The sequence below is a fragment of the Salarias fasciatus genome, chromosome 6, assembly GCF_902148845.1.
Source record: "Salarias fasciatus chromosome 6, fSalaFa1.1, whole genome shotgun sequence".
Classification (NCBI taxonomy): domain Eukaryota; kingdom Metazoa; phylum Chordata; class Actinopteri; order Blenniiformes; family Blenniidae; genus Salarias; species Salarias fasciatus.
The window spans coordinates 23,968,102-24,112,280 of NC_043750.1; the positions used below are offsets into that span (position 1 = coordinate 23,968,102).

Sequence of the window (144,179 nt, forward strand, 5' to 3'; positions counted from 1 at the left end):
CTATCTCTACAGACATACAGTTTTATGAGATATATCGAAGGTCAAGTTGGTTGCCAGATTACCTGCTATAATCAGCTTGGCTTTTAATGCATGGTACACAGTTTTGGATAAATGTTAATCTAAGTATGATAGTGGGAGATAAATATATCATATGAGAGTTGGTCACTATGTTTTATATTTATTTTGATTGGGTTTTTTTCAGTCTGCTGGTAAAGTATCAAACAATTGACAACACATAAGAATATATGCTATTTGTGACATGAAAGTAGCAACCAATAATCCACAATCCATAAGCAAATATCAATATTTTTAATTTATTCATTTATTTATTTGTTCGCTTCATAAGAGGCAACCAGAAACCTTTATTTCTTGTTGTCCTCAAGGTTTCATATCTTCATTGTTTCTTTCTGTTTGTGACATTTGCGAAATTGCTCCAAAAAAATCAAACTGCCTAAAAATTATAACCCCTGTACAGTAGTTAAGTAGCCAATATTAGAGTCAAAAGAGAGGGTTTTTGGGCGAGCAGGGTTGATAGTGGAAAAAACAGATTTCTTTTTCCAAAATTTGCAGTTTTGTACATATTCTAAAGGGAAACAAAATGGTTGTATACTTTTCTTACAATCCCAATATTTACATTTCATAATTCATTTATTACATTTCCTTATTTGAAGATACGCTTTAATATTTATCTTTAGAATTAGCAGGCACAGATAAGAAGAGGAAGACGCATCAGTAAATCTAACTCTTCAGCAAGCTTATTGTGGTTTCACCCAAAATGATTTACAGACATCAGCGTCCCCATTCAGTCCCACATGGAAGATGCCAGAAGTGTTTCAGTGAAAAGGAACTGTCAGTGAACAATATTCTGAGAGGAACGTGATCCTCATTTATACGAGTCTTTAAACAAGTTCTATGATGGTGTTTGAATGAATATGAAGCTAATCTGATTTGCAGCGATTTTGGAATGAAAACATTTCTGGCTGTTTGCACCAATCAGTTTAAAACTTTTCAAATTGTCTTTTTGATCCCGGAAAACAATATTCCAAAAACCAAACATTGCAGCAGACACACACACACAAACAGGATACCGTGCCAAAACTTTTCCCTCTCTGCAGCTCGCATGCTTTTGGCCCCTTTATTCTGCTCAAGATAAAGCAACACAAATTATCACATAAATGAATAATCTGCACTCATTTCAGACTTCAGATTTACCCCAGCCAACTAAACTGGCTAATGTATTCAAACAAATTCCAGGCACAAGATATCTCGTGGCTCCAGGGCTTTGGCACAGGCCTGAGTATGGATCCACTTCTGACAGGATGCCCTTGTGTTTGAATGGCTGTGTGCGCCTGCATGTGCATGTGTGAGTGTGTGTGAGAGTGTGTGTGTGTGTGTGTGTGTGTGTGTGTGTGTGTGTGTGTGTGTGTGTGTGTGTGTGTGTGTGTGTGTGGGCATGCATGTGGCTGCGATGGGCCAAAGTGAAACCCAGAGCAGATAGGAACTTGGCATGATTTCTCTGCCCTGCTGTGCTGGACTTAGCAGTCTTTGAAGCTATAGTTCTTTTGTTTTCCCTGCTGTCAGACATGCTTGTGAATACAGTAATGTTCGGTTGTAGATATAAGGCTGACGGCCTGAGACAACAACTCACTGGTGGTGCTGTGCATTCATCCAAAAATATGCGAAACCTCATTATTACTTGACACAAACACAAACTTGGATTTATTATTTATTTACCGACTCATTCATTATTTAGTTTTGATGGAAAAGTATTTCTGTTAAAGGCTGCCCTTAATGTATTCTTTTTCCAGACATTCTGAAAGTACAAGTTTCTTAATTGTTCCCTTTGGAAGTTGAACATTATGCATCCATTACCAATCAATATGATCAAAATTTAGAGGGTCACATTTATGTAAATTGGTTGCATATTAATTCACCTACGTAGATTAACTTCACACACACTCACAAACAGAAGACCACAAAAGGTTAAGATTGGATTTTTATCTGTAGCTTTACAGAGTCGTCAGTTTTACAATGCAGGCGTAATAAAGAGTGAGTTGGAGGACTATTGGCAGAACAGTCGCATTAGCTAATTCCATTTAAAGTACTGCACTCTGGAGAACGAGCTCTCTGCTGTGATGTACAGCCCAGCCTGTCTCCAGAGAAAACTGAAGCTTCCAACATGTTGAGGTGAGGCAAAGATATGGAGCATCGACAATATGAAAGATATACTCTTCCCCTGTAGAGCTTCATGTCCAAACAAGTATATTTATGAGAGAAATGACTACAGTGTAGGAAACCTACAAGTGCCACACATTTATAGGAACTGTTGGACCAGATTTGGGAAGAACTTCTGAAGAATATTTGATTTCCATTGTAGAAAGAAAGCTACTGAGCCTGTTCAGCTGGTTGAGCTGCCAAAGGTCAATTTGATTAGCCAAAACTTTAAAACACTTTTTTTTTTTTCAAAAATAGATGTTTCTTTAACTGAGATTTTTTTTATTCTGCTCAATGCCTTGACTTTAGAGTGCAATGAGACATCAAGTTTAAGCTGTGAAAAGCGGGTGGTTCCTAAACGTTAGACAGATAATGAAGACGCATTGACCTGCTGGGGGTTTCAGATGTCCTGAAGAGCTGATGAAATATTGATCAATCCTTTAGAGGTGGAACATTGATTAAAAAAATAAAAATAAACAAATGCATATCCTGAACTTTATTTCAATGATGTACTTATTTAAAAAAAAAAAAAAAAAGAATGTAAACACAACTGACTTGGTCAAAGGTTTTTGAACCAGATAATGATGGACGAAGCTGCAGCCATTAAACAGTACTGGGTGGTTTACTTTCATGTCAATCATGATCATGTATTTGGTTAATCAGTGATTGGTGGAATCTGTACTAAGACCCGCCTCCTCTGGGCGACTATTCCAGAGCTCCAAAGCTCCGTAGCAGTGGCCGCCATAATGAGAGACTGGTTCTTCAACACATAAAGGATTGATTGCATTAAAACAAAGACTAACAACAGACTGAAACAGCTTTTTCCCGAGAGTCATCACCACCCTGAAATCGGCTATACGACAACTCAGGTCACTAAAGTAAATGCAAATGTGCAATATGATAAGTCTGCCACTGTGGTTGCTGCTACTTTTTCATATATACTTATTTATACTTTTATTTTAACGTATTACCTTGCACTGAAGGAGAAGCTCTCCAATTCCGTTGTACACTTGTGTAATGACAATATAGGGTATTCTATGACGGTGGTGCAGCAATGCATTATGGGACAAGATGTTTGAGGTTTAAACATTAGTTTTTGTGGCTTATATCAAATTTTCTGATGTTGAACATATGGTGGTTCCCTTCCGTTCTTCTTCTGTATTCTTGTAATGCAGTTAATCTAAATAGGTAAAGTTAAAATTTGCATGTTGAGCCGTGAATGAGAGGCATTGCACGTATAATGTCTTCTTGCTATTTTGACTATTGAGGTTGTATTGAAATTTCTGCTCCTTAATGTTGTGTGATGACAGTATAAGCCGGACATCCTCTCTGTGCCTGAACCAAAACTATGTGGATTGCAACAGCACTTAGTCATTTGGAATTAGAATAGTTACGATATCCTGTTTTATCTGGTACTGAATCATTGCGGATTGAAGGGGCAGAGTCACTTGTTGTGTGGCACAAGATGTGTATTTCCATCCTCTATCTACAAAGCCTGAGATGCTCGTTTAGGGTGCAAAGCTAGCCAGGACCAGGCTGGATGACTGATCAGTGTCCCTGTCTGTTCCAACCCTGCACAGACGTCTCAAACTGCACAATATGGACAACTGTCTTCAACGAAATGGTCAGAAAAGATGGTATCACTTGACACAGTCACACTATTAATAGCATACCATGCTGTTATTTCATCTGTGCAACAGCACATGCAAATCATAATCAGCAGCAATTTCTCAAGCATTAATGTAAAAAAGAAAGAGATAAGAGATTCGTTTTACAACACCATTAAAGAGCTACAGCTATTTCCAAGGCTTTTAAAAGGAGACATTAAAAGAAACATTATTGCAGAAAGTAAAATGACATCGTCAATTTAATGAACACAAATGGCAGTAAAAGTAATGCCCTCTCAAAAGGACTTTTTTCTGGAGGTAAATTCTGATTTGTAATTCAACACAATATTAAAAAAAACTTCATTCTATAGCAGTGGTTTAATGCAGAAAGATGTCTAACATCCTTGATATCAAGATATTGTTGGATTTGTCAGTAGAAGCCTAAATTCTCACTCTGCACTGTACTTTTATTGCCTGCATCCTGTAACTCCAAATGTTCATCCATTATCTGCAGGCGTCATCAGCAGTTGGGAATTCAGATACATGACTCCATCTCTGGTCAGGATCTACATGTTGCTTGCTTTCGTCTCTGTCCCTGGGATCTCAGCAGTTTCTTCTGTATTACACTGGCATAAAAACCATGGTTCCGCAGCAGACAGAGCAGAAAATGCTTCCAACCTCTTCTTCCCCCTCTGTAAAAGTAACCGGGTCGAACCCCCTCCAGCTTATCACACAAGACATCCTGCCTCTGTCTCTTCATGCCTCTGCTTTGTGAAGAATTCAGCAGCTCCACAGTAAAAAGAAAAGGGTTGCGCAACAAGTCTGACTCCGCTTTAAGGGATTTATTTTGTTATAGTGCAACTTTCAGGACGCTGACTAAACTTTTAAACAAGAGTTGAGAGGTCACAGCCCCAAACTGAAAAGGACATAAATACTTGTGACTCCCAACCACCAGACGAAGTGTTAAGACATTACTGCCATGTACATTCACTTCCAAGTAGTTTCTATATCACTGTTTCATCCATCTAGACATTATCAGTACATGTGCGCCACACAACTTAAATTGAAGTCCACAGTTCTTTGCTGAGAAAGTAACCTCTGCCGCTAAAGTTTTCTGACCTCTGCCGCACAAATATTTCATTTATTTCAGCTGTCCAGCAACTTTAAAGTGCTGATGTATCATTCTCATGATTCTCACTAGACATTAAGATAACTGAGCAGAAATCATAATAAATAACTTACTCTTGCTGCCTGGGTGCTTCTTCTGGAACTTCTGATAGGTTATCAGCAGAGGCAGAGCGTGGGTCTCAGTACAGAGGGGGTGGAGCATTCTCGACAGGCCCTTATGATAGTAATTTTACCATTTAAACAATACCTCATGCTACCATCAAACAACACACTAATGCTCACTTTTATTGAGCCAAGCAAACCTATATGCTTCAGAAAGCAGAATAAAGTCACAAACCAGTTCACAAACTTGTTCTGAAGAACAAATACACATATGCACGCACACACACAGACAAATGCAGCCTGACAGGTGTCAATCTCAGAACGTCCGCTGTCCATGGTGCTGAAAGCTCAGATGGGCTACATCTGTACCATCTTTGATACAGCTTAAATATAAAATGAACACAGCCGGTCTAAAATTGCACAATCTATTCAGATAGACATAGACACGGCTATCTACATCTTTTGAAATTCACGTATATTAGACAAAAATAGACTCGGTGGTCTCTTGTACTTGAAAGCAACACAAGGCACATTCAAATAGCAGGTGTTTAAGACCACAGCATTCTGATAAAGATAATATTTTTGAAGGTTTCACTGACTCACCAGTGGCTCCGATGTTAGGTTTTGTATAGTATCGCTAGCGGCTAGCATAGTGTTTAGCATACTGTTTAACTTCCCTCCAAAGAGTTCAGATCAAGTGAAAAAAGAAAAAACTCGTTCATGCCGCACAGCCAATCAGCGCTGGCTTACAGCTCTGATGCATTCATGGACAGTCGTAATGTAAGAATTGGCAAATTGGAGCCCACAATCATATGCGTATACCTTCTCGCACACATTGCACATTTTATTATAATAATTTATTTCTGATTAAATGTGAACACATCACATGAAACGGGGCCCTATGACCTTGTGGGCCCTGGGGCGACCGCCCCTTGCCCCCACTCTGGCTCCGCTACAGGTTATCAGGGTGTTCCATTATACAGAACTCCAATTTTGTCTCATGGAATTAAACTATTTGAGTTGTGAACAACATGAAGTGAACTTTTCCCAGCAGCCTGTATATACAGGAAAATGTCTAATCACTTGCAATACCAAGTAGCTATGTACTCGTGTTTCTTGAAATGTGATTATACAAGACAAATATATTAAACAATATCAACTGTTATATGTTTTTATTTTTTTGTTTCACAGAGCTGCACACTTTGTCAACTTTCAGGGATTATTTGGGGGGCTTCCGTGTTCATGTTTTCATAAAGGCACTGAAGGGACACCAAAAAAACAAAAACAGAAGAGGCTGTGCAAAGGGACCTGGTTCTCCAAGAAATTTAACAAGGTAAAAGTAAGACAACCAAGCAACAATGGAATTAAGTAATGTCATTAAGTGCTTTTTTTTTTTTTTTTTTTTTTTTAATTATTCCTAAGAAAAAAATTGTAGCAAAACACTCCATTAATCCTTCATTAAATGGAATCTGTGTTTCGGCTCTTGTATGGTAGGAACCCTTCTTATGAAACAACATAATGAAACAAGGCCGCTGTGGATGCTCAGTTTTCCTGACAAGACACATCTTGAGTAGTTCAGCAAATTGGTCCCTTGACATTCTGGTACAACAAAACAGCTTTCTGTCATTTCAGTTTTGTGTTTTTTGTTTTTTTACTGTTTTGTGGCTCTTATATTCAGATTGTGACTTTACTTTGTGGGGATTGTAATGCTGAAGAACATCAGGTCTGCAAAAACAGTCTCTTGATCAATATTGCCGCTTTCCCACCACTCACCTCTTTTTTGGTGTTTCTGGGTGAGTTTATCGGGTGTTTGGGACTGTGAAGAGGATCCTCCCAGCACCCCTGCTGAGGTCTTGCCTCAGAGAGAACATCACTATGAAGCATCCTTCAGGCCCTATAATGAGAAATCAGCTTAGTGTCACTGACCATTCATACATCCCAGAAGCCCTCTGAGACTTCAGCAGACATTGACTAAACGCTGCGCTCGCAAGTCATACTATCGATTGAAGAGTGAGGTGCCAAAATTTTACGAATTAACATGCTACTTCTGTAATAATTACCACACGGACAAAAAGAGCACAGCACCAAGATGTGTGTGACATTAAAAGCAGACTAGCAACCAGTTAACGTTTGCTCCTCATTTCCAAACCGTGAGCTGGGAGCCGATGTCACGGTGGCCAGTGCTCGACTAACAGCAATTTGAAAAAGATCAAGAAGGGCAGTGGACAGTATGTGAGGTGGTCCTGTCGAGGAAGTGTCCATATGTAAACTGCATTTAAATTATGAGAGGCAATATCTGCTGGAAATAAAAAAAAAAAATGTCTTCAATGTAAGATGGAAATGGATGCTATACATGCATACACATTCACTGTTTTTCATTACAAATCCCCGAGCACGGGCTACTGTAAAATTAATGCACATGAATCTAAAGTAAACTGCACATTTCACAGAACAAATTGATCCTGATTGAAAGAATCAAAAGCACTGAACGGATTGTGAAATTAAGTTTAAATCCCACACATAAAACAAGTCTTTTGAGGTGGTCACTCTTTTTAATGACTGTTTATTCATTTCTATTCCTTTTCAGAATGTCAAGACATGAAATTGTCAACCTCCCAGTGATGACAGTGAAGCCGACGTGTCAGGGTGTTGTTCTGTTATGCTGCAAGAGTTTCCCGTCCTGCTACCTTTCAGCAGAGTGCAGTGCCGGCCACACACTGCACTCACTACAAACTGCTGCGCAGAGGTTATTCAGCACTGAAGTGACATTGTTCTACGTTTTGGATTTTCTCCTCATCCTCTTCTTTCTTGATGCGAATGACATTGTGTTTTTAGAACATATGAACAGAGCAGTTGTGGGACCATTCACATTGTGGTGCATTTCCCTGCTTTGATAAACTTCATCATCTCAGCTGCATCACAGAGCTGGAGCAATGCATTAATGAAAACGCATATCTGCGTGTCGTTCATTGCTTGGTGTGCTTTAATCACATGTGTCACCGTGCATAGGCTCGACGGCATGTTGAAAATTCTACCTCATACGGTCTCCCATCATGTCACTGCGTGCTGAGACTTTAGATTGTGTGTCCTGTCTAAATGTTAGTTAGTTTTCCATGCATCCTGCATGTGCGATCGTGTGCAAAAGGGATCTCATATCAATTTACAGCGGGAAACCAACTGACATTGCAAACTCATCTTAATCCATTAATCACCTGCACTGGCAGACTTTCTATATCCATGTGCAAATTCGGGGCATTTTAATTACATTATACAAATGCGATTTTTCAGTTTCTCTGGGGTCTTTCCAAACTTAATTTAAGCACAGCACACTACGGCCATAAAAATGAATACGCTAACTGCATTTGTGAATGGTGCTGATGCATTTAAGTGGAGCACATTGGTCCCCACTACCAGTTAAGTAATATCTCTAATGTATTTACAAACTCTAATGTATGATCAGGCTTAATGGTGAAACATCTGCTGCACTTGTGCCGTATCTGGTCGCACCCGCCTCCCCCTGCTGTCCATCACTTTCACACGTTTCTCGCCCATACGCAGCAGACGTTGCATATAATGTGTGACACTCTTCTCCATTGTGTCACGTCAATTACGCCATATCACTCTGACAGCGTTCAGCTTAATGAAATGAACAACTCCTGTGCACGGTCCCCAGTTATCTCAGGTTTCTTTCTCGTAAATTACACAGCCTTGACTCATCGGCAGCAGTCTTGCTGTGATGCCAGATGCAGAGCGGCTGCCTCCCATTCACTTTCGAGGAGAGGGATGGAGAATCGGTCAAGCAGAGCATGATGGGATTGCTAGTGATACAGCTGGATTGGACTGGAGAAAAAGTTTCATTCAATGAACTGTGGCCTCCATGAAAATTGCTGGAAAGTGACCAAAGACACACCCAAGACCAGATGTGGATTCTAAAGGAAAGTGGAGGTGAACCCTTCATAGTGATAACCTAAACATTTTTGTAATGAATTCCAACATTTCAATTATGCTATTGTAGATTTATTTGTAAATCCATAAATAAATTCAAAATAGAAAAACTTTAATTGATTAGTTTTTGTTTTGTTGGATTTCATCATTTTTTTGGATGAACACTCTTTTCAAAGCAACAAGCAAATAAATAAATAAATAAATAAAATAAATAAATGTCTTTACTCATTTATTATTTTTTCATTATAAATTCATTTCAACATTAAAAACCACGTTGGAAAAAAGCATCCCAGGGGCCGACATTCAGCTCATAATCTGAAGCTGTCACACAATCAGACTTTAAATTGAATAAATAATGGGTGAAGCTATTCGAATTAAGGCTGCATGTAAAATATCAGGTGTGAAAGCATATCCAACGTATTCACTGTCAACGAGAATCAATGATTCAAACAAGCTGCGGGCCTTTGAGTGTGTGTGTGTGTGTATGTGTATGTGTGTGTGTATCTGTCATGTGCATGTGAGGCATCAAAGCGCTGACAGGTGGTGTTATATCAATAAATGGAAATGGTTTTTGTCTGTGTGCATGTTGTAGGTCACTCAATCATCTCCTACATGCCAGCTTAAAGGCCCATCCTCCTCATGCCGCTGGTTGAAACCAGCTGTGTCACGTGCCGGTGCTGTGGTGTTGGATCTGCTTGCATTCAACAGTTGTTGGTGGCTGTTTTCTCTCTCTCTCTCTCTCTCTCTCTCTCTCTCTCTCTCTCTCCTCTCTCTCTCTCTCTCTCTCTCTCTCTCTCTCTCTCAAAGGGATTCTCATCCTCTTTAACCCCTTCACTGTGGAGTCTTGCTCTATATGAAGCCAGGCTTCAGGCTGTGGATGGTAATCTGTATGAAGGGCAAGAAACAAACTTTGGGCAATAACCTACATTTTTTCTGCCCTATTGCCATGAACAAAAATACCGTCAGTTCCCATGGATACAAATGGACACTTCACACAAGTAGAAGACTGACTTCCTGGCCTTTCCAGTCACATCATGTTTACTATTTTAACTGTGAATGAATCAATCTGTTTCTTTATGTTGTGTTTCTGCCTCATTCAAAGGTACATTTGGTGAAAGACTCATTATGGATTATCAAATGGTGCATTCTCTCATATGGTGTTGGAAATAGCTCTTCTCAAGCAATGACGTTAGTTTTTGTGTCAACCTTTGGCAGATTAAATGAATCGACAAATATAGAAAGTGTTGAAACTACTGAAAATTAAGCAAATGTCATTTTCTGTTTGAGGCGCCACAGTCTCACCTGAATGTACGAGACTTAATTTGACTTGATGTTTGATTAAATCAGTTAGACACCCAAAAATAACTGATTAAATTACTTCCAAAGTGTTGACATTTACATTGAAGATGCACCTGACATCTGACTATTCTCTGTTGATTCACCAAATAAATAAGCACCAAAAAAATGGCTTGGTTTAACAAGCACAGCTCCCTCAGCTCGTTCCCCCCCCTGATCCCTGACTCTGTCTCACCGGATAATTGATGGCTGCTGGTGACCTGTGGCTGCATCCTCATGTGTTCACCTCGAAGAGAGAGCTACTGAGGTTACAAAATATAAGCACAACAAAAATACTCTGCATTCATCTGATGCTCAGGCTCAGCCTCTTGATGCGTTTGTGCTCCACCTCAGTGAGTGGAATGGTCACCCTCCACACGCTACTTTCTGTTAATGTTGATAAAAGGTCAAAGTTCATTTTGTTTAGTTTTTTCTCTCTCTGTTACTTCTACGCTGAAAACTTACAAATTAAAAAGTTTCATGCAGGGTTATATATGTATATACATTCCCAATACGACATATCACAGCCGAGCCAAGAGCCCAGGGCCCAAGAGCCCCCCACCCACCCACCCAGAGAGAGGGCCATGACCATACCTAGAAGAGCTGGCCCACCCGGGCGGCCACCCACCCCAGGCTAGTACCCCCCCCCCCCCCCCCCCCCCCCCAGCACTCCAGTCACGTACCACGAGATCCAGGGCATCACCCCCCCTCCCGAAGTCCACCCCCCTCCACCCCCAACCCAGCCCCCCGGCCCACCCCCTAAGGTCCCACCCAGCGCACCCCCCTCCTCCCTCCCATTCCTCCCCCTACCTCCTTCTCCCACCCAGCACCCCCAGCACTCACACACTCTCACACACACACATACAGCCAGTCAACCTTAACACACTCGCATTCTGACACACTCATACACTCTTACCCACATGCACGCACACGACACACACACAGGCACCACACATACTCACACGTGCACACACACACACACACACACACACACACACACACACACACACACACACACACATACACACAGACGCACACAACCACCACACACACACAGCCAGTCAAACCTAATCCAAGAACACTCACATTCCCGCGTCATACATCCGTCTTGTCCTGTGGGAGACCCCCCCGACCCCCCCCCCCCCCCCCACCCACCCCCCACCCACCCACCCACCACCACCACCACCAACACCACCACCGCCACCACCACCAGAAGGAACCCGGAGACAGAACACAGAAGACCCCATTGCCTTCTCCTTCCCCGCTCACAAGTGTTGATGTATATGTTTTTTTGCGATTAAAATTGAGGGGCAGTAGCCACACCGTGCTGCGAGCGAGGCCAAACGAGCAGTCCCATCTACCTGAACAGCCCCACCCCTGACACGGCGTGCCAAGACGTGTGTGTTTGTATGTATTTGGTCGTGTTAGATGACTAACTGCAATTAAGACTGAGAGGCGAGCCACTGAGGGGTGTAGTGATTGAGGCCACTTAGATGGCCCCCTCCACCACACCCAGCCTGATAAGCCCAACTCCCACAGCCAACATGTGTGAGTGAGAGCGGGGGGAGCGAGGGTTCCGGGGATGATGAAGCACCCCCGTCATCCAGGAGCCCCCTGATGAAGGACAGGGCCAGGAGCGCCATCCCCCCCAGGACCAGGGCAGACAGCAACCATGGCCAGAGGGCCACCGAATTTATTAAAATAATTTTAATAATTATGGCCACTGGCTAAAGAAGATATGATTTAATGTCCGTAATTTTTAAGTTTATTTGCAGTAAATCTAAAAGCTCCCCTGTTTGTTTCAAAGAATTTGACTGTCTTCAAACTTTTTACAGCTGTATCTTGGCTTCCTTGTCACTAGTGTGTGTGTGTGTGTGTGTGTGTGTGTGTGTGTGTGCGTGCATGCGCGTGCGTGCGTGTGTGTGTTCTTCATTCAAGCTTAGGTCCATGACTGGAGAGAGTGAGATGCACAATATCTCGAGATCTCAGCTCTTCCTCAGACTGCACCGTCCCAGATGTTGATCCCAGATGTTATTTCTGGATTTCACTCTCGCAGTTTTGAGGTTATGACCCGAATCTTTCATGAAAACACACACATCCTCTGTTTGGTCAGCTTGTTCATCTCTCTTCATGATATCATAATATCATATATTTCATCACTGAAGTAAAACTGAGGAAGAACAGGCAGTGTGTTCATTGAAGATGGTTTACTGCCACAGAGTAAGATTTACCATAGAATGATGAGTGATTGACTCCGGTGGTTGTGGTCTTCATAATAAAGAAGCCGGCAGGGTTCACCTCTGTGTGTTTTCAGATTGTGAGTAGCTGTCACTTTGGTGTGTGTGCACAACCGTCTAACAGCTGCATTCAAAGTTTGTAATTGTTCAACTTTTTCAGCTTGACCGGGCATCTTGCTGTGTGACCATAGCAACTACGGCAAGGGAGACAATCGAGAGACATATTTTAATAGTATCTGAGCTCCATGGTTTTATATCCTGAGCAGCAGGGAAGAGAGAGAACAAAAATGAAGAAATTCGTGTGCGAGCAACACATGCTTCAAAGCCTGACCACCCGGGTTAAAAAATATATAGTTACGTCACCGCTTAGTTTACAAAAAAACCTTTACAAATGGTTATGCTAATTTCTTGCTTTTATTCTGTAGAGCTGCTGGGAGGCGGATGGCAGCTAATTGAGCGCTGACTCTCTGCTGATCATTGTATTATTAGAATGTATTATGGACAAGTTATAGTTCAGAAAACATGTCATAAGTGTGTCATCCACTGCAAAATATCCAATGTGCTCCTGTTGGACAACAGTTCGAAGTTCATGTCTCTAAATAAAGTCAGACTGAAGGTTGGCCGACGTGTTAACTGAGAGAAACACAACTTTTCGTGTCAACAGGGGGAAATTGCTACTTTTCTGAAGCACTGCTACTGTGCATGTGCACCACGGCCACAGTAAATAGTTATTCTGCACGTGCACATGTATGGACAATAACAACAATGGCGGCCTCCACAGTGGTGTGACTCCCTGTCTACATTCTCCTTGGACTTTGTAGTTTTAGAGTTGAGAGTAATCCAGAAAGCAGTCCGAATTGCTCGTTTTGAACATCCACGTACTTTCCATTGTTCATGTTTGTAGCGCATCGTTCTCTGCACACCTGAGTGTGATTTCATTACAAACACAACCAATATCACCAACTTGTGGCTTGGCCTGCCAGCTGCACCGTTTCAGTGTTTCTGCCATTTCTATGTGTTTGTTTAGTTCATGTGAAGTCTTGTCAAGTACATATCTAGCCACCCATCTTAATTTATGATTATTTTTTTTTTAGTTACAATTTTTCAATTGTAATTGTTTTTTGTTTGTTTGTTTGTTTTTTTGTTTTTTTTGTTTTTTTACCTGGTCTTTTTTGGCTCGTCTGTACGTCACCCTGATAATTCAGTTCCTACTAGTCTTATTAAGCCGATAAAGAAGACAAATTGATTTCATTGGTGCATTTCTATCATATTAGATGACAAGGAAAGACTACCACCCACCCAATCCATTAAGAAGTTTTATTAAATGTGGATTTTTCTGAGGTCTCCTTTTGCCTTTTAGTTTTCAGCCCACCTCCACTGTACCGCTACATGTGCAGTTGTTCAGTAAAACAGGAAGACAGGAATTGTCTCATTATTTTCTCTCCCTGAACACCTGTTAGTGGCAGGAACAGTGTGTGCAAAATGAAAACTTTCATATTCATGCGTTGTGCATGCTTGAAGGATTGCGGTATATGCAGATACTATCATTTGTGTGCCAGAAACACAGTGGAATTGGTAATACGCTCATTAGAAAACGGATGTCAGAAATCTCATTAGTTTTGACCATTTTATAATTAGACAGGGGGTTTATTATTAATCAGGCCATTAAGCATGGAAAGGCTCAGCCTTGTCCTGTGCCCCTCTCCTCTCTGCAGCCCACTGCTTTTCTTCACATGTGCTTGATTGACATTGCCAGGGGTGTGACTGTATGAAAATGAGACCTCAATGGCTCGACCTTGGAAGAAGCAGAATACTAAAAGGAGGCAATGAATGCGTCGAAATCTAACTTCCTATATGGCGACAAGGGCCGAGCTTTACTCCCAGACACAACAAGGATTTAACTTAGTCTGTCTGACTGAAGAAGCTGTCATCTCAGACACTATAATTCAACAGTGAAGCAAGGTTGAAATGCACCAGCAGCTTCTCACCACTCTGGGTCTTTAACTCCATTTCAGCTCTTTTCCCAGGCACCCACACTGTTATCCAGTCACACTGCATTACGAATTAATCCTTCTCAGCTGTCTGACCTAGAATCTTCCTCCCGCAGTGCCAGTGTGCGCACAGCTCTCTGACCTCCATCATTTGTTTTATCAGTGGCCGTTATTAGCCAAACCTGACCTTTAGAGCATATGGCTACACAAACCCAGAGTCATTGTTCTAAACATCCGTCAACTGAAATGGAGCTTCACTTCTCAGTCCAGGCACAGCTCTAAATGAATCCTTATTTTGTGTCCTTCAGTGTCGTTTACTCAGGTTTTACGTCAGATGCAAAAACCATCACTTTTCTTTACTACCGCTGACATAAACATTTAAGCTTGAGCTGCTCAATCAGTACCTGATTTTTAGAAAAAAAATCTTCAGTCTGTTCCCTTCGCAGCCAGAAGTTTCTGCTGTTTTCGTAAGTCCTTGTCTCTGCTAATTCAATTCCAGCAATCTTAGCAACTGTCGAGATTCTCACTCCTCGCTCCTGGTCCAAATCAGTGTGGACAACACTTTCATCTAACTTCTGCACAGGGCTTACTTACACTCGGTCATGTCTATTGACTTTTTCAGCACTTCTGGCCTTCCTTGCTTGCAGATTTGCGCTCAGTCATGCAACGAGGCCAGTCGAGGTGTTTTCAATCAGGAAGTTCTGGGACCTGAATACCAGGATATTGTGTTGTTTGCAACTTCCGAACTTGAACCTCGAAAGAAAAAGTCATGCGATATAAACAAAGTTGTATTGAATCTAATGTTGAAAACAACATTAGAAGAAGCTTCACATCAAGTCTTAGTATGATCATGTGTCAAACAAAAACACGCACATTGTTGGAGAGCATTTCTGCCCTGGGTCATTCCAGGTCAAAGACAGACCCCTGAACTCAATGAATTTGACACTCGTGGTGCAGATCGTGAGTTCCCATCAACTGCACTAGAGTGCATTTCAGAAATACAGTGAATCCAGTTAAATTTCCCAGATCAGATTGATTCCAGCAGGAATTAGGACACCTGAGTGGAAAAGCTGTGGAGTGAAGAAGTATGAACATCATTTCCTGACAACAAGTTCCTTTTAGTAATGTAACAGCAACATCTAATGATTCATGTGTATATTTCCAGGGGGGCATTTAAATGCATCTTTTAAAGAATGTCCATCCTTACAACTTGGTGTAATATGTGTAATAAGCACAGTTTATTTATTTTGCTTTTTTGGTTTGTTTGTTTGTTTTACTATCGACCAAAAAGTTCAATAAAACAACTGAAACATCCATCATACACATCTTTCTATATGCAGTGATCAGAGTCGAGCATGTGGCTGCAGGACAACAAGGAAATCCGGGAGGGACCAACAGCATGTTGGAGCAGTGAGTGTGACACTGTGACCATGTGTCACTGAAGGAAATACATTTATGCACCTATTCCTCCACCTTCTGTATTTGCTTTACAAAGAAAAGGAAGACAAGGGCTGTAGCTAGTTGCAACTGACAGTGAGCAGAAGGCAGGGTATATCCTGTACAATGGTCGCCACTACACCTCAGGGCCAACACACACACACACACACACACACACACACACACACACACACACACATAGATCTCTGACATGGATGTCTCAAACAAGTAACCATTCTCTTTTTATGCGAGGCAAATGTGCTGACACTACAGCACTGTGCAGCCCAGCATTATACAGTAGTAAGCTAATAAATATATGAAGCCATGACTATGGATTTGCTGACGGTATCACTGTACCTCCAAATGTAAAGATGAAAAAGTAATGATTCGGGAGGAGCAGAATGTATAAAGTATTAGGGACCAAGACTCACGAAAAAAAAAACAAGTACACTATGAAATAAGGTACTTTAGTAGAAGATTAAGTGTTCTTAAAGCACTGTACTTAAGTGGAAGTACTAAACTATTCAGCATTTTATATACTTAAGTATTGCAAGTACCGGTAGTTTGTTTGGAAAGATTTTACTCAAATACTGAGAGTAAAAGTGGAAGAAGCCCATTTTGTTGAGTAATTATTAAAGACAACAGTCCACTTTGAATCTTGTTTGAATATTGTTTATTAATTGAAATTTTTATTTTTTTTCCTCAAACCTGGCGACAAAGCCATTACAGCCGTGACAGTGAAAACAGGTAAAATCAATTATGTCTTTTGCTGTAGGGTTCGAAAGGCAAAGTCATCTTACAATGCAGTGTGGACCGCGGTTGCCACATTGATGTCAGCAGTCTTTGTTTACATCAAGAAATGCAACACACATTTAAAAAAAATGTACTGTATTAACAACAAAAAATGGAATGGACAGTACCGAGGCAAGCTGGACCCTGTTCCTGAGACTCGGTACCACGTAAACATTCGTGAGATCGACGGAGTGGAGTCGTTTGACCACGCCCTGCCGTCAGCTAGCCACTTGGCTAATGCTAGCAGTCAGCGCAAAACACATGCATATTTGGAACGCTGTGAACACACCAGCCTGTGTGGAGGAGTGATGGCGTCGAAGGTGATGTTTGAGTGTCTGACTGCTGCTGTCCAGGCGTTAACTGTAATGCTCCAACTGGTGGTCAGGAGACTTTAAGCTCTGCTCCAGGGCTGAAACTGTCCTCACATCTGGGGTTAACTCCAATGTTGCCAAGTAAGCGGCTTTCTTGCTAAATCTGGTGACTTCCAAATCCTCAAGGAGACTTTTTTTGTCAAAATTGACAAGCGACAAATCTAGCTACTTTTTCTGGTGTTACTGGAGAACAAGTGAAAAGCAAGTCTCGTTCTACAGTTACTGTCAGTGTTTGACTGGGACTTGTTTTAAGGGTTAGAAACTAAACCAACTCTATAACCCCGAGAAGAAAAAATATATATTTATTTTAAAAAAGCTGTTACCAATCATGCAAATTAAATAATGATGTCATTTTCAGACAGTACAGAAAGACAAGTACTGACGCAGCACATGCAAAATCTATCAGAGTACAAGTATCAAACCCATCCAAAATATGTAGTGTAGTAAAATAATACCGGTAGGTGAAAAGAATAATTCTTCAATAAAGTACGGATTACATCTTTAGGGAGAAGCTGTGGGATCGCTGACCTGGACGCATCATTGAGAAACTGCAGCTTCACATTACCTCTTCACAAGCTGCAAAACTTCCCCTCTTGGTAACTTCAGCTCTTTAAGAAAGTGCAGTAAATTAGTATAGTTAGCTCAGTGTTCCTGGAACCAGCCTGCTGGGAAAAAAAAAAAAAAAAAACTGCAAGGTTAAAGAGTCCAAGTGATTGAATAAACTGGTGAGAAGTGAACTCTGCTGCTGGAACAAAGTTGTGGACGGTCTGAAGGTGCCTTTGTGCTGATTCCTATGAGTTTTTACACTGTGCACAGTCACCTTACGTTCTTATTTGTATGCTATTTGTCGAAGTTTTCTGGCTTTTTCGTGTGTACTTCACCATGTCTTACTGTGTTTTGATCCATCACCCAATTTTCTGTCTCTTGTTTGGAATAAATAAACATGTTTTTGGAAGTCAATGTTTATCTGTCTATAAATTACATTGTAAGCCACAGCCGGAAGAGGTAGAATGGAAAAATCAATGAGTCATACAGGAGGATAACACCGCATAGTAATTTCCTTTATTCATCTTTAAAGAGAAGCACAACCTTTTTTCCCCTCTAGATTCCAGCTCCTTTGCAATGCTTTGCACAGAAACCAAAACAACTGTGAATCTACGAGCAGTACATATTATTTTATATTTGTATGTCTTCAGGGATAATCAGGAACTAGTTTGCATTTCTTTCTGTGTTGCCATTGCCCGGCAATTTGCATTTCAATGTTATTCTTTTTCCCCCAAATCAAACTGTTTATGGGATGACAATAATGTAAAACTTTGATGACGAGATTCGACAAGTTACAAGTTTCAACAATTGGATTATGTACATAAATATTTTTAAACTTATCTGCACCTCAAATTGGAATTTCATGGCTACATTTTATGTTTCTTTATTAAAACTATTTTTTTCTTGAGCAATAGTGTCTGTACAATATAGTTGTATTTTTTAGTTTACATGTGAGGTTTCCAGCACACAGATGACAACAGATTGCCTGCGTTCAAGTAGCATGATGGCGCCATACTGAAGGGTGAACAGCGAATGTGGTTGATGGAGTGGTTTTGCTGTATGATTGTGGCGGGGTGTCATTCGCTCGTGAGATTGTTCTGCCATACATATAAATGTAAATGAGCCAACCATTCTGGGCTCCCTTGCTTTTTTTAATCACAAAATTGGTCCATCCATCCAGGCAGGGAAGACGATCCCATTCATGTTTGAACAATTCCAAATTAAAACACCAACAAAAGGCGAAATACCGCAAATGACTGTCCTAATAGTGCTTCAGATGTCATTGATAAACAAACATCGGGCAGGTCGAAGAAGGAAACGACAAAATCTGTTGTTGTCATTAAAGCACAAATAAGGATTATGGTATGCTATTTCCCGGGACTTTGTTTTATATTTTGTGCAGTTATGCATGTTGGTTCGGTATTTCTGTTATTGTTTCATCCTCCTGCTATGTTGTGACGACCACACCCCTCTGTGTTATACGATGAGCCTACACTGAAGTAAATAAATCTGAGGTTTGAATTCCAAGCGTGGCTCATTGATGCAACATTGTTGACAACTCTACTGCAAAATGTATCTTGAACTCTTGAACTCCAAATTTGTGGTGCCCCCTGGACGCCATGGCGCTCTTATATCTGCCTATTGGTGTCACTTTTAGTTACATTTATATCCCAATGAAATTCAACATTTCATTTGAGAACTGTGAATCAAATGGCAGCAATATTTTTCTTGCCCTTGTGCCCCTTCACTTCTAGATACAGATGATTTTACGACCAAAAAGTCATCTTTTGTCGTTGACTTCAATTTTACTTTATAATGTTTACCAAGAGCCCGGTGGAATTTGTTGCTAGGGGAGATCATTATACCGCAGCTCATTTTCAGTGATTTATTTATACACTTAAGAGCTTATTGGAAGCCTGAAATTAAGTACACCTAAATTAGATGAAGAGCCATCAATGGTTAAGCCTCCTCATCACTTGATTGAAGAAACATAATCTTGAGTAGCGTTTCGTGGACTATCCTCCTCCTACACACATGTGCACACAAAGCACAATGGACCACAGCACACACACCACACACACACACACCATACACACACACACAGTGTATCTAGAGCTGTCTGATGAGGATTAGTGATTGAAAGGCCGAGGCGTGTGAACCACTTCCTCTCCGAGTGTTTTCAACGTTAAAATCGGTGTCTTCTGAGGGAAAGTACATCATTACAGTTCAAAGAATGATTGCTCCTGAAACAAAGAAGGTGTGCGGCTCGGGATTTGCTGCCAGCTGCTCCTGCGGGCACCAGGTGCAACCGATCTGGCAACACAAAGCGTCTCAGACAGCCACGTAAGTTTGTCCTAATCCCTCATCAAGTTATGCTCCACCTGAGTGGGCTGTTGAAGTCAATATAAAGTGGCCTCTTTAAGGTTTGTTTCTTCTTTGCACTTTAAATTGGGATTCTCTGTCCACACATACCCAAAAGTTTTCTCACTATATGTAATGAGAAAACTTAGAGATTTCAAATGAGTTGCTCAGTGCTTGTTAACCTCCCTCAAAGTAAGCATAGAAGAAGAGGGGGGGAGAGAAGGGGTAACACTCATGTATTGGTGTTCATGTACAGGCGCAGTTTCAGAGGAGGGACATCTCTGAATCTGTTTCGTTTGGTCTCACACGTGCAGGACTAGTCTTAGAAGCAAATATGTGCACAAGAAAGACACTGTTATTGATCCTCTGCAGGCAAAGGAGGATTGTTTGTCCAACAAATAAGCTTCCAAACTGCCTCATTTGGTTTTCACAAAGTTTGAAAATTTAAGATTGTGTTACAATGAACAGGGTGTGATTTGCTTAAATCAGAAATTAGGAAAAAAAATAAATAAATTGAAAAAGAAAGAATCAACATCTAAAAAACAATCTAAACATTTAAATATACACGTAAAGGAGTTCTATAAAAGACTGGTTCTGCTATAGGCTGTGACAGTGTGTCACTCAGTCAGTATCTATAATAAAAAGCCTTCTGCTAATTTTCCTCCGGCAGTCTCCACTGCTCATATAGGTGCCTGTGATGCTCCTACTGCTCCCCGCTCACTGCCAAATGCAGCGGTCCAACATGGCAAGCACAGGCTGCGATTCATCTTCCAACACAGTGTCAGCAAGTACATATTAAATTCTTCACACACCTGTCTGGACTCAGAACATATTGTTGATATGACAAGTCTGGGCATTTCCTAATTCCTCAGACTGATATGTGAAATGGAGGCATGTTTTCAGATCTCTTTGACTGTAGCGGAGCCAGAGTGGGGACAAGGGGGCGGTCGCCCCAGGGCCCACAAGGTCATAGGAACCCTGGTTATATGTGATGTTTCACATTTAATCGGAAATAGATTATTATATGTGCAGGTGTGCCAAAAAGTATACACATAGTGAGTGGGCTCCAATGTGCCAATTCTTACATTACGACTGTCCATGAATGCTCAGAGCTGTAAGCCAGCGCTGAGTGGCTGTGCGGCATGAACGAGTTTTTTCTTTTTTCACTTGATCTGAACTCTTTGGAGGGAAGTTAACAGTATGCTAAACACTATGCTAGCAGCTAGCGGTACTATACAAAACCTAACATCGGAGCCACTGGTGAGTCAGTGAAACCTTCAAAAATATTATCTTTATCAGAATGCTGTGGTCTTAAACACCTGCTATTTGAATGTGCCTTGTGTTGCTTTCAAGTACAAGAGACCGCCGAGTCTATTTTTTTCTAATATACGTGAATTTCAAAAGATGTAGATAGCTGTGTCTATATCTATCTGAATAGATTGTGCAATTTTAGACCAGCTGTGTTCATTTTATATTTAAGCTGTATCAAAGATGGTACAGATGTAGCCCATCTGAGCTTTCAGCACCATGGACAGCGGACGTTCTGAGATTGACACCTGTCAGGCTGCATTTGTATGTGTGTGTGTGTGCGTGTGTGTGTGCGTGCATATGTGTATTTGTTCTTCAGAACAAGTTTGTGAACTGGTTTGTGACTTTATTCTGTTTTCTGAGGCATATAGGTTTGCTTGGCTCAATAAAAGTGAGCATTAGTGTGTTGTTTGATGGTAGCATGAGGTATTGTCTGAATGGTAAAATTACTATCATAAGGGCCTGTCGAGAATGCTCCGCCCCCTCTGTACTGAGATCCACGCTCCGCCTCTGCTCTTTGACTTTTAGTTTTTGTGTGTGTGAGTGTGTGTGTGGGTTCTATGGCTGACTTCATCGAAGGCAAGTCTTAATCAGAGCAATTGAGTGTAGCTCCAGACGTCAGCTTGAAAGAAAAGCTTTGCAAAACTACTGAGCAGCAAAGTAATGTTCCTAATCAATAAGCACGACCATGGCAGTTGTCTGGTTCGGTTCCTTCTTTTCTCTTTTCGCCCTTACATCGATTTTTGGATAGCTGTCTTTCAATTACTGGCTCTTGTTTACCTTTGAAAAGTTCTTAAAAAAAAGGAGCAGAAAAACCCAAACAAAGAACAGCTCCGGGATAATGCTCATAAGCTCCCTTCAATCCCAGCTTGTCACTTAGGAACAAGGCGAGGACGGAGGTGTGAGGGAAAATGAGGAGGTGGGGGAGTGGAAGTGGGAAGTGGGACACGAGAGGGAGCAGATCAAGACAGAAATGCCACAAGACACAGAAAAAAAATGTTTTTTTCTTTAAAAGAAAAGTATTTTGTCTGTTTGGAGGCAATCTGCCAGCGTCACGCCGGCGGCGGGAAACAGGGAAAGCCTCTCTCAAGTGTGACCTATTGATCACGCCTGGCGGCGGGTCCCCGGGTGGAGCTTAGACGGCCAGTTTAGGGAGAGCGGGGGAATGAGAGCAGAAAGATAGAGGATGTACCGATGGCAGACAGTGAGTCACTGGGGGAAACGTGACAACAGCTATGACTTGCAATTACGGTGTTCGCCAGGCAGAGAGTCCAGAGCGCTGAAGGGTGTTCAGAGCAGAAGACGAGGGTGGATGTGCATCCTCTGGTCCTCACGCAGACGGCAAGGCACACGGGGAGATATTCCCTGCGTGTAACTCTGGACGGAGAGATGCCGGGGAGAGATTTTCCCATGTGGCATTGCACATCTGCTGTTAGCCTCATTAGTGTTAATGACATGTATTTGAACAGCAGTATCAGTGCTGCGATGCAATACATTCATACACAACAGAGACCCTGATAACCTTTTTTTTTTTTCATTTTTATTGTAATAGCTAAGGTTGCATCATTTCATCATATCATATGTCTCCAGGTGTTATTGTTCACTCAGATATTGACAGCACAGCTCATTGTATGCACACAGTTCAACAAACCCCTTCAATGTGAAGGTTTCCACAGTTTTTCAAGGTCACCACAAAGATAGGTGAATAAAGCCCACAACCATGCATAAAATGCAACTTTTCAAAAGCGCTGCAACTGAAAAAGCCCACCCTGGCTGGAGCAAAACCTTCTGCATATACAGAAGTGCATAGACAAGAACAGCAATGGTGCATGACTCCCAGTCCGTATGCCATTGTTAATGTTTGTAAAAATTTTGTTCTCTGCCGGCTTGTGTGGTTTCAAAGACAAACAGTAGCCACTAGTGGCCCAACATGATTTAGAAAAGGAGAAGATGTGGACTGTAACTTGTTTCATTTCTTCAGCTCAGCATCGCTGGTATGTGGCATCAAACAGAGGCATAGTCACTATGATACCTGAATTAAAAAAAAAAAAACAAAAAGAAAGAAATTAGGGCAATGACTGATGAGGATGTTTCAACCAAATGCCCTGTAGAAGTGACAGGTAGAGATTCAATACAATTAAAAGGACTCTTTCCCTAAAAGACCCAAAGTTCACACAGACTTAAATGGGCAGATTAGTGCAATTTTAAGTGACAAGTAAATGATCAGTCACCATGAATAATAACAGTCTGAGAGGGTTGAACGATTAAATCAGCAAAGTTTCGTAATAAAAAAAAAATTAAAAAAAAAAAAAACAGAATGGGGTAATAGTCCTAATAGGATGAAGACAAATTGGATTTTAGTTAAAGCTCGTGTCCGGAGTTTCCGTTCGTTTCCAATGTATGTATCATTTTTCAACAGAGCTTAAATGTGTCAGTCTGGTTCGATACTATGATATAATATTAGCATAAAGCAATATAAACATTTATTTATGAGCTCCGCCTTCGTCTCATAGACCCCCATGTTATCCGAAAAAGCGCCGGTCAGCGTCAGCCAATAGATTTCGAGCTTCCGCCTTGTCGTGCCGTCAATCACATGTGCACGCAGCCAGAGAGCACGGCCCGCTCGCCCAGGCAGAGGTGAGTTAGCTCCGCAGCAGCCGCCGCGCTTACCTCGGATATATCCATGGTCTGCTGAACTCCACCATAAACAGCTAAACATGGAGGATGCTGTAGGACTCGGAGGCTCTCATTTTCACCCGACAGATAATGCGCGTGCACAATTAAAGGGGCGTGGCTTGGTCGCTCATGAAAGCAGAGGGAGGGCGGAGCCTCCAGACGGATTAAAAAAAAAAAAAACCTCTCTCTTTCAAAACTCCGGACACGAGCTTTAAGATATAATCATAGTTTTTGTACAACAATGTGAAATACTGCATGTATTTCTATTTGGTGTATTTGTTATAGAGTGGAAGTTATTACCCAAAAAGATGTTATTTAACTTGGTTTTTTCTGTTACATCTGATTAATTTGCGACGTGCTTTCATGTCGATACCTTTGAGCTCCATCAAAAGCTGAAAAAAACTGAAATTGATGGACCAACCTTAAAGTCTCTGTTACTTTGGACATTACCTGACATCCTGCGGCCAGGAGGATAATGGCGGGTAATGACAGTCCATTTTGAAATGACATCCATCATTTTTCAATATTAGTGTATAATCGGTTGTATTTCGATCATCATGTTTCCAGGCAGACGATGGAAACTGCATGATTCTGGATTACATGACCACAAATATGAAAAAAGAACATTATTTGACCCTCAAGGTCTCTGTGGATGGATAGAGTAAAAAAAAAAAAATCAGGTTTAGGCAGGGTGAATGGATGAAATGAGTGATGTGAGGGAGGGCAATGAGGAGGTTGAAGTGAAGGACAGTAGGGGTGATCAAAGAATGAATGGATTAGAATGAGTAATGGATTAGAGGAGGTGAATGGATCAACTTGGGAATGAAGGTGAGCTAAGTGAAATATCAGAGGGACGGGAGTTGAGGACAGATGCATAATAGAAGGGACGGTGGGAAAACGGAGGGAGCATGAATGAATGACATAAAGGCTGAGGAGGTGGGTGATGAGGGAATGGAAAATGCAGAAACTGTAAGAGGAGTTGGTGATGTAGATAGAGTCTCTGAAATGACTGAATGAATGAATGATTAATGAAATTTGATTGGTTTGAAAGGCATAAATCTGAGTCTCTGCTCCTGAACTTCATTTCACAAGGTAATTTCACCTGTGTCATTCATTCATTCATTCATTCATTCATTCACCCTGGCATTGCCACAGTCCCTTTCAGATCTGCCCTGCTTCCCTGGACACTGGTGTTCCGTGACCTTGTGCTCGCCTGAATCCACTTCCTGAATTAGCTCCCGCAGCACATGTCCCACTGCTTCACTGCTCTCAATTTGCTGGATTGTCTTTGTTCTCTCTTCCATTGTGTTCACTTCTGTCTGTTTGAGCATGTTTTTCCACTTCTGAACTCCCGTCTGTCTGCTTGGCTCTTTGTAACCTTGAAAGAAAACTATTTTACATTGAAATAAATTACTTTTACTGAATTTTCCACTAATTCTTGACCTGTTTTTGTGCCGAGCTACAAATTCAGAGTGACGGATGTTTATGAAAAGATTTGGTTTTCTCAAGCAGTGAGGGATTGCAGCCATGTTCATATCGGGTTTTGAATGAATGTCTAAACAGCTGCATAATTCACAACCTGTCTGTCTAGTCATCCTGCCTCGCTATCATTTTCTCTGACAAACATTATTGTTGCTTCTCCAACTCAGCAATCACATATTACAACCTTTTTTTTAAAAAATTCTAATTAATTCATGCATCTTCAAACAGTCCACACACACACACACACACACACACACACACACACACACACACACACACACACACACACACATAGACACACACACTTCTTTCCTGTCCACAAACTGTTACACAGTATTCATAACCCAATCCCACTGATAATGAGTGTGTCTCACTTTGTGTTAACTGCCTCATAATTGGGAAGGTGAAGTGAGCGGACAGCGGCTGACTTTGAGGCTCGGCATATTCCCTTCTCAATAACCTGTGTGAAGCCTCATATCAGACACAAAGTCATGGGCTAATCCGTGGCTTATCGAGAGACTCAATGAATATGCTCGTACTGGTCCCACTCCCTTCACACCCTTGTTCGAGTGTGTGTGTTTTCAATCCCAGAAGTGAATGTGACATTTATACGGTGACTGCAATTACCAAGTCATCCGACCACTGGGGAAGTTATGGTGAAAGAACCAATAACATGACATGCTCCCTGCGTTTCATCTTAACTTTAAAATGGTTCAATAATTGGATCATTATTGTTTGGGTCTGCAGGCTCAGCATGCAGGTACATAGGTGTTACATTGAGAGGGATTTATAGAATGTGACAAAAGACCTTCCTAGAACTGGTTAGCCTGCATTTATGCTTTGCATGGCCACAGTGCAGCGATTAATATCAGCCCACAGTTAGAATGAATGGCTAAACAGCTAAACAGCCTGGGGATGGATGGATGGATGGATGGATGGATGGATGGAACAACTTCAAATGCACAAAAAACGTTTCTTCTCTGTAGCTTTTATTGGTTGCATTTTGGATTTTATAACTTTTTAGAGACCAATGTTAAACAAATAATTCGTAGATATTTCCAGACACTTGTGAGAAAGGGTTGAAATCATCCATCATCCATGTCCAAACGGAGAAATGCACAAAATGCTGCAAAGATCACAGAGGTTTCATATAAACGCTGAACCTGTGGAACGATTGCACTGAAAGAGGAATGAATATTCTCGACTGGCTGGTGAGCGCCTCTAAAATGAACCCTGGCCACCCGTGATCTCATTTAGCATCTTGGCTATCTGGGTGCATGTTGTGTGGCGACACAGAGAGCACTGAAATCACACTGAATGAAGGAGAAGCTACACAACAGAGAGCTCAAATCCAGAGCCAAGTCCACAGCCTGTGAGGAGGATGCAGCAGAAAGATACCAGGACCCCATCTGTCGAGCAAGCAGGATCAAAAACCACCTCTGGGTTTCTTCCTTCACTTCAATAATGCATATTCAGTGATTATATGCTTCATTTCAACTTGTCTTATAGAGAATAATTGAATAATTGGAAGTGCTGCTATATAGATATTTTTAAAAAAAAACTGTCGAAAACCAGAAGCATCAGCTCTCTGGGACTTTAACTTGAATAAAACAAGTGTGGACAGATTGACAGATATGCTAAATAAGCAGTAGACATGCATGTCAGACTTCATTATAAAAACAGCTGAGGGTTTATTGATGTCAGTGGCAAACCTAAGATATGAATGCGGTACGCTGTATCGGTCCCTCGTGAAACAAGGCTTGTTGGTATCGTTCCAATGTGAAAATGGATCTGGAGGAAAGCGTGTGCTCTACTACCTGTATGTTCACAACACTTTTTTTTAGCTGCCTCTAAAACAAAGTCCAAAGTGTGCTTCAAAATTTAAATGAAAGCGGTGCAGATGTGCCACCTGTCCCGTGAGTTCATTACAGAACACATCATGAATACTGATCACTTTTTTTTACCAGTGCCTGTGGAAGTGTGATCACAATGAAACTCAAACACGATCACTATTTGTTAGCATGGGAACGAAGGTGCAGCGCTCCTCCAGTCCGCACTTTACGGCATTCATATACTATGGCATTGATTTTTGTCGCTGATAAGGAGCCAACCAATTTATCTCAGCGGTTCACAGATGTATCACATATTTATGTTGCTGATAAGAGCTGGCAGAAGCTGTGAAGCTGTAAATAGTTGATGCTACTGTAAATACGTGTTTCATAAAAAGAAAAAAAAACATGGTGCGCGTGAAGAAGGTTCGTGGAATGGAGAAACTACCTCAATGGCTGAGATGTTTGGTGAACTTTACCTCTGGATGCAATCAAACTTCCAAATATTTCATTTTGTGGAAATGTGAGTTCCTCGTTTGTGTAATCAATACTCTACAAGCTCAAGTGGATTTTATTTGCTTCACCAGATTACAGTATTTTATATGGACAAGTTTAACTGGATAGCTAAGTATTTGAAAAAAAAAATCAATAAATTTGAATGGTTGGCAGTTTAAGTTGTTGTTTTGCACAATGGTGAGAGCTGAGAATTAGATTTGGTTCATATTACAGGTGCAGGGAAAAAATATTTCCTTGCTTTTTCCAAATCATTCAGCTGTCCATCTAGCTTCTACTAGATACACTCAGGGAACGGAACAAACTGTACCACACCCAGTGTGGTACCACCAGTCAGCCGAACAGGCATGTCTTTGAAAAGTGGAAGAAAAACTACATTTTTTTGTTTGTACAAATCAGCAAATAGGCAGATTACCCTGTATTAAACTTTTCAGTTGTTCTACTTCAAAGAATTGAAAGAAATCTCCAATCCTTCCCCCAAGATACGAGCAGCAAGAAGCACACAGAATCAATATGCACTCCCCATCCACTCCAGAGACAAGAACAATGAAGAAAAATGACAATCGCACACTTCAAGTCCCACCATCCCCGGTGAATGCAATGACTGCAAGTTCTCATTTTAGTGTGGATGTCTTCATAACAAACTATCAAATCCACCCAACTTCTCATACGTGGCAGTCTTAATTTGACCAAGACCCTTTTAAAGCCCAAAATACATAATTTATTTTAACAAAAAAAAGCCTCCCATAAGCAATACGCTCTTTTTTAGCCTGTTTATTGTTTATTTGCGGCCAGTCCGTTCCTAATTTATTCAGACACACAGATCAAAGCATCCATCTGTCTTTTTCACCTTTTCTGGATAATGTTGCTTCCCTGTGACTCTCCTCGGCGCCCAAAACCGCGACTGAATAATTTCGTAATCAGACTGATTTATATCCTGCACCTCTTTCAGTGACGCTCAGAGAGAACATCTGTGTTTGGTTGTTGCCTGGTTCTGAACTCTGCCTGCTAAACCCGATATGAGTGTTGTGACGTCTTCTCAGTACGGGACGACTGGCTGACCTTGAAGCTCAAACGCTCCGAATGAGTGACTGACTGACTGCCAGGCTGACTGACTGTGGCGATGTTTATCACTTATGGATTTCCGCGAGGCCCTAAAGTCATACTGAAATGTGAGGATCATGACCAGCAAAGAGTGTCTGCTTCATCCCGATTTTAGGCAGGAGTTTCCATGTGGCAAATCAGATAAAGGCCTTGGCAGCCAGCCCTGAAGTGATCACATCACAACGGCTGCTATCTCACCTGTCCTGAAAGAAAGTGAGCAGGCAGCACCGGCAGGCCAACACCACACGTGGAAATTGTCTACTTTATCTAACTGGTAAATCAGCTTTGCAGTAGGCTACAGGTGTATTTTGTATTGTGCTTTCAATTAAATATGCACATTCTTTAATTATTATTGGCTAAATTTCTTCACTACCTTGATATTTATTTTGCTTAGCTTTGCAATGCAGCCAAAACCCTACTCAGACAGGACAATAGTTCAGCCCGATCTATTTTCAAACTGTAAATTGTGGCTATTTAACCTCACTGTTTGCTCTGTTTTCTGTTTCTCGCAACGAAATGGTGAAAAAATTACTGAAAATAGTGGAAAAAGAATCGAGTGTTTTGAAGTTTATTTGTTTTTCCATTCAGCGGTTATCAGTAGGCTATAAGTGTGCAGGGTTGGAAACAATTATTTGAGTTGTTAGCTACAAATGTCAGGAAATACAAAAAAGCAGGGGGACCTGCTTTGTATAACTAAAACATACGTATCTCTTTTTGTTCAATTGCATATGCCTGCAACAGAACATTCATCCTTTAAATCTAGCTTTATCTAAGTTTGGATTGTGAAGCTGGTGCCTGTTGAACCCAAACAAGAAGTTGGAGTTTTCAATGCATCCATACCTCTTCATATAACTGAGGATCACTGTGTGGATTTATATAACTGAGCCACCACTGTCCAGCCCACATGGGGTCTGCAGAACAGGGTTCTCAACACAAACCAACAGAAACAGAAACTAAACTACTGGAGCCAGGAGAAACACAAAAATTAACACATGAGCTCACACACAATCACGTCCCACATCTCTGCTTCTGCTGCTGCTTTGATGTTATTATTCTAATCCTGTTCCGTCAGAGTGACGCCCTAACATGTGTTTTTTAGCTTCACCTGCCTGTCAAGTCCTGTTCCTCCTGGTGGAGTTTGTTTTGTCAGGTTTTTTTGTTTCATTCATTATTTCCCCATTCAAGTGTACGTCAAGCCTTTTACAACATTTCACTAATACTCTCTGCTGTCTGGTCATGTTTCTGTGACTCGCCTTGATTACTGCTTAAGTGTTATCAGCTGTGTCTCCTTATCTCCTGTCTCTGTGTGTATAAATGCGGCGGTTTCAGTCCGGTTTGTTACCACTTCGTCTTTCCTCTCTATGGTGTGTGGTCAAGCCTTTTTGAAGGCCTCATATGTTTGGAGTGCTTAAACTGTGGCAGGTCGTCTCACGTTGAACCTTTGATGTTGTCCTCAGTATAACTTGCAGGTTTTCTGCTGGTGGCTAATCCCGCCACCACACTGTGAACTTTAGTGAAAGACTTAAGGAAACTCAACAGTGTTTTATATTTTTAATGTTTTTTACCCACATTACCATAAAATCTGAAATGAAACGTTGACAAACACACAAATTTGAGTGTGAAAATTAAGTTGAAATTATGATGTATTTTGTGCATTACATGAGAGAACACTGGGATTGTGTATGTTTTTGAGAATATGTAACAACTGTAAAGGTACGTGTAAAGGAAGGTCATTTTTCTCAATGAGTTTTGGAAAAAGAAAGACATTAATTATGTTATTTTAAATTAGTTGTAAGATTTCCATAGTTAATCGTGATTAACCACACTTTGAATTGCATGTTTAAAATTCTGTTGTGTTGCTTTTCAGCACATAGCGAAAAACATTCATCAGTCCAAACCAATCAGTTCAAACAGCCAATTAGTTCATTAGTTGCATTTAAATTTTATTGTTAAAATTTCAGCGCTGCAACTTCTTGGAGCAACTGAATTCTTATCAGAGCACCTGGATTGGGAATCGAACGCATAGAAATAATTTCCTTTTTGACCTTCTTGGACTTTCTTTCAAAACAAAGTGCCACGAAGACCAATTTCATACGATGTCAAAATTAAAAACACAGTTTACAAACTGAATAGAAGCCCTAACTCTAATTATGCCATTGATCACAATTAATAAGTAGATAGATAGATTATTCTATAGTAAGGTGCTCATTTGAGAACAAATTGTCTTTTCCTTCAGATGTATCTTCATAACAGAGTTAATCTAATGATATCTTCATTATGCGGTCACAGAACCAACAAATGACAACAAGCAATGACACACGCTTGATAGTCACACTGTGATCTTGTCATCGTGGTTGTTAATCTGTAATGTAATAGCTCCGCTGACTTTGATCAAGCTGCGACGCACTCTGAAGTTCTGCCTTTTATGGTTAGATGAAGACGCGGGCCCGGGAGAAGGCGTGCGAGCCCCGCGGATGATGGTGGGGTTAGATTGGGGTAATTGAATTTTCATATTTATTTAGCTGTGATAGTGTTTCATGTGCAGATGAACAGACAAGAAACTTTCATTATCTTTTGCACGAATAAAGATATGTATGGCTCACTTGAAAAGGCAGATCGTCTCCTCCTACACGGAGTCACGGAGCGTCAGTCGAGGGTGCTCTGATCCTGCAGGGGCGAGGCGAGGATGGGTGGAGCAAGACAAACAGCAGCACAGTACATTTGCTTTCCTGTCATATCACTTGAGTCATTACATGACCAAACATGAAAGCCAGAACAAACACAGGGTGGCAGTCAGTAGCTTGGTCAGACCGTTTTGACCCATCATTCTGCATTCCTCCTTCAGAAGATAATAGATATGGTATATTTGTATTCATGCAATGAGCTTTTTCAAGGTCCATTGCAGACATTAGTTGAGTCAGCTGAACAGACACTTGAAAGAGCTGGGGGACAAGAAGTCTACCAGAGTGGTTATTGTAACTCAAGTTTTAATTAAAGAAAAACAAATTACTTGGAAGGAAAAACAAAGCAACTGGTTTGAAGGACCCTGAAGGCAAGTTTTTAATATCCATCTTTGGAGAAAAAGCTTAACTTTTGGATGTGAGCATGCCCACGAAAAGAGGAATCCTTTTTTTTTCTTTTTCATAGTTGAACGATCACTTTAAACCTTCAGCATATATGGAGCTGCTCAGAATTCCGTAGTGCTTCGACCTTGGTAAAGCAGTAGTCCTCTTGTGCAAACCAGGCCCAAATAATCATTTCACCACTTTGCTTTTCTTGACCATCTGCCTTCAAAATGGTAATCCCACACATCTGTCCTGGAAAGCAATTTTGGATGTAGAGAAGACTCAACTGTATGCAGCTACTGCTAGTTGTTCCATTTGAAAAGTAAAGTAAACCGTACTCCTGATACCGTGAAGATTGTTTCAACCTATTTAAACCCTATTTAACCCCATTCGAAGGTATGCACAGCATACCTGCACCGAGCTCGCTGTGTTCATGGCACGCACACACACACGTGCACACACACACACACACACACACACACACACACACACACACACACACGTTTCAATTCACTGTGAATGAGTGTTTTGCTCTCAGCATACCTGTGGATGCCGATGCTGACACACGTGTAGTACTCGCCAGGTTGTATTGCAAAAAAATCCAAATCTGTCTCATTTTACTTGATTTAAGATAAATTCACTTAAATATTATATTTCGTCAAGATAAAAGGCTTGATTTAAGAGGAAATTCTCTGAAATCACAAACATTTTCACTTGTTCTATTGGCAGATTTTTTTTCTTGAATTAAGATACTTTTACTTTGAAATAAGTAAAAAAAAAATCTGCCAATAGAACAAGTGAAAATGTTCTTGATTTCAGAGAATTTTCTCTTAAATCAAGCCTTTTAATCTTGACGAAATATAATATTTAAGTGAATTTATCTTAAATCAAGTGAAATGAGACATTTTCACTCAAAACAAGTTTAAAAAACTTGCTCACATTTGGAGTTTTTGCAGTGCGAGTCTTCCCAGGCATGAGCACGAGCACCAGTACTCTGTCCAGGATAGAACCTGATACTTGCACTTGGTGCACTGCAAAAACTGAAAAAATTCATCTTATCAAGTTCAAAAGTCTTGTTTTCAGTCAAAATATCCCATCTCACTTGATTTAATATATATTTAAGATACAGAGACTTATTTCTTGATTTAATATTCTTATATCAAAATCTCTTTTTAAGTAAAATTCACTTGCTGCATGGACAGATAATTTCACTAGTTTTAAGAGTAATTTTCTTTAATTTAGTGTTGATATTTTGTTTTTAGGTTATCCTTTTTTGCAGCGTGTCACTGCATCCCTATTCAATCTCAAGCTATACTATTATAGGTGTTTTGTCCATGTAGTTCTCCAGAATGAGCTCTAAAAATGTGAAACAAGTTATGAATTTAGCATATCTGGGTCACCCTTCCTGCAGCTGATAAATGAACCTGCAAAATGTGACAGCAATCCATCTTCACCCTCACTCGCCCTCATAGCTGGATGTTGTCAAAGCTAACCTAAATTAAACTTTTCAAAATGAAATGGATTTGTCCCAGAAAGTTTCAATCACGCTTGGTTGAAAGGCTTTTCTTGAAGATGAAACTCTTTATCCTAACGATCTGGTGTTGAAGTCATCCCGCTATGGTAAGATCTGGCCTGATGTTAAACCTTTAACTCTAACATTGTGGATGAACGTCATTTGAGCCAAGGAAATCTCGTGCCCCATCATAGACTGTTATATAGAAAAAGGTTCATACTTGAAGGACAATGAGTTCATTAAATTTTATTCGTAGTACATAACATAGTACATGTTGATTTATCGGGTCATCAGATCTTGACTGAAATGATGGCTTACAGTTAATATGATTCAATATGACACAGAATGAACTTGGTTAAAGGTGAACATGTAAGTTACATCTGTAAGTCCTGAGTATGATAAGTGTGCTGTTTCACATGATGCTAAACCACACGTCCTTTTGAATCAAGCAGTTTACTGGTCTCATCGAAAGTTGCCAAGCGGTCATCGAGTTGTGTGACAAAATCACCAGATGACACCGAACCAAATACCGCCATCAATACCACCGTGTGCCACTGCAGCTTTCTGTCTTTTGATTTAAAAACAAAAATCATCCATTTCCTGGTCCGATTTCATTGCACCGAGTCCAAGAGATGTCTGTGAAATGGCCATGCGTTGTCAGTATTGTCTCCGGGCACTGCTCATGTCAGATCTTGGGATTAGCTCCAGTGAAGAGATTTGGCACTGATTTATAATCTCACATTTATGTCTGACCCCATTTTAACCTGCCCTGAAAGTTCAGAAAGATTAAAATGACCTCTTGTCAGAGATAGTTATCTTTTACACGCTGCAAATATAATCTTTCTCAGTGCACTTGAAGACCGAGGATGAGGAAATAGCACCAGCTGCACCTCCCAGTAAGCTCGCTGTAATGAACTTCATACACATGGAGGGTGCTTGAGGTCTGAGTCAGCCAGCCTAACCTACCAGAAATTACATAATGCAAAGAAACCCTCCTACAGAAGGCACTGAATAAGATTGCTAACCTAGAGGAGGACACCTGAGTGCGTTCAAAAAAAGAAGCCACGGTAAACCAGCTTTATGACTCAACTGCCTCGGATTGTTCAGGACATGGCAGCATGTGATGCCTCCACCACTCCTAACCTTGAGACTCCTCAGACAGAAATGATGGTCTGAGGCCAAAGGAAGATCCCCGTTCAGGAGTTGCTGGTCCTGTTCACTCCACCCAGATCTGGACTGGGCTGCCCGCCATGTGCCAGTTCTCCACTGTCTGCTGATCCGCCTGTGGCTGGCTGCTTTCAGGTGAAAGGCTGCGCTACATCTTGCTCCAGCTGCCATCACCAACTCAGCGGTGTGGGGCCACAGCTCTGGGTCCGGCACTTGCGACAGGGACTCTGTTACCAACTTTTTATATGCATTATTCACAAACCAATCTAAGAGCAAAATCGCTTCTACTGAAGCAATTTACCAGACCAATGATCTAATTCAAACAGTCTTGAAGCTAAAGAAAACACTGGACAGTTTTGTCATGGTTGATGCAAACAGGCTTGGGAGCATTCTCTACCAGATAGACCCAACCACCTGCCTTTAGATCCAATCCTGACAAATCAATTCAGTGCAGTTTTATTTGCAAAGCGCCAAATACAGCGCAGTCATTCTGAGGCAATTCAACAGAGACACATTTTTTAAAACCATTTTAAAACACTGACTTTAATATGAACACTGACAGTTTTAATAACCACAGACCATTATCCAGATTGCAATTGAAGCTAATTTTTAAAGAAACTTTCATTCAGTTAAATGAGTTTTTTTAACAATAACAAACAGGCTTGCATAACAATATAGTTTTAGGGTGATCCACAGTACAGAAACACTCTTGAGCCAGACTGTGAATGTTCAGTTTGGACTCACTCAAGGTCACCACATTCATTCAGATACACCTGGTTGACCTCTCTGGCACTGCCCTCGACTCCTAAGATAGAATATTTATGCTGTGTTCATGGCAGACATTCTCAATGTTCATGTTTTGCCATCTGTCTGACGACCCTGAGCCAGTTGATGCCCTTTTTAACTGTATCTTAGATATCAAATTTTAGATGGCAAACTTTTTTTTAACACCTGAACCAGAAGAAAACTAAAGTTCGAGTCATCCTGAGTCTGGTCCTGAGTCTTTTTTTTTTATTCTTTATCATCCCAGGAATGTAGCCACAGTCCACATATTCCTCCCATTGGCTCATTTGTAGATGATGCTGTTTGCTTTAACTTGTAGTCATATGGATCAGTGCAATGTCCTGCTTTCCGATCTTATTATATTGACCCTGAAATTAAACCAGAAATCAGCCTCACGTGTGCGGAAGATTAAAAATTACACAAGCATCAAGTATTTGATCCCTGTGTGTTTCAGGATGGACTTCCTGGCCTTTATAATCATTTTTAAATGTCTTGAACCTCTTTACTTCCTTGAAAATTTTACAACCAAAACTTAAATTGTACTTATTTCCTATTAACAGTCGATCTTCATATGTTGGAAGATGAAACACAAAACAGACAAAACCCTGCTAATTCATAAAAGTTTGAAACACATTGAGGAAAAGCAGTCTGCCTCAAAAGCACGATCCAATGCTGTAATATATCATCGAATACAAACTTTTTGTGCTTTTGAGGAATGAGGCAGAGAGAGGAAAGACATTCAGTTTTCAGTCACTCGAGCATTTATCCGTTCCTAATCCATCTTTGGGTTTCTCATCAGCCGTTTCAGCAAATTGTTTTGACCCCAATCGGACACTTTTGTTTACCCGTGGCTGTTTATAATTGAAACTTAATGCAGAGCATGTCCAGAAACTCTTTTGATTAATGAGAAATGAAAATGCTGAGATTATCCTGGAGTCAAGGTACAAAAGGGACTAACAACTGATATATTGAGCTGCGCTTGGCTTTTAAGTCTTACCCCACTGTAGTAAAATTGGAGCCATGACCTACATTTCAAACAATTTAGCTGTGAGATTAAGTATTGGTGTACTTCAAAGGGAGAGAAGAATGCGTGGCCGTGGCGCCTTGAGCGATGCGTACCGGTGCACCTCAAAGTTGGTGGCAAAAGCGGCTGACACGTTTCTATGGGAACAGCGAGACAGAAGGCATCGGGATTTATTTTAACCAAAATAAATCCCTTTTTTGCTGTGGCAGTGATATGCTCAGCTGATAGTTCTGGTATATTATCTGTTTTTGTGTGATCACTGCCTTCGCTCATCCTCATTTCCCTCCTCTGGACTGCTGCTCTCACACTTTCACTCTGCCGGCTGTATCTTATTTTCTTTTTTTCCTCAATCTAATCTCGGCCACTTTCTGTCTATTTGCTTTCACCGTCTCACTACCTCCTTCGATACTTTAACGCACAATGTTGGTTTGAGTTTGCTCTGGAATGGGGTCATTCATTGGATGTGGAAATAGACGGCGTCGAGGCTTAATGGAGAGGAGAGAGGAAAACTGGAAACGAGTGGGTGGACCGCGAGTGCTTGGCGTGGCGTTTGTGTGTGTCTGCGCACGCAAACATGTGTAGGAGAGCAACTAAAAGCAACCGATAGAGATAGCCGTGTGTCAAGAAGCTCCAGCACGGTGCTCAGTCAGATCCAGGGATACTGTCACATCCCATCCTCCTCAACATCGGTCTCTGCGCTCTGTGGGGCAGCGAGGTCTACGAGACAGCTCAGAGATGTAGATATAAATACTACACCGTCCCGGCTACACCTTCTTCTTGTGTCCTGAGGCAACTGCTGTAATCTACAGTACTCTATTGATCTGAATAGGCCATTAAACAAGATTTGACTGTTGTTTTAAGCAAACCACAGCAATGACCCGAGGGTTAAAGTTGTGTTATGAAGCTTATGTGTGCAAGTCGTTTGACTGTTTGTGGAAACACACACTGAAACTCTGTCAAGCACAGGTTTACCTTGAATATTTTATATAAAAATGTGCATAAAAATGCTCATTCGAGGCTGAGTCATTTGGAAAATCCAACTTCATTCTATTTTTTCTGCAATATTTAATTAAGAAAATGCCCTATTAGTGCAGTATTGTATTGGATTAGTTTTGCTTTTCCCTGTTTGAGCACAAAGCCTTTATTACCTTATTTCATGGCTTGTTTGTGTCAAATCCCTGCCACTCATAATATTTTTCCACTCCTTCCCCTCCTCCATTGCACTCCAAACTCCTTCCTATTAGATTACAGTAGGTTTTATACTTTTAGTAGCCATGAATGAAAAAAAAAAAGAAAAAAAAAGGTTCAAGTAATTTCCTGAGGAAAGAAGGAAAAAATAATGCCAGTATCATTAGGTTCACTGGTTCACATTCACATAATGCATTTTTGCTGCTCTTTACAGGAAGCTATATAGCTCTGATTGAAAATGAACTCCAGTTTTTGCTCTCACAGTCGTGCCAAATGAGGACAATCTGTCACCATCAGGAGAGGATCCAGTTCTTCTCATCATTTTAATGGATAACAGCGCAAATTGGTCAACACATGGATAGTGTTTGAATTTCTGTTTTGTTTGCTTGTTTCCTTTTTCCTTATAATTCCAGGCAGGAGTTTTAGGTATTACCATGCAGCGACGTGCATTTTGGTTTAAAAGGTAACTTGTGACTGAGTACAGGTGTGAATGCGTCTCTGCGATGGACTGGCAGCCTGTCCATCTCCCACTGTCAGCTGGAGTCGGGGTCCCCCCCTGAGGATCAGAGCTGGATACGGCGCTACACAAAAGGTGACTTTCACTTGCCTTTATGTGCGGCCGCTGGCCCGGTAATGAACTGGCAACCTGTCCACACTGGGATCTGCTCCAGCTGCCCGCAACCCCGACTCAGGGAGCGAGGATAAACGAACGGAGTTTTAAGCTGGAAAAGATTCCTCATAAGGATGATGGGGAGCGAAGCGGGAGGGAGACGGTGGCACGGACACAACTCGCAACCCACCAGCTGGCAAACACATGTAATCTGAGCCTGCTGGAGAGTGGGTTTGTCTGGGTTATTACTTTTTAGGTGATTGCGTGGTGTGAGACTCAGGTCCAGGGAAAAAAAATAAATCCTTATTTGGGGATGGAGTTCTTCTTTGTGGTCGTGTTCTAAATTTGAGGAAATCCTGAGGACTAGAGGGATTTTGGAGGGGTGGGTTCTGGTCTGCCACTTCAAGGGGGACATGAGGACGTTGGCAGCGCATAAAGCCCTGTGCCGTTTGCAAATGAGAGCTTCTGGGCATCTTTTTGTTTACACTGTCTTCATCTCACAGCTAGATTGAAGTTGTCACATGTAAATCAGCGTCGGGGTAGTTTTTAAGCATGATTTTTGAAATGCGACTTCTTCCAGAGAGGGATGAAAAGGATCCGCAGCTTTGCTCGACTGTTGATCTCCGGCGGAGCGCTGACCTATAATGGAGCGGGCGCTAATTGACCCTTTTCCCTGAGACCTTTCACATTCATCACTATGTGTCATTCAAGTGTCAGGATACACAAAAATCTGAAACTTGCAGGTTATAAACTGTACACATGACGGAGACAGCTGTCAGTCACGTCGGCTTGGAGCTGCCGGGCATCGAGACAGCAAAAAAAAAAAAAAAAAGAAGTAGAAGAAGAAGATGAAGATACAATCTGCTGTTTGTGCTGTTCCAGCCTCACGTGCTGTCACACACTGCACAGCACACTGCCAACTCCTGCTTATCTGTGCTGTGCACAGGCGCTGAAAAGCATGCACTGCTGCCTCTGTCTGGACACCAGTCTGAACTGCACTCTGTTTGTAGGCAGAGAACTTTAAACGGAACTCATTTTATAATTTCACTGCTGGGTTCTTCCTCTTACTTCCTCTGTCAAGTTATAATATTTCATAATACATTCAGAAAAAAAAATTCAATTTTCAAAGTGACGTGGAGAAATCTACAACTATATTTCTCTTTAAAGTGGTTTCATTTAATTTCATCACAGAGCCCCACGGGGCGTGAGCGCGTCTCCGATGAAGCTTGCTGACGTTAAAGTCTGGATCCTTTCATGTTCTTTTTATTGTCATTTCATAGTGTTTTCTTCTTTCTCTCTTTCTTTCTTCGTGCATGTGTCTGGAGGGTTTTCTAAAAGCGTCTTACCGTATATATTTGTCGAAAAATCAGATTGCGGTGTCACATATAAGACCACAATGATAGAAAGTTAAATAAAGGTGAGTAATGTTCGTTTGGATCCACTATATCACAAAGTGCATTCATTAACTTAAGATTTGTACTGGTTGTTGGAGCTTCCATTTTGGCTCATCTTCTTGGAAGCAACAAGGTTCTTTTTTTTTTTTTTTTTTTTACAGTCTGTTGTCTATACCATCTGTTTGTTTCTCTGATGGATGATACAGTAGTCTGTCCTTTCTTATCATCCTTGTTCAGTTTAGTCATAGGCTACTCGTGTTTCGTTTTCAAGTGAAAACTGAAAAAGGATTAGTTGCGTTTTGGGCGTCTGTTTACATGGACAATGGCATTTGCAGCCGCTGAAAAAGCACCTTTTAAAAAACGGCTAATGTGGGAAAATACAAGTTTTCTGAAAAGCTGCTACTGCACATGCACACCGCAGCAAGTATTTATTGATACAAAAGTCAGTGTATTTTCCATTGTTAATGTTTAGAGCACATTGTTGTCTGCAATGTGATTTAATCAAGCAGTTATGTTTTTATGAAATCATAAAATCACTCTTATAGTCTTCCAAATGCTTGAAGAAAATGAGGTATGTAAAATAACTTTAATATAATTTAATAATTGGATACATGTAAAATAAAGATTTTACCCTCTGTTTGTTTTTAAGGAGACCTTTGTAATCTATAAGAGCTATTACGTGACATATGTCCCCAAGTATGCTTTCATACTATTTCATTATTTAAAAAAATGTCTGTGGGCCAGTCAGTAAACTCTTATCATTTTTAGTTGTTAGACCAAAGTGCTACCGCAAGGCAACATTGCACAAAAATTATGCATAGATAGGGAAAATATGTGTTAGTTGCGTCCCTGTCCTGTTAATTATCTCATGACCACTCAGCTTTATCTGCTGACCCCCTGGAGGGGGGGTCACGACCCTCAGGCTGTCAGCCAGCAACACTCTGGAATCTGAATCAGCACACAGACTTTGAGCCGGCTGCTCTCCCACTTTTTTTCCGGCGTGTCTTTGCAATCCCGCCAACTGTCAAATCTGCGCCTCGTGTCGAACCCTTTCGGTGGATTTGTTTTTGCGAGAATTGATTGATTCAGCGTGAACGTGCTGAATTTCAAACAGGAAGAGGCACGTCGGTTCCGGACATGTTTATGCTCAGAGAGCTAACAGCTCCTCCTGCAAAGAAATACCCGAAATGTTGGTTTGTTGATAATGATTATGGAACAGCAGGACGATCCCATCCAGACGTGGAGGAGATGAGCGGCCCTCGGCGGACTAATGGGCTGTAGCGGTCCCGTGCACTTCCCGCTCTGTCTGGTTCAGAAACAGAAACGTCGGACTGCGAAATGGCCTCTGCATGCATTCTCCATCTCTATTCTTTATTAATCCGTGGCTCATTATGAAGAGAACACTGCGGCAAGCCGATGCTTTATCTTTATAATACAACCACGGCGTGATGTCCTGAAAGGTAATCTCACGCAATGCACCTACTCCAGCCGCGCACTAAAGGTCTTTTATCTGAGCCATTTATTAGAGATCCTCAGATAAATGAACTCTTCCTGCCTCATTTGGAGCTCAGGGGCCTCCACTGTCTCAAGACATTGATTAGAAATGTGTTCAATAATTCAAATAATAGCATTGGAAAAGAGCGTGCTATTCATCATCAGTCAAGTCGTTTTGATGTTAGGCAATGACCCTTGCAGGCGCAGCCGCTAAATCACTGGGTGACATAATGAATGGGGTCATTTGTAACTGTGTCGTGCTGTGATTACGTTCTCTCTCCACAGAACCTTTTGACCCTGATGAGACGCTTGAGACGAGTTTTGCTCACGATCATCATGAACCACGATGTACACGCACACCCATGACCACTCAAAGTGGAGCATGTAACTTGTTAAAGATGGGTAAGTTAGTCTCTTTAGAAAAAACTGGAAATAACAGCTGGAGGTCGAATCAGATTGAAAAATGTCATTAGGGTTTCTGATGGGGATCACGATGAAGATCAGGATCTGAGGCCGTGGAGATTAGGACAATATCAGAAACGAATACAGATTGCATCATAGTGATGGGATTTTATTGGCATTTGGATTGATTTATATCTGTATAAATACTGAACATGACGTCTCTACCCAGCTGCATTTTGGGAAATGTTCTCAGGGAATCTAGAGCTCCACAATGAGTTTTTTTTTTTTTTTAATTCTTTTATTATATAACACAGACATATACTCCAACTGAAATCTGTGACAATACTGTGAGAGTTTCTGTATCAGGACATAAAGGATAATAATACTGATGACGATAGCCAAGCCACTTAAACTTCTTCATCTTTGATTTTGGAAATTTTCTCCCTGCTTTTGGTTAACTGTGCGTTCCTTTCTGTTCAGTTGTCTACTTGCCACAGCTGAAGCCACAAAATCTCTTTTCTTTCCAAATGGAAAAAATGGCATTGATCCCCTGGAACAAAAGCAGGTAAATACATTCTGGCCATCATTCATTCTATTCTTGGCATCATGCCCTTTTTCTCAAAGTAATATGCTAAAATGTGTTGAATACAGGCCTGAGAGAGAGTGCAATGAGGTGTGAGCCAAAACTGACAAAGGTCAGTTTTATTGTAATGTTTAAGAAATAAATGTGAATACTTTAAGTATGGCTTTTTAGAGGTTTTGACTTTGCATTCAGAGAAAACGCCAAGTAAATTAAAAGCTTTTCTTTGCTGTAGTGTTGATGAATATAATGAATAATGTCAAAGAATTTGTTATAAAGCTCCGTTCTGCACCCGTTACTTGGAGGCGTCAGGGTTTCATTACCTGATAGTTCCACGCATGCAGTAAAAGGATGAAGTGTCTTATCCGTTTGAATTGTGTTTCTGTTATCTGCCACACTCTTTATTGCCCCATAAAGTCAGAAAATGACATCAAATACTTGAAACTCGATGAATGTTCTTATTATTTACCACAAAGACTGAATCAAATCCAGTGGAGTCATTTATTATATTTACACCCAGTTAATGGTCATTAATGTCTTTGTGATTGATTGATTTATTATTAAAAAAAAAAAAAAACACTCTTGAGCTGCAAATTCAATGTTTTAGTAAATATATCCCAATTAATTGCAATTATTCAGCTATCAGATCTATTTACATGATTCAAATTAAGCCACATCACATTCATTTTTCAGTGCATACGTAGCATTTCATACACGGTTTCTACATTATTTTGAGTCCCTGTCGGCTCTTTTTTCCACTTTGATCCAGATGCCCTTCTCCGGTCGGAGGATGAGGTCTCCGACTGGATTAAGCTCTTCACGTTTTTGACAAGCTTCAATGTTAAAGTTGCGCAGAATGGAAGCCAAAACCACTTTCTCCTCCATCAGTGCAAAACGCTGACCTGGAAAGCAGTCAAATAAGCGTATGAAATGTGCATGCTCATCCACACGACGCTTAACGACGACATAACGCTCTCACCTATGCAGTTGCGGAGTCCAGCTGAGAAGGGAATGTACGCATACGGGGGTCTTCCCACTGAATTCTCAGGCAGAAAGCGCTCAGGCCGGAATTCCTCGGGCTCAGGGAAGAACCGCGGGTCGCGGTGAAGGGCATAGGTCACTATGATTCCATTGGCACCTTTGGGAACCTTGAAACCATCTAAGGGCAGAAAAGCAGGAATGAATTAAGAAAGAAGAAATTCAATCATCCCCAAAGTACTCTTTGAAGACTCGGGTTTCTGTAAAGAAGGTGGAAATGGAAACTCTGCCTGTGTGTGTGTGTGTGTGTGTGTGTGTGTGTGTGTGTGTGTGTGTGTGTGTGTGTGTGTGTGTGTGTGTGTGTGTGTGTTCTTGTATTTCTATCCTTGTTGGGGCCAAATGTCCCCACAAGGATAGCAAAACGTGGAACGACGTGCCTTGTGGGGACCTTTTTCCGGTCCTAAGTAGGAGAAACAGTGTTTTCTTGACCATGTTGTTGTTACTGAAAAAAGTAAAAGTGCAAAAACATTTCTTTAGGGTTAGGCTTTGTTGTGGTGTGGGTTAGGGTTAGGGTAAGGGTCAGGGTTAGGGGCTAGACATGAATGGGAGTCAATGGACGGTCCCCACAAGGATAGAAATACAAGACTGTGCGTGTGTGTGTGTGTGTGTGTGTGTGTGTGTGTGTGTGCGCGCACGCGCACGCCGGCGTAACATACCTAAAGTGTTGAATCTCCTCCCAGAGCAATATTTTCTGGTATTTAAGCCACATTAGCATCCATTCTCTTCCTCTCGTGTTTTGAGTGCCATGCTTTTTAGCTGTGGCATTAATTATAAATGTAGCACAATATAAGCTTTGCCCTCAGGACCAGTACAGCCTTGTTTCAGGAAAAGATCATCTGATTCATCGGCGCAGTGGGAAGAATTTGACCCCAGTCGAAGCAAAGCTGACGTATTTCATAGTGTAACGCTTGCATTAGCTCTCATACCTTCAGGCGGAAGTTGCATTATGCTGAACGGATTCAACCTGGGGACTCTTACATAAGTGAACATTATAACAAATAGTAATGCGGTATTATATTTCAGGATGCACTCTGGATTCACTGAAACAACGCTGCCAGACACTCTTCCATTAACAGAGAGTCAGATACAGCAGCAGATGCAAACTTCTCAAAAGCTCCGGTGACAGTTCCACTGACTCACAGCCTCGAACAACCTCAACCAATCTGCTGATAAATCTGAGAAAGACACCCAGCGGAAGATTTTAAGAGTTATACTGATCCACTTTAAAGCCACAGTATCTGAAACTTGTATGGCGGTAGTGAGCCAGCTAACTTTGACATCAACACTGAGGTAATGTTTTCTTTCATCAGCCTAAAGTGGAAAAAATGAACCGCTTTCCTAATGTGTCCTGACCACAATTCTTACTCATATGATTACCAACCATGTAAGTTATCGCTCATTTCCACCACACAAACATGCTCAAGCAAAAAACATAAAGGACTGAAACAAAAGTCTTCAGCAGTGGTTTGACAGGAAGCTACATTTTAAATATGTAGGAGGAAGTCTGGCTTCCCCAGCGCTCTCCCACCGCCACCCTGCGGGAACCGGGATCAACAAACGGATGTTTCAACAGCGCCGTCACTGATGTGTTACTCACTGATGTGGCAGTCCTCGCAGAGGGTGCGAGCAAAGAAAGGCACAGAGGGAAACAGTCGCAGGGACTCCTTAATCACACACTCCAGGTATTTCAGCTTCTTCAGGTCGTCTGTACTGATGGACCGGTAGGATGAACCTTTGCAAAAAGAAAGGCCGCTCAAACATTCCATCTTAGATTTTGATTTTTTTAAGGAATTCATTTCCACTGTTTTTAACGAGTCCGAGTCAGAAACAGTCATTTCTAAATAATGGCAGCAAACGTATGCTAAATAACCAGGTGTGGTATGATTATCTAATTCTCATTATCATGAAATAATTTCTTCAGTACTTGAGGACAGTTTTAGACCCTTGAACCAGCACAAAAATGGCGCGACTCTTACATCATGGAGAACTGCACGGAGGCTATAATAAATCCACAAAGCAGAGATAATAAATCAATTATCTTCTCTGTATTTTGGCAAGGATTTCCACAGCGATTATCCCCCGTGTAAGCTGAACGACTGCGATCACAGCTAAACGCCTTTGGGCAGGAAAAAGAAAGGGAGGAAGACCGAGATAACGCGTTACTTTACCAAACACCTCCTGCAGCTCTTGCTGAACTTTGCGGTGCACCTCGGGGTGGGAGCCAATCAGATGTAAGGCCCAGTTCATCCCGGCGGCCGTGGTGTCGTGACCCTGCGACATAAAGACAGTACGAGACGATAACAGCGATGTTATCTTCCTGAAAGGCTCAGTGTCTCAAACTAATGCAAAAGCTGTACCGAGACTTCTACCGTATACGTTATGTAAGTTTGTGGTTGAATATAGTGTTTTACAAATGCAGGACAGCTATTTGCATGTTATACAATGCTCCCGTTACCTGCAGACATGTGTTGAAGGATGCAAAATCATAGTGTTTAAATCTGGGATACTTTGTGTTTATTATAAGCTCACAAATGATGCGAATACAGATAAAAGAAAATTTATAACTGATTGACAGCACTAGTTTAAATACATTCTTTCAATACTGATATTGATTTTGTTTTTAAACTGTAAAAGGAGACTGACAGCAGGCAGAAAATCTGTTGTAAATACACTCCGTGGGTTTTAAGGAACTTTTAAAGTGTGACGATGCACTTCTTATTTTCCAGAGAAAATGAACAAAGGCAAAGCTTGATACAGGTTTTTAAATGAGTGGTGCAGGGCATTTATTTAAGTTGAAAATAAAACAGGTTTCATGCAAATAGCCAAAAAACTGTTTTTATTTCCTCAAAACATTTGTTTGAAATTATAGCATTTTCATGGATCTTTGTAAAAACAATTTATGCATGATTTTTAGCAACAAAACACTTTGTAATGTGAATTTTGAATTTTTTGGGGTTTTTTTCTTTTTTTTGTACCACCCACCTCGAACATGAAGGTGTCCACTTCCTCCTGGATGTCCTGGTGACTCATGGGGTTTCCGTTTTCATCGGTGGTCTTCAGAAGCATGTCCAGAAACGCCTTTCGCTTATTTTGACCCTGTTCGTTTTCACTGTCTGTTTCAGTGTTGGACATGACTTGTGCCCTTTCACGTATCACCTGGAAATAACTCACAGTTAGAGAGTTTGTCCACTGCGGCATTTTCAGCATAAAAACAAATACATAAATAAATAAATACTTCAATTCATCTCAGGTCAAGTCTGGATTCTTTTAATGGCTAAATTAGCATTGCTGCCACATAAAAACTAAACTTAGATGCTGTGATTGTGATTTAAAAAAAAAAAAAAAACTTGTTTCTTGCCAACAACAGACTGTATGGATGCCTTATCAGAGGTTGATAACATGGTGTTAAGTATTAACTCTTTATTTTTTATTGATGGCATTAAAGCAGAACTATGCAACTTTTTTACCTCAATAAATGTGTTTCAGAATCCCTGTGGGGGTAAACAGAGACTTGTCACGGTGATTGGCCTGTCCCTTCACTCCCCCCGGGGTCTGTGTCCTGAAAACAGCGCTTGCAATTTCAGAGGAGCGGACCGACAACATCTCGCGAGAACAAACCTGCTTTACGGCACTCATACGGGATTACAAGTATAAAAGCTTTTGGAGTGCGGTATCTGTCATTGTGTTGCAATAGACGATCTTTTCATGATGTGTTGATTGGTTCTAATTTCCGTTTGGTAACTGAAAAATAAAGAGGAGTAGCGCCTCTTCTAGTAGAAGTGCGCGCGTATGAGTTCGCTGCACTGAGCTCAAAGCAGCATTTCTCCGAGTGTGTTTTTTTTGTTTTTGTTTTAGTTGTAGTGTGTGAGGCGGGCGTGTCTACGACAGAGGGAGCAACCGGAGGAAGTTCCCGGGCAGCGCGAGGAACTGCCGCTGCAGAAGATTTAACAAAAGCGTGTAAAACAAACATGAAACCCTTGCTAGCGTTAGCAACGCCACCCTTAGGTGCTCACTGATGGCATAACCAAAAAGACAGAAAAAAACTTTGTGTAACGAGCGGAAAAAAGGAAACGGGAGTGAGACGCTCTCTGCACACCGGGGGGGGGGGGGGGGGGGGGGAATGCGGAGGACGTTTACGACAGTGAGCTTTCACAGGAGACCAGTAGGGGGAGCGCTAAAACAAATCTTGCATAGTTCTGCTTTAAAACTTGACTGGCTTGAAAAAGTACCACCACTGGGAAATATTTCCATGATCTCAGATTAACTGGAAACACATTAGTGATGCTGCTGGGTGATGAAAGTGGTCTAGAATGGGATAATCCCTGGGAATTCTGAAAAATGCTCCCTAAAGTAAAAGATCTGAGATCCTCCCATCTGTGTTAGGAAATGCGAGATTTACACAATATACAGTATTGGGAATTGTTCATGATCTCTAAAGACTGATTGAAGAATGACAAACTATGTTTCCATGCAATGTGCAGTTTTGCTCTGTAGATTCAAAATGAATGCATTTAAATTTTAGAAGTGATCACATACAGAGAGTTCAGTACTGAAAAGTTGTCAATAACCAGCTGAAAAGGACTAACAGGCATAATTATTTCATACCTGATGACCACAGGAGGTGAATCAGAAATATGAACTTGCGGAAAATACAACTTGAAAACACTGAAGTCAACAAACAGTGTTGGTGAGAGCTGCAGACATCATCAGCATTATCTGCTTCTCTTTGTCTCTCTTCAAATCATATCGATATCACAATACTCATCAACATTATTGCACATCACTGATACTGTGCAGTCCTAAATGCCTCGCACAGACTGAAGGCATATCCTTGCACAACAGATCATGCCAAAGGTCAACAGTAGATTCTCATTGTCTTCAGACCTAATTTTGGCTTTACATCAACAGCATGACTCCACATGAGCTCATGAGCAAAGTCGTGGGCTGTGAATAAACTATAAAGAAAGATCCGACACCCTCACTCACTTTGGATGTGAAGGAGTGGAGGACCTTCAGAGTCCTGTCATGCTCCCGGCCCTCGCCGAAGGTGTAGTATACGAGCTGCGGCCAAAACCAAGGCGTCCTCTGTCTTCGGCTGACGATATCACTCATCCTGTGGGAGCAAAGTGACGACAGAACCGGTGAGTATTCTGCTCAAAGCATCATCTGAGTGTGTGTCGGACAGTAGAGGGTATTACTCACTTGTAGACACTCTTCACATATTCTGAGTCAGAATTGCTCTGTGCGTAAACTTTCTTTCCCATCGCAGTCTCTGCAACAACATCGTTTAACATCCACAGTTGATGCTTTTTATAATCTAGTGTTGCTTCATGTTGCTTTATAAACAGTTGGGAGGCTCGCATTCACTCCTGGTACGTCTGCTCACCACATATAATGTCCAGCGCACAGAGCGTGATGTGACTGAAGCAGTTGAAAGGACCCTTCCCGGCCTGCTTCTCCAGCCTCTCCACCAGGATCTCCGCCTGCTCGTTCATCACCTCCAAGAACTCCGTCAGGATGGAGAAGTGGAAGGTGGGCGTCAGCATCTTCCTCCGCTGACGCCACTTCTGCCCAGTGCTGATGGGAGAAGAAAACACCATCTAAGACTTCAGAAGATGTATGCTCACGTGCACAGTCAAACTATTTTTAAGGTCCCAAGACAGGAAATAAAGTTTTTAAAGGACAAGGCTTATCTGTGAGTTCAATTTAAAATCACTGTCCAGGTTCAGAAAGTCACTCATCTGTAGGCTAAATGTGGTTATATCTTTGTTTGTCATGTGTTTATGACCCTGGTTAGAGTAGATTATGCTAGTTATTGCTATAACACCATAAATGAGATGGGTGTGGCAGGGCACTGCTGGACGACTGGGGTGGAATGACTTATTGATAAAGTCAGAGATCTGAGATCTCAAACAAAGCTTCAGTCATTCATTTTTAACAAACGCTGCTGCAGCTGCAGATTGTATCTCGCATTACATGCACATTTATCGCTCTGTTTTTTAGGCATATTGTTAAAAAAAAAGCATAAACTGCATTTTCTACATTTCTTTCTTTGTCAGTCCCACTGTTTCTCCCACTGTTGTAAAACCAAGTGTCCTGTTTCAGCCTGCCGTTCAGTGTCCACGTTGAAGCCCCTCGAAGTCGAACAAACAGTAGATAAGGTTGTATAGTATATGAACACATGTATGACCAAGTTTCATAGTGCAGTAGGTTACCTGGTCAGCAGCCCAGTTCCAAGCCAAGGATGGAGGAATCTATACGATTCACCCTTTTCAATGTGAACTGAGCTGCCCACAAGTGCCTACGGATAATACCATGGGAAAAGAAACCATGTTACAACAGTATTTAAACACATATTGTAATACAAAAATAGACATGGTGCATTATAATCCTCTCCTATTGCCACCAAAGAAAAACACTGGTTGAGTATTAATCTGTTGTCGATGGAATCTAGGCAGAAAATACACATAAATTGGGATTTGCACACAAATTAAAGCGCCTTGAGCAAAACCTGCAATTTGTACCACATAAGCAGGGATACTGATCAGGAGGGAATATCACTGCAGTGCTGAGCTCTGCACTCAGAGCAGTGGAGCAGCACATGTAAAAGTGCAACGACATCTGAAAGGTTAAAGGCACAAACGAAACAGCGTCCCCGAATTCAGTTAAAAGATGCATCTTCCAGCGCGTCACACGTGTTCTTCCAGAATGGGATTTTAAATTCAGGGAGAGTGAACATTCACACATGTCAAAGTAAGCAGACCTCAACAGTTTCAGCATGAAACAGGACCACAAACGGCAGAGGTCCGACCCAGATCTTCAGCAGTGGTTCATTCCAGAACTGCTGAGTGAAATCGTGGATTTGACGAAAAAATTCTGAAACGGAGAAAATCAAAACATTCAGCGTGTTTGATTATGAAAGTTCGTCAGCATCCTCAGTCAGCTGCACTGTACCTCCGGCACTGTCTTACCTCCTGGGTTAGTTTTGAACTGTAGAGCGTTTCCAACGATGGGATATGTTCTGTCCACCTCAGGAATGGGCTTCATTGTAAACCATTTGTGCAGGTAATCATGCAGCATCTTGTAAGAGATGTAAGTCAGTGTAGCAATAATGACTGTGATTCCAAGTAAGGGTATTGTGTAGCTCCCCACTAAAACTGCCATGTTTCAGCAGTGTGTCTGTTAAGTTTGGTTGACGGCAGAAGAATCCGGATCAGGCTGCACAGTAAAGGGAATTTAAGGTGAGCCTGACTTTACGCCTCCTCCTCCTCTTTGCCCTACAGGCACTAACAAATACAGTAGGCAAAGGAAAGCTGCTGTTTTCTGATTTATATTGAGGAAAACTGAATATTTTTTGAAGAATGTTTTCAAATATAAGATGATACAAACATACTATGTAATATGTTATTCGTAAATTAATAAATAGGACAAAAAAGTAACTAAGTAATCTGTATTGATTCATCATTATTACATAATGGTGGTTACTTATTCACTGTGGGAAGGCTGATTGGCCGTGTACTTTGTCCTTTACTCAGTTCCTCTTATAATAAACATTTTGCTGGACTGGAGAATAAATAGAGCCTGATATGATCAACATAACCACAATAATAAGGCTTATGACCTCTGAACTTCATTTAAGATAATTTGAATAGGATAATTTAGTATTATATCACATTATGTTGTAATGCAATTATTTGTATGTTCATGTTCGGCATACACAGTAAATCATAAGAGTTCAGTACTATTGAGGTATTCAGCATACTATTATTTTTAAGCTATGGCTCATTGATAAAAGCACAACTGCCTCATAGCTTGACTATTATTGAATTTTAAGGATAAATCATCCTTTATGTCTGACATGATGTAAACACACATTTCAGTCATGATGGAAGAAGTTTTTCTTTTTACCTAAATTAAAAAAAAAACTCATTTTGACTATAATTCTTGGTATGTCTTGAGCTTTTCCTGTCTCTTTCTGAAGTCACTGTTGCTTCTTCTGCTGTTTTTTTTCCGCCACTGTCGATCCAGTTGTTTAGCTGACACTGGCTTGGTTGTCTGTTTTTGGAGGTCCTACATGATCTTGGCTTAGTCACTATCAACTATCACAGAAGAAATGCTTCATTCTGACCTTGGACCTCCAGCCCACTCTGATACTGATAATACTCTTCTGCCACTTGGTTATGGCTCTCCCTGCTTCTGCCTGCTGGCATCTTGAACCCTGTTGTTCTGAGCTGAACTGTCTCCGGGGCATCACAGCTGAGTCTATATCCAGGGTACGGCAGGCCTGAACTTTAGCTCAGAGCTAGTATCTTTTCACATCAATCAATTTATAGCTCTCCGTGTTCAAAAGAGAAACTTTTTTTAATCTATACAACTTTCTAAGTTTTTGACTAAATTATACCAAAACTACTATTAAATACATATAAACACTGTACTGAATATGCAGTAGTGTGAAAAAAGTCTTTGCCTGCTTCCTAATTTCTTATTTTTTAGCACATTTGTCACATCTAAATGTTTCAGATCATCAAATAAATAAATAAATAAATAAAAGAGAAACACAAGTAAACACAAAATTCATTTTTTCAATGAAGGTTTTTATTGTTTACACAGAAAATGATATCCAAATTTACATGGCCCTGTATAAAAAAAATTGTGTTTTCACCATTAATTCCACCTCTGAATGACTGAAGAGTGACTAAATGAAGACTTTGGAGTCAAACTCCTGAATCCTATTGAAATGCTGTAGTAGGACCTTAAAGGTTGTTTTAACTTCCAAGACCCTCAATGTGACTGACTTAGAATAATTCTATAACAAAAATGATGCCAATATGAGTGGGTCAGAATTCCTCCACAGCGATGTGGCGATTACAGGTTATGCTTGTTTGCAGTTATTGCTGCTGAAGGAGGTTCAAACAGTTAACAGGTTTAAGGAGCAATCACTGTTTCACACAGAGCCATGTAGGTCTGGATTTAATCATGAAAACCTTAATTTAAAAACTGCATTTTTTTTGTTTGCTTTCATTGTCTTTGTCTTATATTCGAATTACCTAGTTTATTGATCTGAAACATTTAGGAGTGACAAATGTACAAATTTTAAGAAATCAGAAAAGGGGCAAACACTTATTCACATACATGCATGAGGGATTTCTTTGTTAGGTTTCTGGTGTCTACAGATTCACAAAGCACACCTGAACCTGATGCATTTGACCTTTTTTTTTTTAATGTCAACTTAAACACAGAGTACCAGTCCATGTCTATAAAGCAGATGTTTTAAATTGATTTTTTACTTTAACTGTGGCCATTTCTTGCTATGGCCACTAGATGTCAGCACCAATACACATTTAATTTATCCATGGAGCTCCTCAAACAGGTTTTGTGTGTGTGCGTGTTTGTGTGTGTGTGTACTTGTACAGCTATAGTTGTGAGGACCATCATGGGTTTATAACCTTACAAGTGAGGACAATTTTGGAAAGTGAGGACATTTTTGCCGGTTCTCACTTTTCGACAGACCTTTTTTGACCTTTTTGAGGGTTAAGACTTCATTTTTGGTTTAGGGTTACAATTAGGTTTAGGTTAGGTTTAGGGTACAGGTTGGGGTTAGGCATTAATTTTTGATGGTTAGGGTTTGGGTAAGGGGCTAGGAAATGCATTATGTCAGTGAGTGTCCTTACAACTATACAAGTACAAATGTGTGTGTGTGCGCGTGTATGTGTATGAACTTTTCATTCATCCCTACAGTACAGTTGTGCAAGCCTGCAAATCCATTTCACTACATTTGAAACAAGCAGTCATTTAAAGCAATTTTCATGAGTTCTTTTTTCATTATATTTTATGGAAGACACAGAAAAACAATGTACATTTATTAAATATTTACAGAAAAGGTTAAACGATCAGCATTTGGAGAAAACTGGTGATGGTCATACGGATCTAAAGTCACCACAAAATCTTTTGTGACCTATCATAACAGTCACTCTTGCAATTTATTGGTCATGCCAAGTGCAATGAACAGCTTCTGGTGAAAGGCTGGAACCCTTTCCTTGTAGACGGGCCAGTCCAGGATGCAACATGGACGCAGCATGCCTCTGCGGAGGAAGAGTGAGCGAGACAGTTTGTAGTCGTGCACGTCCTGCAGGAAGACGAGAATGATTGAGTCCCTGCTGGCTTCAATGACCTGGTTCAGGGCATGATGGGCTTTAAACCTGGAAGAGCAAAACAAAGGTTTAGGACAAAAAGACAACTTTGAAAACTCTTTATCACAAATGACAGGTACTTGAAAGATAAGGAGATATGAGGAGGCTGAACATGACTTACTGTCTACACCACGGATCAAGAAGAAGACTTTCAGTCACGACAAACAGTATTTTTCTGCACTTCCTCATATTGTTCACGATGGATTCGAGTTGTGACATTCCGGGAATGGAATCCCGATCCTCCAAGCAAAAGCGGCACCTTTCATTCTCCAAGGGCTCTATCCTTCTTTCCACCCAGCCGGCGTCTGCCGCGGCGTGTATGACGTAGGCATCGTATTCAAATTCTCGACCCTCCTCCACTTTGGCATCGCTTAATCCTAATGTGTAACCAATCAGTATGTTCCAGTAAAACTGAATCCGCCAACCGTGGAAACGCACTAGGAGCGCTGTCACCATGAGCATTAGAACAGCTGTACTGCTTAATATGAACAGAGCCTGAAACGGGGCCATATCTTTACAAGACAGGGGGTCAAACTTGATGATGGTGCGATTAAAGTAAGTTGGTGGAGTGTTGCAGACATACTGGTGTTCGAGATCAGGCACGCTGGTTTTATTTCTGCTTTTCAACCATGTTACGAACCACAGGATGCTCTCACATGTGCAGTCAAAGGGATTTCTGTCCATGAGAAGCAGGCTCAGGTTACTCAAAGGCGCTTTAAACACTTCAGGCCTCACAGTTGTGATCGAGTTCTTCACCAAGCTAAAAACCTTCAGTGACTTCAGATTGTCAAAAACCGAGTCCTTAAGGCTGTTCAGGAGATTGTTACTGAGGCTGAGCTCCTTCAGGTTGGTCAGATCTTTCAGAGCCTCCACTGGTATCTCATCCAGTCCATTATAATCCAGGTGTAAGGTTGTCAGCCTCGGTGTGTTTTTAAGAAACAGCACTGGCCCACCAACATTGGAACTCTTCCACAGCTGAGCCAAGTTATTGTGTTGGAGATTTAATACCTTGAGGTTCGACAGGCCTTCCAGCAGATTGTCTTTGATATTAGCGATGTTGTTGTTGCTCAGATCCAGAAAAGCAAGGTTGGCTAGAGGTTTGAATGGAGAGGGACTCACATTCAAGGCCATGGCTCGAAGGCTTTTTCCCAAAGTCAAGACTTTAAGACCGGTCATACCTACAAAGCTCTGAGAAGTTAGCTGAATTGTTTGGAAGTTGCTGATCATGTGAAGCTCTTCAAGTTGACTGAGGCCTTCGAATTCTTGCCCTGTCAGGGTTTGGTTAATGAAGTTATGATCCAAGAAAAGAAACGTGAGATTTTTCAAAACAGAGAAGCTTCCAGGATACAGGTGCGATATCGCTGTACCGACGAGATTCAGCCTCATCAGGGGAGAATTTGAAAGTGACGAAAAAGTCTCCCTGTTGATTTTTTTTAACGATGCATAGCTGCTCCAACTCATGTCAAGTTCGGTAAGACTTCTCAGTCCCGAGAAGGTGTTCTCTGTGATTTGTCGAACGGACGTCCTCTGTAATAACAAAGTCTCCAGAGCACCTAATGCTTGGAAGGAAAAATCATCAATAATTGGCACAGAGGAGCTGCGAGTTTTCACCAGTGCTTTAGTCAGCTGGAGCTTTTTCAGTTCTTTCAGGCCCTGAAATGTACCTTGAGTCACATGTTTGATGTTGTTCTCTGACAAAACCAGAGTTTTAAGTCTAGGCAGCCACTTAAAGGAGCCCTCCTCAATTTTGGTCAAGTTGTTGGTGGACAGATCCAGGAAGGTTAGATTTGTTTCCTCCAGTCCTTTAAACGTTGTGTTTGTGAGCGTGATGAGCTTCATCTTCTGAAGGGACAGGACATCAATGGCTGTGTGTGACAGCTCAGAGCAGACTTTTGAAATCACTAAAGTGCCTATATTGCTTTGATCAAGTATTAAAGTGTGCAGGCCTGAAACAGGCTTGAAGCACCCAGATTCCAACTGCAACAGAAAAGCAGAAATCTCAGTTAGTCAAAAAAAGACAACTGAAACCAAGGCGTTGTGATAAATGCGTTTCCACGCTACTAACTTCCACGGAACATTTCATTTCCCATTTATAGGTCAGTCCCTTACTTTTTTTAGAGATGTTGATGACAGATTGAGGACTTGTAGAAAGGACGATTGATTCAAAAAGGAAAAGTCTTCTCTCTTCAGCTCAGTGAAGTCATTCGATGCCAAACTGAGACTCACCAAGCTGGGCAGCTGAGGCTCAGAGCCCAACTTAGCAGACTGCAGGTTGTTCATGGAAACGTCGAGAAATTTCAGGCTCTGTGAAAAATACAAGGGGGGGCACAGAAAAAGTAACTGATTTATAAATGTTTAATGTCATAGAGCATAGAATGCTTGATTTCATTTACTACCTGAAACCAAATTTAGAGACTCTTCAATAGTTTCACTGTAGCATTCTTATAAAACATCCATACCTGTAGACCACTGAAGGGTTCTCCTTTCAGCTTCAGCCTGTTGCTGGCCATATTCAGCAAAGTTAGACTGGTACACCGGCTCAGATGCTCCTTATTCAGCAAATGGATTTCGTTACGTTCCAGACGCAGCGTCCGCAGCAGAGGGAGAATCTCACACAAACCCTCATTCACCTTGGTGACACTGTTGTGGCTGAGGTTGAGGTGGAGGATGTGTGGATATGGTTTTAATGCCGCAGGGTCGATCCCCACCAGTCTGTTGTGAGACATGTCCAGGGTGGTGATGTTACCTGGAAGGTCCGAAGGGATCTTACTGAGACCCAGGTGACTGCAGTCGGCCCTGCCGTCTTGCACGCTGCAGGAGCCGTTCTTTGGGGATGCCAGGCAGTGCTGGCAACACAAGATGAGGATCCATATTGGAAGGCAAGCACAAGGGGATCGCATCTTTTCAAGAACCTCAGAAAAAGGGAAGGAAAATCAATATAAGTGTTAAACTTTAATCAGACCAGTGACCATTGTGTAACTTCCACATTTTTCCTTCTGCTTCAAACAACAAACAAACATTAACTGATAAAAGTGAAAAAACTATTTGAATAAATAGCTGAACCAGCTTTTTTTGTGATTTGCAAAGCATATTATAATTGAAATTATATTTCTCTTCATAGCAGAAGGATTGTGGGCTTTTGGCTTCTTCTTTTTGCCTGTGAAATTCAGTGCAGCTCAGCAATGCACTTGACTTACAATAATTTAAAAGTTGCATTGGTAAACTGATTGATCATATGCACTGTGCAAGTGATAAAGTGTCCATTTTCAAATATATGCATTATATTTGGGCTGTTTTTGAGGCAGAAATATTATAGTGTTTGAAAAATGTATCCAGTTAAGGTATTATTTACATTAGAAATGGTAGCATGTGTGTAATCCCTAATAGTTTTGATTTCAGGAAGTTTATTTAGAATGTCTTGAAAAAGTCAAGAAAGTACAAGACAGCAAGACCTGACATTTAGGATTATGTTTCCTGTATATTTTTCAACAAGTGGATAAACAACAGTCGTCTGTCGTCTGCATTGCAGGCAGTAGATATAACTTTGCATGCATGTGGCGCAATGTGAATCCAGTTTTTAGTCTCAATTCAAGTATCAAGTTGGGGATTCAACAAAGTTTGTGTGGTGTTTGTTCTGGACGATGTACCTCTGCTGCGGCTTTATCTGAAATGTTTAATGATTTGTCATCCCTCCCTGTACAGGCGCGTAGGTTGTTATATTCATTTCAATAAGCGCTGCTTTAAGCTACTTAGAAAGCGTTTTAGACACTGCTGCAGCTCAGATTAGAGTTATGGTAATAACTTCTACACGTGGACTGACATGTTATCACAGAATTGCAAGGACTTTTGCATATTTCGTAGCAGACAGTTTCTCAGAATTCCAAGCAGCACGTGACATCTCGCATATTTCGTCTTTAATCTAGATAAGAGCTGCAGACCACTTACCTCTCGGAGCCGATATAAGTCACCTGTTAGATCATATTCACTTCGACTTTGAGGCGTCTGTATTTCTAGACAGTGGAAAAAAAAAACAAGGAAATGGGACAGAGACTATTCCGGTTTCAGTTCCACACTCACCAATAGCTTTACCCTGAAGAATTAACTGTTTCATGCAGGGAGGAGGAGGAGATCCGACCAGACTGGTGGAACGGGTTTAGACACACTTCATTCTGCTTCCTGCAAAGCAAAGTGAGAGGATAATATGGTGTTAAAGTCCAGATGTTAGGATTCTTGGTGAAGGTTTAAAAGATTGAATTTGGTAATTAAACCTAAAAGCCATTCAAAAAAAAAAAAGCGCCCAGGACAGACGGGAATCAAGTTGCCGCCAGCTTATCTGAAGGAGTGATGCGAACAAGCGAACCTGCGGTTCAAAGTTTAAATGACTCAGATGTATAGATGATTTTTATTATGAGGACAGCAGCTTTATGGAACAAGACTTAACACTTCCTCTCTCTCTCTCAAAGGCAAAGTGAGTCATTATGATCTTCTGAGAATAAAGTATAATGCATAAACATGTTCCTTCACCCCTGTGTGTTGACAGGGTGACTTACAAAGCAATCAAGGCAGCATTTCCTGAAAATCCTTTTATTTTCGAAGAATGTATACGCCTCGAAAGAGAGAGAAAAAAAGCAAGTCCCTTCTCCCTCCCTCTGTTTATATTCTTCCAAAAAGCAAAACTGACTCAGTGTTCAATGATCTGTGGGAAGTTTTCCTCCTGCTGTCTATTTACTTTAGTACTTTTTTTTTTTCCAGAGGTGAAACCAGAACAGAGTTTAATACAAGAATCGACCACAAGAGGGAGGCAAAGCTCTTCTTTTGGACCACTCACAAGACCACAACAAAAATGTGTTGTTTTGGGGTGGATCAAAAAAAAAAAAAAAAATCTCAAGACAGCAATTCTGATGCGTCTGAAAAGAAACAGTCATGTAATACTTTATTCTGTTTTATTCTGACAATGAATGAAGGGAGAGTAATTACTTTACAGGTCATCAGTCCATCACAGGACAAATCATACATTCACATTTACGCCCAAGGGCAAATTAGGGTCACGGTAACCTCAAACACACGGAGGAAGACGGAGTACCTGGACGGCCTCCTCACAATGATGTGGGAATATCAGCTCCTATATCACCAAATAACTATGTAACAATCACAGTGTAAATAAATTTGTTTGTGTATTGCAGCACGATTCTTATTTATATTTTTTAGCCGATGCCGCTCGTGACACAACCATTGTAGTAGATGAATATCACCCTTTACTGCGGGACGCTGACCCCTTCGAACCACTGCACTTTATCAATGACTGTAAATCTTGTTAATTATTCTGCGTTTTTCTTTTCTTTTTGCTTAAATTGATCCAGGTAATGCAGGGCATTTAAGAGCATGGCGCTGTTTAAAGTGAAGCCTTAAAAGTGCATGAATCACTCCAAACGCACGCACTACAAGTAAATGGTGTTAAGTGAGGCTTTTGTTTCTCTTTTGTACGTGTCAGTTTTGGGCTGAGAGTATTAAGTGCATTAGTGGGGCGGTCCACATATCAATAGGTCAGACAATAACCGTGTCGACAAATCCATTGGAAAGGTCAGCCGGGATGTAAAAGCAGCAATGAACGACCTGCCGCCGCTGATGCTAAATGAAACACTGACAATTTGAGCCACAGTTCCTCTACAAAGCCAGCACTTTAATAATTATTTATTTAACATTTAATATTTATCATGGACTTACGTGTGAAACTTTCAGTCGAAACTTTACTTGAGAGGACACAGTGGCTTCCTTTTTAAGGTTTCATTGTGACATGAGCCCTTTGAAGCATAGTTAGCTAAACATTATTCTCCAGGATGACATTAATGCAGGCATAACTCAAAGCTACTAAGTGCTGTTGAACTGAGTGTGACTTCCTCATAATAACAGGCTTCCATCATACAGTAGGACCAACATGAAAGCAGTAGCAGAGACTGAACTTGCATGTGGTCACAATTTCTATATATGAAGTTGATAAATACAGCAATTCATTTGTTTCTTCGCTCACCACTGCTCATTTTGTACACAGTTATTGAGTGTGGCGCAGATTGATTATGCAGAGATTTATGAAGGCCTGGCGCTAAACCTGCTGGGACCTTTAAACACAGCATGCTCTCTCTCTCACTAACAGATTAACTCTGCAACTGATGAAAGTTCTGCTGCTGTGGGGGAAGAAACTTTAAAAGCTGTGTCTCCCCTCAGTGTTCCTACAGACACAGACAGTACACCTTTCTTATCCCTCGTTCAGCTTAATAGGCCGCCTGATTGGTTTACCCTACGGCTAAGCTGAGGCAGCTTACAGGGCTTTGTGCCAATGGCTGGGCTGCTGAAGACTTGTGTGAAGTGGAGACAGACAGCCCTGTCATTGGAAAAGTTGGTGAATGCAATAATTACAAAAGAAAGATAAAGATCATTCAGATGAGCTGCTATGGAGCAGATCATGCAACAGGAAGTTGTTGCAACCACCTTCTGAAATCAACATCTCAGCCACATGGAGTCTAATGGGAATCAGGTACAAGACAGATTTCCAGAGGAGAGACAACCTGGCACGGGAACCAGGGATTAGGAATAAAGAGAAGCACCCTGACTGCCCCGTGGACAGACTGAGTGAGTATCGTCACACACGCTTCAGCGCCGTCACCATGCTAGTGCCTGTCATGCATACGTGTGATTGAATGCAATCATGCAAAAGGGATAACTTGAGGGAGGGCAGAAGCAGCGGCTCCATCAATAGAAGTGTTTGTGTTGCATTCTTCGTATTACCAGCTCGGGGTAAATCCCCTCTCCCTCATTTGAAGACGGAGTCTCTGGAGTGTTGGAATGCCTCCAAACAAAAGGTGAGTTTGCCCTCTTGGCTCTGCAGAGAGTGGATGTCAGCCGATGTTATGTAATCATGTGCTTTACCACACACACACACACACACACACACACACACACACAGAGAGTTGTCAGTGCTTTAAATCCCAACCACACTGAGTGTAACTGTGCTAATTGTTCACAAAACACAGGGATTCTTGCTTGTTATGGGAATTGTCGATCTCTCTGTTTGTTTGTTTGTTTGTCTTTCATTCCCGCAACATGATGTGCTGCCTTGTGGTAGTGAACTGCACACTCACAGCAGTCCATCGTCTGATGGATTGTACTACGCTCAGAAGAGGAGCTACAGTTGAAGCTTTTGCTCGTTTGATGCTGCAGTGATTTTTTTTTTTTTTTTTTTTTTTTTTAAGCTGAAGGGTCATGAATGCATCTTGGCACAGGGTTGGTGAAGCAGAAACATAGCATGAGTGAGATGAGGAGGTTTTCAAAAAGAACACTAGGAAATAGAATAGAATAGAATACAAAAAACTGTATTAATCCCAGGGTTGAATTCTTCATAAAAGGAAGGAGTAAAGCAAGATTAGGAATAATACAAACAATGTAGCAGCAATGTCGAAGCATGTTCTGTCTGCTCACTGCAGGAGAGAAAAAAAAACACTGCAGTATGTCTCCCCCTCCCCAGTTTGCTGACCAATGATGTTTAGAGGTCAGACTCCCAGCTCTGCCACTGGAGTCAGCCACTGACACAGTGGTTATGACACCTTGGAGGACGGGAGGGGCCGATGATTAAAAGCAATATGCGTGCATGCTGGAATCAATCACGCCAGAGTCACCTTCAAGATTTCGCTTATTGAAGACATGAATACATCACACACGGATGACTTCCTCTAATCTGTCACACAGAAGAAACTGCTGCTTTAGATGAGGAAGAGGGAAAAAAAAGGGGAAAAAAAAGATAAGTCAGATTAGAGGGGTGTAGCCTCAGAATTCAGTTTTGTACAACACATCCCCGATAGATGTAAAAAAAAAAAAAAAAAAAAAGAAGAAGAAATACTTCAAAATATTCTTCTTTTTTTGCTCTCAAATGAACGGTGTGTGTTTCTCATCATCGGCTAATGTCCACTAAATGCTGACTCGGAGTCTCCTCTCACTATAAGTGGTCCCCGGGGCTGACAGGACATCAATACTGAACTGGAATCAGCAGCGTGGATCTACTACTGTGCTGTTAACTCTCTGCAGTGCAGCACAGTTAAAATGCTGGGCAAGACAGTTCAGTGTGTGAGGAGCACAGCTTCAAGCACACACGCTGCTCTTTTTTGCTTTTTGGCAGGTGGGGGGGGGGGGTTGCCACAAATCTATTATATTTATATTTACAGTGATGATAATTCAGCATTTAAGTAGAATGTCTAATGGCTCCATTATTTGACCTATCCATGCTCAGTCTGCCCACTCAGGCCTGCTCTCGTTCCAAACGACAACAAGCCTGATGGTTTATTGGTCGTAAAATCACCCATGTTTGTCAAATCTTATATCCTGTTCAGTCATCTGGAGCAGCATCAGGTGAGTGTGCAGAAAGTCTGTAAACTGCTGAGGTGGAGCTTGTGAATCAAATGACACAATTCTCAGTTATAAGATTGATATTTATGTCTCATGTGAGAATAAAAGTCATATAAAAGTCTGTATTACTCTTTATCATGTCTGCAAATGCTTGTTTAGTTTTATCAAATCACCACAGAAGTGTACGCTGTTAATCACTCTGTCAAAGACAATTTGTAGCTATAAAATAGGCTTTGGTACAAAATCATATGAGTAACAGATTCAGTGATTGCAAGGTTGTGATGCATCAAACTGCATCAAAACACAGGAAGTCAAAAGTTCAGTCAAACATGATAATTTCATGGGAGGCAACGGATGTGTGGTGTGAGAGTTTGAACCTTACTGTGTGACTTTTACAATCAATTCGAAACAACTTAACAACCATTTTTTTATTAAATTGAATATTTTTTTACTTTATTATTTTTTTCAGTGTCCAATGCAATGGTTGAGTTGCTTGATTTGTTTATGAAGGAGAGATTAATTGTCTCTCTGAGTATGGTAAAAGCAAATAACATCACAAGAAATATCACCAAATGGTAAAAAAGGGTTTGCCTTTGATTCTACAACAGGCCGCAGTCCTTTCCCAAGGAGTAATCAGGTCTTTAGCTTCAGTTCCACATTAATCAGGTGCTTAGTTTTGTTACCACAATGACAGAGGCTCAGTAATTCACCATTTTTTTTTCCACACTCGTAGAGAAAACGCGTCATGTTATTTTGGTTTTCAGTGTAAATCAACTGATCCTCAGGTGTCCATCCATCCTTCCATCTCTCCACGTATTGTCTTGTCCTGTTCAGGATTGCAGATCCCAGTCAGCAATGGGTGACGGCAGGTAAATCATGTCCAGGATGTCAGTCCTTCACAAGGCAAACAGAGAAACATAGAGACACAGTCAGAAACTGGAGTACCCTGAGAAAAACCCTTCTTAGAGAGAGAACATTCAAACCGCTTCATTTTCATGAGCTTTCATAATCAGCAGAAGAAGCTTGTACTTTAAGGTCGCCGGCGGTGTGATAATTGCCCGCAGCACTGACAGTGAGATGAGCAGAGCCAGGCCATTGGTTTAATGAAAGCCTTTTCTGTGAAGAGCTGTGACTGAAGCTTCCACCATGTGTTAAAAGCTGTGGGACAAGTGGCCTTTTCACAGGGAGATTACACTTCTCTAAAACCGGCCTGAATGCAAAGAAGGCAGGCAGAGATTTGTGCCAGCACCTTAAGCTCGGGCTGCAATCTGGCCGTGCCAACAGCCCTGCCTGTCAGTAATGGTTAACAGATGGGACTAAATGTCTTTGTGATTTAAAAAGCCATCAGTGTTAAGTGAGTGCTGGGATATAATAGTGTTTAAATGTGGACGTTCTTGCAGACCACATGAGATTTTCTTTTTCCTGTTTGTTGATGTGTTTTGAGTTTATAGACTTTGAGATTAGTATTAAACCCTCTAAAACAATATTTTTTTGTATATATGCTGTGATAATAAGAGAACACAGTGCAGCAGAGCCGGTTTTCTGACTTGACAAAATAATCACTTGTTTTGAAGGGTTCTGTTTTCCAGCATTTGTTTTAGTTCCCTGCCAACAAGTAAGAAGTTCATCTCCTTTAGCTAAATACACAAATATTTCTCCGGGTCATGTGATGTGAACTGATTTAGTGATTTCGTCTCCCTTTGATGTAAGGAAGCGGTGTTGTTACCAAACAAGGAAGAGGGGGAATCGAGGGTCACATTCCTCGCACACACACACAAAAAAGAGGAGTTAACAGCTTTCCTTTCCCTATAAGACAACAGAACCAGTGGACACAGCTAAGTGGAACTCAAAATTGAGAATATCTTGATGAGCTTATTCAATTCAGACTCCAAAAAAAGTGAAGAGTATTTCATCTGTGCCCTCTTGCGTTTGTGTCCACCTTACAAGGAGTCACTGAAAATAGACGTGCAGTTTGTTCATTCAAATATGTAAACCCACAGCAAACTGCGCTGCCGTGTGCCACAGCCATTGTGTATTAATCTCCCCCACTGGCTCCTAATGAATGTCCCTCCTCGCCTCTCCGGCAATTCAGGTTTGATAGGATTAATTGAGCCATTACTTAATTACAGGCCCCCAAAAAAGAAAAAGGATTTACAGCTTTACCCATAAATCAACAGCAGATTTCTGAAGTAGATTTTTTTTCTCTCTCTCTCCGTTTTCATAAACGCTTTCCACTAAAAGGCTCATTAGCAAGTAGATGAAGGAGAGAGCTGGCGATGGTGTTGATTCTGCAAAAACCCAGATTGTTTTCCCCAGTGCAGAAATAGAACCATGCAGTGAAAGCTCAGTATGGGAGGAGGGTGCGCTGCAATGTCTGCTGTCTGAAAGGCAAATGCCTGCTGTTAAAGTGTGTCGAAACTGGGCACAGCGCTGAAGTGTAGGTAGTTATTTCAAAGATCATATAAAGGAAATCAAGAATTTATTCACATGCAGTTTTTCTTAGCATGAACCTGCCAATCAAAATGAAGGACTACATTGAAAGAAAACAAAGCATGTCAACCTTAAAACTGACAGCTGCTTCGGTTTAACCATTTTTGTGTCAAACTGTCACTGTCCCGCAGCAATTCAACAAAACAAGTTGCATTTCCCAGCAAGCTAAAAAAAAAAAAAAGAAAGAAAACACTGGTGTTGCTACACTAAAGACCTTGCCAGAATTGAAAAATCATGTAAAACATGTGAGGTGAACTAGTGACCAATGTTATAATTGGGTTTGAGCAAATAATTGATCAGAGAACAAGAAAGGAGGACTCGTGGTAAAAAGGCTGAATGCCTGTACAGCGTGTAGCTCTGTGCTTTATTGTAAATTTTAAATTTACACTGATGTAATGCAATAAATTCACACAGGGCACATCGAGGCTGAAAAACTGGTGAAATTAAGAGGAAAATTATCATCACTGCTCCCTGTTCATCATCCATGTAATTATACTGTGGATCAATGATCCCTTAATCAATCAAACTGTATTTCAAAGAGCAGTTTTCATTTAGGTCTGCACTCAGAGTGATTGAAACTGAGACTGATGAGACATGAGGGACAAGAAGGGAAAAGAAGAAAACAGTAGATACAAGGCAAGAAGGGAAGAAAAGAAAACTTTGAGTTATTAAAATTGAAGGACAGAAAATTAAACCATTACTATCAAAATGACAAAAACGATGGGAAAGTGATGTTTAAACAAATAAAGCAAATTTAGAGTGCTTGGGATATTGGAATATAAGTTAATGATGGCATATAGATGACAAGGAAAAGACAAAAGTCATGTAAAAAAAGATAAAACTGAAATCAGTATGCAAATATGAAATAAAATATGCAAATGAAAGGAGAAAAACAGAAAAATATCATGAAGGATCAAAATGAATAAGATGAATGAATGTGAAAAAGCGTTTTGAGCTGAAGTGGTACTTTTAAGTTTGTCAGTGTAGATACGGGTAATGTTATAAACAACAAAGGGTGAAACTGTACCTTCTTCGCCTCATAAGAAGTGATGTCTGATATATGAACTCAGTTATCAGTTATATCATACGTCTTCTTGAATTTTATGCATTCAAACAATCTTCAAAGTGTCCATAAAAGATATGAAAACTACAGGAACTCAGATGATGTTCCAAATGTTCGGCTGTTACATCGTCCACGCTGCAATTCAAGCTGCCCCTGCAGATCATGCATTTCCTTCATGGTGCAGTTAAATATATTCTGCATGTATTGAAATATCATCTAAACCAGTTACTCTCGCAATATAAAATGATAGATGGTTTCTTCAAGACATCAGTACAACCATTTCCCTCTCATAGAGCCTTGATTGCGTATAAAAGAGCAGAGGATCAGTATCATGTGAGAGCTGCGATTCTCTGATCTACATAGCCTCATTTGCAAAGTCATCCAGAGACCCTCACACACTAATCTGGGATTGTGTGTTCTCACAGAGCGCCTCGCCGTGTAGCAGCATGAGCACTGCGAGCCAGCTGGCATCTAGTCGACGAGCGCCTCACACACCCCATCCCATGGCTTCCCATCATTCTCAGATTACCTCAATCCCTCCCCGCACCTCCTCATCCCACTTTCTCATCACTCTTTGTTCCTTGGACCCCGATCCGTTCGTGTTAGTTTTGTCTTCACAATATTGGCCGAGTCTACTCTCCTCGGGGGAAAATTGGCAGACATCACATCAGAAGGCAGCTATGCAACGTTTCATCAGCCACAACACCACTTATCAGTCCAGCAGGAGATGCCTGGCCGACCCGCAGTGAGGGGCAGTGAGGCGCATGAAGTGCAGAGTAATATTAGAAAAGTGTTCCTGAGAGGCCGTCTATCAGCATTTGTTTTTGGGAGACACACGTGGGAAACATGAAGAGGTAGCCGAGTTACATAAGGGGCAACCAGCTACTCTGCCTTCCTTTCATGCCCCGATAAGGGAAAAAGTCAGGAGGATGTGGTTGTAAGTTTCAAGAGTTAGATTAGGTGTCCCAGTATCAGGGCTGGGTAACATAAAATTTAATGGTTTCACAGTGGGAACCATACCGACAAGACGGCAGTCTGCAGAGAAGAACAGGAACATAAACTGTACTGCGGAGATGTATTTAGTCACTCTGCATGCTGTTTGGATCATAAAGTTACTGCAACAACTCCATGGTTCAATCTGTCAAGCAAGGTCAACGTCTGTCGTTTGTAACTTTGCTATCTAATTGACCTGACAGCAAAATGCCTTCATACTAATAATCCACTGAAGGCAAAAGGCATTGAAGGTTATCAGTTGTTAAAGATTAATGCCAAAAAAGTCACCATTAACTTGTATCATGTAGATATTATTGTGACCTCAGGATGAGAGTGTCAAGCACGTGGCTCACGGGCCGAACCCGGTGAACCCTGGAGTCCAATCTGACTCATGTGATTTTATTATTTAAAAAAAAAATTTGAATAACCTTTTGTGCAAAACAGTTTCACAGTCATGACAAATGCAGACTATACATCAAGACTAACCAGATCTTCAAATTGAAAGAATCTTACAAGCACCAGACCAGTTATGCCAATCACTGCCGATGTTTCCGACACCGTGGCACAGCTTAACACTTTCATAAATCGCAAGGGGGACAAATAAACCACCCGTAGTACTTAGCATAAGAGCATCCCTGTGTCTTGCTGGTGTAATTACAGTGTTTGTTCATTATACAACTACAGCCTTGGGAGCTGTTTCTTGAATGTCCATTAGCTGCTGACTCACTTGAAGAGAAAGAAAACAGCGAGTTGCGGCTTTGTGCTGTGTCCTCGTGAACAGGAGGTTTATGCCAGCGTAATATTTTGGCAGCATAATCAAAACGATCAGCTGAAATAGCATGAAAGGCTCAATACATGCTTCAGGGTCAGGCTACAGTGCTTTGGAGATTTGATAATCTGATCTTTAGAAACACAGCTCAGATCAGTACTTTTGATAAAACCTTTAAGAAAAGCAATGGCTCACATGCAGGATTACAACATATCTTCAAGGACTTTATGAAGCATTAATATGCTGTGTCCTGCTTTGAATATTATGAGGTGTTCATACTCAGACAGGTGGACTGATGATGTGGGCTCACATGAGCTTTATTCTCCATTTGATAATGTTCCCTTCCTTTCATTGCCATCTCCCGTTCTGTTGTCCTTCGGCTTGTCTCACCCTCCATTTTTCAGTGTGAAGCCACGTCAGCATTTCCTCAGCATGTGTCATAACACCGCGGTATGAACTCTAAATCTCAGCCCTATGAATGACTGGACAATGTTCTCTCTTTTTGATTTATAGAAGTATGAGCAGGTCAGCTCAGCAGTGTGTTCTGTTAGGTCTGAAGAATTCTGAGTTGTGTGTGAAGAATCATGGTTGGAGAAATATGGTTTAGCAAATGAAACTAAAAGAAAGAAAAAGAAAAAGAGGTCAAATACTAACAGATCTGGTACAGTCGAACAAAGTAATAATGTCAGATTAAACATCGGATTAAATGTTGGAATCCCCTCACAGATTTTCTGGGACATTTCACCTGGTTACTCTGCAGACATCAAAGCAAGTCGACAATGGAAGTGGAAGTACAATGTTGTCATTACCCGACTATGTCCTCATGTACCCATGTGCAATCCAGCATTCAGCACCGCTGTGCTACTGTGACACTGGCCAGATGAGCGGACCTCGGTATCAGCCGTTCCAAATGTGGATTTCTTTGAAAAGCAACAGTGGAAAGATGTGACAGCATGGCACTGCTCAGATAAAAGAGTTATCTTCTCACAAGATCCGTGTGCCAGCCCACAGTCATTTATTGGGGGCTATTCTAAGACAGACTGTGGGGGTGCTTCAGGAGTATACGTTTGAGCCTGGGTTGGATATTTGTTGATATGATGTGGTGGGATAAAGCTAGCGCTGACCACAGCAATTATTAATAAACTGCATTTGGTTGGAGGTCTAGCACGGTAAATTGAAATATCTTGCCTGAACCATGATGTCAGGCCTTCTGCAGCACAATCAGTCTCTGTATGCCTTGTATTTATAGTCACGCACTCCTGAACACTTGACTCCACTAAATGAACGATGCACAGTGGTGGGCACCTCTACTTAAAGCCCTTTCTTGACTCTTAAAAGAGGTTTGGGAAGATTTGTGTCTGGGAGACTTACAGGCCTGATCTTTGTTCCTCTATAATGTGCGTGTATAGGTGGCAAAGCCCTGTCCTTAATATGTCCACACCTGCATCACCCACGGATCTCAGCATGCCAGACATAATGTATCGTCATCATCTCCGCCGGCCCTGTCAGAATGGCTGATAGTATGCGAATGGCGAGCATACCACCTATAAAAAGACCCCCTCTTGACAACAGTAAGTGCTCATACAGCGCATAAGAGTTGGTGATAAAAGAGCAAAACACGTGCACGTACGTGCACAAAAATGCACACGTGTGCACGCACGCACACACACAGATGTAGTCTCACTGACACCTCACAAAGGTCAACCATCAATAACGGTCTAAATTTGTACGCCTTCAAAGTTGACAGAGGGGCTTTCTGTGCATGTGTCACAAACAAAATGACACTGAGGCTTGAAGGCGCTCCACTGTGATTGTTGCTGATGTAGCTTTCAGGATGACATGTTAATGAGCCACACAATGAAGTTCCAGCCTCGTCTAGCATCAAGCAGTGAACAGTACCACATGTGAACTGTTAAGGGTTGGAGTTTAATGTAAACGAAATCTTAACAGCAGTGCTTTAGGTGCATCACGTAAAGCAATGTGTTCTTTTAATTAAATGATTCACAAACAACAGATTTCACTGAAACACTGCTTCATTAATGTAATAGGGGAAATATTTGGCTTTGAGAGTAATTTCATGTCAAGTCAGTGGACTGTCTCTAACATGCCTGAAAACATAAAGAATTTATGAGGAAAAAAGGCAACATGCTTTCAGTCTGCAGAGAGAGAGAGAGAGAGAGAGAGAGAGAGAGAGAGAGAGAGAGAGAGAGAGAGAGAGAGAGAGAGAGAGAGAGAGAGAGAGAGAGAGAGAGCATGGTTACAGGATACCACTAGTTAAAGGGGACTAGATCAACTTTGTAAATAATTTAACAGCTTGCTGTTTGTGTGTCTGGGAGTAGAGGAAAGAGGGGTGGGGTGGGGAATTCAACAGATAACAAGACACAGTCCAGCTTCTTCGATGAATGAAAATCAAGTCCAAACAAACTGCAGATTGGTTAGATGGACAGAGATCAAACCAGTTTAAAGGTTTCCAGCATCTACCCAGCAATGACAACAGACCTTGTGGCAAACGTGTCATCTATATCCTAAAAATAGTGTTAAAAACTGAACAGTGTGTCAGTGCTGAACCTATAAATCCACATCTATCACTTAGGGATTCAGCAACAACTGAGTCCCGTCAGTCCTGTCAACAAGTGAAGGAAATACCTTTGTGGGAGTTTTTGCTGATACGCTTTGTTGGCTGCTGCATGGTTTTGATCAGATATGTGGGTTTGGACAAATTAAAAAAAAAAAAAAACTCACTTAACCTTGGTTGTTGGCCACAAAAATCAACAAATCCCAACTTTTATGTTGCTGCTTCTTCTTCAGTTATTCCCTGAGTTTTGTCTGACATGTATTGTATAATTGCTAAAAATTGCATTCCATTTGCAGCAGTGGTTGCTGTTTAAAACACTGGAACTTAATCATAATGAGTCAGACAGACATGAATAACATGCACACCAACATTTGAGCAACACAGCTGAAAGTCAGGAGTGTGTCAGAAATTAAACTGACTCACACTGCTGACAGCTCAGCTATACTTCGATAATACAATACATTTACACTATCAAGTCATATTATATTAGATTAGATGATGTTCTGGTTTATAGTGCTAATAGTCAAAGTTCCAACGTCAGGTCTGCATTGCAATGTGTTTACTTGAACAGAAAGCATTTTTTAAGTAAATACTTTTATTAAAATTGTTAATTTACATACATATAATTGGATATTAATAGAGTCTTTGCAAGTTTTCATATGCCCAATTGTAGTGAAAATAGTATAAAAGTATTGTAGTATTTGTTCACTACAAATGAGGTTATTTTAGATATTTCTAAAGAAAGTACAAGAGTTGAAACATATGCCTTATTCTATCTTTACAGTGAACTGTAAAATCTTAGTGAAAGGTGTCATCAGCTTGTTTTAATAAGCAAAAAACAACTTCATAATGTTTTGGCTATCAATAATCAAGTTATCGTTTTTTCAATGCTTTAAAGGATTTATAACCTTGTTCTCAACACATTTACTTCTGTGAGACAGTCCAGTCCAGCTATAACTTAATTGCAGTTTATTAATAACTTCAAATTTCCCTTGGAATAGTTCAATGACAGCATGATATGCCACCAGGGAAGTATACAGATATAAATTTTGGCAGAGCTCTCACTGATTCCTGGCATGACCCTGTGAATCAGTCCCTAAATTAACTTTAGGGTCCCAAGCCGGTATTGTGATCTAGTTCTAAATGCAAACACACAGGGTGCATTCTGCAGTGTTCTACTCAGAAATAGTCAGATTTATATAATATCTGACAAATATACATCAAAAAATGAAAGTGCTGATTTACAGAGAAACCAACTGACCAAATTAAGTGTTTGTATTGTTTGTTTGAGTGACATCTTTATGAGATGGTTTTATTGATTGTATTATTGCAGACAAAAACACAGTCCAAGTCTTGAATATGGACGTTTTTCAAATCTGTTGTATTTTGATTTTCTATACAAAAGAGGCAATATTGACATCGATCTATCTCCTATACCACTTAGTCCTGTGCAGGGTCATGGGGCAATGGAGCTAATCCCAGTTTACTATGGGTGAGAGCGGGACAAGTCACCAATCCATCTCATTATTTATATCTTTATTGAATTTTTTTGTTGAATTTTGTACCATTAATTGTCAAAAACAGAATATGGCAGGCATAAAAAAAAGCATTTTGAGTAATCTCTTGGAGTGATTTAGATTTCTGTGGTTACATACATACATTATGTTGTGAAACTGAATTCTCTGTCTATATAAATACAAAATCAGAAAAACTGTGACTATCATGACTTCAGGCCAGACCAAGTACAGCATCCTTGGAACAACCAACAATTACAACTGGTAATGTAATACCTGTCAATAATGCAACAACTTTGGCTTTTTTCAATATAATTAAATCCAAAATGCAATACTTGCCAATATAGAAATAAGGCATTAGATTCAGTTATGCCTTTTTGTGGAAAGTATGTTCTTCCTGTGTGAGCCTGGATTTATTGTGTGACCCGCCCTTACCTGTAGCGGAGCCAGAGTGGGGGCAAAGGGGCGGTCGCCCCCTGGGACCACAAGGTCATAGGGCCCTGTTTCATGTGAAGTGCTCACATTTAATCGGAAATAAATTATTATAATAAAATGTGCAGTGTGTGCCAGAAGGTATACGCATATGAGTGTGGGCTCCAATTTGCCAATTCTTACGTTACGACTGTCCATGAATGCAGCAGAGCTGTAAGCCAGCGCTGATTGGCTGTGCGGCATGAACGAGTTTTTTCTTTTGCACTTGATCTGAACACTTTGGAGGAAAGTTAAACAGTATTCTAAACACTATGCTAGCCGCTAGTGTTACTACCCAAAACCTAACATCGGAGCCACTGGTGAGTCAGTGAAACCTCCAAAAATATTATTTTTATCAGAATTCCGTGGTCTTAAACACCTGGATATTTGAATGTGCCTTGTGTTGCTTTCAACTACAAGAGACCGCCGAGTCTATTTTTTTTTCTAATATATGTGAATTCCAAAAGATATAGATAGCTGTGTCTATATCTATCTGAATAGATTGTGTAATTTTAGACCAGCTGTGTTCATTTTATATTTAAGCTGTATCAAAGATGGTACAGATGTAGCCCGTGACTTTTTGCTTTCAGCACCATGGACAGCGGACGCTATGAGATTGACAGCTGTCAGGCTGCATTTGTGTGTATGTGTGTGCGTGCATGCGTGTGTGCGTGCATGTGTGTATTTGTTCTTCAAAACAAGTTTGTGAACTGGTTTGTGACTTTATTCTGCTTTCTGAAGCATATAGGTTTGCTTGGCTCAATAAAAGTGAGCATTAGTGTGTTGTTTGATGGTATGAGGTATTGTTTGTTTGCATGGTAAAATTACAATCATAAGGGCCCATCGAGAATGCTCCGCCCCCTCTGTACTGAGACCCACGCTCTGCCTCTGGCCCTTACCCATAGATAGCTGGGACTGCTCCAGCCTAAGCATTATCGAAGACGGATGGACGGATGGACGGATGGATAGTATTTCATCATGTAATACAATATCATTTTGACAATAATGTCGTATGTTATTACATGATTGAAGTAGCATTAAAAAAAAGGTAATTGAAATTGTAATCCCTGCAGTCATTAATGCAGTGACACATAAACAGGATTGCATTTCTTGGGGACATTTGTTTACTTGTAGATTTGTAGGCATAGTGCATGGCATAGTCATTCATTGAGGATATAAGCAATATTTTTTCTCAAATATCTTTCTTTGCAGATTAATTTTGTTTACATCAGAGTGGTCAAAAATTATTGGCCATTTTGCAACATAAGTTGTTTGTTACATTCCTCTTTTGGGAAATTGAGGCACTTTAATATGGATTACAGAAAGATTTTTAAAGGGTATATTGGATCATTTTGACTCTAGAATTACTAATTGTTTTCCAATATTTCAATGTGACGGACAGACTTGGTAATATTCCGTTTTTATTTCAATGTTGACCTAACCTCTGCAGTGGTTTGTGTAGAATAGCGTCTCTCCGGTCACCGAGTTGTTTACACTCCTGCCTCGCGACCTCTGTCAGCAGTGATTGAACCGCGGGCGTTGCCATGGCTACGTTGAGACCCAATGAGAAGCTCGCGGCTGACTGAATGGAAATAACAGAGGCCATTTTGCGCGTGGGGCCGCGGCATCATTCAGTAATAATAAGAAACGGAAACGGAGGCAGACTCGGTCCTTTTCTAGAAAAGACGCGCGGTGGTTTCGGAGCTGTGCGGCTGTCCGCGTGTATCCCAGAGAGGCCGCCGCTCCGCCGCAGCTTCCCCGTGTCTGCTGACCGAGGCCCGACAGCCTCCGATAGAGGGAGTTGCTTGGAGCTCCGCCGACCCACACCGGCAACATCCATGCGCGTCGAGAAGCAGGTGTACGGTTTCATCACACGGACACACCACTAGCAGCCGAGCCGCCGCAGCCGCGCTCAACTCTCTGCTTCTGCTCTTCTTGCCGGAGAGAGGACCCGGAGTGTTTTCACATGGAGCTTTCTGAGCAGCAGACGATGCGTTTCGGAATTTCTCGAGTGAGACGGCGGTCTTTGTGAGGTACGTTCACCCCGTGTCAGCGGTGTTGTGTCGGGTAATGTCTGTCTGTCAGTCCGCAGCGCCCAGCAGCTGCTGCAGCAGGTCCGACCTCAGCGCGCACTTTAATGCTTTTAAACAGCTTAAACAGACCAAATCTGAGTGTTTCTGAACCCATTTAGACCAGAGTTGATGAATGCGCTCATCTAGGATAATGTTGGGTCTCCGTGTTGCCTGTAAGTGCATTCCTGTGGACTGCTGTTTCCTCTGCATTAGAGGAGGAAGCGTGGTAAATAAAAGACTTCTAATCTGTGGAAAGCTTATACTTAACATTTGCGCTTTCAACCAACAGTGTGGTATGTATAAATGACATAACAAACTGCTTGATTGAAGTAAGCATGAAGTGAATATCCATGTTTAACCTATATCCCCCATGCTGAGGTTAATCTCTATTGTTTGGCTGCACATGTCCAGTGTTGCAGTGTAGTACTATGAAGTATGTGGAATCAAAAAAAAAAAAAAACCCTGTAAAATAGATTCCCTCTTTTCTTTACAGGACTCTTGAGATACTTTATTTTATGATGCCAATACAATCCCTCCAGTAATTGTGATAGCATGTAAGCTGAAGGCTGTAAAAGTCATTGTTGAAGTACAGTCTCTCCTCATGCCGGGTGTGCTTGCATTCACCGGATGTCATTAAAATTTGTAAATCACAAATAGATGGTGAAGAGAGATTTTTCCTAATCTTGGTGCAATCTGTTGCTTTTCTTGCCTGTCCTTCCTCCAGCTGCACACCCCCCACCGGGCATATAAGAAACAGATCTAGACAACCTCTGCATTCGCTCTGGTGCTGTTGTCTTGCTGGGTGAAGGATGATGTAATGAGAGAAAGAAATTGACTGGCCGGCAGCTACAGATGGTATCTCTGTAAAAACCCATTCGAATGCTGTTGGAACAAGGGGGAGTCCAGGGTGCATAGAGTGTAACACTATCACTCCGGGAACCTCATACCACTCCCAGTGAGGCCTACCTGGCTTGTGAGTGTGCTTGTGTCTGCAGTGGGCTCTCTGGATGGTGGTTTTGACAAACTATTTCATGTATTCCTGACACCGCATGCTTGTGTCTGACAGATAGGAAGCAGCACAGCGGGATGCAATATGATGAGCAACAGTTGGCTGCTGTCTGTCTCGCAGGGGGCTGCAGCACCAATAAACAGCCCCTCATGAAGGCTTATATATACACACTTAATGAGCGATCAGAGCATTTTGACTTGATTGATGGTCAATGAGCCAGAAAGTATGTATCTGTTAACTCAGTTGCACCTGCCAGTTTGGAGTTCCTGAGAGAGACGGTGTGTCCAGGGAGAGAGCGAGAGAGGCACAGGGGATCAAGACAGGCTACTGGGGAAAAGGAAAATGTGATACATTTATTCATAGCAGCACTGAATGTAATTTACAAATTTACTGTGTTTCACTCTGTCATACTCTCACTCACACATCCCTTTAAACTGTCTTCTGTTGGCTCATTTCTTTGCTTTTTGTGGTGGCTTTTCTTTTCTCATTGTAGCTCTGCAGTGCTCCCTCCTCTATCTCCCCCTCTCTCTGCCCTTCTTCAGAGGCTGATGTCATGGCTCAAGTGGTGTGTGAAAGGCTTGTCTAATTCTTAGTCTCGCTGATAAAAGGCATTGGGTAGAGGACATGCTTGCTCCCTAAGCTTTCCTGATGACCTTTAGCCATCACCATGCTGTTTGCTGTTTGGTGAGGATAGTCTAGTTTTTTTTTTTTTTTTAACAGAAATGCTGAACTAATTTGATGTGATGTTAAAGGTGCAATAAGTAAGATATTTATTTTAGACGTCATTCGTTTAAAGACGTGATGCACGTGTGACGCCGGTCGCGTGCATGTGACACTAGGGGAAAGCACCAGAACGGTCTAAACTCACTTCAAATCTCCCAAACTGGCAACCTGTGCAACACTCACTGGAGAGGGGGAGGGGCAAAGTATGTTATATGACGTAATATAACCAAACCCTGATGGTTATCACTCTCATTAGCATGTTCAGATTTGAGTCCATGAAGTCCTAGTTGAGCTATTCATTAACATGATTACTTGTAATTGGAAACCATGGTCTAGTTACATTGAATAGAGACTTTATTTTATGTTTATGTTTTTATTGTATTTTACTGAAATGACAAGCATAAAATAATGCTGCAATTAAAGGTTAGTATATTTTGCAGTTTTGGTTACTTTTGTTCGAAGGTGCAGGTATCAATATAATGCCTATAGTCATTTGTTATTTATGCACAGTCTTAAATGACATTGCAAAATGACACTGTTCCCATAATTGTGACATCATAGAATGAGAAACTTGCCATTTGTCAGTGACTGAAACACTGACACTCTTGCTGTTGATTGTAACAGCAACAATGTTGCACTTTAAAGAGAGGGTTTAACTTTGTATCAACAACCCCCCAAAAAACAACATAAGTCTGGGGTAAAGCTTCAGTTGGGGAAGACACTAACCAGCCGTTGTCTTTGACCTCATCATCAGTGGACTAAAACTCAAACTTGTATACTGAAGATAAGACGAGATCCCCGCCTCAAAACAAATGGTGGAAGACCCTTTTTTGAGGAAGTTTGAAACAGTTGTATAGTGTTAGATGCCATGTTCAAGTTTGACAATAAATACATATTTACATACAAAATAATCCAACCTGGGTAACAGCGAACATTTAAAATGGACTAAAAGTCATTTGTTTTATATTGCATTATCTATCAGTATCAACTAATATGGAAAAAAATGATTGTAATAGGACTGTTTCCCCTTATCGCCCAGTCCTATTTCATCAATTTCAAGTTTGTGACAGTGGTGGAATGTTTGACAGTTGTAGAATGTGAAACAGTTTAAAAACTATGAAAGTTTTAGAATGTTTGGTTATATTATGGTGTATGAGTTTTAGAATGTATTTTACAAACTACTGAGATGAGTCTTGTTTAAGTTTCTGTGTCTGAGTGTAATTATGGATATACATTCATTTATTTAATTATTTTTTTTTTAATTTTCTCCCAAGTTAAACTGTTGCCCAGTTAGAGACACTCACTACATTGCCTGCTCTTCTTCTGCTTTTTATATCCCGCCACTTACTTAACCGGGAATGGCAGGGCCTTGCAGAAGCTGATAATGAATTAGGTGTTGAAACTGTTGGGGTGAGACCATGTCGACGCGGCTACTGTAGTCCAGAGTGGCACATAGGTCAAAGTATCGGTGTATTTGAGTGCGAGTTTGTGTCAGGCGCTATAAAAATAGTTTGCTCTGGTACTTTAATGAGATCATTGCTAAGCTGCTGCAGTCTCATGTCTGTTTTAATAATTTTTATTTACTTTGGACGGTGTTGCTTTTTACATGGAAAAGTTAGCAAGACATACATTCAAGCCAAAATGAACTGAAGATGTGTAATATGTCAGACATCAGGAACTATTTTGTTTTGGGGTGTCGTCGTTGATCTTGGTGCATCTTCTGTAAACCAACAGTGTCAGGTCATAAGGATCATGTCTGCCGTCGATAACATCTGTAATATAACTTAGGCCAGGGTTTTATTAGTCCCCTGATACTGCACCGATTTTGGCCCCAAGGTTGCATCATTAGCACCTGTCAGTTGTCAGCTTTTCACCATACCTCACTGATCCTTGGCTTGTGACCAGAAGTTTCTGGGGACCAGCTGCTGTACAAACGTGTCTGCTGCCACTCTCTACGGCGGGCTTCGGAAAGCCCGGGCTCTGATGCATAGGCGTTTTCCGGGGGACATAGTTGCCGCAGTGTTGCTTATCACTGGGGCCATTTGTGTCCATGCAGATAGGATTTTTACATTACCACTTCATCATTGGCACGATGACAGGGGACACAAGCAGCGTTGATCCAGAACAACTCAACTGAGTCCGCCTGTGTTTGATTTAAAGGCTGGTAACAGGTTGTCACTTGGCTGGGCTAATGAATGACTTTAGTGTGGCTTTATACCAAAATACCTGATGGTGACCTCAGTGGACTTGTTTTGAGACTTACAATGGTAGGCTTTAGCTAGAGAGCTGATTACTTGGAGCTATTTAGTTAAAACAAAGTTATACCACCCCAAAAAAAGTCTTGTTGTGTTTGCCATACTGTTTTTTGGAGTCCAGTCACTTTGTGAGTTGATAGTTTCTGATTTCTGTGCTTTTTTTTTTTTTTTTTTTTTTTTTTGCATGAATGAATATGCGTTTGAAGGGATGAGGTGGATGGTGTCCAAATAGCATATTGCACAGTAGCTGCCTGGCTGGTTTTAGGTATCCAGGCTCTAAAAATGAGATGCTAATAGCAGCAGTTACATCATCATTCTGGGAATAGCAGGGAGTCTGGGGTCTAAAGGTGCTTTTGGCTGACCTCCCTCCTGTGTATATTCAGCCTGTGTGTGTGTGTGTGTGTGTGTGTGTGTGTGTGTGTGTGTGTGTGTGTGTGTGTGTGTGTGTGTGTGTGTGTGTGTGTGTGTGTGTGTGTGTGTGTGTGTGTGTGTGTGTGTGTGTGTGTGTGTGTGTGTGTGCGCGTGTGCGCGTGTGTGTGTGCGCGTGTGCGTGTGTGGTCATTTCCAAATATACATCCTCATATGGATTACACAGCAATACGATTATTAATGACACCGGCGAGTAGACACATAATTTGTATTTATATTTACAACCCGATATGACACCGGCTGCTTATGGTTTATTGACATGGATAAAAACAGAAAATGTGTCTGCCGCGTGTATGTGTGTGTTCATTTGCACATTTGTGACTGAGCCCTTCTGACAGGCAGTTAAACCGTCAGCAACACGAAGTGAAAGAAAATCTCATGTGAGAACAGTTTGACACTCCTGTCAGTTTCAGCGTGGGGAAGGCCTCACTGGCTGCTCTATGGCATTAAAACCTAGGAGGGAAAGAGGCTCTCTGACAGTCTCATTACCACTGCTACCCAAACTTATCAAAGGTGTGTCTACCTGATGAAACTCAGTCTTTAGTGTTACAGTTCATGTCTGACTTACTGAGGTTGCACAAGTACGTCAATGGATGCTTGGATGTTAGCTGCCTTTATATATGTGTGTGTGTGTGTGTGTGTGTGTGGTATGCATGCATGCATGCAAACATGTGTGCGAGTGGTAAAATAGAGATAGTCAGGCCTGTCACTTAGCCCCCACCCATGGAGACTGGGGGGTAACTTTCCAGTCTCATAGACGACGAGCATGCCTGCGTCTGAAAATAGCCGTATCTGATCACAGCTTCACCCAAACAGGGAACTCTCGTTCCCCGTCACTCCCTCTCTTTCTTTGGCTGTCCCTCTCTAACTTTCTCCTCAATCTGTTGTCTCTGTGCTTCCCAGGCAGTAAACCGGGTGAGATCTGGGAATAAAGCCTGACCAGAGGGAGAGACTCATCCGGGCTGCCGGGAAGGGAAAGAAAGGAAGAGATCTTGGACTCGCTGCTCACCTATACCTGACGCCTCTCCGCAGGTCTCCAGTCTTTTGGTTTTATGACGGTAAGAGTTGCGTTTCATTCGTTTTATCGACTCTTTGACCTGTGTTCCTTTATTTGTCAGGCTTCGTTCACAAATGATGCAGGTTCAGTTTTCATTGATGCTCAAGTACATTTTATGCAGAAACACAGGGTGGTATTTATTCATTTTTTGATACCGACTAACCCGAGTTATTCATTCTGAGTTTTAAAATCTACCTTTTAATGTTTTGTCTAAACACACTCGAGCACGGTCGACTCGGTTGTCATGTATCTATATTTACTTGTTCGGAACACTTGACACTGTAAAGGGAATGCAAAATAAAACAGATTTGAATAGATTTTACAACCAAACACCAAAAAGGAATTACATGCATCTGTTTTGCCAAAACCCCAAATTATAGACCGAGTGTGGAATTTTTGTCTTTTGTGACAGTGGACAGGGGACATAGTGTCAAATGAGAACAGTGGTTTTTACCACTGTAGCCTCAGAAATAGTCCAGCAAATAGCTTAGATTACAGTTTCGAGTGTGGAAAATTGTTTATATGCATTTATAAATAAAAGCATTAAAGGGACACTCAGAATGGATTTAAACAAAAGAGGAGTTCAGATTGACTCTCTTGATCGTCTAAATGTTAAAATCCAAGCTCAGCCTCTGAGAGCTTCCCTTTCCTCTTTGCCCCTGCCTCTTCTCACCACTCCAGAATTTTTTGCCCCAGAATCTCGCTCTCCTTTTCTGTTCCTTTTACGTAGTTCCATCTCTTGTTACACCCTTTTTTCGCGGTCTCTTATTTCTCATTCAACAAAAGCCATGCACCAATCCCCCCATTTGGCCAGTCTCAGAGGTGTTGTGGAATGTCACCTTGACCTCTCGGGTACACAGTGAGGGGTGGTTTCCAGCCTCGGATCCCAGCAAGAGCCACTCACTTCGCCCTCCCCTGGATGTAGTTAACAATTAAAAGTGAAATATGAAAAGTAGCTTATGTTGTCCTTCGTCATAAAGTTGCTTGTTAGTGTAAAAATCAACAATGCTATCCAAGAAGCGCAACTTTTCTGAAATAATTTTCAGAATGATAACTGATTTTCAGACATAAACAAAATAACATTCATTTTAATTTAAGGTGACTCACTTATTTCTTCTCATAGTCAAACTAATGATGATCTACTGAAGTGTTTCCTTTTGGCAACAATTTTTATTGGAGCTTCTCCATAACCTTAAGTTTAATTCATGGAGAAGAATGTTGGTGTGATCGTGTTTCTTTCTGCCTTTTACCCAGAATTCCCTAAGATCCATGGCATAGTTTTTCCTGATGTTTGGGACTTCCTTAGAGGTCGAAAGGCCTTGTCTAATGGCAGTAAATATAGCACCACTGCTCATCAAGTTCTTCTTATCTTAATGCTTGACACTTAACACTGCTACCTGGGGAATCCAGACTATGTATGAGGAATGTAATCTCAGCTGCTACTGATAATTGTAGTGCTTTAGTCTGCTTACACTCCTTTTAGGAAAAAAAAAAAAAAAAAGAAAAAAGAACAAAATCAAATGCAATGAATTTATTGAACGTATTGCTTCTTTATAGACGATAACCTGACTCAGTCAGCACATGTTTTTCATGTATTCATCAGGACAGAAAAACCTCATTAATAATAACTCTTGTTTACTAGGGATTTAGCTGGAAGGGCAGAGGGAGGTTAACAGCATGGCGCTGCTTCGTCATCCTCCCTCATCCTCTGGATAGCACTGTTTGCTGTCCCAGTGCTAATTTCAGCATTGTCCTTTTCATAAAACACACCCTATCAGCTCAGGATTTTATTGTGCTTGTGTGAGATCGGACTGAATGAAACCAAAGTGAAAATTCTTGTGGCTCATCAAAGTCGCTGCCTTTCATGACTTTCGTGGAAATGTCTGACATGTAAACATAGTGAGTTTTCAGCTCGCCTATTATGTGATCCTAGATAATAACTGTAGCATTTAGCCACTTGCCAAAAACTGGCTGCTTTCAGAGGACAAAAGAGCTGAGCGGACTCTTGAATTTAATTAATTAAATTTGTTGTTTTTAATGAACTCCTGTTTGCCTCTCGAGGCTTCAGCTGTCAGCGTTTCAGTTTGAACGTCATTCTCTCAAACTACTTGAGATATCCAACTGACTGATGGTCGTCTTCCTTCACTCAACCATGTGAGAAAGCTGAGGCTGCCTCGGGAGGCCGGCCATAACACTGCGTCAAAATGTCGAGTCAGGATCAGCTCCAGCTCCGTATTGAAATTGCTTTGACATTCAGTACCATGTTGAGCTGTTCGTTTATTTACTTGACCTCTTATTTCCATGTAGTTTGTATCTTCATTTCTTCATTGTGTTTGTCTTAGTGTGAAACTTGGTGTTTTATGGTTTTGTAATCACCATCTTCTTTTATCACTCAACTCTATATGCAGTAGACTAATCTTTAAAAAGTGAAACAGTGGCATTGATGGAGATACTGTGTGCTAGTGATGTCTTGTCCTCAGATCAGGTTCTATCAGGAAACATGGCCGTATCGATAATGGCTTTCTATGAAGTCAACCTTTTTTTGTGTTCCCACCAAACATCTTATTTTTCTGACTGCAATGAAAATATTTTTCTCTCTAAAATATTTTTTTGTCTATGCTCTTTGATCATCTCGATCCTCGCTCCCTGTGAACGTCACAGCGTTGGGCTGTATACTGAGCACATCTCAAGTTGTCTGTAGAAATGGTAAGATAACAAACCCAGTGTCACATCCAATCCATCCTCCTCCTCCCATACCCCAGACTCACAGTAGCAGGGCTCGAGTTACATAATTGCATTAGTGCTCTCAGGCCAGTGGCTCTGCTCGTTAGCACGCTTGTGATGCAATCTCCCGAACACATGGCCCTCTGTTGTTTGTGGTATGGGCAGCGAGTGGGCACGCAGGGTCAGTGTGTTGACCTCCCCTGTCCATTCATACGGCTGGAGGGGAGTCCGCTAATGAGTGGCAAGGTTGAACAAACAAGGCTGATAAGAGAGACTTTGTTGGGAATGGCTGTTGTTCAAACAGTGGCAGTAATGTGGCGGCAGAACAGTTACATGGCACTGATAAAACATTCCTGGTGAAACGACCAGCATGTGACAACGAGGCTTTGTGCTTGTGTGTCTGAGAGAGAATGATTTAAATCAAAGATAACACGTTTCCATGTTTATCGTTGAGTGTTGTGATTTTTATGCTCTGGTGAAGTGAAAGTTTTAAAATAGATGTAACTGCTGAGGTGTCCTGAAGCGGCTCGCTACTTCTCAAGCACAAGGCAGGTATCATCTACCTAACGGGTTTCAGCTGGGCCACATGGTGCAGCGATTAGTGCTCTCACCTCACAGCGAGAATGTCGCGGGTTCAAATACCAACCAGGCCTTTCATTGTGGCATTTCCATCTTGTCCCTGTGCGTGCGTCAGTTTCCTCCAGGTAGTAAGTACTCCTGTTTTCTCCCGCAGTCCAAAAAGAGACACGTGAGTCTAATTGACCCTAATTTGCCCTTGGATTTAGAGGTGAATGTGTGGTTGTCTGTCTGTCTGTCTTTGCTCTCTGATGGACTGGTGACCTGTCCAGGTTCATCCTTCCCTCGCCCGTTAGAAGGGGTTGACTCCTAAACAGGATAAAGTGGTGCAGAGGATGGATGTCACCCACAGACTTTAGAATTAAAATACACAAAACCCACAATATTGGAAAGTACAGAAAATGAAAGGTGCAGAACAATATAGTGTGCAAACTAAAAAATATTTGCACCATCATAGTGTAAGTTTTTCCAAAGAAAAACCATAGATTTCCAAAGAATAAATTCAGCTTACATTGTTCACAGAGGCTCAGGATGGATTCTGACCCATATCCACTGTGGTGTAGTGGCTCTTCACTCTGGTTAAACCTGTGCTGGGCTTGAGGGACCTTTTCTCTGCATCTTGGCTCTTAAGTTGTGTGAAGAATTAAAGAATAATGGATGGATTTTGACACATGGCCCTTTGTTAAAATGATTAAAAGACCTTGACATAGATTCAAATTTAATGTCAGCCACATGAACTGAGAGTCTGGTGAACAATGATAGCAACATAACGGCTACTTAAACATTCACAGGGTTTTTCAGTGTGGCATCACCAGAGTTTGAACCAAATTACAGGGATGAACATGGTTTGATTTATTCTCTGCTTGTCTTTGAGGCATTATCTTGTAGCTTCTGCTCAGTATTCGTCTTTCTCTCTACTCTGTTTTCACCAGAGAGGTGGATCTTGGTCGCTGGTTGTCTTTCAGTTTTGAACTAACACTGTACAGCTCAGGGCCTCACCAGGTTTCCCAAAGTTATTTTGTTTCAGTGCAAAGTTATCACGCGTAATGGCTACTTACGATTCAAAACAGAGACTGTTAAAGCCTAAAACTGTTGGTTTTGCACCATTGCAGAGCTCCTGTGTTAAATCAAAATATTCATTCATCCATTTGAAATATGTACTTGTTATGCTCATGTCTAACTTGAGCACTTCTTTGTTGTAAACTATGTTAATTTTAATACACACTGGGGAATTCCTTATAGCCACATTCTTTTATTCCCAAAGTTTCTTTTTTTCAAACCACAGTCCCACACTCCCACATTTTAACCACAAAAATGCTCCACTAAAATAACTTGGCTTCAATTCAGTAATTAAGGCATGGAGCATTTCCAGTGTCTGCCTTTTTTGGAGCGGGCAGTTTGCTTTCAGACCAGCCATGTCTTGAGATTTATGTTGGATCTCCTGAGACCTTTTGTTTTGTTGGTATGATAAGGATTTGTTCTTTCTGATTAATACAGTGAAAGCAGAATCCTCCTGTAGATCAGTGTCAGATTCCTCCTGATCAAATTTCTCTTTTGTGACCCATTTTAACTGGAGCATCACAGCGGATTATACATCATATTCATGCCTCATTGAACGTGTTTTGCACTGATTTTTGTTATTTATGAAGCTTTTAACAGCAGACACGCTGGTCTGTTTTGGAGGGCAGAATCGAACGAGTCTGTGTGATGACTTCGAGGTCTTTTAGGTCTTTAAATAGATTTGCTAAGGAGCTTAATCTGTCGACATCCTCTGAGTATGTCTCAGCCAGAGTGACCACTCAGGGGTCAAGACCCCTGAGGCCAGAGGCTGTTTATCTCCAATCACTGTTCACTCTCTCCTCACACACACACACACACACACACACACACACACACACACACACACACACACACAGGTCTAAAATAGGAAAAAAAAATGCTGCTGTAGATTAAAAGAATTCTCTAAAAGTACATTCGCACAAGGTTATTTTCAGTTTGTTGCACACTGGAATGACTAAAATGAATCTGTGGCTGTCTGTCTCCTTGCATTGACCCAAATTCATGCATTCATGCATTGAAATCTATTTTACAAATACAAACTAAGTAAAGAGAAAATGTATCATACCATTATGGCAATGTAAGTCCAGTGGTTACTGTCATCCTCTGAGAAGTGGGACCTGTTTCTGCCTCTGGCTGCTCTCTGATCCACTGGGGAAGGAAATTTGCAGGAATGTGGACAGATCTGCATGTTGGTTTGTTGTTGTTTTTCCTCTGCTAAATATGGAACATCCTAATCTAAAGAGCTTTTAAATTTTCTGTCTTGTCCATCGGTAGTTTCCCTCTAAACTGGGAATGTTAAATTGAAAGAATAGAGTGGTAAAGTGTTTCGCTAATTAATAGAGATCGGTGTTACTTTCGCAGTATTTCTTATATTTGCATAATCACTATTGTGTTTGGCAGCTTTGCTTTTGAAGTGTTTCTTATTCTCAGTTAGTGTCCATGCCTGATACATTTAAATAAATATATGACAACTTGTGAAAAACTGTGCTTGATCATACAGTAGCATCTAATAAATCTAAGTCTTACATGGTCTATCTTTTTAGGAATTACACGACGTACTGTGAGGCAATAGTGATCAATTTTGAGGAGAAACTTCTTTTAGAGAATTAAACTAGAAATGATTGAATAGTTGCAATTTATGTCACTTTCCCAGAGATTCAATTTTATAAGTGATGCATATATTGATTATTTTTTTCATTTCTAATAAAGCCTAATATCTTTCGACTGCATATAAGGGTTAAAGTTTTAAATGATTTCACACTTTGAGGGTCTTAACATCGGCAAAATGTAATGTAAATATCCCGCAGACATGGATTATCATGCATGTTCATGCTCGCTTCTTCTATGGTTTGTGGTTTGGAACGTAATTGAAACTCACATCAGCAATAACATTTTCGTCTCAGATTTCTTTATATATTAAATATAGACATTGGACAAAGCTTGCAAGCGTCCTTGCTGAAGTGTTTTGCATACTTGATGCTGGAAGTCGTTCACTGGTGGAAACCAGCGGGATCTCAGAGGGTCAGTCTGTAGGCTGATGAGAGCTGATGGGCTTGATGTTGGACTTCATGACTTTCTGTGGCTTGAAACTCTGACTCGTGTATTTGCTGTCCCACAGCTATTACTCTCAGTAATTATATACATACACACACACGCACACACACCCGTCTCCAGAGTGGCCAAGCAATGCCCAAATTACAGCTGGTTGATAAACCAGAGCAGAAATGGAGGGGGCCAGAATGAAATTGTACCATATTTCAAAACTGGAACTTCAATTTAATATAATAAAATACATTTTGGGGTAATAAACATTTGTATTATTATTTTTAAATATATTCACTATTTTTATAAATACTCAAATGCTGAATATTTAGTTCTGTGAACAGTTCTATCCACTGCCTTGTAAGTTGTACAGTGAGGCTTCACACAGAGTATATACTGAATATAAATGGAGACATTCATCACATGCAGCGATATCCAGGCTAACAGCCAAAAATCTATCCCCAGCTTCAAAGATGGATCCACGCTTTGTATCTAAAACCATAAAAAGGTCGATCTGTACAAATAGACAGAGCGGTTCAGAGGTGTAGAGCCCGAGGCGTTCCCTTCCTGCGTCTCGCCACAACATTACACCACAGCCACAGCTGCTGTGTCGCCGCTGATCTGTCCCCAAGAAACATGATGCTGTTTATAATCTGACCATCATTTGGACGCCGACAGCCTGCGACGCCAGACGCATGATTTACCCCCCTGTGTGTGTGTGCATGTGTATGTGTGTGTGTTTCTTGGAGACAGATTTATGAGGACGTACTGTATGAGGGTGAGGATTAGGTCTTGAGGGGCAGAGAGTATCCCATGATGCCTGGCCTCACACAGCCCCATAAGTAGTATTTTCTTCTCACCAACATCAACTGTGCTTTTACAAAAAATAAAAAGTGTTTTGATGAAGGAAAATAGATTAGATTATTTTTGACAGATATTCAATGGCATGTCTCTTATGCCATATTGAATTAATGTAGTCGTGCACTGCTAAACCTCACAACAACCCTTTATGCCGTGGTGGCGAGCGTCGCCATCGAGTAATCGGTAATCATTCGTGCAAAAATCACTTTAGCTGCTGCAAATCCGGAGCTGCCTCGAAACATGCTAAATCCAGACATGCTAAAAGCAACAGTGCACATTAATGTTTGCTGCAAGTTTCCAGGTATGTAATTTAAGACGGTGGCTTTTAATTTGAGACTGATGTAGAATGTGTCAGCTGTCGGCCGTCCCACGGCTTAACTTTGATCACTGTGTCACCAGGATACACATTGAAAAAACTTGTGGCAATAAACTCATACACATGCACAATAAAAGACATTGTGAGCAAACAAGATGTTTAAAACACGTTTACAGGACTGACGTGTGAATATAACACAATTAAATATTCAGTTATATTGATTTGTTTTAGATTCAGCCGTGTGCAGAAATGTAACTTGTCTGACTCTGTATCCTGATAAAGTCTGTTGTCAGTCTTAATTAGGGTCGGGGTTAATATGGAAGAGCCCTCAGATATACCAGTCTCCATGATTAGATGTTTGCCATCCTCTTGTTTGTATCACTCGTGTTACGTGCAAAGTTGTCAGCGTGGCCAAATACATGGCCATGTAATGCCATTCGTCCTGTGCCACTCATCACTACGGCCAGCTCTGAACACGCTTTGCACATTCATGTCAGAATATGGCAGCATACCTTGGCCGAAATAAGCACGAGGAAATGACAGCCACAATTATCGGGACTTTACTCGTCAATGTGCAATAAGCCCAAAGCCGTCCCACTGTTGAAACAAATCCCACACATTTAACCTCGATGTAAATGTCGCTCACATTGAAGCACAGTGAAGTTTAATAGGTGCTTTATTCATAACCCGGCTTTAATGGTCAGTATTTTACTTTCAAATTGAGATAATTGCTGATCTTAGGGAACAATTTATTCTATAGCAGCTGTAGACATGAGCTTGACTTGAACAGCTCTCCTGCAATACATTCTCCAAACTTCATCTCACCATCTGTGTGTAAAACGATGTCGGCCATTTGTATGTCACAGTTACCGACATACCAGACATGCATGATCCCTGCTGCAGCCATTGTAGTTTTTTTCCTTGTAGTATCTGTCATGTGCACTAAGACCTTTGTTGACACACGTGTGCATGTATTCACACAGTGATACATCAGACTGCGCATTGCCCTCGGCTTTTTTGATGTGTGTACAGATCATATCAATCACACATCTTTCTGCAACTGTTCCAAGTAAAGGACTCCACATAGCTTGAGATGCGCAACATGTATGGACACCCTTATGTAAACATGGCATTCTGTATCATTTATCAATGCCACCTCGGTTATTTATGTTGGTCTGTGTGGCATAAAGCACTGGCTAAGGCCTTGATATCTCCCAGGCAGCTGGAGGAAGTCATGTTTCAGCATTTGGTTTCCGTGCGTCGTTTAGGCCTGGTATGGACAGCGTTTTGAAGACAGCCGGCATACTTTCACTTTACGAGGAGAGAAGTTTGCAGTTTGACAAAGTAATAAATGAAGAGTGAAAAAATAAAGCTTTGCGTGCCTCCACTACATAAAGTGTTTTTTTTTTTTTTAATTTGCCAACATCTAATTTGCAGTCTTGGGGTGATGTGTGAAAAGCTTATTGAAAAAGCAACACTCATTAAGCCATGCTTTTTTTTATTAACAGAATGCAGTATAATCAGCTATTTTTTTTTCTTTCACATCAGCAAAACATTTCACTAAAAGTTGGGACAGTGCTAAGAAGAGGTAAAACAGCAAGCGGTGTTAAGTGTAACATGATTTGATGTTTGAAGAGAAGTATTAAACTACCATTTGCACTTTTGCACTTTCAGAGGAGAGTTGCTCAACAATATTCACAGTGACACCAAGGGATTCACGACTCAATTAGAAGTGATTATATGTGCTCTTTCATAACAAGATCAAATGTTTGTTTTTATAATCTGACACCTTGTCTGTGGTCTATTGCAATATGACTTTTGAAGTATCACAAATCATTGCACCATGCTGTATAAACACATTAACGTAACCTTTGGTGACGTTGGTTTGAAATAAAGTTTAATTTTTGACTAAATTTCAGCGCAAAACTCATATTTATGTCATTAATTCCACCGCGTCCTGGCGGTCTGTCCCAGGTGTGTCTCATGTGACCTGAACCAATCAGGTCTGGAACCAGGCGTGTTTCAACTTGTTCCTAAAGGACAGCGAGGACTTTTGTTTTTAGTGCTGTCTTATCTTACACATGGCCTGCTCTCACTGCTCCTAGAGACCTAAATTAGGTTGTTCAAGAATTGCTAATCATAGCCACATTCTTGTGGTTAATGCAGCATGGCTGCCCTGCTCTGCTGCTCTGCCCTGTAGCACGAATCAAACAGATCCAACATCTCCAGCATCGTTTCTTGAGCTTTTTCTGAAAACTTTCTGAGTAAAGAAACGATCCTCAGGACATCCATCTGTTGCTGAGGATTGTAGCACAAAATGTTTGACAGGGGAATCTGCGTTTTGATGTTTTCTGACCTGTTAAATTTAGCATTGCATGTTATCAGTTATTCATTTTGTCATTCTCAAGTAAATCAAGTTTTTGAAATATTGGAAAAAAGCTATGGCTCCTTGAAAAATGTGCTGATGCTTCAGTTAAACTTAATATTGTTGTTGTTGTTTTGCAGGAAAGTGTGTCCCCCTGCAACAGATCTTTAAGAAGTGCTCTTCAAAATGAATACAGGTATGTTGTTTTTATAAATATGACTTTGTTGGGGAGTCATTTCATCCAGTCTATATTCACTGCTCCTGTTTAGCAAAGTCAAAACTATAGTGATTTCATTTTTTGTTGTTGGTTCAGCTGGGAAACTACTGTAAATATTTAGATGGCTAGAATAAAAAGTCAACACGCTTCCACATTTCGGCCCACCTAGCTATTTTTATGAGCTGCTACGTGTCAGGCATGAGCCTGTAACTCTAATCCTGACCCCGTTTCACCACTATGATGTGGGTCCGTTTTGGGCGCCGGGGTATTGTGACTCGGAGCGTCCAGCATCGTAAGGCTGTTGCTTTTAGCCACAGTAACGTATTCCTGCGGCGATGCATTTCCAGAGCTCTGTCCTAAACTTGGCAGCCGTTCGGAGCTGAGCTGTGTATTTCAGGCTGAGAACCGCTGATGAGTAATTCATCAATGAGCTTTCTCCACACACACCACACACCACACACCAACACTGTGTGTCTGCCAGCACGAGCTCAACTCCTTTTGGACATTTGCCTATATTTACAAAATATAAGACATTAAAAATAGCACTCAGCTTCATCACACGTCACAAGACAAACAGCAACACTACAAGGAATCAATACAACCATTGTGCATTAAGTGTTCAGTTGTACATACATGGGAGCATTTTGAAGTGTGAGATGCTGAGCCAGCACACCAGAAAACAGAAGGTATATGTCAGTACTAGCTGTGCTCACATGATACGCTGATTCAATTCTTTCTGATCGACCGATCAGATTGTCTTTTTGATGTAAGCACACTGACTAAAATGATCAGATTGTTGTGCAGGTTTATATGTAACAAGAGTATCATCCAAAGAACATTTGAGACAATGTCTTTATTTTTGTCCTTATTCTGAAATATTAGTTACTTGGTTTAAATTGTCACATTTTTCAGCTCCTAACATGTTTTTTTTTTTTTTTTTGGCTAATATAACATAATGTAATCCAGTTTACCAAGGACTTTACTCACTTTTTGAAAAGCCCTCCACCTCATGGGCTGCAGTAAGACTCGGGGATTATAAAGCATGTGCTTCATCATGGTTTGTTTGCATTTTTTTTCCCCCTTGCTGAAATGCATTTGTGTAAGCGTGTGTTTGTGTGTATTTGCGTCTTGCTGAACGCGCATGTGCACGTGTGCTTTTGCTGCTGCTGCCTTTGTGATCACCTGCCTGGCTGTGATTTCTCAGATAGCGGCGGATGTGCTCGCAAAAGCGTGGCAATGTCACTCATACTCTCTCCCATGAAGAGGGTCCAGAGCTCACCAAATCTAGCCGCAGGTACTACTAACACTCACAAACACACCGAACACATTGTTGAACAGTTAACATCATACCTCAACCACAAGTTACTCCAATATTATCTGTATTGGCCAAAGTCTAAGGTGAGTATTCAGAAAGTGGCTTGCTTGCTTTTATTTACAAAATCCTGGTTGCCCCTCATCAACTCATACGGCTTGAGTGGATTTGAAAGATTTTCAAATAGGCGGCGGCTCCGTCGGTGCGCTCCAGCAGTGTTTGGATTGCCGGATGCCGTTTCCCGTCCTCCTTTTGCCTTCTGTTTCACCTCTTCTTACTTTAGCTTGTCCTGCTTTTTAATCCAACAATCAGTTTGTTTTCATAACTGTGTGATGCTCTCATATTTCCCCATATCATCTCCTTCTATTTTACTCATTTACCTGTCAAATAGGATCACCTGGCTGTGCTTTTCCCGTTTATATTACTTTTTTGGCTAGTAAGAAGTGACTCACTTGACATTGCAAAGCATTGATCACTCAGAAAAAGCAAAACATCTCGCTGCATGGTTGGGGTTATACGTTGGGATTATTTATCTTGAAATTTGTTTCCAATGTCTATATGGTGCTTGCTTGTTAAGAGCTTAATTTTCAGTGATTGTAAATGGTATAGTTGTGGCATCCAGCAGGATGCCACAACTATGCTGGAAGGAGACGTCATGTTATCCTAAAGCAATCGTTTCTCTTGTCCATGCTGCTTCACCACCTTTACCTTCTTTTTCCCCACTTCTTTACTCTTCTGTCCTCGTCACAGTCATAACATTGATGCAAATTTGTAAACAGAAGTCTTTTTTTTTTTCTCTCAATGTAATGTTGAAAACATTCAGCAGTTGTAGTGCCATTTGTTTGCAAAATGAATGCAGCAACACATCCAGTCTTGTCACTGATGGTTGCTGTCTTTGTTCCTCAGGGAGTGATTCTCACTCGTCAGACTTGGGTGAGTGTCTGTTTTGGGTTTTTTGTTGAAAAAAAATCGTACGATTCAAATGACAATGTCCAGTGTCAGATCACCAAACCTAACGAAAACATAGCATACCTGATGCTAATATCATATTTATCTTTAGATTCCTGGCGGTCGCGCAGCGTAACAGACGGCCTTAAAAATGGAGATGCGAGCGGCTCGTCGCTCGCTGCCAAAGGCTTCCGCAGCGTCAGACCCAACCTGCAGGACAAGAAGTCGCCCACACAGGTAAAATGCCTCACACACTAGACTGCCCGTGTTTCTGCTTCACTTCTATTAAGGCTTGAATTCTTAAAGACTTGTATTGTGATGCTTTGCAGTTTATAGTGTTTTCCCAAAGCAGACATCTGAGATAGATTTCTGATATCAAGCTTGTAGTGATGTTGTTTTGTTTTGTTTTTTTCTTGTTGTTTTTGTTGCCGTTTGAACTTACATTGGCTGTTGCTTCCTAATTGGCTAACAAGGATGTGAACTCTGTGCCTTCGCCACCCCCCAGGAGAGAGAGTTTTCAGTTCTCACCCACTGGCACTAATCCACCGGAGTACAACTCTCTCCTAGCTCTGGCTAACGATTTGAATTCTGGAACACTAACATTCACTAAGAAGGAGAAGGCAGTTTTGAAGGAGTCCTACACTATCAGCAGCACCTCCTCTTACTCGTACTCAGAGACCAGTGCTAAAGCAGTTCAAGAGGAAGCTCACTCCACTGAATCAAACGACATTAATAGCGTTAGTGCGATGTCCTCCGCTAATCTGCAAGACAGGAAGGTGTCCACACTGAAACTAACCCCGGTCACCATCCCCGATCCCCCCGATCACCTCAACTCTTACATCGATCCCTCAGTTAAAGCCCAGACCACAGGTTGTCCCCCCGCCACTTCCCCTCCCCCACCGCGGGCTTCCATCCCCCTGGAGCCACCAACACGGACCGCTTCGCTCTCTGTCCACTTGGGCTCAAACAGTGTGAAAAATCCAGGATCAGATCCCACAGTGGAGTTCCAGGTCGGAGGTCAAGCCCCAAATCAAACTGCAGCTCCAGCTCCGTCGCAGGTGGAGACGACAAAGCCCCCTCCGGCAATTCCACCAAGACCTTCAGCGGCAGAACTGTTGGTACATACATCCATACATACTGTCACAACAGGACTGACTACAGATCGCATGTCGTGCACTGAGGTGACACCAACAGTGTTTAGAGGGTTACCAGCCACGCACATCACATCAGGAGTAAAGGTTTCTTTGCAGGGGTGCAGGAGTTTAAAGAAAATGCTGTTTGCTTGTTATGTTGCCTTTTACGACTTGATATTTCTTCAGTTTTGGCCTAGGTGTTTAGCGCATGTCACATGCTACATGTGCGATGCCCTTCAGTATGTTAGTCCTGGTGCTGCTGTCAAACCATCCAAACTGTTGTTGTGCATAACTGTCTTTTGTTTGATAACCCTTTCTGTTTTCATTTAATTTCCATCCCAGCCCAGTGACTGTGTGTATAATCTGCTGCCTTCCACAGAGTTTGAACTAACCGAGCCTTTTCAGTTCACAGCATGAATCATGTTGTCAGAAGAAGAAGCTGCAGCTTCACGACAGTGTGTGATTTCACAGCAGCCTTTCACCTTCCGTTAGGATCGCACTTCCACACGTCCCTGTTTTGGGGATGTGACTTCATACGTGATTTCACTAAGCACCTCTCCTCCTTTCCTCCTTTTCCAAACAACTCCCTTGTGTTCCAACACCAGGGGCCTCCTTCCCCTGACCACGCAGCGCGGCAGTCCCCCTATCGCTGCCACAGCTCAGACTCACTCGACTACCTGTCAGGCGTAATGCCCAAGGCCCTGTCGCCCACCCCGTACGTTCCTAGCGGAGCAGGCGGCGCGCCCGGCGGGCAGAGCCTCACGGCGGTCAGCAGTGTGAGCATCGGAGGCTTCGCGTCCCCCTCCGCCTCCCCCGTGACGGTGTCAGCTCTCAGCCAGTACTCGTCATCCACGGCGGGTCTGCTGGATGAGCTGCAGATCTGTAGCCTGGACTCGCCCGGCGCCTCGCCCACGCCGTCGCCTACTCTCAGCCATGTCTCTGCCTACACATCCACTGCTGGTCCTGACGATGCGCTAACTGCCTCTGTGGCCTCCACTGCTGCTGCAGCCACTGTCACTAACGTAATTATCCAAGCAAGTCACCTCCGTAACACACACCATTACCAAGAACAAATGGTCTCTGCGCTCCCACTCAGCCATGCTTACTCATTCAGATGGCTGAACATCCGCCAAGTGTGTGATTACTACCTGTTTTTACCTGTCACTAACCATCAGCTACACCAGTGGTTCTCAACTGTTCCCGCCATCCCCCCTTAATGACAAGCTGTGGCTGAAAAATCTATGAAAATGTACTACTTCTTGAATTTCTGAAATGCTCAACATATGTAGCTTTAACTGAACGTCCACTCAATTAATTAATAACTGTCCCTTTAAAACTATTCAGTCACTTATTGAAGCATTAATCACAAAGCTGGCATAACAACCAGACCATTTCATTAACAGCCATTTTTAACAGACTCACTGTTCTCATGCAAAATGCATGAAATTAAAAGTGCAACTGCTGAAAGGTATTTTCAGAAAAACTAAACTTGTGTATGTTTAGCTGAGAATCCTCACTCACTGAATCAAAAACAACCCACACTGCAATGAAGAAAATGAAAAATTCAGTAGAAGTGTCTATATACGGTCTCCAAATTCATTAAAAAAGTGCAATTTGGAGGAATTCAAGTTTCCAAAATAAATTCAGGAGCACTAACTTCAACGTTTGATGTTACACTGAGTTTGGCGGAATTATTGGGGAACAGGGCTTGTTTTTTCCTCCTGACAAAAGTGTCTCAATCTGGAGTTTTAATAGACACATGTTAATGTCCAGTGAGTTTCTGTCTTCAGCTGACCCAGAGCTGAGAAGCCTCTCTCACAGAGGAAGGTAGAACTGGTAGAGCTGCCCCACAACTGGGAGACGCTTTTTCAGTGTGCACTCAAAAATCCGTATCTCATTCGGTCCGTGTCGTACTGGTGTTTTGCTGCATTCAATTATCCAATTGTCTACGAATGCTTTCCTGTGGTCTGAGAAATAGTTTAAGTCAACCCGCTTTACAGTTCCTTATCGCCAACTACTGTTAGAGTGTAAATAGACATTCACTTTTTTTTTTTTTCTTGAATGTGTTTCTTTCCCACTGACCCTCTGAAAATGGGTCCGCAACCCACTTTTGGGTCACAACCCTCCAGTTGAGAAACACTGAACTACACCCTATCTGTCTGGCACCAAATTGAAATCCAGCGCACTTTGTCCCGTTATGTTAAATGTGTCCACGCTCCTTAAAACTGTCTTTGTCTCTTTGTCTGTGTTTCTCTTTGTTATGCCTTTTTTTCTTGCAACCCTCTGCAGTCGCACTTCCCTTAAGGCCAGTTCATATCAAAAATTCATGATTTGACAGCCAATTCTAGGGTCCAAGCGCATTGCAGTAGGTGAAAGTACCCTGCTCCAAACCCTTGACTAGAAGATGTGAGCATCTTAAAAGACTGCCATAAAACATCTTTTTTTTTCTTTCTTCTTTTTCTTTTTTTGGAACAAGGCAAACATGCATTGGGACTGTTATTACAATCCAACATTATATCACTCTTGGGAAATATTTTAAGTTACCCTTATATTTCCAGATTATAGCATGTAATCGCATGTGCATGTTGTGTCCTGAGCTGTACATACTGGTATTGAAACCAGATGGCATTTTGTTAGGGCTGCATCTTTATATCTGGCTTTTGCTTGAGCCTTTTTGTTGGGATGTGCCATACCAATCAGAATATCATTGCATTTTTACTATTTACTCCCAAGATTTGTGACTTGCACCTTCCATCGGTGCATTTATGTGATAAATATCTTGAGTGCGTTGCCCTGCAGTTTATCTGGAAGTAAACCTATTGATGTCCAAGATCCATGATCTACTGTTCACCGAGAAGAGCAGACTAGATGTTTGAAACATCAAACGTCCAGTAGAGAGAAGCTCTACCTTGTTTTTGCCAGATACCACAGCACACCTTGTGAAGTGCTGTGAAGCTATTGACCCGATGAATAAGGACTGCTGTAGTAGCTGAAGAAGGATCTGCATAATATTGGGCTGCTGGTTGTAATGTTTTGGCAGATTTGTGTTTGTAGAGTCACCATGAATCTTTGGTCTGAACACACAAGCCTTAAAACTTAAAATGCAATGTCTTTTGTCTTATTTTTCTTTTTTTCCCAATTCTTTGTAAGGCGTTTCTTCCTGCATCATGTTGAATGGGAGCTTTTCTTCAGACAAGCTTCCCATTATTGCCGTGTCCACTGTGGTGTTTGTCATGATTTCTGTCAACTAATTTATAAAGTGAATGTGAAGGAGTTGTCTGCGTTCATCATTGCTCTTCAATTCTTTCCTGTCTGTTTTAACGTGAAGTGGCCCTCTTCCCGACTAACTGCTCCTACATTATGCAGTCATTTTAGATTGAGCACTTCCTGTTATTTAAAAAAAAAAACAGATCCATGTTTTACTTGTTTATAAATTCTTATTAGACTCTGTTCTTCTACCACCTCAGTGTTTGTAGCAATATGATGAATAATGTAAGATTTATAAAAGCTATCATTTTGTTGATGCTATGTCTTTTCTTAACATTTACATTCTTAATTGAATTGAATTTTAGATCTACAATATTGTATTAGTGTTTTAGCGTAATTTGTGACAGTCCTATCTTCTGGCTTGCGGGTCGTCCCTAGGGCCAGGTCCTCTCTCATGCAATGAATGGAAGTGTTGGACATCCGCAGAGGCCCCTGTCTCCACCCTCCTATCCTCCACCCCCGACCTCACTCCACACCGGGCTGCAGAAACAGAGCAGAAGTTCAGGTGAGTCCTTTGTCCTTTTGTAGCAGGCTGGGCTACCTGGACCTCTGCCAGCAATACCATTACTCAATAAGACATTCGGTTGTAAATAAATGTTAATGGATAATCTCAAACGGTAATGCAAATTGAGTTGTGAATTGGCTGATACAGTCATTGCGTTTTTGATTTTTCCTTTCTCCCCTTGTTCTCTCTCGTATCCAGAGGGCAGCGAGTCGCTCACCCGAGAGTCTGTGGTGTCGGGACAAACCAGCGTCAGCAGCACTGTGCCCATTGCTCGCTTTTCAGAAGAAGAAAAGAAAGTCTCCGTCATTAAAGCTCCCCATTACGAAGGCATCGGCCCCGTGGACGAGTCGGGCATCCCCATCGCCATCCGCACGGTAAGTACCGAGGCACTGCAGTGTAGCACAGGAGCGTCTTTTGACCCATTTCTTCTGCCTTGATATGTGATCAGCTTCAGGAGAGGAATTCCTTTCAGCTGTCAGCGGTCTCTGACCCCATATTAAAGGCCTTTCTTTGTCTATAACACACTATCTCAGTGGCTCTTTCACTTTGTCTCTGTGTACCAGTTACGTCTTTCAAGTCTTTAGTGCTGCAAAGTCCTTGCTGATGACTCGCCAGAGTGCGAGAGCCTCTGGGTTATCGGTGTTAACACTTCCCGTTAGCGATCTGCTTCTTGAAGGGCAGGGTTTAAAACTTGACACGCTAAACAAGAGGAGCGAAGGACATGCAATAAAGGGAAAGAGGGAAGCTGAATAGGCGAAGCGGAGGAGAAGAAAAACAGATGCTTCTTGTTGTGCGTAGACAAACATTTTTGTGGCCCCTCTTTGTGGTAACCGTGGAGAGGGAAGCGGCAATCGGGCCGTCTCTTGGCTGAACCGGTGCTACATACACAGTCACACTCTTTCAGTGAGGAGCCAGAGTGCCGTTTTTTCTCTGAGCAGAATCAACGCACAGTGTTTAGCGCTGCTGAAAGGATCATGTCTCTCTGCCTTTTGATGGCTCTTTTTGATCCATGCTGTTAACCGGAACACTTCAGAGTTGTCATCTGCAGTGACAACACTGGGTTTGAAATAATCAGAAAATCAAGCCTGCTCACATGAAGCTTTCTCTCTGTCACTTTTCATGCATCTCAGAAAATGTTCTCAACTAACCCTTCTGAAGTTGCCTTAAATTATATATCCATATTATCAATGCTTCAAATAACCGGTGTGCTAAATGTCAAGATTTTATGCTTAGTTTCCTTCCCTGAGTGATGCCTCAATTTCGCCATGAATGGTTTAAAATCACTAGATCGTTAAAAAAAAAATCGTTCACATTTGTGGTTCAACAAATTATAGTTGGTTAATAGTCGATGCTACTCAATACTCTGTACACAATTCAAAATGTAAAGTCTCAGAATTTATTTTCTGTCAGACGCGCTGCCAATATGTTGCTTCGGTAGACTTCATGCGTGAGTTTTGTGTTCCGATATTAAACTCCAAAGCTCAAACTTATTATTTTTTCAGAATTTCTACACCAGCAGTTTGAGAAGTGAAAAAATTCTAGTAGTGTGGGAATGAGTCCTGAATTTTTTTAAGCATGTTGGGGGAATATTTCAAAAGTCAGTGTAATGTAGGAGTCTTGTGAACTTTTGACCTCTTTATTGCTTTTTCAGTGTAGCTGATAAAATCATAACTAATCCATCACAGAGGAACCTCAGGAAGGGACAGTCACATACACACTACTGCAGTTCATCATCAGCTAACCTGAATTTACATGTTTGTTCTCTGGGAGGAACCAGAGAAATCCCCTGCACAGGGAGAACATGCAAACTCTACACAGAAATGCCTCAATTAGACTCATAGTGCAGATATTCTCACAGTTAGGCAAGAGTGCAACAGTACCAGCTTTTCAAAATGTTATTACAATAAAGTTTAGTAGAGATTTATATTCTTATCATAATCTTACTCTTAATCTGAGTTCCTTTGTTTTGTACAAGCAGCAGGTGGATGCAGGACTCAGATCTTTTAAAAACGTTACTCAGCTGTTACAGGTTCATAAGTTCAGTTAATAAATCTCTATAAAGAATTTCTTCATGTCTGAAAATGATGGGTTCAGCTCTCTGATAGTGTAATGAGAATAGTGTTTCTTTTAGCTCCGTAAAACTGTGGGAGTTCTTCATGGGTTGAAGCTTCAACTGCCCAGTTTATGTTGCATTTCACACCACATAAATCTTTATAGTTATCGCTCTTTCTCTCTCTCTCTCTCTCTGTGTCTCTGCAGACGGTGGATCGGCCAAAGGATTGGTACAAAACGATGTTCAAACAGATTCACAAAGTCCACAAAGCAGGTACGTCTGTACAGGAGCAAACTGAAAGACTGAAACATCCCATTGTGTGCTGTGATTCGACCATCAGACGTTTTGAGAGGAGTCAGTCATCTGTGCATGCTGCTAATGCGCGCATGTGTGTATCTGTATGTGTGTGTCTGTGTGTGTGCGCCAGTTCTTGTTAAACCAAAGCTCCCAAACAACCTCTGAGCCAGAACTCATTAGATACAGGCAAGAGAGTTCGGAGAGGAGGAGGAGGAGGAGGAGGAGCAGCAATAGAGAGAAACTCTAATAGATACAGAGCCATCCTGGGAAATGTGCACTAATTTTGTGTGCTTGACAGACTCTCACAATCAGTACAAGGGCTGTTTGTTCTCAACTTCCCAGGCTTTTGCAACTGCAAATACAAATAAACACACACACTGCTACACATACAAACTATTTCTTGATTATTTGAGCCTCAGAAATATCATCTGAAGGTTTTTGATTGTCTTGGCTTTCTCATTATTCACATTATTTTTGAGGACGTCTTCCTCTCTTTTTTCGCTGGTTTGACCGAGTCAAGGCCAGAGCTCCAGCAGGAGAAACCGCACAGTGTGTGAAGCACTTGAGATGAAATGTGGAAAATGCGGAATGTTAGCACTACTCAAAGTTATCTCAAAGAGCCTCATTCCAACAGTCACACCCACACAGACCAAATGGAGATTACTTCTCCTTCACTCAAGTTGTTCCAGTATGAGTGTTTTCATCTCCCCCAGTGTTGATGTAAGTTCACGGTGGTCCCAGCAGTGCCAGGCAGTGTTAGATTATTACAGAATGAACACACAGTTTTCCATGAGATACTATGTTGCAGGTGAACTCTTTAAGCCCTGCGGTATTTGCTGGTTTCAGACCAACACTGTTGGAATTTACTAAGGTAAAGCTGTTTTAGCTGGGAAAAAAACAGTCATCGGTTTAACTTTGCTCACTGTGTCTCATTTAATTATTTAGTCTTGTTTTTATTGATTTTACACGACAATCGCTTCTCATTGTTGATTTTTATTAAATAATCTTTAGTGTTTAACTCCGCTGTTTCCTTTTTCACCTTCATTTCTTGTAGAAATGTCAGGAAATACGTAATGCAAGGGGAAAATAACTTTCCCAAACCTCTCCCACCTCCATTCCTCTCAGCTTTTACACAGCAGAGGTTTTGTGTTTCAGATGTGCCTGTGCATACCGTGCATTTTAACCAAACAGCCAGTTTATTCTATTTGTTCCAGTTGTTACACCGTTTAAGTTTATTTATAATGCAGTGGCCGATTTCAGTCCTTCAGAAATGTAATTTTCAATTTCAGGCTCCAGCAGATTGTTTTTCAGAGCAACGTATTACTTTCAGCTTTTTGACAGATCCATTTACAAGAGCAAAGAGCTCCGGTTTAAAGGCACGTAGCTTCAAAACAGTATGGAAGATCGCACTCTAATTGCTTTTTTATATAGAATATCCAAAACACAGCGATGATAAATGAAGAGCATCACTCAGTACAGCGCTTTGTGGTGTGCCGTCTTTTCATGCTCAGAATATTAAAGTTTCTAAGGGCAAAAGTGAGTTTTACATCATTAAAAATCATATTATGAATGACTGAAGTTATTGATTTCGTGTTAAACCTGATCTGGTGCTGGTGTTAAACAACTGAAACCATTCACAAGCAATAAGGCGAGAACCGAGTAACTTGGATGTTGAGTGTTGCGATGTGTGTGTCCGCATGTGCCTCAAACAGTCTTCAGTCCTGCCTTTCTTTCACAGATGATGACTACTCCGACACGTACAATGCAACATACGCTTTCATAAATAATGGTGAGAGCAGCAATTTGGATCACGGAGTTTGGTTTGGTAAACTTGCGTGGCATTGCTGGAATCATTGTTTATCGTTGAAACTCGCTTCTCCCGAACAGACGACTACAGCCTGTCATCCAACGCCACCACCATGGCTCACCCGGCTCCCCGGACACACACGTACAGGCCCCTGTCCAAGAGCCCCTCAGACAACGGGGGCCACCTGGGGCCCCGCGAGCCCTCGCCGTCCCCGGTACCCCCGCCTCCTCCCCCCATGCCTTCCCTGCTCCAGCTGAGAGCCAGAGACAGCGACCGCGAGAAGTCAGACATGTAAGACGAGCATCTCCATTCGCCATGCCTGAAATACAAAATGGGACTCACTCTTTTTACATCTTTATTAAGAAGCTGATTGTTTAGCGTCGCTGCTCATGCTGTGACTTCTCCATACTAATGTTCAAACAGTAGAAACGAACAGGCTGTATCCTGAGAAGCTCCTGCTTTGTTGTCCTTGCTCCAGGAATGAATGGGGTCCTCCAGACAGGAAAGTTGATACACGAAAGTACCGAGCAGAGCCCAAGAGTATTTTTGAGTACGAGCCTGGGAAGTCCTCGATTTTGGAGCACGAAAGACCAGTGAGTATTTTTAAAAATCTCATTTCACTGAAAATCATGTATAACAGTTTTCTTATGACTGCAATAACAAGGAAACAGTGTTTCTGCTCAGCTCCACTGTCGATCTGAATGTTGTCCATGTCTGAGGAGATACGTAGCTGAATATCAGGCAGAACTGTCTGCAGTGATTTTGCAGAGATTGAGCTACAAAAACAACTGGACGGCTGAAGTGAGAAAATAATCACAAACAAATAAGCCTTCCCTCCCTGCTAGTCTGGCAGACGTCAGTCCGTGATTATATCATGGGCCTTTGCTTCGATTTCCTTCTGTCAGGGACAAAGCGTGGGCGGTAAAAAGCAAATGATTTCAGCTTTGCTTCCTCTTGTAACTGTACTGGCTGTTAACTCCTGTGTGGGGTGAAGGACACAGCAGACAGCAGAGAAAATTACCATGTGGAGAGGTGGGGGAGAAATAATGGACATGACGCAGCTGTGACCGGGACAGACGAGGAGCCCTTCTAGCTGCGTAAGAAAAGAAAGCTTTCTGAGCTTCTCTCACAGATGTTTAATGTGATGAGAGCAGTTTCAGGGCAATAATGCATGAGTCACATCCTCGAAGACAAGAGGCAAAAAAAAACGAGAAATCTGTGGAGCGTAATGATGGCAAATGTCTTGTTTGTTCAATAGCTTTTTCTCCATCGACCAATAGAAGAAAATCCATGCTTAACATTTTGTTTAGCAGTAAGGTGTCACCATATGGATGTTTTTTTTCCCCCCTACACCTTTTCTTTTTAAATCTGTGTTTATCTAGTGTAGTTGTATGGTTGTCAGTTTCTGCTGCAGGCTTTATTTTTCCCAGGGTGAGTCATTTTACACTTAAAGTGAAATCTCTTTTTAGAAGGAGATATAATACAACAACACCTACAGAACGTCTCCTGGCAGAGTTTCAGCTGGCATGAAAACTCCGCTTTCATGAGAGAATAGGGTCAGAAAGAGCAGACAGACTGTTGAAGCAATCTGTAGTTCAAGCAACAACAAAAACTCCTTGAATCTTTGTTTGTATAGAAAGAAACACAATAATGTTTTTTTTCTATTTTCAAACCTGCACAGAGTAAATTATTGGCCTTACAGTGATGGTCATGCTGACTTTGCATTGATTTGCATCATGTAAATACTTAACATATCAGTTTATGGAAGACTGGCTTCATACAAAGGTGCATCTCCTTCACATGGGCTGAGTTTCAGGGGTTTTTATCAATGATGTGACATCCACAGAGTTTCTACTCCACTCCTATCATGCCTACAAAATATTTCAAGCTTTATGTGGCATTTTCCTACTGGTAATATTGAATATCTGATAAGAGGACACAAATGTCTGCCGTAGTTCATAAATGAGGCGTCCATATCTTGACATTTCTTGGGGTAAGTGCGCTCACGCTGAATTAAATCAAGGACAGTCTCTCATGTTATGGTGGTCCGGGTTCAGTCATGCCGCTGAGTGCCAGTACAGTTCAGTACTTTCCAGAAGACGTTTCAGTGACGCATGAGGTTTGGAGTCTAGAAATAAAGTCATTTTAATCACTCAGTGGCGGTGGCTCTCAGCCTTTTCATTCAGAATTAACTAGATTACCTTTAAAGAAAATCCAACACTCTAGTCTCAGATTAGCCAAATGTTACAGAGAGTGCAGTAGCTGGAAGCCATGCCCACCTTCACAAGCACATGAAGTGGAAGTGCTGAGCAGTTTCCTTGGTTTGCTTTAGATTCTGGAAAATGACTGGTAACGGTTTTCATTGGCATGTGCAAATCTGATATGAACAACCTGAGAGCAGACAGATCCTCAGACCCCCGGTGATCTATGCTTCTTGGGGTCTGATGGGACCTGGCTGGCTGCCACATCATAGAATCTGAGCTGTAGAGGATAAAACACAGCAGTAAATGGGTTCTTCACCTTTTGTTCCCAAGAACCAGCCTGAGTCTTCATCCTGATTCATCCTGTGCCCTTCTCCCTGTGCCACCTTTGCCCATTTCTAACCATGAGGTTCATGTCTCTCTTTGTGTGACTCCTCTCCACGCCTCCTTCTCTTCCTGTCTTTCTCTACCCCCTCCTCTCTCAATCGCTGTCATGCCTTCCCAGACCTATGATGACATAGATTTAGAGAACGAGCCTTGGTATAAGTTCTTTTCCGAGCTGGAGTTTGGGCGGCCGGTAAGTCAGGGCCTAGCTAGTCCCTCAACCACGACTCCGCCGTAGGCATACACCCACACTTTCTCCACCCCACCCAGGACTTTTTTCAGTGTCTCCAAGTGTTAGACTGGGTGGGGCTAGTTGTTTGGGCATGTGGTATTTGTTTGGTGCTGTGACCCCCCTCCTCCTACACACACACACACCCTTGTGACAGGCTTTGGTTTGTCTCTTTGTTGCTGGGTTTTGTTTTGTTTTTGTTTTTTTTTTTTGCTTTTTTTTTTTGGTTGGGTGACTAGCAGGCAGAATGTTCAGTCACACACAGACATGGACACTTTTCAGTTATTTCTATATTTTGCTAAAATGAGCAGGGGAAGTGGTGAAAAGTGCCTCAGATTACCTGATATTAGCGATCTCTCTTAACTTGAAAAAAAGAAATACACCTATATATATGTCATTGATTGAACATCACCCTCCTGACAAACAGAATGTGAGGCTTTTTCAGCATCTTTATTTACACACAGTCACGCATCAGTTTCTCTGCCTTTCATTTCGCCTCTCCACTCAGCTGACCATTTATTCATGCCTGCTAGTGTTTTTATCTCCACTCTCCTTCATTCTTGAGTGCTCCGAGTGTCTGTAAGCTTAATGCATTAGCGCCCTCTGCTGGAGATAAGTGGTTAATTCTATCTCTGTGGCCTGGGGGCAAACATCGCCCCCAGCCACAGATCCAGGATCATGTTACCCCACGCTGACTGATTTACAGTGTCACCGGGGCAAACCTCTGTCACGCATGACATCAAGTGACGACTCAATAGGCTTATTTGAAACGTGGAGGAGAGAATTTCACATACCGAGCCGACATCATTCCTGATGATGTTGAGCAGCGTATTGAGATTTCTACCTGCGCTGTTCGCTGCTGTGTGATAAGCCCTTAGAGCAGGGGTGTCAAACATACAGCCCGCCTGCCAAATCCGCGTAAATCCAGCCCGCAGGAGGAGACAGCAAGGTGTACAAATGGTAAAGAAGACCTCAGCTGGAGTTCTCCAATGACTGTTTCTAGTTTATTCATCACATACCCGAGTTGAAGGATCAGTGGAGGATAACTACCTCATATTGGCAGTGCAGTGGCATGAGCATCAAAGTGACATGGTGAGGGTGGATTTGAGAGAGCATGCCTTTATCTCAGAAGGATATCTGGCAAAAAAGTGCACCAGGAGAACAGTTAATTTCAACTTGCTGTGGTTTTGAGGGAGCACACTGAATTAAAAACAATTCAGTTATAAATTACGTTATGTTTGGGCCTTTTTCCACTGAAACAAAGTGACACTTTGGGAGTTCTAAAATGATTTTTTTGTCGAGGTTGTTAGGCAACTGATTTTCTGGTCTGCATGTGGCCCCTGAACTAAACGGAGTTTGACACCCCTGCCTTAGACGGTTTCATTTCAAGCACTGATATGAAAAGAAAAAAATAAAACTCACCAGATCTTTAGAGTCTGAAGGTTTACTGAGGTATAAAGTGAAAATAAGTTGGGACTGACCAGCCGTACTTATTCATGTGCACCTGTGAGACAGCACACAAACCACAGCATTAGATTGTGCGGTGTGTTGCACTCCCGAATAAACACGTCACAGCTTGTGCTTCACTTGGCTTTCTGCTCACAGCTTGTACTTATACCTTGCATGTGTGTGTGGTGTGTGGGCACTTGTGTGTTTTTGTGTGGCGTAAAGGTGAATTTGAGTCTTTTTGCACAAAAAAAAAAAACAAAGTATAAATAGATCTGTGTGCATATTAAAGAAGATAGTGTGTGTATGTGTGTGTGCGTGTGTGTGTCAGAGAGAGAGAGAGAGAGAGAGAGAGAGAGAAGTGGTATGAATGCACATGTGACATAAGTCAGCTCTACATGAAAGAAGCACATGTGCAGTGGTGCTGAACTCGTTTATCTTTGGTTCCTCAGATTCTCTAACGAGTGTCACTCTCTCCACATGTTTCCTGTTTTTTTTTGTTTTTGTTTGTTTGGTTTCTCCCCATGGTGTCACCACTGCTTCACCTTCACCTCATCTTCACCTTCCTCCTCTTCTCCTCCTCCCCTACCTGCTCACTGCTGCTGCTTGGGGCTCAAGCCTCCTAAAAAGCGGCTGGATTATAATCCAGACATCTCCGCTCGCCAACGCATCGAGGTAATCTCACATTCATGAGTGTTTCAGAAATGTTGTTCATTTCACAAGTTCTAACCAGTTGCTGGAATCACAGCCAGACTGTTAACTAGTTGTTTTATATAATGAGTATGTTTTCAGTGTTTTTCAAGTTCAAAGTTAAATTTTTCTTTTAGGTTTTTAAAAAGCAACATCTCTGCTGTGTGACTGCAGCTCAGGCTTAGCTTTTCCTCGCTTCATTCCATCAGACAGTACTGAGCATTTGTTACCACCAGGACCCATTCCAGCTGATCCAGACCAGGTTTTGCGGGGCAACATTTGCCCTCTTAGCCAAGCTCAAAACAACCCTCCATCACCTTTTTGTCATCATCCTCGAGAGCAGCCCGTTGGACGCCGGCTGTTCATCCTCGCCGCGCCGCACCTGCGCCAGTAGTCCTCTCCTCGGTCAGGTGTGCCATGTGGAACCAGCGTCCGCCGCACCTTCCACCGGGGGAGTGTTTTAAGCGCGGCACAGCAACAACCGCATGCAGGCTGCGCGTTGTGAGCTGCTCTGCCTCCAGTCTTTGTTCGTGCGGGGCTCACTTCTCTCTTTTGTTGTCTGCTCTATTTCAGACATCTCTCCACATCGCTCCTGCTGACAAGGCTCCAGAGAGACCAGCGAGGTAACTGCTGTTTCTTTATTTCCCTCTGCATCAGCCCGAATCCCCCCTCCCCCCCCTCAGCCTCTCAACAGCAGCCGTCCTTGTTGTGATTCAGCACAGTATTAAAACTCTGCTCTTTCTTGCCTCCACTCGGACGCAGACAGCCCGTGTCTGCTATTAATGATGATTTGCAAGGATTACTGTTTATCTTCTTCAGCTTTTTGTTCCTGGTGGCAGGACACTTTGCATCTCTTTCTTGCTAACGCAGCCTGAATAAATTAACCCTGCAAATCTATTGATTCTGCCCTTTACTTCTCATCCTTGGCTCGCCCCCTCCCTCTTCTTCCCCTCAATCTGCTCCCTTTCACCACTGGCCTGCTTATTCAGTCCATTTTCTCCTTTGAACCGAAAGGGCAGAATAGAATGAGATGAATAGGCCGAGTAATTCATGTAAGTCACATTAAGTGCTTGGTCTGAATAGAGAAACCCTTTTTTTTTTTTTTTAGATTCTTCGCCTCAATAAAATACCAGTCATCTGTTAATTTAGATTACCTTGAAAGTATTCCCAAAAGTTAAAATAGTTAAAGTGTAACTTCTCAGTCTGAACTGGAAATCATCAAGAAAATTTATAAACAGAAAGTATGTTAGTCAGCAATTGCACCTTCACATAGTTTATTTGCCTTTTTTTTAGACCTTCCTTAGCAAAAATGTCATTAGGAGAAAATGATTACCTTGTACTTCATCATCGTTTAGCTTATAATGGGTTCTGAACACAGAATGTAGAGATATCCCAGCCTCACGACATTTATAGCTCCTCAATTCAATTTTCCTTCTGCATCCTGAAAGCAGCCTTCTCACTGTCTTGTGTTTTAGCGCCGCCAGCGACTACAGGAAGAGAAGGAAGTCGGAGCCTTCCAGTTCCCAAGTGAAGGCTCCCTCTCAGAGCAGAGCTGTGATTTCCCCCAAACCAGTGGATGCCTACAGACCCAGCAGCAGCCTAAAGAAGCCCATCATTCGTTCCTCACCATCCTCACCCTCCAGAGCCAAAGGTATACACACACACACACACACGCACACACACACACACACACACACACACACACACACACACACACACACACACACACACAAATCTTCTTTCCACTTCGAAATGTGGATTTGAGTCTCTCTTCCCCCTTGTTTTCCCTCTGCCAGTCACATCAACTCATACCTTTTTCACAATGTGGTTGTCGTTTCACCGATTGATGGCCGTCTGAGGAAAAAACATTCTGTCATCTTTTTTCCATCCCTTTTCTTCCCGAAGTATTCTCCTCCTCCTCCTCAGCTCTTCTACAGTTTTTTCCCTGTGCATGTTTGCTTAACCTGCTTTCCTCCTTCTTCTCTCTTACCACGCTGCTTTATCTCGGACATCTGAAAGGTGGGGACGCATGCGACATGTATTTAAACAGTTTGACCTCCCCGGGTCCTTGTCAGGACTCATTTCCACCCCCCGACCCCTGTGACCCGGCCCACTGCCGCGAGGACGCCAGCCAGGAGGGCAGCTCCTCCTCCAAGCAGTCTGCCTGCTGTCGGAACACTTGGCAGACAAAATGCCAGGATGCGGGAACGTGGAGCAGCGCAGAGGAGGCGCCTCCCTCCGCCGGCAAGCTCAAGTCCCGCAGCTGCGATGACTTGCTCAATGATGGGCATTCCGGCCCAGGTGGGCGCGGTGCCACCCGCTCAGAAAGCGCGGGGTCGCTTTTGTGCGACGGAAATCCGTCGGCAGCGTCGGCCTCCACCCGTTCACTGCCGAGGCTGCACCGGCGGCGGGCGCACGACTCGCCGGGCTTCCTCCAGCTCTATCGCAAGATGCACCAGATCGACCGGGCCCAGCTCATCCCGTCCGAAGTCATCCGCTCGGTCCGCGCCCGCATCCTGGAGCTGGAGCGCCAGCCTCATCTGCACCGGCATCGCCTCTCTCCCTGGACGCCCTCCTGGGGCGTGGAAGTGCCACGTGACATGGTGCCAAATCGCATTACGGAATACGAGCGCCTTATTCAGAAGTCCAAATCCATGCCAAACCTGGGCGACAGCGAGGTGCCTTCAGGCACCACCACCCCGGGAGACTCGTCGTCTCGAGCGAGCAGCGGCGGCGGCGGCACGCCAAGCTTTCCAAAGCGCCGCTTCTCCATCGAGTCGTTACTGGAGGAAGACAATGGTAACGGCGGAGCGGCGCCTCACAGCATGGATCACCTACATCGACCTCGCAGCCCCCCCGAAGGTCAGCCTCGAGTCGGGCCGGACCCCAGCCGCGGGCGGTCTTTTCCCGCCCCGCCGGTTCCCCAAGGCCCCCAAGCCAACCCCGACTACTCCGACAGCGAACAAGACGCCGTCGCGTCGGACCTCAGCGATTTCATTCAGGTGGAGGGCTCCTCGTTCTGCAGCGAGAGCGACTTCGACCACTGTTCTCTCACCTCCTCTGAGAGCCTGTACGGCTCGTCCACCCTCCATCACCACCACCACCACCACCACCTCCGCCATCGCCATCACCACCACCACCCCGGTCACCAAAGCATAGGTCAGAGCCAGGGCTACCAGCACCGCCACCTCATCAGCACCTGCAAGGGCCGCTGCCCGGCCTCATACACCCGTTTCACGACCATGCTCCGCCACGAGAGGGAGCGTGCTCGGCAGGAGCACCAGAGGCCGTCCCAGCCGGGCCGCGGCAGCCACTCCCTCATCCAGAGCTCGCAGTCCCAGCAAGCGATGTCCAAGCTGGCCTTCCTGGTCAGCCCAGTGCCTTTCCGCAGAAAAAAGGGCTCACCACCTACCTCTAGAAGAAGCGGCGGAGGTCGAGGTAGCAGACCCAAGTCCAAGCAGGCTATTTACGAAGCACTAGACGCAGCTTTGAGAGACATTTATGAGCACATCCAAACGGAGAGGGGCCACAGAAGCACCAGGCCCCCCGACGACAGCATCCTGAGGAGAATCCTGGCCGAGCTGCTGCCAAACGTGCCTGAACGGAGTTCTTCTCTGCGGGGGAGGAAGGGCTGCTGGCACGGGGGCCACACCTCTGCGTCGCTGTACCCGGACGGGAGCCCCACCGGATATGCCTCATATCGAGGGGAGTCGTCCACGCCACTGCTGCAGTCACCACGGTTACAGTCGCCCGTCAGCGCCTGTTACGGGCGACACTTGGAGGCCGCAAACAATAATGAATACGGAGAAGATCAGGGCAATGGAAATGGTCTCTGTTATTCAGGTGGAGATAATTCACATTTTATATCACATTGTGCACATTGTATTGTGTTCACGCATGCTGACACACATGCATGCACTCAAATTGAATGAGCAAGGTACAGAAAGTAGGAAACTTGTGTTTTGTAGATTATTTCTTGGTTGTATCAGTGTTTCTTGGTGATGAATCTTTTTAAAGTTTCATTATTTCCCTTTTTTTAAAAAAAGAATTAATTAGTTAATGTATTTATTTAACCTACAGAATCAGAGTCTGTGTGGGATCAGTTTGGACGTGCTGTTCATGCCACAGTGCTGTGGCTGAACACAGTTCCTCCACAAGCTAATATATCTTTTTTTTCTTCAAACCTACATAATCCAATATATTAAACGACATCAGACAAGTGTAAACAGCAAAGAATATCTGTTTGATATCAGTAAACATAACCTGGCAAATCTTTCATGGGCAAAAACCACATATCCAGCTCTGCTGCTCATCCTCCATGTAAAGGGGAATATTGAGGCTTTACAGTCGTGAGATTTTTTTTGCCAGAAGCATAATTTCAACAAAGAAATAAATATAAAATGCAAATTTCCTTACTTCTGTGTACACTTCATGTGAAGATAGGCATCAGTTATATTTATACAGACCTTTATTTCAGTGTTTGGTTCTGTGCTCATAGCCCCATTATCCCCAGTGGTCTGCAGACTCCTTCACGCTTTTCTGTTTATTGATACGACATGAATCAATATCTGCTGACTGAAAATTCTCATGTTAAGCCTCACATTTAGTTTGTTCAGTGTTATGGAAGGATCATGCCCTTTTCAAAGAGTTTTCATTTGATATATTGTTATAAAAATGTTTAATTGATCTGAGGTTAGAGCAAAACGGCAACTTAACTAACATTAAAGGCATAGAAAGTGAAACAGCATCGTGGTTTTATATAGAAAGCTTCCACACAGACACACTTTTATACAGACTTGTTGTTTTGGTGAAAGTAGCTAAATGAAGTATACGTTTAGGAAGCAGATATGTTTCTATTGTAACAAAATGCAATTCTGAGAAAAGATTTATTCAAATGATGAAAAAATATGTGAGAATTTTCTCAAGATGCAACATTGTCTCCTAGAAATAACTTTTCTATTCTCCTTTCTACTCATGTTACTATTTTCCAGTTACTGCAGCTGCAGCAATAAAACATTTTTTCTGTTTGCAATTCTAATTTAAACACCGGGTTCATGCATTACATCAGTATCGAAGGCAGTCAGTGGTGGTTGTCCAACTATGAGTTCAGGTTTGGAAAACACTGGATAAAAAATGTGGTTCTGTTTCAATTCCTATCTCAAATATTGAAACAAACTTTGATGCTTTTCTATAAAGTCTCAAAGGTTTAATCGTCAGTTAATGATAAACAGGTTGGACGTTTCAAGAAGCAGAAAGTTATCCAGTCACTAATCTGTTTCTTTGAAAACAATCTTTTGACCGAGTCTGAGAAAATGTAGAAAATGTCATTTCTGAGAGACAATTTGCAAGTCGGAGTAAAGAAAGGTTGATAAATCATATTTTTTTATTTTTTGTTGATATTTTTTTTTTTTTAGTGTGTGTTGAACCGTCATCGTATCTTTGCAGATTAATTTTCTTCCCCTGGAGTCATTTGCTTGTATGTCTGTTTCTTGTTTTGTTCATATTTTTTGCAGCTGTATTCCCTTTGTTTCACTTTATGTTTCTGTTTTGTTTGATGGCATGTGTCTGTCTGTCCCGTGCTGTGCTGCAGGTTCGATCACTTTGTTTTGTTTTGTTTTTTTCTTTCCTACGAAATAGAAATAAAACACATTTTGGACCTGAGCTTTCATTCCCTCATTTACCTGTTGGAATGGCATCATCTCTATATCACATCCCAAATAACTTTTTTTTTTTTAAAGTTACTCTTTATTATTTTGTGATGGTTTGGCCTACCGGTGGTTACCATGGTAACTCCTGTGAACATTTTCCATGTGTGTGTGCTCATCACAGACCAGGATGTCTCCAGGAGTTATTCCACCATGGACGGACGTCACACACCACAAAGTCGGAGACCCACACCCGACAGAGAGGTACAGCATTAAAAATTACTTCTCCATAGGAGTCTTTAAATGTATTTTCTGTCAAAAGAAAAGTAGAGAGAGCTTTGATTGCATTCTATTATTTACAAAATCTAACTCTGAATGATGTGTTTTTTGTTTTGTTATGCCTGGTAATGCTTCCCGGCTTTCTTTCTCTCACTCCGCTCTTCTAGGTCTCCCATAAACAGATGACACAACTTATTCTGTTCTCTCTCCTCCATCAGAAACAGCCTGCAAGAGCCATTTATGATTTTAAGGCACAAACAGCTAAGTAAGTTACAGAACACGCACAAGGAAGCCGCGCACGAATGTCTGCACATCGAAACGCCTCAACTGCCCCATTGCTGTTTTCTTTTCTTTTGCATACACTTTCTATTATCTAAGAGAACTTGACTGCTGCTTCTTATCACCTGGATGGCTTTCACTGTATTGTTTGTTGTGTTTTTTTAAATGGATGCATGGAAAAAGTAGTGCTGGGTCTTATTTTGGTTTACTGGCTGACATTTCTTCGCCGATGGCTGTTTACGTGAAATCCTCTCCGCCAGAGTTGCATGCTCGGCTAAATACAACTGTGTTTCAGGGAGCTGACGTTTAAAAAAGGTGATGCGGTGAACATCATCAGGCAGATAGACAACAATTGGTATGAGGGAGAGCACCGTGGACGAGTGGGGATATTCCCCATATCGTATGTGGAAGTAAGTGTGATGCAGCGCTGTGTATCAGTGCTAAATGTTGCTCATGTTTGCACCTTTGCTGATTGGTATCGAAACAGCCGGCACCTGATCTCCAGTGCACACACTTGTTTGCACTGCTTTCACACTTGTGCAGAAGATGCCGTCCACGGAGAAGCAGCAGCCGATCCGCCCTCCTCCTCCAGCGCATGTCAGAGAGATCGGAGAGGCAGTGGCTCGCTACAACTTCAACGCTGATACGAACGTGGAGCTGTCGCTCAGAAAGGTGACTGTGCGACATCTCCCCATCTTTTTTATTGCTTGTTAACAGAGGCGTAGCGTGGGTCTCAGAGGGGGCAGCGCATTCTCGATGGGCCCTTATGATAGTAATTTTATCATTCAAACAATACCTCATGCTACCATCAAACAACACACTAATGCTCACTTTTATTGAGCCAAGGAAACCTGTATGACTCAGAAAGCAGAATAAAGTCACAAACCAGTTCACAAACTTGTTGTGAAGAACAAATACACATATGCGCGCGCACACACACACACACACACACACACACACACACACACACACACACACACACACACACACACACAGACAAATGCAGCCTGACAAGTATCAGTCTCAGAGCGTCCGCTGTCCATGGTGCTGAAAGCTCAGATAAAAATTCACTGACTACATCTGTACCATCTTTGATACAGCTTAAATATAAAATGAACACAGCTGGTCTAAAGTTACACAATCTATTCAGATAGATATAGACACAGCTATCTATATCTTTTGGAATTCACGTATATTAGAAAAAAATAGACTTGGCGGTCTCTTGTAGTTGAAAGCAACACAAGCCATATTCAAATAGCCAGGTGTTTAAGACCACGGCATTCTGATAAAGATAATATTTTTGAAGGTTTCACTGACTCACCAGTGGCTCCCATCTTAGGGTTTGGGTAGTACCACTAGCGGCTAGCATACTGTTTAGCATACTGTTTAACTTCCCTCCAAAGAGTTCAGATCAAGTGCAAAGAAAATACTCATTCTTGCCGCACAGCCAATCAGCGCTGGCTTACAGCTCTGATACATTCATGGACAGTTATAATGTAAGAATTGGCACATTGGAGCCCACACTCATATGTGTATACCTTCTGGCACACACTGCACATTTTATTATAATAATTTATTTCCGATTAAATGTGAACACATCACATGAAATGGGACCCTATGACCTTGTGGGCCCTGGGGCGACCGCCCCCTTGCCCCCACTCTGGCTCCGCTACAGCTTGTTAACATTTAAAAAAAAAAAAAAAAGTGAATAACTTGAAGATAATACATACACATAAATAATGCTAAATCCTGCTGCACTCCTGCTAATATCGGTGTGTGTCTTCTGCTGGTGTGTGCAGGGTGAAAGGGTCATTGTGATCAGGCAGGTCGATCAGAACTGGTACGAGGGGAAGATCCCAGACACAACGAAACAAGGCATCTTTCCCGTGTCCTACGTGGACATCGTAAAACGCTCCCCGGCCAGGAGCTCCTCCCACCACATAGATCCACATGGCTACTCCAGCAGCAGGACGCCAACTTCTACACCCGTCAAGGTAAGCCAGCCTGTAACAAATGTGTTATTTACGCTTGCTGCGTTTGCACGGTCACTTTCTTTCTGTCTCATTGAAATTCTTCCCAATTCAGAGTTGAGATACAAATTTACATGAACACTGAATGAAGTGATCAGATCAGGGTTTATATAGACCAAGAATATCATCCCATTCAGTCAGTGGATCGGTCCCATAATGCTTTGCTCAGCAGGCAGGCATTTAAAATTTCAGCAACCTGATGTGACCGCTCATATAGGCGGAGTTACACCACTTCCTCCACTCTGATCAGAATTTCAGCTGGGTGAACTCTCATCTAAAACCCCACATTTAATAAAAAAAATAGGACAAAGATTAAAATACCCTCATCTTTTTATAGCAAGTCATGTGACTGAGCTGTTGCAAAGTAACCTAATTGATGATGATACCAGATGCTGCTGCAGTCACACGTTGCTGTCTTTAAATTACATTTTGCTCTCATTTTATAAAATCAGCAAATATTTCTTGATTGCAGCATTTTATAGTTATAGTTATTTTGAAGCTTCTGATTTCAAATTTTAGTTTTTTTAATCATGCAGGTCATGTCAATCCATTCTTTATTTACATGGTGCAAGTATGTTGAAACTGGTTTCATCATGTCTTGTGCAAAACTGCTGTTTGAGAAAACACACACACAAACACACACACACTTGTTTTTGTTTGATCTGTTTTGATAAATCACCCTCTGTTACTCCTTTTTCATTTTACTCTCCTGGAGCCTTTCTATCATCCACCTCCACCTTCCTCTGCCCGTGACCTCCCCTCACCTCAGCCCTTCCTAAAAAAGCCCGAGCTCCAGGCCGTCACCTCGGAGTGGCTCTCCCTCACCATGGACCCCTCAGCTCCGGCCCGGTCCCTCACGGCCACCCCGGCACCGCCCACGCCGCCTCCTCTCCCTGCTGACTTTGCACTTCTCCACGCCCCCTCACCTGCTCCACCGCAGAGAGGATTCCCCCTCTCGCCCCACACACTGTCCACAACGCCCACCTTCCAACAGAGGAGCCTTCCTTTTGCTCACTCTACTGCAGCTGTGCCGCCCTTCTCTCAGCCTACCTCCCCTCCTCCTCCTCCTCCTCCTCCTCCTCCTTCTCCTCCTCCCCCTCCCCCTCCTCCCCCTCCCCCTCCTCCTCCTCCTCTCCCTGCTCCTCATTCATCATTCATGCCTCCACTGCCTGACACTTTATGTAGTTACGATAGTGGCGGAGGGTTGTTTATCATCGAAGATCCCCAGACGTCAGAGGTTTTGTCCTGCGTAGTATCAGAACCAACAGATTCAGCCACGCAGCCTCCACACCTGCAGCAGACGCCCCTGCATGTAAAGAGAGGCCGGAAAAGCCCCGACATCCCACTGCAAGTGCAAGACCCTTACGATGAGCTGCTGTCCATGATTCTGGACGTCCGTGAGTCCGGCGCCGCAGATGGCAGCGACGTTTCCAGGTTGTCTCCGGTACTTACTGCACCAGCGAAGCCGTCCACCGAAGAGCCTCCTCCGCCAGCAGCGCCTTCGCTCAGTGACTCCGGCAGCCTCTGGATGGACGTGCAGGTTCACGAACCCAGAACAGCGGAGCCCGCGTCCCTCCTGCGGGACGAGCAGGCCGCTCAGAGACCACCATCAGGAAAAACAAAAGGATACACTGAGTTGTTCATTGAGGAAGAGGACGAAGCTAGACAGGACAAAGAGGAGGACGTTAGAGCTTTAGATGAGAGGCTCAGACCACAGGTAGAGCATGGCGTGAGCTGCATCCCATGTGTGACACTCGTGCAGGTGCCTGGAGGGGAGATTGAGGAAAATGTCTTCATTTTAGACAAATTACACCTAGACTGATGTTTATCTCTCTCAGGTTCAACAAAAGCATGACGAAAGCATTGAGTTTTACAACCTTTTTCTTGAAATGATTTACTGGTAAACTAGATTAAAGTGCAACAACTGAGTTCATCAAAGTGTGTTTTAAAACCTGTTCTAACTTATTGGAAAGAATCCTGATAGCTTTATAGTTGTGTTACCGCACAGTTTTAGATTAAATAAAGGTTTGGTGGGTTTTTGGCATGTTTTGTTTTTCCTTTCTGGATTCGATTGACTCTTTTGTGACTTTGCTGATTAGATTCCTCCATGTCCCTTTTGGGGTTCAATCAAAGGAAGATCCAGTGTTACAGTTTGTGGAGTTCAGCTGTCATGTGGTTCAGCTTCAGTATTCATGTGTGTGTTTTTACCCCCGTAGGCTGAAGTCTCTCCTCCTCCTCCCACACTGACACAGTTTCCTCACCCTAGTCTCACCTCATCATCCACACCGCTGCCTCTGACCTCTGCGCTCCCCCCCTCCCCGGCTTCCGCCTCCTCCTTATCGTCCCCCTCCCGGTCCAAGCAGAGCCACTTGCCCCCCGGCCCCCCCCTCTCCCCCCGGCCCCCGTCCCTCCCTCAGCTCTCAACGTCCCCCCTGCCGCCGCTCTCCCCAGCTGTCTCACCGCCCCCGCCGCCCCAGTCTCACCCCGCTCGCTCGCCCCCGCTCCCTCACTCAGCCACAGCCGCAGAGTCTCCTCTTCCCCTTCCTCCCATTTCTCCCCCTAAAACTGTCTCTCCTCCCCCCTCCACGCCTCGCTCCCCCCTGAACCCTCATCCAGGACGTAGGTCTCCGAAGGTGAAGGTAAAGCTCGAGCACCGCGGCGGCGGCAGCAGCTTGGGTTTTGATCAGATTTGTGGTGACTGTCTTTGCTGAGACCTGTATCGATGCGAGAAGTGGCGATTATTTACTCACCCGATTGCTTGGAAATGGCTCAGTAACACATTTTCCTCCGTCTGATATTGTAAACATTGTGTGGTTAAGATCTGGTTTGACATCTACTATTGAAAATTTCTGGATTTTCATAAATGGAATGCTTAAAAAAAAAAAATTAGCCATTTCATAGTGTGTTGAGCACTAACCTCGTGTGTTAACGCTGGAGAAGCAGCAGGAGGGTTCGGAGGCATGCTGCGTGACTGTAAGCGAGTGTGAGCGGCGTCCTCTGCTCGTGGTCGCCGCTGGACGGCGTTTTGCAGCATGCCGTTCGACTTTGCGGACGTCCTCAGCTTATACACCGCCGACGTGCTTCCTGTGTGAGATTATAGGCGTCTGGTCTTTCTGCTGTCGAGCAGGATCCGGTGGTTGGTGGTAAACCTCCCCGTAGCCCCATCCTGACCCGGAGGTCCTACCTGTCACCCGTTAGAGGTCGAAGGGTAGGAGGACATGTCTTCATTCCGCCGTGCTGCTACTGTACTTCTATCTCTACAGGAAGAAAACATCTGGAACAAATGATTTGATTCATAACTGATCAACCAACACGTTGCATTACATACTTATCAAGAAGCAGATGTTTTGATCTTAAATGCCAAACAAGTCCATCACTCGACCTTTTATCAAGAGCTTCACAAATCTTCTGTTTTCATTTTGGTTAATTGTGTGTTTCTTTCTTTTGTGCAGCGATTAGTTCAGGATGCACTCCATGGTGGAGGAGAGCCGTAAGTGACATTTGTTTTTTCTTTGCCACTGTTTGTTGTTTTGTTTTTTTTTTTCGAAAGAACACAGATCAGCCAAAACATTATGACCTGTATAGTCAAGGTGTGTGATGTTCAGCCCTGCAGCCTCCACCGAACACTCACACACCAGCATAAACTGGCTGGATCGGATCACGCTGGATACCCATAGTTTCTGTTCTGTTGTGGGTGTAGAAACTGATGCATTTGATTTGTTTTTCTGCTCGACAAACATCAACTTTGTGCAAAAATGTTCAATGAATAATGCCTAATATATCCCACCAAACCAGCAGCTGCTGTTCCCTTCACCTGTCAGTGCTGCTAATGCTTTATCTGATCTGTTTCTAGTGGATGACAAAGATTTATATGAATCAACTATAAGGTCATTGTTCCAATGGTCATGTTAAAAAAAGATAATTGATGAAAACTGATTAATCAATAATCTCTTTTATTTCTCCATCATCAAGATACCAGGCTCTCTACAACTACATGCCTCGCAATGAAGACGAGCTGGAGCTGAGGGAGGGAGACGTCGTGGACGTGATGGAGAAGTGTGACGACGGCTGGTTTGTTGGTGAGCTTTCTTTTTCACTGGGATGGATTTTTAAAAAACTGAACCAACCGTTGACTAAAGTGAACATTGTCCATCTTGTTCTCTACACGGGCAGAGTGCAGGTGTTCAGTTAGAACGTTTTGAAAATCAAACCAGTTCAATATTTTACATGAAGATATGGAATATAGACACTGTGATACAGAAGTACTTTAATGTTAACAAAGCCTGGCCTCCAGTTCTTCAAGAAACTTGTGAAACATTCCTGTGTAACCTTTAAAAAGGTTGATTCCCGCTGCGTTAGACTTGGCGAATCAAATGCCAGCTCGTCTGAGAGCTTTTTAAGGCCACAATAGGTTCTCTTCAACTCTATGAAAAGAGCAATGGGGGAAAGTTTAATTAAAGTCTGCAACCTCAGCGCTAGATACAATGAATCCACGCACGCTGGTGGTAAATCTGCATGCAGTTCCCTGACGTCTGTCCAGCCGTCGCTGGTTGGAACGATGACGAAAAAAATTCAAGTGAATATCAGCAGCTCCACGCCCGTGGCTCTGTCACACAGCCGTACGGACTGTAAAACAGCCAGGAGCGCCGGCGCTCACAGCTGAAGTGTCGTTTCGCCGACGCTCTTTGACCAGGCTGAACTTCAACTGCCTCATTACAGCAAACCGAAACACTTTAAACACCTTTAAATGTTATTTAATCCCCACATTTGGCTCTTTTCCAGAATCTAGTTTCAGTTGCTGCAGCCAAGTTTCTGCCCATGTTTCAAGCTCTGACGGTCTCCTTGTATTTCTGTGTGTGTGTGTGCGTGTGTGTGTGTGTGTGAAGGGACCTCTCGAAGGAGCAAACTGTTTGGAACCTTCCCAGGAAACTACGTGAAGCAGCTATAATGATTCCAGGCTCTCCCTCCGTCGCTCTCCGACGCGCCCATCGCCTTTGGCACAGCACCCGCCGGACATCCACACAAAACCTGCTGCACAGCGTTTGCGTGTGTGTATGCTTGTGTGTGTGCGGCTTGTCGGCTTCACACAGAATATTTAGCTCAAACTAGCCATTCTCTAATGGACGACTTCAATGAAATGATATTGATTTTTAATCTTATCTTTTTACTCTTATTTTTCTATCATGGAAAATTCTGAATTTGCGCTCCGGTCACTGACCTTTATCTTTTGACTGCAATGGAAAGATCTTGTGGGACTTCGGTGACGTTTTCCTTTCTACTTTAACTATTTAAGAGCAGTGAGACTACCCAGAATCACTTTATTTTTCCCCCCCCCCTGTTTTGCAACACTTCTTATGGTGTATTTCAGTGTTGAATGACGAACATCCCCAGAGACTGAGTGCAGAATACTGTAAAAGGTAAAAGCAGTATTGTGTCAGCAGGGCTGCTGCTTTGGGGGAGTACGGCCAACCTTTTGGCTCACTTTGCCAGGTAAAAACCATGTTACTTCCCACAGTTCCATGTGGAAAAGACTGTTTGTGTCCATGTGAGGCACTGCCCGAGGTGGGGTTTTTTTTGTTGTTGTTGTTGTTGTTTTTTTTTTTTGGATGAGCATCAGATGGAAATCATTATCATTTCAAACATTCAGTATCACTGCTGCACTGGCCTCAAACCCTGGAGGAAGATCAGGAAAGGTATAGTTTCGCTTTCAGCTGGTCGGTTGTGTCATTTTCACATTAGCATTGATGCACTTTAACAAAACGTGAACACAGATTAGCTTTGTTTCGAACTTCACCTCAGATTTTACACACTACATGTCACTCTAGGAAGACTTGGGGCGTCGGGGCTCGTAGACACGTGTAGAAAGTGTTGCTGACGTATTTATTAGAGGACGGAGGCTAATCAGACCGTGCTGTAAAATAATGTTAGGAAAATGTGGAACACCATGTTGCTTTTTCTTTTCTTTTCTTTTCTTTTTTTTAACCATATTTTACCAGCACCTGACCTACCTATGTTTGAGAGATCTGTCTTGTTATCGTCATGTGTCTGGTCCGCAGAGGTTCACAGAGGGACGGACGATTCAACAGGCTGTAGTAAAATGTAGTAAAATTTTCAGCTTGGAAAAAGAGATTTGGTCTCATTCCCACAAACCAACCTGGTCTTCAGCGGGACTCGTGTGTCACCTTGTGGAATAATCGGCGGTTTCTCTCTCAGCATGTCATCTTCAATACGATCCATGTTTTGTTTGGATTTTTTTGTCATCTTGTGTTTCACAAAAAAAAAAAAAAAGAAATAGACACTGACAACGAAACAAATGTTAAAGCACCTTAAAATATGTTATCATTCATTGTCTTTCACTTCACTCCTGTCATTCACTATTTCAGCTGGGGTGTGTGCATGTATGTGTGTGTGTGTTGTTTTTTTTTTTTGTTGTTTTTTTTTGTAAGTCTTTTGTATGAGAGTTGTAAAATGGCCAACATCCACTTTGCTCACTTGCTTTATAAAGTCGGCTTTTTGTCACCCACCATCACATTTGGTTTCCTCTCTTTTCTTCATCGGTGGTGCTAATTTCCACTTTTCCGGAAGCTGTTGTCGTAGCCGGGCTTTTAGGCAGTTTTCTTTCCTCACTGTGGCTCCAGTGATTAGTCCCATTGCGAGTCGGTCAGCTGTTCACACTGACGTTACTGTAGGTAGATTTGAGTTGGTGACTGCTGCCTTACATCCAGCTCAATCATTTAATAGCCATGTATATGTAAACCTCTGTGATGCAAAAAAATGAATATATCAGTAATAATAATTTATGCATATGTAGACTAGAGAACACCAAGAAAGTGTGTGAAGGTGTGCAGAGATCACAGACTCTTGAGCGGGGCCCTCGCCTGCCTTTGATTTGGACTGAAGGTGTGAATTTGACTCCTGGTTTGTTTCTACATGTGATGAAAATGTAAATCTTCTATGTTATTCATGTTATTATCAAAGTTAATGCACACTCTTGGACCTAAGTATTTCTACAATATCTTAGCATTTGTTGGATGATTTTATGGGGCTGTATTGCTAATAAAAATCCAGCTGGTAGATGAAATACCTTTAATTATTTCTGTTTCTTCGGATCAACGGAGAGCAAACGTTTCCAATTCGCCACAGCAGTGGTGGTGGGAACGTGCAGCACAAGGAACAGCTGATTCAGGGATTTTTTTAAAGTGTAAAACGAGCTCATTTCATCATCCGTTGGTATTTGGAGACATTTCTTATCTGCAAGGGGTCAGAAATGTGTTGTGAGGAATCTCAAACTTCGCTCCAGTAAAGAGCGTAAATTCTGCTTTCAACTCAGTCCTGCAAAGAAAAAAATGTCAAAACCTGTCTAAAACATGGTGTACATCTATGCATGGCACATGTTTGTTTTTTTTACTGCGGCCCAAAAGACAGTTTCCTATGTTTAGAGCTTTGTTGACAACCTGAAAGCAACAGTCCTACCTCCATACTAAGTATTTATATATAGTCTGCAAATGTCTGTATTTCATGGTGTGAACGCCTCTCCAATGCGCTTACAGTTAAAGTCAAGAAAATTGATTCTAATATTGATTGACAGGTAAAAAAAATGATCTTTTTTCAGTTCCACCAGAACATAAACATACATGTGGTTCATAACATTTTGAAAAAGAAATCAACATTCTAATCAATTTTCAGTTTATTATTACTATTAAAGTTTGACCTTGAGTTACCTCGTCACTGCCACCAAAACAAACTCCATCCACACTGAAATGCTTCACTGGTAAAGTATGTTCATGGCTCTCAGAGTGTGTATTTAATGGTGTGTGTTCAGGTTACGGTCTCTAATTCATTTGATGAAAACAACACAGAGCTCTAGAATACTCTGTACATTCATTTGGTGTTTTTCATAGTTTTGAGGCTCTGCAGACATGAAAGGCGTGTATCTCAGTCCAGCTGCAGGAGGGCTTTGCATAAATCTGGAGCAAGAATGGTCTGAAAAGATGAAAACACTCATTTCTGAAGAGAAAACTGGTGGATGGGAACTGAAGTCCAGTCCAGAACGGAGCTGGATGCTGGTGGAGCCGTCCAGATCAATAGTGGCTGGAATGTGCCTGTGGGACCTGCAGGCCCTCCGAGAGGAGCTTCGCCTCCAGACCAAATAAGGACAGGAGCAGCAGAGACCCGTCAACCAGAGCGAGAGGAGCCAGATTGCGAGCTGCGGGGAGAAGCGTTGCGCCGGCGGCGGCTGCTTTATGTCTCCAGTGTGTTTTCGTGTAAGCGGACGCCGCAAGGAGCCGACGAAATGCTTTGACTTGTTGAGCCAAAAAACCCTGACTAATCTTCAGATAAAGGAGAAGAAAGGAGGAAAAGTGCTGCACAGTCCGAGGTGAGCAAATTCTGGTGGTACACACTGAGTCAGCTCCCAAAATCTGACCAATGACCTCAGTGTTGGGGTGTGGTCTGCCCATTCCCCTCCCCCGGGCCCCCCCTTCTGCTCCCCTCTGCTCAAAATCTCCATCACTTTGATAGCGCTCTGCTCTTTAAGGCTGATCCCTGCGGCGCTCGGTCGTCCTGACAGCTGGGGGACGCTGAAGGCACCATGCCTGTGAACGTGGTGCTGGTCGGGCCGGCCCCCTGGGGGTTTCGACTGACCGGAGGAAAGGACTTCAACCAGCCACTGACCATCTCCAGGGTGAGTGAGTGGCAGCGTGTCTGCGTCCACAGGAGGAAGACGACTTCCTTCTCTAGCTCCTCTTTCAGTTTCCACTCATGTCACACAATCCGGGCTCTGATGGAAATTTCACTTCTTGGTTTAATGTTTTGAAACTGTAAATGTGCCTGTGCCTGTGCCTGTGCGTGTGCGTGTGCGTGTGTGTGTGTGTGTCCCCTCTGGTCCAGACATTGTTCGCTTCAGGGTCAACACTGTGTTTCCAGGAGGGAACATTCTGGAAGCATTCTGCTGTGGCATGAAGCACCTGTGCTGCAGTCAATGCAAGAGGCTTAGATACAAATAGCAGCTTACATTGTGCCCTGACACACACACACACACACACACACACACACACACACACACACACACACACTCATGCATGTTTCATTGAGTGGATTTCACGCTGAAGAACTTCACAGCATGGAAAATATTCCTGAAATGCACATTTACCCCTGTGGTACATCTGATCAAATGAAGACAATCTGAGACAAACTTCCCCAAACCTCAAAGTGCTCCAGCAGCTGAGTCCACGCCGCTGACCGCAGCGATCGGCGTACTCTTGCATGACGTGTCTATTATAACATCGCAGCTGTTCAGAAGACAGTAAACCGCGGCTTGGTGATGCATTTGACTGGAACCACTTCCGTCATCTAGCGTTTTAAACCTCAACACTTCATAAACTTTTCATTGAAATACGTCCTCAGCAGGTCGACTGATGTTTGGCAGCTCTATGGAGAGTTTCCCTCAACGTCAAAACGTTATGCTAAGCTAGGCTAACTTGCTGGAGTCTTTATTCGAGAGGATTCAGATGTTTGCCTTGCCTGGTCATTGTCTTTGTTTGGTTTTGGTATTCTCCCTTCTTCCTCCATGACTATTCCTCAGCAGCGTCTTGGATTACAGAGCTCGAGAGGCTGTCCGTCCTCACCAGTCTAGAGTGTTCCCATCCATGTTTCTACTCACTGGAGTCCCCAGAGTCACCCAGGGTCAGATGAGAAGAGCTCAGTGATCCTGCTCTGTCGGGTTATGTGTGTCTATATTTAGGAAAACGCCTCAGGAACTACTGAGTAAAAACGTAGTTCGGTGCCTCAGCTGTCCGAGACTCTTGGAGATCGACTTGAGAACGGCGGTGAGAGAAGAACGGAGAGAGACGGCAGGGAGGCGGAAAGAAGCAGCGTCAAGTTAATCATATAAAGCAACAAAAAGCTGTCGTTTGTCTAAATGTTTATAAGACAAGAGAGAAGGGGAGATGCGGCTGGAATGAAGCAACAAGTGGCGTTTAAGGCTGAGCGAGTTGAGCGTCTCTCTCCACACTGCCATGTTTGGTCAGGAACATCCTCCTCTGTGACCTGCCGGAGCTCCTGCCTGCTTCAAAGTAAACACAAGTGATTACCATCATCTTCTTCTTCTTCCTCCTCTCCAGCAGGCTGCAGCCTTAAAGGGCCACCCTGCAGCAGTTCCTGCTACTGTTTTACTTTTTGGGATACGTTAAACACCGTGTATATTTGACTGGGAGGGATTACAGGACTGCATATCCCTGCCCTCTGTTGGATTAATTTCTTTATTTTAGTGTAGCACATCAAATAAAGGCTAAATGAATGCATGGAATTTAAAATCAAAGCAAAGCCGTGGTGTCAGTAAATAAATCCAAACACATTCACATTGTGCATCATATGTCAGGAAGTGAATTTTGGTCAGTAAATGACAAAATGGTAAGTACTTATTAAAAACTTACTCAAACCAAAATATTCTTGATGGTTCATTTGACTTTGATTGTATCAAATCATTTTTTTAAACCAAAACATGAAATTGAGATAAATTTGTGAAATTTCCTGTTTTATACGTACATGTATATAATGTACAGGAAACTATTTACTGTTTGAATATTTCACATTTAACTTGACATACATGAGAATTCATGACCATTATGACCTTTCAACTTCACATATCCCAGTTATGTTTTTGCATTAATTCAGTTGTGACAAACTGGAGGCAGCTCACTCAATGTAAACATAACCAACACATCTCACTTGCAGGAAGTGTTAAATTGAGGCGCCTAAGCTTCCGGTTGAGGCCTCAGACATCATTCCAGCTTGAGTTTAGTCTGCGATGTGCCAAGAGAAAGCACACTGTTTGTTAACTTATGTATATTATTTAAAATAAACCCACGGTGGAGGCTGTTCAGTGATGGAGTGGTTCTCACCGTTTCCACAGTGTTCCCTTCTGTTAGGAGTTTGCATGTTCTCCCTGTGCCTGGATGGACACAGTGGTTTATTCTTACAATTCAAAAGCTTTCTGTAGATTGAGGACTTGTTTGTGTGCGTGGGAGACTGTTTTAATTTCTATTTCAGCCATGAGATGTTCCGGCTTTTATCTGCCCTTCGTTTAGATCTGGAGTGTGAAACATCAGGCCCTCAGTGTGTTGCTCTGTTTTTGTGAGACAGACCAATGGATGCTACTGATCCTTTAGAAAAATACAATTGCATGAGTAGATTAAAAGACAAAGCATAGCTGTGAAATCCAGAACAGCTGATCAGAAAGCTTTGAAAGCTGGTTGACTTTTCAGTCTGGGTCAAATTCATGTGAGGGATTTTCAGAAATCAAGAAACAGGCTGTTGAAAACTCCAGACTGAAGAGAATCATTCAGGCACTGATTAAATCAGATTGTATTTTTCATTAAAATGACATTTGTGGTTGGAATAAGTTCTACAAAAGGCGGATAAAATGTGACCTTTTTCCAATTCTTTCCATTTAAACAGATTCTGAAGGCTCCTTCATAAATCTGGTTTTTCTTCTCTCTTCTTCTTCCTCCAAACCAAGCAAGAGCTGCATAGATTTACCTCTGAACTAAAGTGAATCTGACACCACTGCTCTCATTAAAGTAGATGGTAAATGAAGGAAGGAAAGCAGCCCCGTTGACCTTATCTTTCAGCCTACAGGTCAAAGTTATGCTTGCTGTCTCTGGTAGCAAAGGTCAAGCTTTGCATATGACAGTAAGACTGGCCTGACTTTAAAGATCTTCTGCCACGTGTTGTTTCGCGTCTGCACAGTCAAGAACACTCGAATTAAAAAGGGTCTGGTTGAAGAAAACATTTCAATTCAGTTTAAAATACTCTCACAAATGACTCCTCAGTTACTCTTTCTCTCCTTCTCACTGCCATGTGGCGGCTAAGCTGTATCATAGAGTCCAAAGTTTCTGAAATAAAGTCCAAAAGTCCAAAAAATGTAGGTCAAACAAACATGCAAGCAAAGCGATCACAGTTTAAAATGATTTCAATCCAAGACAGGATCCTGAAAGATGCTGAAACACTGCCGTCGAGTGTAAAAAAAAAAATGAATCTTAGGATGATCTGAGTGGAACTTCATATGAAACAGCTGCTACACACTGGAAAACATCTCAGACCTGCCAGATACATTTCCCTCTGCACTGTACTCCTTGATACTTTAAATACCTTTTTACTACTCCACATTAACTCTTGGATGAAGTTGAAAGGCACACGGGGAGGCATGTGTGGAAATGAGGAACAGTCCAAAAGCCTCTTCAACCTGAAAACATCAAGGAAAAAAAAAAATCGGATTGTAGCCTAAGCAAGGACTCATGTTTGATCTTTGCGTAAACAGAAAAACATCCAATGAAAAGCAGAAGTGCAGACAGACGGACAGCAGCTTCACTGTAAATCACGGCTCCCTTTTGGGCGGCGTGACTCATCCGCACGGCGCTTTCATCCTGCTATTTATAGGCAGACGACCTCATTTACGTTTCAATGCAGCATCTCCGAGCAGCTATGTCCAGTAATGCAATCTGACTGCGCATAGGTCATTCATGCCCTGTGTAGTGTGTGTGTGTGTGTTTGAAGCTCCCTCCTCAGATACTCTCTGTGACCCTGCTGGCAGCTCTTAATCATCCCGATCACTTCCTGGCCAGCAGAAAACATATTCCATCTGGATGCTGTCATTTAGTAGGAAGAGGAACATGTTTACTTTATCTCCATGACAAGAGGCGTGCGGTTCAAAGGCAGGCAGAGCGGCCAGGGCGGGGCTGTCCTGGACCGCTGCATCCCTGGAGCCGCTGCTGATCTGCAGGAAACGCAAGATTTAGGTCATGAATGGCGAGAGGAGTCTGAGGTGGACTGAGCCGTTTGGCTGTTTTCTGAAGTCTCACCCCGGTATTCAGACCAGGTGAGACACAGAGATGAAAAAATAAATAATAGGCTGTGGTCTCAGCACAGGCATAAACAGGGAGTCAGTGAGAGATGAAGTGCCAGAGACGGAGAGCAGACTGCTTCACCATCTGGACAGACTGTAGCTTTCACCTGCAAATATTTGTACTGTAATCACATTGACGGGAAGAGTGGTGAGCTCTCTATAAACCACCAACCTGAACATAAAACCAACACGCTCGATCAGCTGAGGACGGTTCATAAAGGAGACATGTTTACTCCCTTTATTAACCAGTAAGCCTTATATATTTATATATAAACTTCTTCCTCATAACATGAGAGAGATGTTGACGATATAAGCAAATACAGCTGTACTTTTCATGTTTATCCACTGTTTTTTTTTTTTCCTTTCCTCTCAACATTTTCAGCTTTGCACTGCATGCTATTATAAAAAGGATTTTTGTGTCAGCTGTGGTGAATATAACCTTCCACAGTTAGGACTTGTGATTAACAGACAGGTTCAGGCAGATTCCTGTGCAGTGACTTCCAGAGTGATAACGGTTAACAAGAATCTAGAAACTCAAGCAAATGTTTTTTTTTTAAGGTGTTGAATAACACATTAAAGTTTTTGCACTTTGTGAAATATCTTCACCTCAATCAGAAGCTCTTTCTGCACATTACACCATTTAAATATTGAGACCTAACAGACAGAGCAAAAGAGTCGATGCTTATTGAAGTTTTTAGTAGTTTTTTGGAGTAACTTTAAGGCATTTTAAAGGAACATGAACAACCCTTAGTCTAATGCACGTTGTGCAAAAAGTAAGAAGACAAAATGTAGAGTTTCAGTGTGTGTGTGTGTGTGTGTGTGTGTGTGTGTGTGTGTGTGAGAGTGTGTGCGTGCGCATGTGATTACATAATGTCTTGTTGGAAAGGAAATGGCCCTGCAGGATTCAAAGTGCTGATAAACTTACTGAAGAATCACTGAAACTCTTGAAAATTAATCCAATTAGTAAAACAAAACAAAAATAAGCAACACTCATTTCCCAGCAGCTCCACTGATGCACACTAACTCAGCGGCTTTGGTGTTTTCTGCCTCGTGATCCCTCAGGTCTCAAACTTCCCATGACCCCCCTGAGATTACAGTAGTGAGCTGAAAATGAGGAGGATGTGTTTTTCTTTTGTGGTCAGAACTAAAAATAAATCCTCAATGTTGACTGATGTGTTTTCCAGTGGACTGAATCGCTGTCCATCCAGCGTCTTGCATGCACATGGAGAACATGCAAACAAACAAATATCTGAAATGAGAGAGCTAAAGCAATGAAATGTCCTTGTTAACTTATTGTTTGTTATTATTCTCCACCTGATCATATCACTTCATCTGACTCCAGTCTGATTTGCTTCCCTCCGTTCGTCTCGTCCCTCACAGATCACTCCCGGCAGCAAGGCGTCCAACGCCAACTTGTGTCCCGGAGACGTGATCGTGGCCATCGAGGGAATCCCGGCCGGAAACATGTTGCACTGTGAAGCCCAGAACATGATAAAGGAGTCCACCGCTCAGCTCTGTCTGACTGTTGAAAGGTTAGAAACCGAACACACTGAACAGATGTCGGAGAAAATACAACAAATCACATGATTAAATTCTGAAGCAGTGAAAGAATGAAGACGAAAGGAGTTTTTTTCCCTTTATGTATAAGATGAAGCAATAAATATTTCAAATATTTTAAGATTAAATCCACTCTTATGTAGTCACACATACATAGGACGTTTGCTGCAAGGCACTATGGGTAAAGATCAACAGCTTGACATTTCGTAGATTGGGATTTGAAACCCACTGCCTTGAGGAAGAAGCATTTAGCAGTCAGTCTTCTGAAAGGTCGTCTTCTGACTAGGTTTTGCTCTTAAATTCCCAGGAATGAATCCAGAATGTGGTCCCCCCGAGTTGTGGAGGACGGTAAAGCTCTCCCCTATAAGCTAAACCTGGAAGCTGAGCAGCAGGTCTGTGAGACTGATGTTGGCTAATTTGCAAAAACGAAAATCATTTTATCTCACAATTTTTCTTTCAACAGTGTTTTCTCTTCCTTTTATCTCCTTTTAGGTATACAGACCAATTGGCGCTGCTCACAACCGCAAAGCTCAGCCCTTCGTGGCAGCGGCGAACATCGACGACAAGCGTCAGGTCGTCAGTACTGCCTACAACACTCCCATAGGCCTCTACTCGTCTGGCAACATCCAGGACGCCATGGAGGGACAGATTCGGGGGCTGGTGCATCAGAAACCAGCCAGGTGATCATTACAACTGATCATAATCCATCAGTCCAGCAGACGGGAAATAATCTCATTGCAGCTTAACTGCAACTTTTGAGTCAAACTTAAATCGTGTCAAACCAAATCTACTCTCGTTGTATCACTTCTCGGCTGATTTGAACAACCTCGGCTTTCCATCCATCGCAATCGGCAGACTGTCTAAATCCATCAGCACGCCTATATTTATGAAGTAGGTCGCGTCATCATTAGCAGGCTGTAAATCAGCGTTGATTCAGGTCTTCAATCAGCATAATTTCCTCTGTGTGTGTGTCTTACTCTCATTATCCTTTTATTATGTGACTCATCTTCTCTTTTTCAGGCTCATTGAGCTGAATGATCTCCAGCTGGCTTTTCTCACCTGATTCACCACTCACACCTTCAGGGCAAAGCAGTTTTGATTCATCATAACAAGGCCACTAACCAGTGGTGTGTGTGTCTGTGTGTGTGTCTGAATGCTGAGTTCAGCCCTCGGCCCTTGACCAATATCGAGGACTCTGATGTGTACCGGATGCTGCAGCGGGACCAGGACGACCCCATGGAGCCTCGACAGTCCGGCTCATTCAAAGCCCTGCAGGACTTCATTGACAGCGATGGTGAGCTCCTTCCTTTGAAACACACAAGTATTTTACAGGCCAGAGCAGCTCACATGTGCTCTTTGATGGAGTGTTGGTGTCCAAAATGCAGTAAAGACAATCTACAGAAAATAAAACCGTTTTTTTTCCTTTAATAGAGAGGAATTCGTGAAGTGAAAGGATTTCCAATAAATACAAAAAATACCAAAGACCAGATTCAAAAGAAGGAAGTTAAGAAGAACAGTGATATGCAAAGTCCGAGGCTATAGTGGGTTTGGTGGTAGAGTTCAGAACAATGAGCACTATGACTTCAAATCCACAATCCCCTTCACCTGAGATCATGAAAACGCTAGAAGATCCTGATTTAGGGAGCTAATTGTGCTGTTCAAAGCATATAAATAAATGAATTTGGGCCTGTATATTAGAGCCAGAGTATTCATAACTTTAACGTCTTAATAATGTGGACTTCTAAACCTGATGGGGAACCGATCAGGAATATGATGACATCGGTGTGACGTAAGACCTTTTACAGATGCTGCTGAGACCGGGGATAGTGCCTCTGGATTGGCAAACCAGGGTGGTGGTTCCCCTTTTCAAAAAGGGGGACCGTAGGGTGTGCTCCTCAGCCTCCCCAGGAAAGTCTCCTCCAGGGTACTGGAGAGGAGGATTCAACTAATAGTCAAACCTTGGATCCAGGAGGAACAATGCAGTTTTCGTCCTGGTAGTGGAGCACTGGACCAGCTCTATACCCTCCACAGGGGGCTCCAGGGTTCGTGGGAGTTTGCCCAAATAGTTTACATGTGTTTCGTGGAATTTGAGAAGGCGTTCGACTGCTTCCCTCGTGGTATCTTATAGAGCTTTGGGAGTACAAAGTTGTTAAGGGCCATCCAGTATCTGTATGACAAAAGCAGAACCTGGTCCGCATTGCCGGCAGTAAGTCAGACCTGTTCCCGGTGCATGTTGGACTCCGGCAGGGCTGCCCTTTGTCACCAGTTCTGTTCATAATTTTTATGAACAAAATTTCTAGGTGCAGCCAGGGGCCGAAGGGAGTCAGGTTTGGTAGCCACAGGATTTCATCTTTGCTCTTTGCAGATGATGTTGTCTTGTTGGCTTCAGCATACCCAGACCTACAGCATGCACTGGGGCGGTTTGCAGCCGAGTGTGTAGCAATAGGGATGAGGATCAGCACCTCTAAATCTGAGGCCATGGTCCTCGACCAGAAGAAGGTAGTCTGCCCTCCTTGGGTCAACCGAGAGACCCTGGCCCAGGTAGGGGGTTTGAGTATCTCGGGGTCTTGTTAACTAGTAGGGGAAGGATAGAGTGTGAGATTGATCGGTGCAGCAGCTGCAATGATGCAGTTGTTGTATCGATCTGTCATGGTGAAGAAGGAGCAGAGCCGAAAGGCGAAGCTCTCAATTTATCGGTCAACCTATGCTCCTGCCCTCACCTATGACCTAAAGAACAAGATCCCAGACACTAGCGGCCGAAATGAGTTTCCTTCGTAGGGTGGCTCGGTGCTCCCTTTAAGATAGGGTGAGGAGCTCAGAGTAGAGCCACTACTCCTCCACATCGAGAGGAGCCTAGCTAAGGTGGTTCAGGCATCCGTCTCGGATGCCTCCTGGACGCATCTCTGGAGAGGTATTCAGGTCATATCCCGCCAGGAGGAAACCCCGGGGAAGACCCAGGACACACTGGAGAGACTATGTCTCTTGTTTGGCCTGGTAACGATCCTCCTGAAAGAGCTGCAGAAAGTGTCAGCTCACACTGCCAGCCCCGCGACCCAGCCTCAGATAAGCAGTTGAAAATATATGGATGGTTATGAGACCTTTTACAGAAGTTGGTTAACATGCAAGCGTCAGCATTTTTTAGACCAGTTGAAGTCGGTCCAGAGATGTTTTGGTGAGATTAAAACCAACATGTGACTGCAAGGTTAGTGCTTTGAATATAAGGCCTTCCCCGTTCTTACAAATAAATATTTACAAATATTTTGCTTTTTTTCATATCTTGCATTTCTTTCAAATATGTTTTTTGGTGAAAACACATTTAAATGTAAATTCCAGAGTGTATTTGTGAATCTGTCTTCCTGAATACAACCACTGTGTCCTGTAACTCCTGTTAGAATTAAAATGTGCTTTTGAGCAAAAATAAGCGTTATTTATGGCTGGAGAGGCCCTGTCCTTCTTCTTTAAGAGTTCCCACCTTCTATTTCTTAACTATTGTTATTTCTGTGCTCCAGCCAGACAGCTCTCTCTCTCTCTCTCTCTCTCTCTCTCTCTCTCTCTCTCTCTCTCTCTCTCTCTCTCTCTCTCTCTCCCTCTCTCTCTCCCTCTCTCGCTCTCTCTCTCTCTCGCTCACTCAGGCACTCGTCCCATTGTGACTCGGACAGTGAAAGCCCCGACCACCAAGCCGAGTCAGCCGACAGGAAACCTGCAGAAGCTGCCCGTCTGTGACAAGTGTGGGAATGGGATTGTGTGAGTAAGAATAGAACAGACCATGTGGCGTTCAAATCACAGTCCTTCCATACGGCGATGCAGACAAATGCTCCATAAAATCACTGAAAACAATGCAGAGCACTTGAGCAACGTCATCAGCTTAACCTCACACAGTCATGAAAGCAGATGACTACTGCTCGACAGTGATCGCACTGTTATATTAGTGCTAATTTTTTCGTTTCTATTGATTAAATGATTTTGTACTTCAAGCCAATAATCATGCAAGTCATTGCTCTTCAAATTGAACGTATTGCATATAAACAGATGGATACAACAAAATCAATAACAAAATAACAAAGCCACATGCAGGATAAAAAGGAATCATTCCTGTATATAATTAACAAATAAATTGAGTGCCGTCTTCAAGCAGGTTACGGTTCAGTCTTCTCATATTACTTGATTTTTATCTTATATTCTTTGATTTCGGTTCACCAGAATCAGTTATTTTAATATTTAAAGTGCCTCAGAGCTTAACATCTCATTTTAGCTGTCTTGTGTGGGTAATTCTTCTCATCCTTTACCAGTAGATTACATTTCTTGAGTACAATAAGTAGTTTTCAGTGTCATTATTCCTTACTTGTGATTACTGGGGAGCAATCCCGATAATAAAGGAATTGTGCAGGGTGAAACTCCTTAACTGAATCAAATGCAATGGAGACAAATTACAGTGATGAAAATAAGTTTTATCACAACACCTGATATTTCAAATGAAAACATCAAACTAGAGTTAAGTAGTCAAATTTTTTCCCTGAGAAGAGGGGTGATGAGAGCATCACAATCCAGATGTACACTGACTTTGTAAACCTTCATGGTCACATGGTTTCTCTCTCCGTGTTTCTTCTCTCTCGGCTCTTGTGCGCTGCAGCGGGACAGTGGTGAAGGCCCGGGACAAATACCGTCACCCCGGCTGCTTCGTGTGCTCCGACTGCGACGTCAACCTGAAACAGAAGGGCTACTTCTTTGTGGAGGGACAGCTGTACTGTGAGAGTCATGCCCGTGCCAGAATGCGACCACCCGAGGGCCACGACCTCATCACAACGTTTCCCTCCGCATAGAGACACACACACACACACACACTCACACACACACACACACACACACACACACACACACACACACACACACACACACACACACACACACACACACACACCTCCTGCGTTTGTTTTCATGAGCACTCTGTGCTCTGTGTGCAATAATATTTGAATCAGGTCTCTCTGAATTCATCTGTCTGATGTTTTGATCTTGAAATGACACAAAAAAAGACATTTTGTTGGTAATAACTGAGTCGGTCTGGTTTCTGAAGAGGCCGAGTGATTTAAAAAAAGAAAGAAAGAAAAAAAAAAAGGCCCCAAGGCTTGCTGTAATCTGCTGTATTTCTAATAAAGACTTCCATTCAAGCTGTATGAGTGTCTGAGGACTGGAGGGATCAGCTGAGTGCCGGGAAACAGTGAAAAACAGTCTGAATAAACAAAGAAAGCATGCAGCACGCGCATGGTATACTGTCTACAGATTGTTGTTTGGTGGGAAAATTCTTCCTTGAAGGTCTGAATGCAAATGTTAAAACAGTCTTCATTCACTGTGATGTTTTGTATTTGTTCAGTGTCATTCAGCAGATAAATGAGTGTGTGATTGGACGATTGTGATTGTTTCCAATTTCTTTGATTTTTTTTTGTGCAAGTTATGGATTGCTTTAACTTTAAAATGCAAGTCTGATGTGCAGTTTTTTGTCTCCATGTGTGATTGTGGCTTTTTCAAACCTTGAGAATGAGTACAGCAACCAACATCTGTTCATATGAGCAATTCTGCTCCTAAGAATCACATGAATTTGATGTTTTCTTACCCAGATGGCATGATGGACCCAGACTGGTGAGTTTACCTGTAGTGTCTAAAACTGCTCACAAGAAGTGTGCACCCCCTTCTCAGGTCTTCATTTCAGGTTTCTCAGGCTATATCCTAGAAAATTTCTTATTAAGGCTGGTTTTTAAAATGATCTTCCCCCAGTAAATTGCTGAGCACTGCAGCAGAGCCAGAGTGGGGGCAAGGGGCCAGTTATATGAGTGTGGGCTCCAATTTGCCAGTTCTTACTTTAAGGCTGTCCATGAATGCATCAGAGCTGTAAGACAGCGCTGATTGGCTGTGCGGCACTTGATCTGAACTCTTTGGAGGGAAGTTAAACAGTATGCTAAACACTATGCTAGCTGCTACCGAAAACCTAACATCAGAGCCATTGGTGAGTCAGTGAAACCTTCAAAAATATTATCTTTATCAGAATGCTGTGTGGTCTTAAACACCTGCCTATTTGAATGTGCCTTGTGTTGCTTTCATGTACAAGAGATCGCTGAGTCTATTTTTTTTCTAATATACGTGAATTCCAAAAGATATAGATAGCTGTGTCTATATCTATCTGAATAGATTGTGTAATTTTAGACCAGCTGTGTTCATTTTATATTTAACCTGTATCAAAGTTGGTACAGATTTAGTCTGTGACTTTTTGTCTGAGCTTTCAGCACCATGGACAGCGGACGTTCTGAGATTGACACCTGTCAGGCTGCATTTGTGTGTATGTGTGTGCGTGGATATGTGTATTTGTTCTTCACAACAAGTTTGTGAACTGGTTTGTGACTTTATTCTGCTTTCTGAAGCATATAGGTTTGCTTGGCTCATTAAAAGTGAACATTAGTGTGTTGTTTGATGGTAGGATGAGGTATTGTTTGAATGGTAAAATTACTATCATAAAGGCTCATCGAGAATGTTCCGCCCCCTCTGTACTGAGACCTATGCTCCGCCTCTGCTGTCATCATTCACCTCACTCCAGAGTGACGTACATGAATAGCAATGTAGAACCTCATTTGTGGCAAAAATAAAAACAAAAAAAAACCAGGAGCTCAGAGGAGTCTGAGCACCTGTTGCCAGTCCTCACTTCATCAACATTGTTGATCTTATCACGTGTTTCCCAGTAAAATCATTCGGAGAACTCTGCAAGTACTTTCAATCACAGAAAACAAATCAAATTGAAATATTCCATAAGGGGACCTGTATGGTGGTGTGGTGCTCACTGCCTGTATGTTTTTTTTAGATTTTTTTTTTCCCTGAATTTTTTGAACGCTTTTTTAAAGAAATGAGTTTGAGGGTAAATTTGTGGGCCTGAGTGTGTATGACCGTTTCAACAGTTGTGGTTGTTGTGACAGGTGTTTTGAGACAGCAGAGGGCGCCGTAGCACCGCAGGATCTGTTCAAGTTACTATGAGTCCAAACAAGAAGACAGATAGAAAAATAGATAGAAAAACATTCTTCAAATTTTCCATAAAAAAATTATTAAAATCTTCAAAAACGACAAATAGATTAAAAATACCAGATAGAATTCATTGCAATGCTTTATTTTAAATTAAATTAAAAAATTAAAGTTGATCATCATTCAATGAGTCAACAGTTTTTTTTTTCAGTGCTGATATCCTAATGCAACATTAAGCTTCACAGCTGCAGTCCGTCCATTCATCTTCTGCAATTTAAGGGTTTTCTAAAACCCTCAACAACAGGTTACCATTACAAATAAATGTAAAAAATACAAATACATGCATTTATCCATAAAACCATCCAGCTCTAGCAATAGCTACATGATCCTATGTTTGAAATAAAGTCTGATTAAGTCTTACTCGTGTCATTTTTTGAAGTATAATTCCTCTGTAGTGAGATTTCTGATAGTAGTAAACGTTTCATAAATATTTCTCAGGCAGAGCCCTCAGCCCTGTACGAAAGTACTTCTATTATATTGTATTCAGCAGCAACACCATGTCTGAAAACTTGTGATTGATAAGCGTCTAATAAAAAATAAAACAATATAACAACTTTAAAAAAATGCACAAAAGAAAAAGTCCTTTGAGGAGAAAATAAAGGGCAATCCTTTAATTTTCTCATTAATATCATCCAGGAAAAGCAAGAAAAACAAATTACATTTCAGACCAACATAATTATGGAATTTGTTTGCTTGCAATATAATTGAAAATACAGTTCAACTGAATTTAAACATGTGGTGTCAATCAATTAAAAAACAATTAATGAAAATAGCTCATTTAACTTGAAAGCAACAAAAGTGCATGACTGAGATGGGCGTGGCGTTGTGAGTGGCAGCACCACTGATGAAACATTGTTGATAATCAACAGTTGTCATAAATATGGCTGAAGGCAGTAGAGGTGATTCATGCTGACTGGAGGTGAGAGAACATCCTGTTGGTCGACCAAAAGTCTCAACCTCTGAGGATCAAAGGCTGCTGGCTCACACAACATCCAGTCGCTGCCATTTCGGTGAGTAGCCTCAATTTTGTCCCAGCTGTTGCTAACAAAGAGACTGTATTAGAGGTTAATCCAATGAAGGTTGTTTATCTCCAATCAGGTCAGCAGAGGTGCTGCTGGGACTACCGCTGTAGATGTTTGGTCCCTGGGGAGCACGGCCAAGTTTCTATGAAATGGTAAGTAGAACTGAAATCTTCACTGGGTTTGAAATGTAGTATAACACATAATGCTCCACTCTAAATGTTTGGAGATGAGCTGACCTTTGAATAGTGAGTTGGTACAACTGAAGGACTCTGAAGACTCCACCTGACCTTTGTTGTTTGACACTGCAGTTCAGACTCCTGATGAAAGTGATGCCGCTGCTCGATGCTGCAAACTGCTGATCCCCACGTAAGGTGGTCCAGCATCCCTTCATGCAGCACATTGTTTCCATGCACCGTCCCAGTGACTATAGTCAGTCAATTCTTTCACTTTGAAAGGCTTTCTGTTTTTTTAATATGTGGATATTCAAGGCGTCTCCTTAAATATTTTATATAATTGTTAGTAAGGTCTTCAATCTTAAGATGGATGAGACAAATGGAGAATATCATTGTTTTTCAGTGTCAAATCAATCAAATATGTCCGCCATCAAAGGGGTTCGGCTCCTGCAACAGAGGCATTGTGCAGTTCTCTGCAACTCTCTCCAACTTACTGCTCCTTCTGATCAGATCAATACAGCTGAAACTGTGCTGAAAATCACCTGAGGTTTGTTCATTTGTAGTTACATAGTGAAACCTATAAATACCACCATCTCATAAATTTGTTGTAAGTGTAACAGAGAGGAGCTAAAATAATAAAATAAGCTTCAGTGTAACATCAGTTTAAGACCTTGACCTGCAAGATTTGAAATTAAAGATATGTAAACAGCAGAAGAAGAGTTTAAAAGATGCATTAAGAAATAAAAAATGAATTGAAGAAGATCTGAGACTCTTTAGAAGCAACAATCTTCCATCATGACATCCGCAGTGTAAAGCTGCCTATTTTCAGGGACTGAATTTACAACAAGTCAAGAAATCACTCCGATGTTCACGAGAGCTTCTAATAGGAGACACTGATTAGCTGAAATGCTAGAACTCCTAATGCAGCCTAACAACACATGGAAAAACACCCAAACCCCAGGGACCACTCAAAACAGAAAGCCTCTCAGGCCAATAAGCAGGTTCCCCTTCACACACTCCACAGTACTCTGTCACTTTCTGGGGTCTCAGAAACGTTACACTGGGAGTATTGATACACCAGACAGGCTGATAACTGCGACTTCCACAGCACTAAAGTGTGTCAATAAGTCATTGTAAAACTTAAACAGGTTACAGTTTCACTCCTTTCATCAAATTAAACAAATTATTCCAACAAACACTGTGTTGGCTCCATCGATCTCAAAAGATCATAGGGGGGTTTTGTGGCGTGGGTCTTCGGTCAGGGAGCTGCAGCGTTGGGCGTGGCTGTAGAGGCCGATACTGGATCTGCAGATCCTGCCGCAGCCACTGCAGATGAACTCTCCACAGTATGGTGGGGATGTCAATGGTCTCCGCTGTCTGCGGAGTCTCTTCTCCCCCCAGCGGGTGTCTCATCTCCCCTCTGCTGTTCTGATGACAATTGGAGCAGTCGGAGGAGGCTGACTCCAGGTCGGAGGGGTTGAAGACTCCAGCCTTGAGGTCATGCTTGCAGACATCCTTGAACCGTTGAGCTAGGCATCCCTTTGACTTATTTTCAGTAGCCAGCTCTCCATACAGTAAGTCTTTGAGGGTGGGAAACATACTGGGCACATCTGCTCTGGCCAGGACATCAATGTTGGAGACGCGGTCCTGCCAAGTGATGCCCAGTAGTCTGCGAAGGCAGCGTAGATGGAAAGCGTTATGCCAATGTTCCTGACAAGAGTAGAGGGTCCATGCTTCACTGCAGAATAGGAGAGTGTTCAGTACACAGGCCTGGTTGACTCTTATCTTGGTGTTGGTGGTTAGCATGGAGTTGCGCCAGACACACTTCGCCAGATGGGCCATCACTGTCGATGCCTTGCCAATATGGGCATTCAGTTCATCATCTAGGGAAAGGTTGCTGGAGATGATCGACCCAGGTGAACTTGTCCACCACCTCAAGGGTGTGGTCACCGATGTTAATACTGGTACTACTACTGACATCCTGGCCCAAGACCTCTGTCTTTTTAAGGCTGATGGTGGGGCCAAAATCAGAGCAGGCACCAGCAAAGCAGTTGATGAGACGCTGGAGTCTTCCTCAGTATGGGCAACAAGGCCAGCATCATCAGCAAAGAGCAGCTACCTGATGAGAACACTCTGTGCCTTTGTCTTTGCTCTGAGGTATGCCAGGTTAAAGAGCCTCCGGCGCTCCTGATGTGGAGGAAGATGTCGTCTTCAGAGTCCCGGAAGGCGTAACACAGGAGCATGGAGAAAAAGGTGCCAAAAAGGGTTGGAGCAAGGACGCCCTGCTTCACACCGTTCTTGATCGGAAAAGGGTCTGAGGATGATCCCTCAAACTGGACAACACCGTTCATGTTCTGGTGGAATGATTTGATCATGCTCAAAAGCTTGGGGGGGAGGGCATCAAGTTCACTGGAGGAGGTCAAACAGTCCATCCCTGCTGACCAAGTCAAAAGCCTTGGTCAGGTCGATGAAGGCCAAATAGAGGGGCTGTCTCTGCTCCCGGCACTTCTCTTGCAGCTGCCTCACAGAGGAAACTCCATCTGTGGTTGACCTGGCTGCTCTGAATCCGTACCGCTCCTCTGGAGACACACGTTCGGCAAGTAGTTGTAGTCTGTTGAGCACGACACAGGCAAAGGCTTTGCCAACTGTGCTTAGGAGTGAGATGCCACAGTAGTTACAATCATTCTGCTCCCCCTTGTTTTTATAGAGGGTGATAATTTTGGCATCACACGTCTTACGGCACAACCCTCTCAGCACTGCAGCAGGAACTTGTGAAGGTGTTTCAAGAGCGAGCGCTACTTTGCCGTTTTGTTGGTTGTTGATTTCAGGGCCATGTTGTCACTGGCCGTGCCGTTTGAGGTCGAGTCTATCGCCTTGCAGAGCTCCTTGGTAGTGGGTGAAGCATCAAGCTAGTCCCTGATGGACAGTGAAGGGGTGTTCTCAAGGGCTGTGACTGAGACAGTGGTTTCTCTCGATTAGAGGTGTTGGTAGTGCTCGGCCCATTTCTCCATTTGTTTACCATGATCCTTGATGACATCAGCAGCAGCTGATTTGAGTGGGGTGGTCTTAATGGCACTGGGACCAAAAGCCTTCTTCATACCTTTGTACATTTTGTGCATATTTCTGAGATCTGCAGAGAGCTGTATGTCCTGGCAGCGGTTAAGCCAGTAGTCGTTGGCACAACACCTTGCAATCTTTTGAGCATTGTTCCTCACAGCGCACAGTGCAGCAAGTGTTCGCACAGACTGCTCCTTCCTGTGGGCGATTAACGGCAATGGCAGGTTCCATCTCAGTGGCTCCTGCTTCAAACCAATCCACACTCCTTCCCATCTTCTTCCCAAAGGTGCCTATGCTGGTGTCAAACATGGCCTCGTGGATATGTTTCCACCTTGCAGTAGCACAGTCAGTGGGGCAGTCCATCAGGGCTTCATTTACGGCTTCAGCATAGCGTTCCCGCAATTCAGGCACTGTAATTATAGCTGTGTTGATGGGTTTCTGCTTGGAGCGGTTGACATGTCTATGGCAGAGACGTACCTTGGTGGCAACCAGGGAATGGTTGGTGTCACAGTCAGTGCTGTGCAAACTCTGTGTGACCAGCATTTGGTTCAGCAAGGATCTCGTGGTGATGGCAAAGTCCAGCTGATGCCAGTGGTGAGGCCTTGGGTGTCTCCAGGACACTCAATGACAGGGCTTGGTGGAGAAGAATGTGTTGGTCAGACAGAGGTCATGAAAGGAGTGGAACTCAAGAAGGCATTGACCATTTTCACTGTGCTGGCCGATGCCAAAGCGGCCAACGCAGCGGGGCCAGGAGTCATGATCTGCTCTTATCCATGTGTTAAAGTCACCGAGCAAATGCAGGTGCTCCTTGGCAGGGATCTGCTGGATCCTGGCCTCAAGCGCCTCGTAGAATACATTCTTCACCTCAGCTGAAGAGCAGAGCATCAGAGCGTAGACACTGAAGACGTTGGGTGGTCCAGAGGAGGTTGTGAGACAGAGAGAGATCACTCATGAAGTGCCTGAGGATCTTGGTTCAAATGAGGACATCGGTCGATGATAGCAGTTTTCTTGGCGTTGTTGATTTGCTGGAGGTTGTCAGATAGGCCAGGACACATTGTTCTGACATTCCAGGTTGCCTTACTCAGCGGTGGTGACTTTGGTTTCTTGATGTTGCCTGGTGCAGTGATTACAGTCCTTGCTTCAGCTTTTGTCCAAGTACCCATTGAAGTAAGTGGACTGTGGCAGCCCAGCACCTTACTGTCTGGGGGCTGCCCAGCTAAAGGCGGACAGTAGCTGGCCAGTGGGACACAAGGATCCCCCCCACCATCGGGAGACAGCCCCGTGCTCACACCAATCAGCCCTGGGCTTTTAACCAGTAACTGCATCTAAATGGTAAATGGACTACACTTTTTACCCTGCATGACAGAGCCCAAAGCACTTCACACTGCAATATCACAATAACCCATTCTCTCCATACTGGGTGGTGATAAGCTACTACTGTAGCCACAGCTGCCCTGGGGCAGACTGATGGAAGCAAGGCTGCCAATCTGTGCCATCGGCCCCTCCGACCACCACCAACCATTCACTCTCACACTACAAGCACACTTAGGCAAGGTGGGTGAAGTGTCTTGCCCAAGGACACAACGACAGTTTTACACCTGTGGGAGCGGGGATCAAACCGCCAACCTTCCGGTTATAAGACGACCCGCTCTACCAACTGAGCTACTGTCGCCCCTGTCCCTGTGTTGAGCTGCTGCAGGAGGCGGCACTGGAGTGAACTCTCCAGGGCACAAGCCGAGGTGAAGTTGTAGAGGAACTGAGATGCCCAGTTGACAGATCCCCTTCTCGGCCTTGCTGGTAGTGTCCAATGGAAGGGACAAGCCGATACATTTGGCACCAACTTGGCTTCAGGAGTTTCCGGGAGGTGCCACAACACGAGGACCAACCACCTTCAGGGCTCCACTCCGGATTTTCTGTAGGGGGTGTCTTCCTTAGCTTTTGTCACTCCTGTGATGACAACAAGGCCGGAGAGCTATTTACCCATAGCTGGGGGTTGTTTTGTGTGGCACCAGGGCGTGTCCACACGCCGGTGGGCCTGCATGCCTGCGTGCCTCACATTCAGGCCCAGCCCAAGGGGGATACACATCTCCTCCCTTAATGCGACTGGGCTACATCTTACCAGTAGAGGAGAGAGAAAGAGACTTCCTCTCCCACCTGACGCATGTATTCCAACAAAGGAAGACATTAAATGAACACATAAGATACTCAAATGCCATAGATGCTTTTCCTCATGGCAAGCTGTAGTTTCTGGATGGTTTCCAAATCAATACAGCAATACTGATAAGCCTCATGCCAGATGTTTGTTTTACATATTCATGCAATATGAATTATCTATTTAAAAAAATCTTTCTATAAAAGTTTCTGAGGCACTAAGTCCCAACTTTAATCACTGTAGGTTCTGCAGAAAAGTCTCTGTCACAGAGAGAAGGCCAAACTGTGACAGAGCACATGTACCTCAAGAATAGATAGAGAATATGGAAGATAATTATAAGATTTAGTTGTATATCTCTCATTTCAATCAAGATGGATGGATTCCACATTTTCCATCCGATATAAATTTAGCAATACAGTATTTTGTAATCATTTCACCTGCCTATTCCTTCCATTATCTGTACAATCAATAATTCAGCGGGCTGCATATCATGAGGACGGGGCTTGTCGAGCCTTGAGCTGCTGGCTGCTCATGCCTGTTTAAGCTCATTGCAGTTTAATTCCTTTTGGCCTGAAAAGGACAATTTATTTTTCTGCCTATCACGCAGTAATGTGAGTTATTACGTCCAAAGCAAATAGATTGCAGGTGCGCTCAGTTTTCACACCGCACTGCATCATATGTTGTTTTTATCTTAGCATGAAGACCAGTTTAAAAAAAAAGTACATTAAACTGCTTATCTTAGTTTAATGTAATTGTATCAACCCATAATGCAATTTTCCACCCTTTTGGGTCATTACAGCCCTTTAATTAAAAAAAAAAAAAAAAAAAACAGAAAAAAGCCTTCTATTCCAGCAGAAGGTAATTGAGCTGAAATACAGCAAAGCTTGTGATTAAACTGCATCAAACCGTTTATGACTGTTTTCTTAATTCCAGAATGTTTGCCAGTGAATTCTGGCTGGGTGAATTGATCAGTTGTTGGGAAGTGGTAAAGCTGTGACCTTGAGTGGGAAAACACACCTGAGACACGTGAAACTGGGAACTTGCGACTGGGAACATGCTCACTAACTCACACTGATCACAATGTTTTTCATGATCACATGCACAACTCAGAAATGTTGAATTTCCCTTAGGAATAATTTCCATGCTGCTGTTTCCACATGTCCTCAGGTTAGTAATTGATATTGCTGAACTTTTTCCATGCTGCTCATACCTTCATTAGCATCACACACCGTAACAAAAAAACCCCCACTTTACTAAACTGGAGTGGCTGCTGATCCCATCATGTCAAAATGCCCTGAAAACCCCGTCACGCTCGCCAGCAAGTTGAAGAGCAATTGACAAAAATCAATGCTCACCACACAAAATACCACCAATCAAATATTAATACATGGAAAGCCAAGAAATGGGGATTGAGTTAAGTGCTTTCTCGCATGAAAGCCAGCAGAGCGGAGCAGCAGCAAACAAAGGGGAATGTAGTTAGTGCAAACCTATTGTTCATTGTACTTAATTAGCCTGCATCCTCATCCTGGAGCCAATACTCTGTGACTGCAGCAGCAGCTCAATAGCATCAGACAGTTTAAGAAACCGTTATTGATTACGGCACGAACAGCCTACTAAAAATGGAGACCTGCGGCTAATGTCGCAGTCCCTCGTCTCCTCACGTACACACAAAGCAAATCAGTGCGGACGTGGTCAACAGGAAGGGCTCTATAGCATCCGAGCGCCGGTGTAATCACTGTGAAGGCAAATGGTCATGATTACAGCGTTCGCTGAAAACAAAGACCAACTAGGAGGGAGGAGAAAGTTTCCAACTTGTTTGTTTTTCCTGCTGAGAATTCACAATGTTCAGAACAACAGGTTGATCCAGTTAAGAAGACACTTGTAAACAAAGAAGAGCAGAAAACTCCATCACTGTAGTTTTTGTGCGCAGGTTGAGGCTTCCGCTTCTCTGAGCTCCAGAAAATCAGATGAGACATTCAAAGAATACCAGATTAAAATATTTTCAGGAATCTGGAGCAAAGCTGAGAAGAAGCTTTTTGCTTTAAATTAAATGTGAAGGTTTGAGCTTTTGCGTGTTAATGAGAGTGAGTGTGTGTCTGCTGAAGTCTGACTTCACTGTGATGTTCTGGGAAATCAGAGATCAGAGATTTGGGAGGGCTCCAAGCAAGCTTTTACATTTACTTATATTTAAGATATCCACTGTGTAACTGTGGTGGATAGGATGAAGTGGTCATTTATAATAACTTCTGGGCAAAAGTGTAAAATATAATTTAGTTCAGGGGCCACATAAAGCCTATAGTTTATCTTGAGTGGGTCAGACTGCCTTATAAATTACCTTTAAATTGAAAC

General features: G+C 42.4%; 4 protein-coding genes across 7 annotated transcripts; 2 read left to right on the forward strand and 2 right to left on the reverse strand.

The window, feature by feature from the left end:
• Positions 1 to 42,924: 42,924 nt before the first annotated feature.
• cyp4v2a (cytochrome P450, family 4, subfamily V, member 2a) lies at positions 42,925 to 50,400 on the reverse strand. The gene is made up of 11 exons (XM_030094511.1): positions 50,208 to 50,400; positions 50,000 to 50,112; positions 49,452 to 49,537; positions 48,623 to 48,813; positions 48,439 to 48,508; positions 48,223 to 48,349; positions 46,219 to 46,392; positions 45,405 to 45,507; positions 44,834 to 44,968; positions 43,178 to 43,357; positions 42,925 to 43,100 (listed from the first exon to the last, which is right to left on the reverse strand). The coding sequence occupies exons 1-11, from the start codon at positions 50,398 to 50,400 to the stop codon at positions 42,925 to 42,927; spliced, it is 1,548 nt and encodes a 515-aa protein (XP_029950371.1).
• Positions 50,401 to 53,055: 2,655 nt separating this feature from the next.
• Positions 53,056 to 57,508, reverse strand: tlr3 (toll-like receptor 3). 2 transcript variants are annotated; one of them, XM_030094792.1, is made up of 5 exons: positions 57,372 to 57,508; positions 55,886 to 56,338; positions 55,536 to 55,730; positions 53,548 to 55,403; positions 53,056 to 53,435 (listed from the first exon to the last, which is right to left on the reverse strand). In XM_030094792.1, exons 2-5 carry the CDS (start codon positions 56,324 to 56,326, stop codon positions 53,204 to 53,206), a joined length of 2,724 nt encoding a protein of 907 aa, XP_029950652.1. In that variant the 5' UTR covers positions 56,327 to 56,338; positions 57,372 to 57,508; the 3' UTR covers positions 53,056 to 53,203. The 2 variants fall into 2 exon arrangements, with proteins under 2 accessions (XP_029950652.1, XP_029950653.1); XM_030094793.1 differs by lacking the exon at positions 57,372 to 57,508 and having other exon boundaries at positions 55,886 to 56,075; positions 56,173 to 56,311.
• Positions 57,509 to 73,409: 15,901 nt separating this feature from the next.
• Positions 73,410 to 120,692, forward strand: sorbs2a (sorbin and SH3 domain containing 2a). Its single transcript, XM_030093281.1, has 26 exons — positions 73,410 to 73,728; positions 79,087 to 79,241; positions 89,325 to 89,380; positions 90,606 to 90,695; positions 91,620 to 91,646; positions 91,774 to 91,898; positions 93,400 to 93,816; positions 96,440 to 96,566; positions 96,765 to 96,940; positions 98,826 to 98,892; positions 100,655 to 100,705; positions 100,804 to 101,014; positions 101,202 to 101,316; positions 103,430 to 103,501; positions 105,602 to 105,658; positions 106,247 to 106,296; positions 107,149 to 107,324; positions 107,693 to 109,516; positions 111,503 to 111,582; positions 111,765 to 111,862; positions 112,172 to 112,286; positions 112,420 to 112,548; positions 113,676 to 113,870; positions 117,359 to 117,396; positions 117,879 to 117,985; positions 118,793 to 120,692. Exons 3-26 carry the CDS (start codon positions 89,371 to 89,373, stop codon positions 118,852 to 118,854), a joined length of 4,419 nt encoding a protein of 1,472 aa, XP_029949141.1. The 5' UTR covers positions 73,410 to 73,728; positions 79,087 to 79,241; positions 89,325 to 89,370; the 3' UTR covers positions 118,855 to 120,692.
• Positions 120,693 to 122,144: 1,452 nt separating this feature from the next.
• On the forward strand, positions 122,145 to 133,854 carry pdlim3b (PDZ and LIM domain 3b). Of its 3 annotated transcripts, none has more exons than XM_030093282.1 (8): positions 122,145 to 122,283; positions 122,443 to 122,589; positions 128,191 to 128,342; positions 128,675 to 128,759; positions 128,860 to 129,047; positions 129,534 to 129,661; positions 132,000 to 132,111; positions 132,998 to 133,854. In XM_030093282.1, exons 2-8 carry the CDS (start codon positions 122,497 to 122,499, stop codon positions 133,185 to 133,187), a joined length of 948 nt encoding a protein of 315 aa, XP_029949142.1. In that variant the 5' UTR covers positions 122,145 to 122,283; positions 122,443 to 122,496; the 3' UTR covers positions 133,188 to 133,854. The 3 variants fall into 3 exon arrangements, with proteins under 3 accessions (XP_029949142.1, XP_029949143.1, XP_029949144.1); XM_030093283.1 differs by having other exon boundaries at positions 122,154 to 122,283; positions 122,427 to 122,589; XM_030093284.1 differs by lacking the exon at positions 122,145 to 122,283 and having other exon boundaries at positions 122,416 to 122,589.
• Positions 133,855 to 144,179: the final 10,325 nt, after the last annotated feature.

Excerpts from the sequence above, each read along its gene's own strand:
- sorbs2a (XM_030093281.1), top strand. Across the intron at positions 107,325-107,692 it reads CTCACCCTCCAGAGCCAAAG|GTGGGGACGCATGCGACATG; the intron begins GTATACACACAC and ends GACATCTGAAAG. Across the intron at positions 113,871-117,358 it reads CAACTTCTACACCCGTCAAG|CGATTAGTTCAGGATGCACT; the intron begins GTAAGCCAGCCT and ends TCTTTTGTGCAG.
- tlr3 (XM_030094792.1), bottom strand. The coding sequence starts at position 56,326 with ATGCGATCCCCTTGTGCTTGCCTTCCAATATGGATCCTCATCTTGTGT. Across the intron at positions 55,731-55,885 it reads AACCCTTCAGTGGTCTACAG|AGCCTGAAATTTCTCGACGT; the intron begins GTATGGATGTTT and ends TATTTTTCACAG. Across the intron at positions 53,436-53,547 it reads CTTGATCCGTGGTGTAGACA|GTTTAAAGCCCATCATGCCC; the intron begins GTAAGTCATGTT and ends TTGCTCTTCCAG.
- cyp4v2a (XM_030094511.1), bottom strand. The coding sequence starts at position 50,400 with ATGGCAGTTTTAGTGGGGAGCTACACAATACCCTTACTTGGAATCACA. Across the intron at positions 48,509-48,622 it reads TGCGCTGGACATTATATGTG|AGACTGCGATGGGAAAGAAA; the intron begins GTGAGCAGACGT and ends ATGTTGTTGCAG. Across the intron at positions 48,350-48,438 it reads TATGTGAAGAGTGTCTACAA|GATGAGTGATATCGTCAGCC; the intron begins GTGAGTAATACC and ends TTGCTCCCACAG.
- pdlim3b (XM_030093282.1), top strand. The coding sequence starts at position 122,497 with ATGCCTGTGAACGTGGTGCTGGTCGGGCCGGCCCCCTGGGGGTTTCGA. Across the intron at positions 128,343-128,674 it reads CTCTGTCTGACTGTTGAAAG|GAATGAATCCAGAATGTGGT; the intron begins GTTAGAAACCGA and ends TTAAATTCCCAG. Across the intron at positions 128,760-128,859 it reads ACCTGGAAGCTGAGCAGCAG|GTATACAGACCAATTGGCGC; the intron begins GTCTGTGAGACT and ends ATCTCCTTTTAG.